Consider the following 144,179-nt stretch of genomic DNA (forward strand, 5'->3'; position numbering starts at 1 on the left):
TCCCTTCCCGTATCATGACTCTTTTTGGACGTCACCACATCAAAAAATCAACACAAGATGTCAAAACGGCCAAAACTGTCAGGTGCCCAGGGAAGAAAAAAGAGAAAAGAAGAGGAGGAGAAACGAGAAAAGACAGAGGTAGCAGGTAGGTAACGTTAGCCTACATGAAATTATTTGTCTGTTACAGAATGTGATAGTAACCTGGCTTTTTAGCATTAAGCTAATGTTACATGATTCGGCAATTGCTAATCAATAAATAGCTAGTTCTGTTTTAACGTCGGGTTAATATTGTGGAGGGGGCTAAATTGTTATGGAAAATAATAATGTAACGTTAGGTAATTACAGTACTCCCACCTTACATTCCTCAGGGACATTTGTATTAGATCTTTTAAGCAGGTGTTTTTTGTTTACATTGTTATTGCCTTCTGGTTAGCTAATGTTTGCCCTGCAGGTAATAGTCACTTTTCCACCCCTTTATATATTAGGTATAGTTGTAAGTAAAAAAAAAAGGTCAAAGACAAAGCTATTCGGTTTCTTGTGAGTATATACACTTCACTGCCGATGTGGGGGGGCGCCACCTAAAATCTTGCCTAGGGCGCCAGAGACACCTGAGACATCATAAATTAATCAAATCTTTATTAGACATGTAAACAATGTGATAAAGAACATTTTACATCAATCAAAGTAGGGATCTAGATATCTGGTCAGGACACTCCTCACTCTTTTGTCTTCACCTTCATTGTCCATTCGTTTTTGGTAACTTTATATACTCTGGACCTAGACGTTGAGTCCGTGACATACATGGCGGACAATAACTGATACAGTCCAAATGCATTCGATATTTCCGTAGTCTTCCCTCGACGGCCAGGTAATACAAAGCACACGCTACCTTTTTTATCACATCCACGGGAGCCCGCATTCTCGTTGTCTCTCCTTCGACAAATGGACAAAGTTTTCCGGTAAGTAGAATCACAGCTGACCTGGACATTGGAAAGTTCTCTTGCCGTCTGAGAAGTGTTGTATCCCAAATAGCTGCAATCGCTTTCTCTTAAGGTATTCATGTGTGATTTCCACAAGCCTCTGTACATGTAGAAGAAGGAGAAACACGGGCATGTCTGGATGACTCGCCTCCATATTTCCAGTGGTTAGCTCCGGTTATTATGAAGCTGGCTGTGGCGCATTCTTTCTGATGTCACTCCCTGTGTGTGGCGCGGTCTTTCTGGCGTCACTTCCTCTCTGAACTCAGTTTGTAAACGATCAATTAGTCCATACAAAGCTAAGAGCCGGAGATTCAAGAAATACACAGCACACTTACCCTTGTAAAAAATTATCCAAGGAGGGGAATCTTAAAGGCCTACTGAAACCCACTACTACCAACCACGCAGTCTGATAGTTTATATATCAAAGATTAAATCTTAACATTGCAACACAGCTTACTAAAGTGCGATTTTAAATTTCGCGCAAAATATCCTGCTGAAAACGTCTCGGTATGATGACGCCTGCGCGTGACGTCACGGATTGTAGAGGACATTTTGGGACAGCATGGTGGCCAGCTATTAAGTCGTCTGTTTTTATCGCAAAATTCCACAGTATTCTGGACATCTGTGTTGGTGAATCTTTTGCAATTTGATCAATGAACAATGGAGACAGCAAAGAACAAAGCTGTAGGTGGGAAGCGGTGTATGTGTTGTGCTGGACAACGCAACCCCGCCGTAGAATGCACCCCTTGACTGTTGTGCCGGATAACACAGCCGGTGTTTCATTGTTTACATTCCCGAAAGATGACAGTCAAGCTTTACCATTGGCCTGTGGAGAACTGGGACAACAGAGACTCTTACCAGGAGGACTTTGAGTTGGATGCGCAGACGCGGTACCGTGAGTACGCATGCAGCTGCGGCTTCCAAACATTTGATCGCTTGCCTGTACGTGCGTGCCGCTATGTGCATGTCACGTACGTAACTTTGGGCACTTTGGGGAAATATGTGCTGTATTAACTTTGGGGAGGTGAACTGTACTTTGGGCTGTGGGATTGAGTGTGTTGTGCAGGTGTTTGAGTTGTATTGGCGGGTTATATGTACGGGAGGGGGGAGGTGTTTGTTATGCGGGATTAATTTGTGGCATATTAAATATAAGCCTTGTTGTGTTGTGGCTAATAGAGTATATACAGGTAAAAGCCTGTAAATTAGAATATTTTGAAAATCTTGATTTATTTCAGTAATTGCATTCAAAAGGTGTAACTTGTACATTATATTTATTCATTGCACACAGACTGATGCATTCAAATGTTTATTTCATTTAATTTTGATGATTTGAAGTGGCAACAAATGAAAATCCAAAATTCCGTGTGTCACAAAATTAGAATATTACTTAAGGCTAATACAAAAAAGGGATTTTTAGAAATGTTGGCCAACTGAAAAGTATGAAAATGAAAAATATGAGCATGTACAATACTCAATACTTGGTTGGAGCTCCTTTTGCCTCAATTACTGCGTTAATGCGGCGTGGCATGGAGTCGATGAGTTTCTGGCACTGCTCAGGTGTTATGAGAGCCCAGGTTGCTCTGATAGTGGCCTTCAACTCTTCTGCGTTTTTGGGTCTGGCATTCTGCATCTTCCTTTTCACAATACCCCACAGATTTTCTATGGGGCTAAGGTCAGGGGAGTTGGCGGGCCAATTTAGAACAGAAATACCATGGTCCGTAAAGCAGGCACGGGTAGATTTTGCGCTGTGTGCAGGCGCCAAGTCCTGTTGGAACTTGAAATCTCCATCTCCATAGAGCAGGTCAGCAGCAGGAAGCATGAAGTGCTCTAAAACTTGCTGGTAGACGGCTGCGTTGACCCTGGATCTCAGGAAACAGAGTGGACCGACACCAGCAGATGACATGGCACCCCAAACCATCACTGATGGTGGAAACTTTACACTAGACTTCAGGCAACGTGGATCCTGTGCCTCTCCTGTCTTCCTCCAGACTCTGGGACCTCGATTTCCAAAGGAAATGCAAAATTTGCATGGTTGGGTGATGGTTTGGGGTTTACTGGCTTTTACCTGTATATGTCTTGTGTTTATTTACTGTTTTAGTCATTATAAGCTGAATATCAGGTCCCACCCGCCTCTCCCAGCATCTTCCCTATTTGAATCGCTCCCACTGCCCTCTAGTCCTTCACTCTCACTTTCCTCATCCACAAATCTTTCATCCTCGCTCAAATTAATGGGGAAATCGTCGCTTTCTCAGTCCGAATCGCTCTCGCTGCTGGTGGCCATGATTGTAAACAATGTGCAGATGTGAGGAGCTCCACAACATGTGACGTCACGCGCATATCGTCTGCTACTTCCGGTACAGGCAAGGCTTTTTTATCAGCGACCAAAAGTTGCGAACTTTATCGTCAATGTTCTCTACTAAATCCTTTCAGCAAAAATATGGCAATATCGCGAAATGATCAAGTATGACACATAGAATGGACCTGCTATCCCCGTTTGAATAAGAAAATCACATTTCAGTAGGCCTTTAAACGATGGCTTGGTGTGGCTGAAATGGGGCTTAGGCTAAATAGTTATTTGTTTAAGGGGTTATCCGGCTTACTGTAGACATGGCCTTAAAGTTGGTCTTGCCCACACCCTTTTCTCTCGCCAAAAAAACCCTGCCACCTCCCAGATTTTTATTGTCATTTTTTTTTTTTAAATATTGTGTCGCTCTAATATATAACAATTTATGTTGCATAAAAGCGCAGACTTCACTTATAAGCAAAAACATAATAATCCAGCCTTAAAACATGTGTTAACCTAGTTTTGCCCACCCTTGCAGCTGACCACAGCGCACACCACTACAACACCATGTGCAACAATACACACACACACACAGAACACACACACACACACCCAGCAACACACACACACACACCCAGCAAATTGCTTCTCTCATTCCCCACCACACCCTGCCTCTATTCTCAGCCACCTGCAAAACAAAACTGAGCTGGAAATTTCACTACAAATTACCCTGTGTCTGCCAAATCCCCCCCGGGAGGCGAGGAAATCAAAACCCTGGATCTCCCTGGTCCCAACCCCCCCTACCCACACACACACACACACCCCAGCACAGGACCTCTCACAGAAAATGTTTTCCAACATGAATACCTGCGTATCACACAACGTGGTCAGTTGATTCTTCAAACCGAACAAACAAAAAAATCCACATTACAACATATCCAATCCCAATTTGAATGCTGAAAACCAAGGGCAGTTTCATGAACACATGCATCTATGTCAGCGTGACTTTGTGAGAGCGAGCGTGCATTCCTGCAAAGAAAGCGAGAAAACTGAGACCTGTTGGGCTGCGGGGAGAGAATCAAAGACGAGCACATAGTTGAGCAGTGAATAATGAGCCAACCTGCTGCAGGCCCACCAGGCTCGAAGGGTCACAGTGCCTCCTGGTGATGGCGGTCCAAAACAGGCGCGGTGGGCGTCACAGTGAGAAAGAGAGGGAGAGAGAGAAGAGTGTTGAAAGCTCCTTGGAAAAAAGGATTAGTGGCATTTATGTTGGCCAAGTGGACCGCCGCCAGCTGCTCAATTGTGCAAATGTCTTCAAGCTGCACACAGTCCTCCACCAAGTCTGTATGGGAAAACCCCCTTCAGCCCACATTTACACACAAGATGTGCTTGAAGTACAGCTTATTTCTTTTAAGATGTGTAGCGAAGCCTTTTTCTTCTTCTTTTTTTTTTTAAACAAAGCTGCCTTTATTAAGTGACAGGCACACTATATTGCCAAACGTATTTGGCCACCTGCCTTGACTCACATATGAACTTGAAGTGCCATCCCATTCCTAACCCATAGGGTTTAAAGGCCTCCTGAAATGCGATTTTCTTATTTAAACGGGGATAGCAGGTCCATTCTATGTGTCATACTTGATCATTTTGCGATATTGCCATTTTTTTGCTGAAAGGATTTAGTAGAGAACATCGACAATAAAGTTTGCAACCTTTGGTCGCTGATAAAAAAAAGCCTTGCCTCTACCGGAAGTAGCAGACGAGTAGCGTGACGTCACAGGTTGTGGAGCTCCTCACATCTGCACATTGTTTACAATCATGGCCACCAGCAGCGAGAGCGATTTGGACCGAGAAAGCGACGATTTCCTCATTAATTTGAGCGAGGATGAAAGATTCGTGGATGAGGAAAGTGAGAGTGAAGGACTAGAGGGCAGTGGGAGCGATTCAGATAGGGAAGATGCTGTGAGAGGCGGGTGGGACCTGATATTCAGCTGGGAATGACTAAAACAGTAAATAAACACTAGACATATATATACTCTATTAGCCACAACACAACCAGGCTTATATTTAATATGCCACAAATTAATCCCGCATAACAAACACCTCCCCCCCCTCCCGTCCATATAACCCGCCAATACAACTCAAACACCTGCACAACACACTCAATCCCACAGCCCAAAGTACCGTTCACCTCCCCAAAGTTCATACAGCACATATATTTCCCCAAAGTCCCCAAAGTTACGTACGTGACATGCACATAGCGGCACGCACGTACGGGCAAGCGATCAAATGTTTGGAAGCCACAGCTGCATGTGTACTCACGGTACCGTGTCTGCGTATCCAACTCAAAGTCCTCCTGGTAAGAGTCTTTGTTGTCCCAGTTCTCCACAGGCCAATGGTAAAGCTTGACTGTCATCTTTCGGGAATGTAAACAATGAAACACCGGCTGTGTTTGTGTTGCTGAAGTCGCCCGCAATACACCGCTTCCCACCTACAGCTTTCTTCTTTGCTGTCTCCATTGTTCATTGAACAAATTGCAAAAGATTCACCAACACAGATGTCCGGAATACTGTGGAATTTTGCGACGAAAACAGACGACTTAATAGCTGGCCACCATGCTGTCCCAAAATGTCCGCTACAATGCGTGACGTCACGTGCTGACGCCATCATACCGAGACGTTTTTAGCAGGATATTTCGCACGAAATTTAAAATTGCACTTTAGTAAGCTAACCCGGCCGTATTGGCATGTGTTGCAATGTTAAGATTTCCTCATTGATATATAAACTATCAGACTGCGTGGTCGGTAGTAGTGGGTTTCAGTAGGCCTTTAATATGATGTCGGTCCCCCTTTTGCAGCTATTACAGCTTCAACTCTTCTGGAAAGGCTGTCCACAAGGTTGCGGAGTGTGTTTACAGAAATTTTCGACCATTCTTCCAAAAGCGCATTGGTGAGGTCACACACTGATGTTGGTCGAGAAGGCCTGGCTCTCAGTCTCCGTTCTAATTCATCCCAAAGGTGTTCTATCGGGTTCAGGTCAGGACTCTGTGCAGGCCAGTCAAGTTCATCTACACCAGACTCTGTCATCCATGTCTTTATTGACCTTGCTTTGTGCACTGGTGCACAGTATTGTTGGAAGAGGAAGGGGCCCGCTCCTGGAGTTGGGCTTGGCCCCTTAGTTCCAGTGAAAGGGACTTTAAATGCTCCAGGATACCAAAACATTTTGGACGATTCCATGCTCCCAACCTTGTGGGAACAGTTTGGGAGCGTGGAATATTTGTCAATTGAAGTTCCACTATACAGCATATTTATTTTAACATCTGTTGCGAATAGTGTTCTGAAAATGACTTTTAAAAAGTAATTAATTATAGTTACTTGTACTTTTACCAAAGAAGTAACTGAATTACCAACGTAATTACTCTTTAAAATGTAATCAATTACGAGGGAAAACAATTTGTTCGTTACTTAAAGAAAACCTTCTAGTATTAGTAGTAGTAGTACTAGTAGTAGTAAAGGCGGGGCCTGTTGCCTAGTGACATGTGACATCAGAGGGTTTGAACAGAGCTGTGTTTTTTAAGCTTTAGCAGTTAGCAGTGCACTTTGTCGGCTTTGACGCCAACTCTTTTGACTCTTTTCACCAGATTGTGTTTACCTCTTCTCAATAAAGAGATTGAATGTGCGTCGATGGCTAGCTTCTTGTCAACAAACGGGGTATTATTTGGATGGCAATTTTTTTTTTTTTCAATCATTGATTTGCTGTTCAATATTCCCATCGTGTGCGTATGTTGTTGTCTGCTGTGTCCCAGTGTGATGTTGCCTCTTCTTTTTTGATATCAAGTTCATTTCAGTGCGGTGCTGCTTGTTGCTTTCACTATTTATAAGATACTCATTGAACTTATTGCACTTATGACGATGTCTTGTTGTCGACAAAAAAACATATCAAAAGTCCCGTGCCACGTAACGGTGTTGTAACGGACCTAAAGGTAATTAATCAGATTATTTGTTACTAGTAAAAATAACAAGGTTTTTAAAAAGTGTTTTAATATATTTTACAATGCGGTCCACCGCCACGTAGTATTCTAAAAACAGCATAAAAAGTGGTGAAATTTGTGTTTGGTCGATTATTTCTTTGTAACAATACTTCTTGGCAATGACTCTCACAATATTGGAAAGACTGTTTTTATTTACTATTTAAATGGTGGCCCATTTGTAAGGATGAGCAGCAGACCTGAGGTTGTGGGTTGTGTCCCACGCCAATGTCCAACATCTTATATTGTGTTGCTGTTGACTCCTGTTGTGGTCTTCCGGTAGCCCCTCCACCTGTGACAGTAGGCCCGGCAACTGACCACAGTCGGGTTCTGCTTTAAAGGGGAACATTATGACCAGACCTATGTAAGCGTCAATATATACCTTGATGTTGCAGAAAAAAGACCATATATTTTTTTAACCGATTTCCGAACTCTAAATGGGTGAATTTTGGCGAATAAACGCCTTTCTAATATTCGCTCTCGGAGCGATGACGTCACAACGTGACGTCACATCGGGAAGCAATTCGCCATTTTCTCAAACACCGAGTCAAATCAGCTCTGTTATTTTCCGTTTTTTCGACTGTTTTCCGTACCTTGGAGACATCATGCCTCGTCGGTGTGTTGTCGGAGGGTGTAACAACACCAACAGGGACGGATTCAAGTGTCACCAGTGGCCCAAAGATGCGAAAGTGGCAAGAAATTGGACGTTTGTTCCGCACACTTTACCGACGAAAGCTATGCTACGACAGAGATGGCAAGAATGTGTGGATATCCTGCGACACTCAAAGCAGATGCATTTCCAAAGATAAAGTCAAAGAAATCTGCCGCCAGACCCCCATTGAATCTGCCGGAGTGTGTGAGCAATTTAGGGACAAAGGACCTCGGTAGCACGGCAAGCAATGGCGGCAGTTTGTTCCCGCAGACGAGCAAGCTAAACCCCCTGGATGTCTTGGCTCACACCGTCCCTTATGCCACCGAAGGTGATCAAGAGAAGAATATCGACCCTAGCTTCCCTGGCCTGCTGACATCAACTCCAAAACTGGACAGAACAGCTTTCAGGAAAAAAGCGCGGATGAGGGTATGTCTACAGAATATATTAATTGATGAAAATTGGGCTGTCTGCACTCTCAAAGTGCATGTTGTTGCCAAATGTATTTCATATGCTGTAAACCTAGTTCATAGTTGTTAGTTTCCTTTAATGCCAAACAAACACATACCAATCGTTGGTTAGAAGGCGATCGCCGAATTCGTCCTCGCTTTCTCCCGTGTCGCTGGCTGTCGTGTCGTTTTCGTCGGTTTCGCTTGCATACGGTTCAAACCGATATGGCTCAATAGCTTCAGTTTCTTCTTCAATTTCGTTTTCGCTACCTGCCTCCACACTACAACCATCCGTTTCAATACATGCGTAATCTGTTGAATCGCTTAAGCCGCTGAAATCCGAGTCTGAATCCGAGCTAATGTCGCTATAGCTTGCTATTCTTTCCGCCATGTTTGTTTGTGTTGGCTTCACTATGTGACGTCACAGGAAAATGGACGGGTGTTTATAACGATGGTTAAAATCAGGCACTTTGAAGCTTTTTTTAGGGATATTGCGTGATGGGTAAAATTTTGAAAAAAACTACGAAAAATATAATAAGCCACTGGGAACTGATTTTTAATGGTTTTAACCATTCTGAAATTGTGATAATGTTCCCCTTTAAGAACCTGCATGTCATGTTTGACTGATCTGCCACAGAACCCGTGCGACACGGCAACTTCAGGCTGGGGTTCCCTAAAACCAAATTGTGGCATTGTTTAGAGTGAGCCCTAGTACCATGTCCAAACTGAAGACCAAGTTCCACCTAACGGGGTAAGAAAGTGGGCATCCAAAGAAGATGACACCCCGTGAAGTCCGTTTCCTTACTCTGTCAGCACTTCGGTACCGTAGGATGTCTTCTACAGATTTGCAGGTTTGCAGGACGATATGTCTCATCGACAGTGTCCGGTCTCTTAGGGCTGCCTGGAGGCCTACTTTGACTGCCCTTCCCCGTCAGGTCTGTTTTAATCATCCAGTCCAGAAAACAACAGTCAATGGAAAGAAAAGCTGTTTGGCACTGGCAGAGAAGATTGGGCATATATTTCAAAGGCCCATCTCACACATACATGTTCCTAACATATGTGACACCATTTATAGGGTAAATAACCCGGTTTAGGGACACATAACACTGTTAGAACATCATTTTAAAGTTTTGCATAGGAGAGGGTCGTTAACTATGGCGGAAATGAAGGATGGAAGCAGCTACGGCTGGGTGATAAAATGATATCAATATATATCGCGATAGTCAAGTAATCGATATCAATAAAAATTGTGGTCGATAAAATGTTTGATGTATTTTTTTCTTTTTTGTCTGAAGGAATCGGAAGTAACGAAGCAAGGTTGGTTGCATGAACAAAGGCACTCGCTCTCTGGTAACCGAGCAAGACAGGAAGGGATCACTGATCAGTGGGAGTGACACGCTAACAGCCAATCGGGTAAGAGTATCAACTATCATGTTTGGTTGCGCCATCTTGTTGTCTCACGGTCGATTCTTTGCATGCAGTGAGAAGAGAAACTGAAAAAATTAGTGCTGCAGAGAGTAAAAAAAATTGTTGATAAAACAGGAATAGTCGAAGTTGAGATTTTTTTTTAAACGAACCGGAGTCAGACTAATGTGGTCTGTAAATTAGGGTGATACTACAGCACCGCGCTCACACTTTAAAGCACGACATGTTTTCTTTAGTTGGAAATTGAATTCCTGTAGGTTGAAATGTGAAAATTTCTACTGACCCAGATGACAGCACAGCATATAAATTTGAGTAAACATTGATCGTGCGACTGATCATCGCTCGCCGTTACAGTGTGGAGCCCACTGAGTGCGAGCATGTGACTGCCAGGCTCCGTTTGATTGGTGGAACGGTCATGTGACTGTGCCAAGCTGGAACGAGTCTCTCTAACGAGCCAAATTAGGCTTTGCAAACAGTAATTGATTGATAATAAATAAATATGATAATAAATAAATGTTGTGATCGGGTTGTAAAGTCAATGTAATGGAGTAAAAGTAGCGTTTCTTCTTAACAAAAATACCAAAGTGGGAAGTATGTTGCGTTAAACTACTCTGACAAGTACAATTGGTCAAAAAGTTACTGAAGTAAATGTTAGGGGTGCTCCAAAAAAATCGATTCACATCCAAATTGAGATTTTTATTTATTCCGATTTCAAATCGATTCATGATTTTTGAGAATGGATAAAAAAATATAAAATAAAATAAAGTAAAAAAAAAAAAAAAATGTATTCTTAATTGAATCGTCACCCCGAGAATTGGAATTAAATCGTGAAGTGCCCAAACATTCCCACCTCTAGTAAATATAGCGTGTAAGTACCCACCTGTGTTCACAACATTGAGGATTTTGCAAGATTAAAAAAAAAGAGGCATATTTTATACTCAATAATTTTGGTTGAAACCTCAATTGTTCAATCTTAAGGGCTTTTAAATTGAGATGTCATTTCTTCTGGACATGTCAAACACACATGAATGATATTTTATACACTTTGGAGTTCAGTCAAACGGTTAGCTTTGACGACAAGTGAGGCCATCCTATCCTGGGTCTACAGCTGTCAGGGTTGAAGGTAGAAGGGAGCTGGGGGGCGGGGGGGTCTCTGTATCAACACTGGGATGAGACCCAGACCCAAAGTTCTGGTAAGAGGCCAGAACTCTGCGGCCTGGAGTGAGATCAGAGCTCTGCTTTGAAATAGGGTGTCTCAAGTTTTAGGATAATAAAGTCCAGTAATGGAGCTTTTTGCCAAGCTTGATGGTGTTTATGTGCCCGCAGTAATTCCAGTTTTATCAGAATGTTCTGCCTTTGCAGACATTTGTTTGAAAAATGTATATATTTAGCTAAATATCTGATTTATTATCATCATCATTCCCTCCTTCCAAGAACTTTACAGTGACTGACAAATTCTGACTTCCACTTGCTTATGCTGCCATCTGCTGGTGAAAGTGGATGCTTGCAGTTGCAGGTCTTAAAAGTGTGAGGCCAGAGGTAGACTTGAATGAATCATGATTATCAAAGGTTATTTTTTGCTTGTATAGTTTAAAAAGACCCCACTATATTTACACCAATGCAGTTTTATTGTCAGAATCTCATACAGGATTAATTTTTTATATGAATACACGTCATTCATTTGCTCAAAACCTGTCAAAAGTTTTATCTAAAGTCCCGTCAAGAGTGTATATTGAAAGGAAATCTGACAGAATACACCAGTCAGATCCGGTTTCTGAACATGTAACATCTTTCAGGTAACCATCCAATAAGGGTGGACAATTGTTTTCTACCATGCAAGCATTTATTTCAAAAATATACATATTTTTAAAATAAAAATACATTTTTAAAAAGTCATTTTTAGGCAGTTTCCATGCAAACAGAATGGGCTTTTCCGACCTGTAACCTGTTTCGAAAAAGTTTCATTATAATTCTTACACCAAATTATACATTGCGGGTGTCGCTTGGAATCGAGAATTGTGTTGACTTTTTGACTGCCTTGTGTTGGACAAAAAACACCAGGTTTGTGTCAAAAGTGCTGAAATAAAAGTCCTGCAAAAGTATATATACCAAAAAATGAATATGCTTGCTCACACACAGCTGGTATACACAAAAAGTTAAGTCCCTGAAGTTTTCCACAATCATAAAAGGTGCACATATCAGCATATACAATTTAAGGCAAATTTTATGGCATAACACATCAGGTATTGATTGGCATTACAGGTGACATTGAAATAATTTGAATAACGCGCAAAGGTTCATTTATTCCAGCAATTAGATTTACAAGGTACACATTAAAATATGACATGCAACTCAAGATATTCTTTTGATATACTTTTTATGATTATGGCTTAAAACTTTGGGTTTTCAAAAACGGATCATTCTGATCATCAAAATGATCATAAATAAAGGCTTGACATATCTCACTTCGCATGTAATGAGTTTGTTTTACATATTGGTTTCACATTCAAAAGTTGAAATGCTGACATGAATGAACTTTTGCACAAGATTTCCAATATTTCACCTGTATGTTTCATAAATACCTTGTGGTTACACAATTATTATTATTATTGCACTGCATTACTATTGTAAACACCGCTCACACTCTTGGCACTGAATTCAGGGATGACAAAAATAAACTGAGAAAAATTTAAAAATAAACACTGAATAAACTTACGTTAAAATATATTACTGCAGAAAAAAAGGCAAGATTATTATTATTTTTTTTTACCATTTTAGAAATGTCTGATTAGCGAAAAAAACATTCCTGTGTCAAATGAGATTGAAGACATGCAAAAACTTACAAACTTAAAACCAAAAGCGCAAATGTTTCTGTCGCACTTGATGTTAAAGTGTCTATCCTGGTTCTTGGGAGTGGGGAGGTCCACTGGTACCAAAGGTGGTCCCTGAGCTGTTAGAAGACACAATAGACGACGCAATGCTGCCATCTGGTGGCGAGGTTGACCCACTGTGTTTCGTTTTGAAGTAAATGGCATAAAACAAGGGTAGGACGATGCCGATGAAGAGCATGGCAACCACGGCGTTCCACCACTGGATGCCCCAGTCCGCACCAAGACCCTTTAGCTTCGGTCCATTGATACCCAAACTTTTGGGTTTGTCATCCAATAAATCCTCGTCCTGATCGTCCGTCATCTGAATCAAGTTCTCCACATCGTCGTCCACCTCCACGAGAAAGTTTGTGACTTCGTGTCGATACGGCCCGGCTGGGTCCCACTCCTGAGGCGTACAAGTGGAACTCGGAGCTACTTCTTGAGAGTCGACGTACGTCTCTGTTAAAAAGCTGTGCTTGGGGACCGGGATTTTTATAGATTTCAGTGCAAATAAATCCTGCTCCTGGATGAGGTTGTTTACCCTCTTGATATCTGCCACCTTTTGAAAAAAAGTGCTCGCTAGTTAGGGTTGCAACTTTTTCTATAAAATTGGAAATATAAGAATTGTATCTATTAAGAGTATTGATAAGATCATCCCTACCTTGCAGCCATATTGCAATGCCAGCTTGTTGAGATTGTCATCGTCCGACACTTCCCGTTCCAACAAGTGGACGTTCCTCAGCCGGTCCTGTTCCGGTTCAAAGCACGCCCGGGGTCTCATCTCCATCTCCTCTTCGTCCGACGACGTAGCCGACTCGTTAGCTTTACTGTTGAACATGTAAACCTGACCATCCGCGCTGGCGTGGACGTCCACAGGGGCCTGGAACGCCTGCGGAGCATGCTCCCCTCGTCGCATATTTCAGCCTGGAGAAGAAAAAAAAAGTGCACAATTTTGACAAGAAGCAGGGAGCTCTAAAACCTGTGTGGTTCAGTCCCTGCTTTTTGTTCCGCCCGGGACTCGAACCTGGGTATCCGCATGAGAGACGAGCATGTTAGCTACTGGGCTGAAAGTCAGGGCTCTTAAGGGCACTGCTCTTAAGGTTCACCCACGTCCAGTGGCTGGCCTCCGTTAAAATCACAGGAAAGTTTGGCAATATAGTTTAACGTTAAGTGCAAACTTTTTGCAATAATAAACCTCAGCTTATTATATCTGCCATCCATGACATCACAGTTATGACTGCCCTCAAAGGGCTACTTGTAACAGTGAATTTATGAATATAAATATTAGGGGTGTGAACTTTTGGGCACCGAACGATTTGATTCAGAATTCATTCTCAATTCACAATTCTCACAATGTATTATTTGGTATAATAATTATAATTCAACTTTAACATAACTGATTCAGAATCAGAATAGTTTTTATTGCCATTGTTTGAGAACGGGTTCACAAACTAGGAATTTTTCTTAGTGCAATCGTGCAACATAAAACACATATAACACAGAATAGGTAATAAATTAAGCTGTAACTGAGTTATCAGATCTTGTTATTGTTCATGTGCCTGATGGCCGAGGGGGAAAAACTGTTCAGGTGGCGGGAGGTGTGGGTCTGGATGGATCGTAGTCTCCTGCCTGAGGGGCGTGGGGAGAATAGTTTGTGTCCAGGGTGAGAAGAGTCTGCTGTGATCCGACCCACACGCCTCCTGGTCCTGGAGGGATGGGAGCTTGCAGCCAATAACCTTCTCAGCAGCACGTACCATGCGTTGCAGTCGATGCTTGTCCCGGACTGTGGCGCCGGGGAACCACACGGTGATGGAGGAGGTGAGGATGGACTCGATGATGGCTGAGTAGAACTGTACCAGCATCTCGGTCGGCACCTTAAGTTTCCTCAGCTGCCGCAGGAAGTACATTCTCTGCTGGGCCTTCTTGATGAGGGAGCTGATGGTCGGCTCCCACTTGAGGTCCTGGGTGATGGTGGTGCCCAAGAAACGGAAGGAGTCCACAATGGAGACGGGAATGGGAGAGTCAATCAGGGTGAGGGGGGGTGGTGGGGCTGGGACTTTCCTGAAGTCCATGATCATCGCCACTGCTTTCTGGGCGTTCAGCTCCAGGTTGTTGAGGCTGCACCAGGACGCCAGCTGGTCCACCTCTCTCCTGTCGGTGGACTCGTCACCATCTGAGATGAGCCCGATGAGGGTAGTGTCGTCCGCAAACTTGAGCAGCTTTACGGACTGGTGACTGGAGGTGCAGCAGTTTGTATACGGGGAGAAGAGCCAGGGGGAAAGTACAAAGCCCTGAGGAGTACCAGTGTTCGTGGTTCGACTGTCCGAGACAATCTTCCCCAGCCGCACGTGCTGTCTTCGGTCCGTCAGGAAGTCATTGATCCAACTGCAGAGGGAGTAGGGCACGCTGAGCTGGTAGAGCTTGTCTCGTAGCAGTCCAGAAAGGATGGTGTTGAAGGCAGAGTTGAAGTCCACAAACAGGATCCTGGTGTAGGTTCCAGATGCTCCAAGATGAAGTGGAGGACAAGGTTCACTGCATCATCCACAGACCCCTCCTGGACCAACTGCAGTTTGCCTACAGAGCTTTAGGCGAACTGCAGTGGGTCCAGGAGGGGGGCGGTGATGTCCTCGAGGTGGGGCAGAATCAAGCGGTCAAAGGACTTCATGACCACAGACGTCAGCGCCACCGGCCTGTAGTCATTAAGTCCTGTGATCCGTGGTTTCTTGAGGACAGGGACGATAGTGGAGGTCTTGAAGCAGGACGGCACGCGGCATAGCTCCAGAGAGGTGTTAAAAATGTCAGTGAAGACAGGAGCCAGCTGATCCACGCAGTGTCTCAGGGTGGAGGGGGAAACACCATCCGGCCCAGGGGCCTTCTGCGTGTTCAGCTTCAAGAACTGCCGGCGTACATCCTCCTCTCAGATGGAGAGGGCCTTTGATGAAGTCCTGTGATGTTCTTGGAGATCTTTGATGCCCTTGGAGTCCTTTAATGAAGTGTTGGCTTTGGTGGGGAGGGTTATGTTGGGGGGAGCTGAGCTTTGATGAGCTGAAGGCCGTTCGTGACGACAGTAATGTGTGTTGAGGCCCTGAGCGAGAGTCCGGTCATTCAGGGCCTGGGGGGCTTTGGGCTTATAGTTCGTAAGGGCCCTTAGCCCTCTCAACACGGCTGCAGAGTCATTGGAGCTGAACTGTTCCTGTAGACGGTTAGAGTACACAGATTTAGCTTTCTCCACTACACTGTTGAGGTGGTACTTCACTTTTCTGTAGGTACTTCGGTCCCCGCTCCTCCATGCAGCCTCCTTATTCTTGTGCAGCTGTCGGAGCTTTGGTGTGAACCAGGGCTTGTCGTTGTTATAACAAGCCCTGGTGCCCGTTGGAATGACTCGCGCCTCATTGAACTGTATGTATGAGGTTGCAGTGTCCGTATTGCCTCCCAGTCTGTCGTCTCCAAACATGCCGCAGCTCCCCCACAGCCTCAGCGGTGTACTTCTTAATGGTCTTCATAACAGGTCTAGCCAGTTTCAGTCTCTGTCTATATGAAGGGATTAAGTGCATCATCACGTGATCTGATAGTCCGAGAGCAGCGTGCGGGACTGCATGGTATGCTCTGCTTATTGTAGTGTAACAGTGATCCAAAGTGTTCTCCCCTCTGGTCGGGCATTTAATAAACTGCCAATACTTGGGTAATTCCTGGCTCAAATTTCTCTAGTTAAAGTCACCAAGCACGATAACAAGAGAATCCGGAAAAGACTGTTCCACATGTAAGATCTGGTCTGCAAGCATGCGCTGAGCGTCATGCACGTCCGCACTGGGCGGTATGTAGGCATCCACCAGTATGAATTAAATGATCTCACGCGGTGAGTAAAAGGGCTTACAGTGAATGAAAATATATTCCAGAGCAGGAGAGCAGTGTTGGGTTATCACCGTCACGTCTGTACACCAGTTGCTGTTGATGAAGAAGCAGACTCCACCGCCCCTAGCTTTGCCGGAGAGCCCCGGGTGTCGGTCAGCACAAAGAAGATGAAAGCCCTCTAGTTGAACCGCGCTGTCCGGGACACTCGCGCTCAGCCACGTTTCCGTGAAGCACAAAACACAAGATGAGGAAAAGTCCTTGTTTTTTCTGATCAGCAACGCTAGCTCGTCCATCTTCTAGGGAAGTGAGCGGACGTTGGAGAGAAAGATGCCAGGTAAGGCCGTGCGCAATCCTTGACTGCGGAGACGGACGAGGGCTTCCGCTGTCTTTCCTCTTCGGTGCGGTTTCCCTCTTTTGATCAAAGAATGGACCAAATCCGTAGCTGACGCTAAAATGACCGGTAATACGTTCGTCGGGGTGATTGACCTGATGTTCAATAGCTCTTCGCGGGTGTAAGAGCACGCGGACACACAATTTGCGCACAAAAACAAACAAAACAGAGCACACGATAGCACCGAGGCAGCTGTGATCGGCGCCATGGCTGGTTACAACTTAAGTTAGAAAAGCTTCTTCTGGTTGCATGGAAATGGCATAAAATTTTATATTTTTTTTAAAGGTAATTCTTATCTTTAAAAATAAGTAATACCATTTTTTTTAAATACATTTTTGAAAATTATGAATCGATTTAGAATCACAATGAATAAGAATCGCGGTTAGGATGTAAATTTATATCTGGTGCACCTCTAATAAATGTATAAGAATTTGCCGCGTAATGATACACAACTGTCTATGCATTCTAATTATTATTTTTTTTTACGCACACTGACATTTTTTTAATAGATTTTTCAATTTAAAAATACTGGTAGTTTAGTCAGCAGAATTTTACTGTGGTGTTTACTGCGTGTTAATGTAAATAGAAAAATGGTACCAATATTTTTTCTATTTCTTTTGCCTTTCTTACAATTTGATGGATGACATGATTTGAAATTATTTGTCAAGCAGATATTCAAATATTCTTCTTTTCACAAAAAAGATGTTTGGAATGTATGATAATGTAATATTTGTTGCATTATAAAATAAAAGATATGCAACTACATTCAGTACAAGTATTTTTCTGTCACAATGGAGACAGAAGGATAAAGTACTGAAGTTTGACACATAGGATCGCTTTACTTCTTTTTACACAATTTCGAACGTTATAACTTACTGTATGTACCACATTGTGCTTTTAGCATTTTTTCCCCCACCTATTAATTTTAACAGTAGTCAAATGTGGTAGTTAAAATATTTACTGCATATAGTTAATAAAGGACGGTGACACTCGGACTATGGAACAGGTGATTTATTTGCTTAAAGAGGCAATATTATTTTTGTTTTTAGGATGACAAATTAATGACATGGATATGAATAGTAAAAAAAAAGTTTTAATTAGCACAAAACGTTTCGCCATGCGCCCCCTTGCCACTGCGCATACGTATAACGGGAACACGATGAACACGTCAACTAACTCTCAGTTCAGTTTATTTCAAACTTTAGCATTACTATGCAGAAAATGTTCTAACAGGAAATAATCGCTTGACTAAATAAGGCTGTATTAGTGTATTTTGACATTTTAATATAGTATGTACTACACACAGCCAATTAAACTAAGTCAAAGTTGTATTCATGAGTAAATGTCGAAAATCATCTAAAGCATATCTACTTAGACATTAGATAGCTGCAGAGCAAAGTAAAATACATACTAATAAAACATTTTAAACCGTTTTTTGCGTTATACGCATGCGCAGCAGTGAGGGGCCGCACATCCCATCCGAAGGCCAGCGTCAGCCACCATTGACATCTTATAAGTAGACGCAGCATCGAGCGCTACTGCCTACTGGCGCTGACGAGACGCGGGGCCGCCATCTTGGAGTGGTGATCCGCTCCACTCAGTGCAATTCATTTGGCAGGAGCAATGAACTGTCAGCGCATTTAATTCATCTTACCTCACTGAATACCACTTATTTTCACGCGTTTTTTTGTCATATGTGTAGCTATGATAAAGGACACATGTTTTGGCGTGTTTTATTATTCATAGTTTGCTTAACAGTAATAGAATATTCTTATATGCTATAAGTCAGTGTTTTTCAACCTTTTTTGAGCCAAGGCACATTTTTTTCCAGAGAAAAAATGCGGAGGCACACCACCAGCAGAAATCATTAAAAACTGAAACTCAGCGGCTGATATTGACAGTAAAAAGTCGTTGTCGCAATTGTTGGATATGACTTTAAAGCATAACCAAGCATGCATCACTATAGCTCTTGTCTCAAAGTAGGTGTACTGTCACCACCTGTCACATCACACCCTGACTTATTTGCTGTTTTCCTGTGTGTAGTGTTTTAGTTCTTGTCTTGCGCTCCTATTTTGGTGGCTTTTTCTCTTTTTTTGGTATTTTCCTGTAGCAGTTTCATGTCTTCCTTAACCGCTATTCCCCACACCTGCTTTGATTTAGTAATCAAGAATATTTCAGTTGTTTTTATCCTTCTATGTGTGGACATTGTTGATTGTCATGTCATGTTCGGATGTACTTTGTGGACGCCGTCTTTGCTCCACAGTAAGTATTTGCTGTCGTCCAGCATTCTGTTTTCGTTTACTTTGCAGCCAGTTCAGTTTTAGTTTCGTTCTGCATAGCCTTCCCTAAGCTTCAATGCCTTTTCTTAGGGACACTCACCTTTTGTTTATTTTTGGTTTAAGCATTAAACACCATTTTACCTGCACCCTGCCTCCCGCTGTTTCCGACATTTACGAAGCAATTAGCTACCTGCTGCCACCTACTGATATGGAAGAGTATTACACTGCTGAGCTCTAGACAGCACCGACACTCAACAACAACACATAATTACTGGTTTGCAAAAAATATTTTTAACCCAAATTGGTGAAATTAGATCATCTCCCACGGCACACCAGATTGTATCTCACGGCACACTAGTGTGCCGCGGCACAGTGGTTGAAAAACACTGCTATAAGTGACCAGACGTCCGAGATCAAAATTGGGAATATAATCCCAGAGAAGGGGGAAAAAAACGGTCAGCTATTTTTAAGTTCAAGAAACAATATGATTAGGTTATATATACACATGCGTATATCCTACATAAACAATGTATGAATACATTAGATATCTATATATCTTAGAGACTTATAGACTGTATCTCTGTTGCTGCAGCAGCAGAGAGTTTATTCTGTCTTGACACTTTGTATTGATATTTTGTATTACATTCTTCCCTTAAATTATAATGTTTACAGTGATTGTTTTATATGTTTGTTTTATGTATGTCGCTTTGGATAAACGCGTCTGCCAAATACTAAAACATAAACATATATAAACACCTGGAAGTCTTTATATCAGCTAAAACCACCAATCTGTTTCACTTGATTCAGAATAAAACCAAATACTGTCTTACCCAACTTGTATAATACTGTATAGCCACTGTCCATCTGATTGTCTAGTTAGCTGACATATATTACCCCCCACCCCCCTACACAATTTGGACTGTGGTCCTAACTTTTACCCCTGTTGGCTTTTACAATCTTTATCTTCATCATTTATTTCAACTTTGTGTTATTCAAGTATGACATTTTTAAATGTAATTAATTTCATTGACAAGTAATTCTGTTATGGTCATACTCTTGTTTGCTCGCGGCTACGATATCAGTACTATTGAAGATCTTTGCTCCTTCTCAACTCTGTGGTAATATTCTTTTCACAAAATACAACCAATAGTACGTTAATGTTAAATCTTACTTGTGAAAAGTAATCCCCCGATTTCAGAGGTGGGTAGTAACGCGCTACATTTACTCTGTTACATCTACTTGAGTAACTTTTGGGATAAATTGTACTTCTAAGAGTAGTTTTAATGCAACATACTTTTACTTGAGTATATTTAGAGAGAAGGAACGCTACTTTTACTCCGCTACTTTTACTCCGCTACTTTTATCTACATTCAGCTCGCTACTCGCTACTAATTTTTATCGATCTGTTAATGCACGCTTTGTTTGTTTTGGTCTGTCAGACAGACCTTCAAAGTGCCTGCCTTACTGGTGACGTTTCACTTCGTTCCACCAATCAGATGCAGTCACTGGTGACGTTGGACCAATCAAACAGAGCCAGGTGGTCACATGACCTGAAAAACTTATGGGGGTGTTACCATTTAGTGGTCAATTGTACGGAATGTGTACTGTACTGTGCAATCTAATAATAAAAGTTCCAATCAATGAATCAAAAGTGTGAAGGAAAAAAGATACCTTTTCATTCCAACCATACATCCCGTCAAAAGCCTAAAAACTGACCGCACATGAGGACGTTCCTGTCTTCACAATAAAAGTGCCGCTCCATCGCGCCTGCGCTTTCAAAATAAGAGTCTCCGAAAGCCAGCGCAAACAAGCTAGCAAGCTACGGAGTTTGACGCCAATATATTTCTTGTAAAGTGTATAAAACGAATATGGAAGCTGGACAACTAAGATGCCAAAAACTCACCACTTTCATGTGGTATTAGACAGAAAGGAGGAACTTTTCTTCTCCTCCATTTGAAAACGTGGACGTTATCATCACGACTGTCTGATTACAATCAACGCAAGTCATCAGAATCAGGTAATACACCAACTTATATTCTAGTCTTCATGAAAGAAAGGAATCTATATGTTAAACATGCATGTATATTCATTAAAACACCTTTAACATGTAAACAAAAACAGCAAAATAAATACATATGAATTATATACTGTATATATCAATGTATATGTATGTATATATCAATGTATATATATGTATGTATATATATATATATATATATATATATATATATATATATATATATATATATATATGATATGAGTGTGTATGTTACTCATCAGTTACTCAGTACTTGAGTAGTTTTTTCACAACATACTTTTTACTTTTACTCAAGTAAATATTTGGGTGACTACTCCTTACTTTTACTTGAGTAATAAATCTCTAAAGTAACAGTACTCTTACTTGAGTACAATTTCTGGCTACTCTACCCACCTCTGCCCGATTCCTATTTTCAACAGTCCGCTCATTTGAGCAGGAAAACGCTGAACACCATCTTTGTTTTCTACCCGTCAACTGTCAGTTTAGGCTGCTCGCCGGCTCCTCATCACCACTTCAAGATGGCGGCCGAATTTCTCACGCTACAGCAGCCAATGCTGCGTCTACTTATAAGATGTCTATGTCAGCCACTGCCTGTTAGCTTTAGCCTAGTTAGCATGCTAGCTGTAAGCTGCTAACATGTGTTCTCCAAGCACAGCCACGCCAGGGACATGTTTCACTTATGCTACGGGCGTCTCAAGAGCTCTTTACTCAGGTAAGCAAAGGTGCGACAAACACAACCACAACGCCGTCGTACTGTCAGGGTTCCAAAGTAGTTTACCTTCAGCGACTGAGGCCACCTCTTCTTTCTAAAATTGGCTACTTTGTAAGCTAACAAACTTACAAGTTGGTGTCAGTGACGGCAACAACAGGCTCGACTTCTTCTCTGTGGGCGGGCACAGGACGCGCGAGCTACTACTGCCATCTTGTGTTCATTCTTGGAACAACAACAACCCGTTTAGGTCGATTGAAAAAGCAGCAATAGTGCATCATTTACTGATAATTTTCGTTATATTTTGAAGAATATATAATTGCAATACTAACATTGATACAGACAATTCTATTATATCATGCACACCTGCCAAATGTATTAAGATCCAATACAAATAGTCTCAAACTGCACTTCTTTTATACTGAAAGTGTATACCCTCCTGAGACTCAGCAATGCATTGTTCTAGATATTTTGACAGCCTTATTTCGAATTAAAATCTCACTACAAGAATAACATATGCAGGACAGTGGAGAGAACATCCTGGGCTTTCCAGTGATATACAATCCCCCCCCAATAAAAAATAAAATAGAAAATATGATATTCTCAAAATGAATAGTTTGAGGTGGTTTTGGTAACCTCCAGTCATTTTTAACATACTGAAACCCCAATTATTTCTATGTCCTCTGTGGTTGACGTAAACCTTTAAAGGGGTCATATTGCGATTTTTTTCTACATATAAAACACTTCCTTGTGGTCAACATAACATGTAATGGTGGTTCTTTTGGCAAAATTTTGCATAGGTTGAGTTTTACAGAGCGTTTCCAAGCCGCTTTCTGACTGTCTCTCTAGGATGCGCCGTTTTGTGGGCCGTCTTATTTACGTGCCTCCACTTTGACAGCGTCTTCCACCCGCCATCTTTGTTGTAGTTTTTAGCAGAGGTGGGACCAAGTCATTGTTTTGCAAGTCGCAAGTAAGTCTCAAGTCTTTGCCCTCATGTCCCGAGTCAAGACAGGCAAGTCCCGAGTCAAGTCCAAAGTCAAGACTGGAAAGTCTCAAGTCCTGCATTTTGAGTTTCGAGTCCTTTCAAGTCCTTTTAACCACAGACTAATATATTTACACAGATTGTGTATGCTTTTAAAACGCTGTATTTATTAATTAAAACAAGTGCTTTTGAAATTGAAGGAAAAAAAATAGCGCTGACATTGCACTTCATAATAGCACTATTAATCAGTCATTTTAAACATTTAACTCATTCCTTTACAGAATAAACACATTTGAAAAAACAAGTACAACTGTACTTATTTGCACAAAAGTTGTATTGTATTTCCATGGCATATTGCATTGTAACTAGTTCCACAGCAGTTTCTATCCTGTTCTTACCTTATCTCATTGATCTCATCTCATACTGTATGTGTGTTTATGTGTGTGTACACATGAAAAACATAACAAATACATGAACATAACAATGAACAGAGTTGTACTTTTTAGATGTCAGGGCCCTATGCAATATGTACACATATTCTTAATATAGTATACATTTTAACTGACCTTTATTTGACTATGTTTGTCTTTTTGTAGGTGGCTAAAATACGCGGTGCTGCTGACCGCCATCTAATATTACGTTACTGTGTGTGATACATTCACTAACGTAACGTTATGTGTAGGTACCTCGTGCAACCCTGCTTAAAAAAATAACTTGACAATAAGTATGAATAAGGTAGCGAACTGCAGTGGACGCAACAGATTGCCGTGTTTGCAATGACGTTATAACCATAGACATCTTATAAGTAGACGCAGCATTGGCTGCTGTGACGCGAGCAATTTGGCCGCCATCTTGAAGTGGTGATGAGGAGCCGGCGAGCAGCCCAAACTGACAGTTGACAGGTAGAAAACAAAGATGCTAAACAGACAGTTGACAGGTAGAAAACAAAGATGCTAAACTGACAGTTGACAGGTAGAAAACAAAGATGCAGGGTTGGTGTTCAGCGTTTTCCTGCTCAAATGAGCGGACTGTTGAAAATAGGAATCGGGGGATTACTTTTCACAAGTAAGATTTAACATTAACGTACTATTGGTTGTATTTTGTGAAAATAATATTACCACAGAGTTGAGAAGGAGCAAAGATCTTTAATATTTGTATGTGAAAATCACAAAGAAATCTTCTGGGGGAGGATGACGCCCCTACAGGGGTTTGGTTTACAAACTTTCAGCCCCACCTAAAACAAAATTCACCAGTCGCCACTGATTATGATGCATTCTCATTTTAGGCAAAATATAAGACAATACTTTCTTAACAGTATAATTGTGACCAGGAATAAGTCTTCAAGTAACAATATTCAAATACTAACATTGTTGGATAAGACATAATTTGGTTTTATTTTGAATCCAGTGAAACAGATTGGTGGTTTTAGCTGATATAAAGACTTTCAGGTGTTTATATATGTTTATGTTTAAGTATTTGGCAGACGCTTTTATCCAAAGCGACATACATAAAAAATACATATATAACAATCACTGTAAACATTATCATTTAAGGGAAAAATGTAATACAAAATATCAATACAAAGTGTCAAGACAGAATAAACTCTCTGCTGCTGCAGCAACAGAGATACAGTCTATAAGATATATAGATATCTAATGTATTCATACATTGTTTATGTAGGATATACGCATGTATATATAACCTAATCATATTGTTTCTTGAACTTAAAAATAGCTGACCGTTTTTTTCCCACTTCTCTGGGATTATATTCCCAGTTTTGATCTCGGACGTCTGGTCACTTATAGAATATTCTATTACTGTTAAGCAAACTATGAATAATAAAACACGCCAAAACATCATTGCTACACGTATGACAAAAAAGGGGGTGAAAATCAGTGGTATTCAGTGAGGTAAGATGAATCAAAATGCGCTGACAGTTCATTGCTCCTGCCAAATGAATTGCCTGAGTGGAGCGGATCACCACTCCAAGATGGCGGCCCCGCGTCTCGTCAGCGCCAGTAGGCAGTAGCGCTCGATGCTGCGTACCCTTATAAGATGTCTGTGTTTATAACGTTAGCAGTGAGTTTACAGCCTCACTGATTTAACTACACAGCAAATAAAAGTCACGTTACTTCACCAATAAACGTTATCTTACATTCAAAACTTACCCTTCTTTGTGCATCTTCAAATGTCGAACGAAGTTGTCTCCGTCTGTTATATTCGAACTGCATGTTTTGCATACTGCAATTCGTTTTTTGTTGACCAAGTCGTAGTTTTTATACCCGAACGAAACCAACTTTGGCATAATTTTTTCTCACTGGCGCGTTGTCGTAGCTGAGATAGGCTCCAGCGCCCCCCGCGACCCCGAAGGGAATAAGCGGTAGAAAAAAAATGGCGCTTTGTTTGACAACTGTTCTTCGTTGGTTGTCCTGCAATTTGATTGGATGAATGCACACATGCTGACAGACACACACTTACAAAATGAAAGATATGGAGCGCTCTTGAATAACTTTTTAATCTTTGGGTTATGGGGAAAGTAGCAAGTCATGTCAAGTCAAAAGGATAAAGTCCAAGTGAAGTCACAAGTCATTGATGTTAAAGTCTAAGTCGAGTTGCAAGTCTCTTTACATTTTGTCAAGTCGAGTCTAAAGTCATCAAATTCATGACTCGAGTCTGACTGGAGTCCAAATCATGTGACTCGAGTCCACACCTCTGGTTTTTAGTGCTTCCAGATGGAGTCTACTGACATTTATAAGTTCAAACTATACACTACTCTGTATTAGAAATGGCAACAGCGGAGGATGCATGTGCATGTACGAGCCAGTCTGCCCCACAAGAAGATAGTGAAAAAAAGAAGGAACTACAATGGCAGACTCGCGCAAAGCACTTTGGGTACCATATAAGGATAATTCGCTGACCGATGGCAAAAAAAAACGTCACAAATGGGGCAACATTCCAAACGGCTTGTTTTCCGGAAGTGTGAGGGAAGACAATATTGTTTTATAAATATCTACCCATTGCCTCCACGGTTTGATTTCAAATTTGATTTCAAAATGTATTAAGCAGATTCGAAATACACAACAGCAGGTACCAATGGGTAGGAAGAGGTGGTTTTGCATAATAGGGCCTCTTGAATATAAATTGTTAAAGAAGGTATCAGTATCATTCACAATATGACTGAAGAAGTGTCGTGTCCATCCAACCATTTTCTACCGTTTGTCCCTTACGGGGTCACGAGGGGCGCTGGAGCCTATCTCAGCTGCGTGATTTACAAACCCCGTTTCCATATGAGTTGGGAAATTGTGTTAGATGTAAATATAAATGGAATACAATGATTTGCAAATCATTTTCAACCCATATTCAGTTGAATATGCTACAAAGACAACATATTTGATGTTCAAACAGATAAACATTTTTTTTTTTTTTGCAAATAATCATTAACTTTAGAATTTGATGCCAGCAACACGTGACAAAAAAGTTGGGAAAGGTGGCAATAAATACTGATAAAGTTGAGGAATGCTCATCAAACACTTATTTGGAACATCCCACAGGTGTGCAGGCTAATTGGGAACAGGTGGGTGCCATGATTGGGTATAAAAGTAGATTCCATGAAATGCTCAGTCATTCACAAACAAGGATGGGGCGAGGGTCACCACTTTGTCAACAAATGCGTTAGCAAATTGTTGAACAGTTTAAGAAAAACTTTTCTCAACCAGCTATTGCAAGGAATTTAGGGATTTCACCATCTACGGTCCGTAATATCATCAAAGGTTTTAGAGAATCTGGAGAAATCACTGCACGTAAGCAGCTAAGCCCGTGACCTTCGATCCCTCAGGCTGTACTGCATCAACAAGCGACATCAGTGTGTAAAGGATATCACCACATGGGCTCAGGAACACTTCAGAAACCCACTGTCAGTAACTACAGTTGGTCGCTACATCTGTAAGTGCAAGTTAAAACTCTTCTGTGCAAGGCGAAAACCGTTTATCAACAACATCCAGAAACGCCGTCGGCTTCGCTGGGCCTGAGCTCATCTAAGATGGACTGATACAAAGTGGAAAAGTGTTCTGTGGTCTGACGAGTCCACATTTCAAATTGTTTTTGGAAACTGTGGACGTCGTGTCCTCCGGACCAAAGAGGAAAAGAACCATCCGGATTGTTATAGGCGCAAAGTTGAAAAGCCAGCATCTGTGATGGTATGGGGGTGTATTAGTGCCCAAGACATGGGTAACTTACACATCTGTGAAGGCGCCATTAATGCTGAAAGGTACATACAGGTTTTGGAGCATCATATGCTGCCATCTAAGCGCCATCTTTTTCATGGACGCCCCTTGCTTCAGCAAGACAATGCCAAGCCACGTTTTACATCAACGTGGCTTCATAGTAAAAGAGTGTGGGTACTAGACTGGCCTGCCTGTCGTCCAGATCTGTGTCCCATTGAAAATGTGCGGTGCATTATGAAGCCTAAAATACCACAACGGAGACCCCGGACTGTTGAACAACTTAAGCTGTACATCAAGCAAGAATGGGAAAGAATTCCACCTGAGAAGCTTAAAAAATGTTTACTGAATGTCGTTAAAAGGAAAAGCCATGTAACACAGTGGTGAACATGCCCTTTCCCAACTACTTTGGCACGTGTTGCAGCCATGAAATTCTAAGTTAATTATTATTTGCAAAAAAAAAAAAAGTTTATGAGTTTGAACATCAAAAAACTTGTCTTTGTAGTGCATTCAACTGAATATGGGTTGAAAAGGATTTGCAAATCATTGTATTCCGTTTATATTTACATCTAACACAATTTCCCAACTCATATGGAAACGGGCTTTGTACAAAATGCCAAAACCAAAAAAACCCTCAACTTTCAAAACAATTTTCAATGATAAGCTCCTGGCCTTCACACTTCATGCGTTTGTTTGCAGGTTTCAGAGCATTTTTTTTTGTTTTTTTTTGCAATCAGAAATACTTTCATAGGCAATAGCGCCTCCCCTTGATGACTCTCATAGAATTATGCATGTCTTTACCCACACCTGCAGATTCCGACAACTGACGAGTTATCTGAAACATGAAAACGCACAGCTTCAGCATTTTAGATGAAAAGTATCCTACAGCTACCGTATGGTCTTCAGCTTCCACCATGTACCCTCTGCCAGCAACCTGCAGTTTTCCACCTTTGTTGGCAGCTGCAGTCCTGCTGCTGAAAGCCTGCATCAATAATTCACAGCTGCATGCACGAGAAGATTTTGGCAGGAGCCTGAGGTTTGGTTGGCAGGTGTTTGCTCGCTTGCAAGATCTACACGCAGAGGTGGAAACCGCAGAAGGTTTGGCCAGAGGCGCTGGGGCCACAGATGTCTGCGATAGCCCAGTGGTGATGGAGGCTGCAAGTGGTAGCTTTTGCTTGGAAGCAGACATTGAACATAGTGCGGTTCGTGGGGGGTCCAATTTTACCTAAAGACGTCAATAAATGACAGGGCGCTTTATATCAAATTTTACCACAAACTTTTGCATAGCCCCTTCCTGCTCGTTCACTGAAAGCAATGTAACAAGCCCAGGGGTCTGCAACCCACGGCTCTTTCATGCCTCCACCCTGGTTCCCTTTGGCTTTTAAAAAAAATTAAATTAATGACTATTTAATTCGATTTTTTAAAATTTAATTTAGTTTGTCTATTTTAATGTAACTGTTTTTATTTTAGAGAGTTTGTGATCTTGCAATATTTTGTCTATCGAAATGTACGTAACATCCCCTATGCGTCATCTTTTGCTGCCAAGCAATTGTATTGTTTTTAACGGCCAACCCCCGCCAAGCTAGCAATGGACAAATCAAAAAGAGAAACATTTCTGATGAAAATAGAACATTTAATGCTTCATGGACATATTCATTTGCGTTCACTGTTGACAAGGGTGGTTCACTTGTGTGCTTAATATGTGGGGAGAAAATTGAAATGTGGAAATACATTTCCAAGACAAACACACAGCATTTGCGGCGGCGTGGCGCAGTGGAAGAATGGCCGTGCGCGACCCGAGGGTCCCTGGTTCAATCCCCACCTAGTACCAACCTCGTCATGTCCGTTGTGTCCTGAGCAAGACACTTCACCCTTGCTCCTGATGGGTGCTGGTTAGCGCCTTGCATGGCAGCTCCCTCCATCAGTGTGTGAATGTGTGTGTGAATGGGTAAATGTGGAAGTAGTGTCAAAGCGCTTTGAGTACCTTGAAGGTAGAAAAGCGCTATACAAGTACAACCCATTTATCATTTATAATTTAACAATCCTACCGAGCTGGAGATGACTGAAAAACAGCAGTTTCGACACTGCTGCGGAAAGCTGATCAGAGCAAAAATACTGACTGAGTCGTATTCTATCTAGTGTTTGATTTCATAAATGCCATAGCTTAAATGTAATGAAACTAAAAGTAGTGTTATTGTCATTTTAGGGATCAAACAGAGTTTGCGTCTCTAGGTGAGTTTAATTTGGTGGGAAATGGGCTCAAATGGCTCTTTGTATTCTGAAGGTTGCCGACCCCTATATGAGCCCGATCCTTGTTAGGGTCCCCTTTTAGCCAGATTGAAAATCTCAGAATTGCTGTAACTTTTTGGAGTGTAACGATTCATCCACGACATTGATCTATCCATTTAAATTCCTAAGCTTTAACGACATCGATCTGTGCTTGGCAAGTTGGTCTTCCGGAATTAATATATATATATATATATATATATATATATATATATATATATACACGTATATATGTATGTATGTATGTATGTATGTATGTATGTATATATATATATATATATATATATATATATATATATATATATATATATATATATACGTATATATATATATATACGTATATATGTATGTATGTATGTATGTATGTATAAATATATATATATGTATGTATGTATAAATATATATATATATATATATATATATATATATATATATGTATGTATGTATGTATGTATGTATGTATGTATGTATGTATATATATATATATATATATATATATATATATATATATATATATATATGAAAAGGTGGCCCAAACATTGCCCACTCGAAACCATCCTGGACAGGCTACCGCACCTGTTGGGAATTCCACTCAGTGGTCGAAATAAAACAAAGAAAATAATCCCTCTAAAACTGGCATCATGGAACATAAGGACACTCCTGGACACTAGCATCACCACTGATAGACCCCAGTGCAGAACTGCACTCATTGTAGCGGAACCTAACCGCTACAATGTTGATATTGCTGCACTTATTGAAACCAGACTCCGGGATGAAGGATCCTTGAAGGAAGAAGGGCAAGGTTATACTTTCTTCTGGAAAGGATACCCTTCAGGAGGGGAGCATCAGCACGGTGTGGGACTTGCAATATAAAAACAGCCTCCTACCAAAACTCCCAGAAACACCGGTTGGCATAAGTGAAAGGCTCATGTCAATCAGGATCCCTCTGGCTAAGAAAAGATACGCCACCCTTCTTAGTGCCTATGCACCGACGCTACCATCAAAGGAAGATGTTAAGGGCCGCTTCTACCGGGCATTAGATGAGGCCCTCCGTCGCACACCTAAGGAGAACAAGATCTTCTTGTTAGGCGATTTCAATGCCAGAGTGGGGAAGGATAACAAGGTATGGAGTGGTGTTATTGGCAGGCATGGCATTGGACAAGCCAATGCTAATGGACTACGGCTGCTAAGCCTCTGTGCTGAGCATGACTTGACCATCACAAACACCATCTTCCAACAAAAAAATAAGCACAAAACATCCTGGATGCACCCACGCTCCAAACATTGGCACCTGATTGATTACGCCATTGTGAGACGCTCGGACATAAAAGACGTATCACTAACTCGTGCAATGAGAGGAGCTGAGTGTTGGACCAACCACCGGCTCATCATAACCAGGCTTCGGGTGCAAGTACACCCTGCTATCCGTCTTCCAAAGTCAGGGAAGAAGAGGCTTGACTGTACCCGGCTAGCAGAGCCTATGGCTCGGGACAATCTCCGTCTCTCTCTGGCCGAAAACCTTGAAGAAATCAAGCATATTCTGGAGACCGATGACTCCATTGATGACAAATGAACCTCTATCAGCTCCAGGCTCTATGAGGCAGCATCCCAATCCATTGGCTATAAGCGCAGAAAGCATCAGGACTGGTTTGATGACAACACAACCACAATAACCACCATGCTCAAACACATGCACACAGCACACAATGCTGTACTCAACAACCCCACTTCAGCTGTGCTCCGACAGCAATGGCAAACATCCAGAGGGGAGGTGCAGTCAAAATTACGTGCCCTGAAGAATGAGTGGTGGATATAAAAGGCAGCTGAAATACAATGTCATGCCAACAAAAATGATATGCACAACTTTTACGATGCAGTGAAAACCATCAACGGCCCGAGAAACTGCGCTGTCTCCCCGCTGAAGTCTAACGATGGTAAAACCCTCATAAAAGACCAGAAGCTCATCACCAAAAGATGGGCAGAACATTTTGAAACCCTGCTAAATCAGCCCGCCCCAACAGACCCCTCAGTTCTGGAGGAACTACTTGACTATCCGATCATCCATGACCTTGACATTCCACCAACCTTTGGAGAGGTGTAGAGTGCAATAAGGTCTCTGAAAAACAACAAGACCCCTGGTCCTGACAGCATCCCTGCAGAGATCTTCAAGCAAGAAGGCTACCTTTCCATCTGTGCACTTTTCCTTGTCATCAGCAACGTGTGGAAGCATGAAACTGTCCCTCAGCAGTGGAGAGATGCCAATATTATCACCATCTACAAAGGCAAGGGGGACAAGTCCCCCTGTGGCAACAGTCGTGGCATTTCACTTCTGACTGTTGCTGGTAAAGTCCTGGCTAAAGTCATGCTACACAGGCTGGTGAACAAAATCACGGAAGACCTGTTGCCGGAGTCACAATGTGGTTTTAGGAAGAACAGGAGCACTGTGCACATGGTGTTCACAACACGGCAGCTTCAGGAGAAGTGTAGAGAGCAGCACCAGGACCTCTTCGTTGCTTTCATTGATCTGTCGAAGGCTTTCGACACTGTCAACAGGGAGCTTCTCTGGAATATCCTCCTGAAGTTCGGCTGCCCACAGAAGTTTGTCAACATCCTAAGGCAATTCCATGAAGGGATAATGTCACGTGTGACTATTGGCGGCCAGGAATCAGAACCCTTCAAGGTGTGCACCGGGTACGCCAGGGATGCGTCCTTGCTCCAGTCTTGTTTAATATCTTCCTCCTGTGTGTGACACTGCTGCTCCATGAGAGGATCAAGAAGGGCAGTGGGGTTACCGTCGACTTCCGACTTGACGGGAACCTGTTTAACATACGGAGGCTTCAAGCAGTCACAAAAGTCACACCAGTGCAGGTCATCGAACTTCAATACGCGGATGACTGCGCAGTTGTGGCCCACACACCGAAAGCGCTGCAAGCTACCCTCTCAGCCGCTGCAAGCTACCCTCTCAGCCGCTGCAAGTGCCTATGGCAGACTGGGCCTCTCTGTCAACGTGGCAAAAACTGAGGTAATATGCCAGTGGGCATCCACTCCTCCACCTCATCCACCAACCTTCACCATCGACAATAAACCACTTGCAGTAGTGGACTCTTTCAAATACCGAGGCAGCTTTCTCTCTGACGATTGCAGTATCGACAGGGAGATTCAAAACAGGATCATGCAGGCGTCAGCATCTTTTGGCAGACACAGGGGAAGGATCTTCAAGAACAAAGACTTTAAGCTACGTACCAAGGTAGCGGTCTATTTAGCTGTGGTCATGACGACCCTCCTCTACAGCTGTGAAGCATGGACCCTGTACAGCCGCCACCTCAGGATGCTGGACGCCTTTCATATCAGGTGCTTACAATGCATCCTGGGGATATCCTGGAAGGACAGAGTCCCCCACACTGAAATACTCTGCAAGAGCAACTGCACCAGTGTGGAGGCTACAGTCACCCAGCACCAACTACGCTGGCTAGGCCACGTTATCAGGATGACAGAAGAATGCTTACCACACAAGGTGCTTTATGGTCAGCTTCATCTTGGTCACTGCTTGGCAGGTGGCTCAAAAAAGCGTCATAAAGATCAAATGAAGACTGTCATGAAGAAATGCGGCCTGAACCCGACCCAGCTGAAGGACACTGCAGCCCAATGCTCCACCTTGCGGCAGCTCCTCCAACAAGGAGTTCATAAGCTTGAGGAGGACCAAGGTGATCAACGAGCCAGGAAGCGTCAAAGAAGGCATGAAGCCATTACCACACCCTCACCCTAGTCAGTGCCTTCACCTGCTCTGTTTGCGGCAGATCATGTGGATCACGGATTGGACTGTTCAGCCACATGAAGACTCACAAAACATAGAGATGAATTGTCGTCATCGGATACATTATACATTTATGTACTGTATATATACATATATATTTATATATGTATATATATGTATGTATATATATATATATATATATATATATATATGTGTGTATGTTTATATACAGTATATTATGTATATATAGACATACATATATATATTATTTATATATACAGTATATATATACCCCGAAGGGAATAAGCGGTAAAAAATGGATGGATGTATGGATGTATATGTGTATGTATATGTGTATGTATGTATGTATGTGTGTATGTATATATATATATATATATATATATATATATATATATATATATATATATATATATATATATATATATACACCATGAATTGATTAACGTGGACTCCGACTTAAACAAGTTGAAAAACTTATTCGGGTGTTACCATTTAGTGGTCAATTGTACGTAATATGTACTGTACTGTGCAATCTACTAATAAAAGTTTCAATCATTCAATCAATCAATGTGATTGAGAGATCTCAAGCAGTTTCTCCATACAAAAGTTTGGTTGTTACAGCTTTATGCCACTTGAGGGTGCAGCAGGACAAAACATTTGATCAAGTATTTTGGGCTCCTTGATTTGGGAAAAAAAACAACACAGCTCACAATAACTGCATAATATCACAACCAGATGATCTTATTATGTAATTTAGTAGATTCCAGTGTTATTTTGTTGTCTGGTGTTATTCAGGTTTGACTATAATGTTTGCAATAGGTCGCCACTTTTGTGAACCTCAATGGTGAAGAAACCTCAATATTATTTGTAGCAATGTAACAATCATCATCATGATGGTATAATAAATTTATTTCCAACTAATTCTCAGTTTTTGCCTAAATAGGTGAAGAGGGTTTGCAGCGATGGAACAAACCCAGCAGAAAAAACTGAAGAGATCAGGTAAGAATTGTAATTATTTATCTAAAATAGTTATATGTACTGCAACCTTTCTCCCACATATGGTTCATATGCATATAATTGTGTTCGTTACTTATGTAATGGATATCCTTACAAATGAAAGTTGATGACCCTTTAAGGTTTATGCTAAACCCATTTTAACCTAATTTGTTTCATTAAAACAACTTTAATTGAACATAAACGCCATCTTAACAATTGTAGGATACCCTATGTGGTACATTGTAGTAGTCATCACTGTATATGTTCAGGTATTATTGTTTAATTAGAACAAACAAGCAAGTTCTAAACATATGATAATATTGTTACTAAAGCTGAGATTTAACAATCAATCAGTTAATTATTGGACACCAGACACGGGTTATTTTAGTTTAGTTTTTTAATTACATATTTTTATTATACTAATTTTTAAAACATTTTTATTTAGTACTGAGCTGGCAGTGTAAACCATAAAAATCCAGTGCATTATTACCTCCGCAAGGTGGTACTGTATATTGTATTGTTTGTCTGTTAGTTCATTAGCACAGTTATTTAGTTAATTTGTTAAAAACAATAATTGTTTGTATTTGTTACCCACTTTTTATATGAATACATCTTAAAGTGCTACAATAAGAAAACTAAGTTAGCCACAAAACGTTATGGGCAGATTTTAATGAAACTTTCAAATGTCCGAAACGGGATAAGGAACGAGTGATTACATTTTGGGGGTGATCTGGATAATTTCCACTACGTTACGAGGTTGAATTTATTTTGTGCGGTCCTGCCTCCACCCACAGAGACAAAGAGAGTGGATGACTGACTCAGGGTTCACTCAATTAAACTGTACAAATTTCTGTAAAAATATGCTTTAAAACTTCACGTCTTAATAATGCCAGATGTCAGCAAATCTCATGAGTAATCCAAAGAGGTTCATTTGGTCTTATAAAAAGTATGCAATTTGTTTTTCTTATAACCATACCTATGTGAGTACTAATGTACCTGACGGTTGCTTTCCTCAGAGGTTGTCACCTGTTGTAGCCGAAACCGTCAGGTAAGGAAGTAAACACACAGGTCTGGCTATAAGAATAACAAATTGCATAAATCTTATGAGACTCAGTGAGCATCGATTTTGCTTTTCCTTTGGATTTTTTTTATGATGTGATACCGCTATTGGAGGTTTGAATATTAGCCAATCTGATATTGATCCGATATGATATGATATACTGAACAAAAATATAAATGCAACACTTTCGTTTTTGCTACCATTTTTCATTAATTAAACTAAACAATCTAAAACTTTTTACTAAATACACAAAATATTTATACCTCTCAAATATAGTTCACAAATCTGTCAAAACTGTGTTAGTGAGCATTTCTTCTTTGCCAAAGTAATCCATCTCACCTCACAGGCGTGGCATATCAAGATGCTGATTAAACAGCACGATTATTGCAAAGGTGTGTCTTAGGCTGCCCACAATAAAAGGCCACTCTGAAATGTGCAGTTTTGTTTTATTGGGAGTCTGGGGGGTTCAGAAAAGCAGTCAGTATCTAGTGCGACCACCATTTGCCTCTTTGCATAGAGTTGATCAAGTTGTTGATTGTGGCCTGTGGAATGTTGGTCCACTCCTCTTCAATGGCTGTGTGAAGTTGCTGGATATTGACCGGAATACACCGATCCACAGCATCCCAAACATGCTCAATGGGTGAAATGTCCGGTGAGTATGCTAGCCATGCAAAAACTGGGATGTTTTCATCTTCCAAGAATTGTGTACAGATCTGTGCAACATTGGGCCGTGCATTGGCACACTGCTACATGAAGTGATGATCTCGGGTGAATGGCACATCAATGGGCCTCAGGATCAAAATGCCATCAATAAAATGCATTTGCGTTCGTTGTCCATAAAATACGCCTGCCCATATCATAACCCCCCCACCATGGGCCACTCGATTTACACCGTTGACATCAGCAAACCGCTCTCCCACATGATGCCACACACGCTGTCTGCCATGTGCCATGAACAGTGAAAACCGGGATTAATCCTTGAAGAGAACTCCAACGTGCCAGGCGCCATCCAATGTGAGCATTTGCCCACTCAAGTCGGTTACGACCACAAACTGGTCGAGACCCCAATGAGGACGACAGAGCATGCAGATGAGCTTCCCCGAGACGGTTTCTCACAGTTTGTATAGAAATTATTTGGCTATGCAAACCAATTGTTGCAGCAGCTGTTAGGGTGACTGGTTTCAGATGATCATGGAGGTGCACCTGCTGGATGTGGAGGTCCTAGGCTGGTGTGGTTACACGTAGTCTGCGGTTGTGAGGCCGGTTGGATGTACTGCCAAATTCTCTGAAACGCTTTTGGAGACGGCTTATGGTAAAGAAATGAACATTAAATTTACGGGCAACAGATTTGGTGGACATTCCTGCAGTCAGCATGCTAATTGCACACTCCCTCAAAACTTGCAAAGTCTGTGGCATTGTGCTGTGTGATAAAACTGGACATTTCAGAGTGGCCTCCTCTCTGAGCTGCCACCTTAACGTGGTAGAGGAGTTTGCGTGTCCCAATGATCCTAGGAGCTATGTTGTCCGGGGGCTTCTATGCCCCCTGGTAGGGTCTCCCAAGGCAAACTGGTCCTAGGTGAGGGATCAGACAAAGAGCAGCTCGAAGACCTCTATGAAGAACACGAACAAGGAACCCAGATTTCCCTCGCCCGGACGCGGGTCACCGGGGCCCTCCTCTGGAGCCAGGCCCGGAGGTGTGGCACGATGGCGAGCGCCTGGTGGCCGGGCCTGTCCCCATGGGGCCCGGCCGGGCACAGCCCGAAGAGGCAACGTGGGTCCCCCCTCCAATGGGCTCACCACCCATAGCAGGGGCCATAGAGGTCGGGTGCAATGTGAGCTGGGCCGCAGCCGAGGGCAGGGCACTTGGCGGTCCGATCCTCGGCTACAGAAGCTAGCTCTTGGGACGTGGAACGTCACCTCGCTGGGGGGGAAGGAGCCTGAGCTAGTGCGTGAGGTGGAGAAGTTCCGGCTAGATATAGTCGGACTCACTTCGACGCACAGCAAGGGCTCTGGAACCAGTTCTCTTGACAGGGGCTGGACTCTCTTCCACTCTGGCGTTGCCGGCAATGAGAGGCGACGGGCTGGGGTGGCAATTCTTGTTTCCCCTCGGCTCAAAGCCTGCACGTTGGAGTTCAACCCGGTGGACGAGAGGGTAGCCTCCCTCCGCCTTCGGGTGGGGGGACGGGTCCTGACTGTTGTTTGCGCTTACGCGCCCAACGGCAGTTCAGATTACCCACCCTTTTTGGATTCACTCGAGGGAGTACTGGAGAGTGCTCCCCCGGGTGATTCCCTCGTTCTACTGGGGGACTTCAACGCTCATGTTGGCAACGACAGTGAAACCTGGAGAGGCGTGATTGGGAAGAATGGCCGCCCGGATCTGAACCCGAGTGGTGTTTTGTTATTGGACTTTTGTGCTCGTCACGGATTGTCAATAACAAACACCATGTTCAAACATAAGGGTGTCCATATGTGCACTTGGCACCAGGACACCCTAGGCCGCAGTTCCATGATCGACTTTGTAGTTGTGTCATCGGATTTGCGGTCTCATGTTTTGGACACCCGGGTGAAGAGAGGGGCGGAGCTTTCTACCGATCACCACCTGGTGGTGAGTTGGCTGCGATGGTGGGGGAGGATGCCGGACAGACCTGGCAGGCCCAAACGCATTGTGAGGGTTTGCTGGGAACGCCTGGCAGAGTCTCCTGTCAGAGAGAGTTTCAATTCCCACCTCCGGAAGAACTTTGAACATGTCCCGAGGGAGGCGCTGGACATTGAGTCCGAGTGGACGATGTTCCGTACCTCTGTTGTCGAGGCGGCCGATTGGAGCTGTGGCCGCAAGGTAGTTGGTGCCTGTCGTGGCGGTAATCCTAGAACCCGTTGGTGGACACCGGCGGTGAGGGATGCCGTCAAGCTGAAGAAGGAGTCCTATCGGGTTCTTTTGGCTCATGGGACTCCTGACGCAGCAGACAGGTACCGACAGGCCAAGCGGTGTGCGGCTTCAGCGGTCGCGGAGGCAAAAACTCGGACATGGGAGGAGTTCGGTGAGGCCATGGAAAAAGACTTCCGGATGGCTTCGAAGCAATTCTGGACCACCATCCGCCGCCTCAGGAAGGGGAAGCAGTGCAGTGTCAACACCGTGTATGGTGGGGATGGTGCTCTGTTGACCTCGACTGCGGATGTTGTGGATCGGTGGAGAGAATACTTCGAAGACCTCCTCAATCCTACCAGCACGTCTTCCTATGAGGAAGCAGGGCCTGGGGAATCTGTGGTGGGCTCTCCTATTTCTGGGGCTGAGGTTGCCGAGATAGTTAAAAAGCTCCTCGGTGGCAAGGCCCCGGGGGTGGATGAGATCCGCCCGGAGTTCCTTAAGGCTCTGGATGTTGTGGGGCTGTCTTGGTTGACAAGACTCTGCAACATCGCGTGGACATCGGGGGCGGTACCTCTGGATTGGCAGACCGGGGTGGTGGTTCCTCTCTTTAAGAAGGGGAACCGGAGGGTGTGTTCCAACTATCGTGGGATCACACTCCTCAGCCTTCCCGGTAAGGTCTATTCAGGTGTACTGGAGAGGAGGCTACGCCGGATAGTCGAACCTCGGATTCAGGAGGAACAGTGTGGTTTTCGTCCTGGTCGTGGAACTGTGGACCAGCTCTATACTCTCGGCAGGGTCCTTGAGGGTGCATGGGAGTTTGCCCAACCAGTCTACATGTGCTTTGTGGACTTGGAGAAGGCATTCGACCGTGTACCCCGGGAAGTCCTGTGGGGAGTGCTCAGAGAGTATGGGGTAACGGACTGTCTTATTGCGGCGGTTCGCTCCCTGTATAATCGGTGTCAGAGCTTGGTCCGCATTGCCGGCAGTAAGTCGGACACGTTTCCAGTGAGGGTTGGACTCCGCCAGGGCTGCCCTTTGTCACCGATTCTGTTCATAACCTTTATGGACAGAATTGCTAGGCGCAGTCAGGGCGTTGAGGGTATCTGGTTTGGTGGCTGCAGGATTAGGTCTCTGCTTTTTGCAGATGATGTGGTCCTGATGGCTTCATCTGGCCAAGATCTTCAGCTCTCACTGGATCGGTTCACAGCCGAGTGTGAAGCGACTGGGATGGGAATCAGCACCTCCAAATCCGAGTCCATGGTTCTCGCCCGGAAAAGGGTGGAGTGCCATCTCCGGGTTGGGGAGAAGATCTTGCCCCAAGTGGAGAAGTTCAAGTACCTCGGAGTCTTGTTCACGAGTGAGGGAAGAGTGGATCGTGAGATCGACAGGCGGATCGGTGCGGCATCTTCAGTAATGCGGACGCTGTATCGATCCGTTGTGGTGAAGAAGGAGCTGAGCCAGAAGGCAAAGCTCTCGATTTACCGGTCGATCTACGTTCCCATCCTCACCTATGGTCATGAGCTTTGGGTCATGACCGAAAGGACAAGATCACGGGTACAAGCGGCCGAAATGAGTTTCCTCCGCCGGGTGGCGGGGCTCTCCCTTAGAGATAGGGTGAGAAGCTCTGTCATCCGGGGGGAGCTCAAAGTAAAGCCGCTGCTCCTCCATATCGAGAGGAGCCAGATGAGGTGGTTCGGGCATCTGGTCAGGATGCCACCCGAACGCCTCCCTCGGGAGGTGTTTCGGGCACGTCCGACCGGTAGGAGGCCATGGGGAAGACCCAGGACACGTTGGGAAGACTATGTCTCCCGGCTGGCCTGGGAACGCCTCGGGATCCCCCGGGAGGAGCTGGACGAAGTGGCTGGGGAGAGGAAAGTCTGGGCTTCCCTGCTTAGGCTGCTGCCCCCGCGACCCGACCTCGGATAAGCGGAAGAAGATGGATGGATGGATGGATGGATGGATGGATTTCAGAGTGGCCTTTTATCGTGGGAAGCCTAAGATACACCTGTGCAATAATCATGCTGTTTAATCAGCATGATTAACCCTTGTGTAATGTTCATATTGTTGTTACTCAGCCAGCGTTTGTGGGTCTGATGGACCCACAAATGCTGGCTGAGTAACAACAATATGAATGTTGCACGGAAAATTTCTCTGCCAGTTTCTGCATCCCACAGGGATTCTTCTTTTGTGTTTCTGCACCCGCGGTTCCCACACAAGGTTGCAACATTGTTTGTCAACACTGTCTGCTCTCATTTTCTCGCACATTTGACCCTCTGATGTTCTGTGTACCTACGCTCTGTCCTCCTCCTGTCTAGGCTTGCTGTGTGTGTGTGTGTGTGTGTGTGTGTGTGTGTGTGTGTGTGTGTGTGTGTGTGTGTGTGTGTGTGTGTGTGTGTGTGTGGTACACAGAACATCAATTTCCACACTTCTATTAGCCCAGTGGACCCGGGCATCTTATATGTAATAGAAATGTGTAGGGGGGATGTATGGTGTGTGGTCATTAAATATGTATTCTGATAGATGTTCTTCACCGAAAATGAGCCAAAGTCAGTGAGTCTCAGTTTGAAAAATGTATTAATTGTTTCATTTTTCTTTTAATAAAAAATGAAAACGGGTCCCACAGACCCGAACGCCACACAAGGGTTCACTCACACCTGTGAGTTGGGATAGATTATCTTGGGAAAGAAGAAATGCTTACTGACACAGTTTTAGACCGATTTGTGAACAATATTTGAGAGAAATAGTTATTTTGTGTGTATAGTAAAAGTTTTAGATCTTTGAGTTCTTATGAAAATTGGGAGCAAAACAAAAGTGTTGCGTTTATATTTTTGTTCAATGTATATACTTTTATCATTTTGTAGTGTGGAATGTTTTTTATAAAGTGAAATGTGTCAAACATAGAACACTGGTAGAAGTGAAAAACACTAACCAGTTATTATTAACAGTCTGGAATGGACTTATGCTGTCATCAAGTTAAAGTGCATTGGTAATTCAATGTTTTTGTTATTTTTGGCTACACCTAGTGCCCACAATAAATCGCTAAGATTAGCTCATGATGCAGTAAGTTGAATGATACGGACACGTTTGTTACTGGATATTTTCTAATACACCTTTGCCTTGTCCAAGTACCATGGAACTATGGTCATATGATACTTGTTTAAATTGACAAATGTTGTGTTTTAGACTACAACATTGTTTAATCAAGGACACTTTTACATATGTCTAGCTTGTGTGCTATTGTGTGCTTAGCTGTTGTTTATCAGCTAGCTTCTGGTTGCCTCCAGCTTACCAAGGTTCAAGGTTCAAGGGTTTTTATTCGTCACATGCAGAATACACCTCAGTGAAATGCTTTTTTTCCATGCTCTTCAGATATTGCGTACAGTGGGATCCAAACACTAGTTGCTGAATCTAATACAGTAAATACCAAAAATACAACAATTTGTATAGCTCTGATGTACATTAATTACAAGACAATAAGTTGCACAATAAGTCCCAGTAGTTATGGTGTTTACCTTTGTTTACCTTTTGTAAATAACTTGACAATATACAATAAAAGACCAACATTGTGTGCTTATTGGAGGTCATGTAATTAGATCGTAACTGGCTATCCAGCTTTGCACAAGTAAACGCGCTGCAGGATGGCTTGTATCAGAAATATCAGATGCAAGCAGATACAATCCGATTTTTTTTAGCTGATATCAGACTTATATCTGATATAAATATTGGATCAGGACACCTCCACACAGTGGACTACAAAACACGTACATACAGTTTCTAGATGCCACTGAGTGACTAGCACTTTGTTGAATTTTATGTCTGTCTGATGTACTTTATTAACATAAATAAATAACAGTTAAATATTTAAATTGTTACTTAAAATGTTGCCTGCATAGTAGATTCAGGTTTTATGACTAAAACAATTTTGATTCTAGTACAGATTTAATTCAATTTACGTTATTTACAAGTGGAAACATTGTTTAGAAATTAGAATAATTGGAAGTCAACCTGCATTATTACCCAAGGGATTGTGTTTGACTTGGGAGGTTCCACTGTATAAAACATACAGTATACTCAGGAACTGATGTGATATTAATACTCAACACGTATTATTTTTTTTATAAAGATAAAGTACAGGAGGTTCTTAATGTACAGACGAGATTCATTCCTTCATCAAGTTCTCGTGCAAGTCTGAACTTGCACTTAATTTATAGCTAAATTACGACCTATGCCAGTTGCATTGTACACAGAACACATGAATAACATATAAATACGGTCATAACAGAACACAGAACACATGAAGAACATATAAATATGGGCATAACATAGCACAGAACACATGAAGAACATATAAATATGGGCATAACAGAACACAGAACACATGAAGAACATATAAATATGGGCAAACAGAACACAGAACACATGAAGAACATATAAATATGGGCATAACATAGCACAGAACACATGAAGAACATATAAATATGGGCATAACAGAACACAGAACACATGAAGAACATATAAATATGGGCAAACAGAACACAGAACACATGAAGAACATATAAATATGGACATAACATAGCACAGAACACATGAAGAACATATAAATATGGGCATAACAGAACACAGAACACATGAAGAACATATAAATATGGGCATAACAGAACACAGAACACATGAAGAACATATAAATATGGGCAAACAGAACACAGAACACATGAAGAACATATAAATATGGGCATAACAGAACACAGAACACATGAAGAACATATAAATATGGGCATAACAGAACACAGAACACATGAAGAACATATAAATATGGGCATAACAGAACACAGAACACATGAAGAACATATAAATGTGGTCATAAGAAGATGAAATACAAAAATGTGATGAAAATGAGAACACAACTACTTTCCCCCCCACTGGAAGGAGCATTTCAAGGGAGGGACATTAGAGACAGGCTTTTTGGGTGGAGGTAGTCTCAATAATGAGACCACTCCACTGCTCAGTTATTGCTGTTCATTTCATATTTGCAGGTATTTTCTTATTATGACAGTGGAATGGATTGGACCAAGCATGTAGCATTTCTTATTTCATCCTTTCTCCACTCTCTGAATATTTTCTGATGTCTAATTTTGTATTATTTGACTCACTGCCACCAGAAGAGTCTGCCCTAAAGGGGCCCTATTATGAAAAAACATTTTTTCTTACTTATTGGTACCTGCTTTTGTGTATTTGAGATCTGCTAAGGTTCCGAAAATTTGAAATCAAACCAAATCAAAATAATACATGCATCCTCTGCTGTTGCAATTTCTAATACAAATTAGCGTATAGTTCTAACTTGTATCTCTCAGTAGACTCGCTATGGAAGCACTAAAAACTACAATATGGCTGATTCGAGAGAAGACGTTGTCGAAGTGAAGCCAGGTAAATAAGACCGCGCACAAAATGGCACATCCTGATAGTCTGTAAAACATAATCTATGCAACATTTTGACCAAAGAACCATCATTACATGTTATGTAAACCACAAGGAAGTGTATTAAATGTAGAAAAAAATCATCATACTCCATTTTAAAGGCACCCTAATATGCCTAATATTGAGGTGGGCTGAGTCGGTGGGCGGAGCTGGCGGTCGGGTTTAAGGGGAAGGAGTACATTTATAGCTAGAATTCACTGAAATTTAAGTATTTCTTATATATATATATATATATATAAAGAAATACTTATATATAAATAAAATAAATACTTGACTTTCAGTTAATTCTAGCTTTGTATATATATGTGTATTTTATTATATATATATATATATATATATATATATATATATATATATATATATATATATATATATATATATATATATATATATATATATAAATAAAATAAATACTTGAATTTCAGTGTTCATTTATTTACACATATACACACATATCACGCCTCTCTACTCATTGTTGTATTTAAAAGTGCAATGCTTTGCAGCCAGTAGCACAGCCTTTGAAGGAGCGTAGGTATGGACAGTGTAATATTTTAGGTTGGAGTCAATAACCAGGCGAGGTGACGAAGTTACGTCTCTTTACTTCATACTTCAAACCCGACTCCCACACTTGCCCATGACAAATTTGTGCTTTGTTTTAAAGATGTGATATTTGCATTTACACTATATGAAAAAAAAATTGAAAAGGAATTTTACCTTTGCAACCTCATTATACTATTGGCTAAGTTTTATATTCATAAATGTAAGTTTCTCAATACCCGACCTGTTTTTTGTACCTTTAAAAAAGATTTAGAACCCTACATTAAAACACTCTCTACCTCTAACAACCAAAAAGCTGTGAAAACGATGATGCTGTGCTCCAAATTTGGATTATTTACGGAACTTGTGTGAGCCTATGGCTTTACATTTTGTTACATACAGTATATATATATATTTTGCATTCTTCTTTAGTGGCTTTATTTAGTTTACAAACCCCCTGGCGCTGTTTTGTACTGTTGTTTTGATTATTATTATTTTTTTTATTGTATGTAAATGTTGAATGTTATAAATAAAGGTTTTGAAAAAAACAAAAACGTCTCCCACACTTGGCCTCAGGGTGCGCAATACAACGTAAACCGTTGGCCAACCAAAAAGTAACCATAGAACACTATACGGTATAGTGTTCTGTGGTTACTTTTTGGTTGGCCAAGCGGACGTGACGACAGGCTGTCCTCACTCAGGTCCGCACGGACCTGGAGGTGGCGTGCCTTAAGTTCGGCTGGATCACAGGAGGTGCATAGAGTCCCATCTGTCCAGCAAAAACTCACGGGAGGTGTGGCGGGGCATTCATGACATCACAAACTTCAGAGGCTGCAATATGACAACTGCGGATCAGAGTGCGACACTGGCAGAGGAGCTTAACTGTTTCTTTGCCCGTTTCGAAACCCCCCAGCGACACTCATCTGCTCCAGCCCTGCCCCCGCCCCCACCGGGCTCCGGCGCCACTCCACTCACTGTACAGGAGCACAGTGTCAGACGAGTGCTCCTGGCTGTGAACCCCAGGAAGGCTACCGGACCAGACGGAGTACCTGGAAAGGTGCTCAGGACGTGCGCCCACCAGCTCGCTCCCCCCCTCACCAGGATCTTCAACCTCTCCCTGGGTCAGGCAGTCATCCCATCCTGCCTGAAGTCATCTACAATAATCACGGTGCCGAAGAAGTCTCCCATCACCAGCCTGAATGATTACCGACCAGTGGCCCTCACTCCGGTAATCATGAAGTGCTTCGAGCGACTTGTTCTCCAGCACATCAAGGACCATATCCCTCCAGACTTCGACCCCCACCAGTTCGCATACCGGGCGAACAGGTCCACAGAGGACGCCATCGCTGTTGCTCTCCACTCTGCTCTGAACCACCTGGAGCATGGAGCAGCAGCAGAGCTACGTCCGGATGCTCTCTGTGGACTATAGCTCTGCCTTCAATACAATAATCCCGGACAGACTCTGCAATAAACTGGACACTCTTGGCCTCCCCCCTCTCACAAACGCCTGGATAAGGGACTTCCTAACGGACCGACCCCAGAATGTGAGACTTGGCCCGCACCTCTCATCCTCCCGCACGCTGAGCATCGGCTCCCCACAGGGCTGTGTGCTGAGCCCCCTCCTCTACTGCCTTTACACCCATGACTGCAGTCCGGCCCACAGTGACAACCTTACCGTCAAGTTTGCCGACGATACCACAGTGGTCGGGCTCATCTCCAGGGGTGACGAGGCTGCCTACAGAGAGGAGGTCCTGAAGCTGACGGCCTGGTCTTCGGAGAACAACCTCGCTCTCAACACCAGCAAGACCAGAGAGATCATCGTCGACTTCAGGAGGAGCAGCACCGACCCTGCCCCCCTCTACATCAACGGCGAGCGTGTAGAGAGGGTCCACACCTTCAGGTACCTTGGAGTCCACATCTCTAATGACTTCTCCTGGACAGTCAACACCACATCAATCATCAAGAAGGCTCAGCAGCGGCTACACTTCCTTAGAGTCCTCGGGAAGTACAACCTGAAGCCTGACCTGCTGCTGACCTTCTACCGCTCGTCCATCGAGAGCCTGCTGACCTACTGTATTACGGTATGGTACGGCAGCTGCACTGCAGCAGACAGGGAGAGGCTGCAAAGAGTGGTCAAGACGGCTCAGAAGATCATCGGCCGCCCTCTCCCCTCTCTGACGGACATCTACACCTCCCGCTGCCTCAACAGAGCCAGTGCCATCATCAAAGACAGCACCCACCCTGGCTCTGACCTGTTCCACCTGCTGCCCTCTGGGAAGCGCTACAGGTGCATTAAAACCAAAACAAACAGGCTAAAGAACAGCTTCTTCCCCAGGGCCATAACCATCCTGAACGGACTGCCCCATTGTCCCTCATAACTGCCTTCTCTTCGGTGCAATAACCCATTCCACCAACCACCCTGTTTTTGTTTTGTTTTTTCATGTATATATTCATTTCACACCATATTCATTGCACTTCTACATTTTTTTAATTTTTATATATTTGCACATTGTTTTTCTAGCATGCACACATCGCACTGTATGGAATGGCCTCAATCTCGTTACCTTGCGTAATGACAATAAAGCTGATTCTGATTCTGATTCTGATTCTGAAATCGTGAGAAATTCGGGAGAATGTTGTCCCGGGAGATTTTCGGGAGTGGCACTGAAATTCGAGAGTCTCCCGGAAAATTCGGGAGGGTTGGCAAGTATGGCCAGCACACCTGATTCTCATTAATTAGTTCTATTTAGTTCCACCTGGGTCCCTCCTTCAGCACTGGATCATTCTACTTGGTAGACTGTTGCTTAGTGTGCTGTTTTTGTTTGTTCTCTGCTTCTTGTGACTATTATATTAGTTTCCCTTGCATTCCGCCTGCTATCTCACCAAACCCTGACAACAGCGCTTTAAAGAGGTCGTCACGGAAGTAAACAAGATAGGAGTTGAATCTTCACATATTCAATTGTAATAGTTATTAATTATATATAATTTTTTTTATTATATGTGCACACACACACACACACACACACACACACACACACACACACACACACACACACACACACACACACACACACACACACACGTATATATGTGTATATATATGCATATATATGTGTATATATACGTGTGTGTGTATTTATGTATATATATATATATATAGATAGATATATGTATATATATATATCAATCAATCAATCAAAGTTTATTTATATAGCCCTAAATCACGAGTGTCTCAAAGGGCTGCACAAGCCACAACGACATCCTCGGCTCAGATCCCACATCAGGGCAAGAAAAACCTCAACCCAATGGGATTACAATGAGAAACCCTGGAGGGGACCCCCCTGGGCGACCGGTGCAATGAACGTCGAGTGGATCTAGCATAATAGCAATAATATACACACACACACACACACACACACACACACACACACACACACACACACACACATACATACATACATATATATATATAACCATCCATCCATTTTTTACCACGTGTCCCTTTTGATATATATATGTGTGTGTGTGTGTGTGTGCATATATATATATATATATACATATATATATATATACACACATACATATGTGTGTATATATTGCATATATGTGCAGCTGAGATAGGCTCCAGCACCCCCGCGACCCCAAAAGGGACACGCGGTAGAAAATGTATGTATATATATATATATATATATACATATGTGTGTATATATTGCATATATGTGCAGCTGAGATAGGCTCCAGCACCCCCCGCGACCCCGAAAGGGACACGCGGTAGAAAATGTATGTATGTATATATATATATATATATATATATATATATATATATATACATATATATATATTTATATTGTGTGTGTGTATGTGTGTGTGTGTGTGTGTGTGTATATATATATATATACATACATATATATATATATATATATATTTTTTTTTTTTTTTCGCATTTTAGTGTTAAACAAGCTATCCTTTTTTTTAAATTTAAAGGTACAGTATACTATGAAGCCTGTCCCATTTGACACAGAGCTAAGCTACAAGCGGTTGTGGCTAATAGCAGGCATACATATTCTAGTGTTCCTTTCCATATATGCATAGCCATTCAGCTGGAAGCCACCAATGACCCTCAGTTGACTCCACACTGCACAGTTGACTCCTGAGCTCACGTGATATTGTGTCAGTCTGTTAATGTACATAACCGTATGATATTTCTCTCCAGTCATTTTTGTCACCCCTTCTAAAATGTTATTTTTGCACTTTACTGAAATTTGTCTGCCACTTAACCAGCTCATTTAAAAAAAGGAAAAAGAATGAGCTCCAGTCTTGATGTCATCGTCTGGTGAAGTCAACCTTTGCACTGGCAAAGGCGTAACGATCGTAAAGTTAATGTAGCCTTAGAGGGTATCATCATATCATTTACATTGCATTCAGATTGAGGGTGTAACGTGAATGATGAGCAACAAAGCGGCATAATGCGCTATATTTCAGGGCCACTGAGCAGCTTGTCTAACTGACAGAGAGAGAGAGAGAGAGAGAGGGGGCTAGAGAGTGGGTGGCAGGGATGGGGGTGGGTGGCTTGCACATGTTGCCTGTCGAACAACAGAAAGGGCTTTTCTTTGAATGATTTAGAGCGAAGATGAAATATTGATGGAGGTGAAAGATTCATGTATGGCACATCTATGAACTCATTGCATGTGCGGTAGCAATGTATTGGCTCGCTTCCAGTGTCTGTCAGTCTTACAGTGTCAGTCAGTCTTCCAGCATCTTAAGTTGCTCTTTGAAGACTTTAAACTAACCTCATCGTTTGAAATTATGTCAAGCAGGGGTTCTTAACAATTTTGACCTCGGGGCCCGACTTTTCCACCAGACAGCATTCAAATATTAACACTGAATTAGTCATATTACTTCAACTTCAATAATTATATCTTACCTACCAGATTTTTTGGACCATAGGGCGCACCGGATTATAAGGCTCCCTGCCAATGAATGGGTCTATCCAGGTCTATTTTCATACTAAAGGCGCAGCGGATTATAAGGCGCATTAAAAGGGTCATATCGTTGTTATTTTTGGTAACACTTTAGTATGGGGAACATATTATATGTAACAAAGACTTAATTTAGAGTTATTTGGACACTAGGGGAACATATAAGGGTTAGGGTTAGGGTTACTAATAAGCAATAATTCTGAGGTTATTGAGGGAAAACTCTTAGTTAATGGCTTACTGGTTGTATAATAAGGCCATGCAGAATAAGGCATCAATAAGTACCTAATAATGACCAATTAAGAGCCAAAATGTTACTAATTTGCATGTTCATAAGCAACTAATTAATGGTGAATATGTTCCCCATACTAAAGTGTTACCTTATTTTTTTCTACATACAAAACACTTCCCTGTGGTCTATATAACATGTAATGGTTGTTCTTTGGTCAAAATGTTCCAGGGATTATTTTACAGACTGTCTTTAAGCCGCTTTCTGACCGTCTCTTTATGATGCACCGTTTTGTGGGAGGTCTTATTTACATGGCCATGCCAGCAACTTGAGGGTTCCAGGTTCGATCCCGCTTCCGCCATCCTAGTCACTGCTGTTGTCCTTGGGCAAGACACCTATCCACCTGCTTCCAGTGCCACCCACACTGGTTTAAATTTAGCTTAAAGGGGTGCTGCACTTTTTGGGGAATTTTGCCTATCGTTCACAATCATTACAAGAGACAAGAACACACATCTTTTTTTTTTTTTTTTTTAGTATTTTAAAGATGATAAATGCTTGAAAGTTGCGGCTAATTGGAGTCACTGTTATAGCCTTCAAAGCCCTCCAATGTTTTACAAACACACTGCAAACATATTTATATATACAGGTAAAAGCCAGTAAATTAGAATATTTTGAAAAACTTGATTTATTTCAGTAATTGCATTCAAAAGGTGTAACTTGTACATTATATTTATTCATTGCACACAGACTGATTCATTCAAATGTTTATTTCATTTAATTTTGATGATTTGAAGTGGCAACAAATGAAAATCCAAAATTCCGTGTGTCACAAAATTAGAATATTACTTAAGGCTAATACAAAAAAGGGATTTTTAGAAATGTTGGCCAACTGAAAAGTATGAAAATGAAAAATATGAGCATGTACAATACTCAATACTTGGTTGGAGCTCCTTTTGCCTCAATTACTGCGTTAATGCGGCGTGGCATGGAGTCGATGAGTTTCTGGCACTGCTCAGGTGTTATGAGAGCCCAGGTTGCTCTGATAGTGGCCTTCAACTCTTCTGCGTTTTTGGGTCTGGCATTCTGCATCTTCCTTTTCACAATACCCCACAGATTTTCTATGGGGCTAAGGTCAGGGGAGTTGGCGGGCCAATTTAGAGCAGAAATACCATGGTCCGTAAAGCAGGCATGGGTAGATTTTGCGCTGTGTGCAGGCGCCAAGTCCTGTTGGAACTTGAAATCTCCATCTCCATAGAGCAGGTCAGCAGCAGGAAGCATGAAGTGCTCTAAAACTTGCTGGTAGACGGCTGCGTTGACCCTGGATCTCAGGAAACAGAGTGGACCGACACCAGCAGATGACATGGCACCCCAAACCATCACTGATGGTGGAAACTTTACACTAGACTTCAGGCAACGTGGATCCTGTGCCTCTCCTGTCTTCCTCCAGACTCTGGGACCTCGATTTCCAAAGGAAATGCAAAATTTGCATGGTTCGGTGATGGTTTGGGGTGCCATGTCATCTGCTGGTGTCGGTCCACTCTGTTTCCTGAGATCCAGGGTCAACGCAGCCGTCTACCAGCAAGTTTTAGAGCACTTCATGCTTCCTGCTGCTGACCTGCTGCTGACCTGCTCTATGGAGATGGAGATTTCAAGTTCCAACAGGACTTGGCGCCTGCACACAGCGCAAAATCTACCCGTGCCTGCTTTACGGACCATGGTATTTCTGTTCTAAATTGGCCCGTATTTTAATCATTTCCGGGACTGATTTATTCCGCAGATTGATTTCTGTTTCCATAGCGGTGCACGACTGACTTCTGGCAACATATATATCAATTTCCTTTATTTAACCAGGTAAAGACTCATTGAGATTAAAATCTATTTTTCAAGAGCGACCTGACAAAGAGGGCGGAATGCACATACAAAGTTACAATAATAATTACAACAAGACAATACAAAAGAACAACAGCAGTCATACCACAACAGGTCAAAAATATTTAAAACGATAAACAATTCAATTTAAAAGCAAGTACATTACCCAAGAGAACTGGTTTCTCGATCTTTTAAAATGGACCTAAACTCCCCAAAAGTGATAAATTCTGGTAGCCTCATGTGTTCCTACTTCCGGATTTAAACACAAGTGTGTTTTTTAATCATGGCAGACTTGGTAATGGACAACGAAGGGGACTATTTTTAGACAATTGAGGATCTAAAATCCCTATACTTTTGAAGTGAAATATACTGCTGCTTATAGAAGCGAGCACGAACGAAGAGTGAGACGTTGGCGCAGACGGAAGCCGGGAGAGTGAGATGACAGCGATTTTGATACTATAAATATGGAACTTGGAGACAAGTTTTTTCGACATAAATAGATTGCTTCCCCAAATCCACAGGAAACGTCCCCAGCCAGATGGACCAGACACACTGTCCATCGAGTGAGTCACTTTAATATCGATCATGAACACGCAGCTCGCCATGCGTGTTATTACAACTACAGTACATACGCTGTCTGGCTAGCTCAGTTGTGTACAAACAAAACACGAAATGTGGGCTAATACTTTAGAGATACTGTAATATGATTGTTCATGTTTTCAGTCAGTACAGATTGGGGTTGTATCAAAGTGTTGTGCGTTACAAACTCAAACGTGTTTCATGTTGTTGTGGAAGCCAGCTTATCTCTTGGCATAGTTGGCTTTTACAGCTAAAATCGAAGCATGCCGATGTGGTAGTGCGATAGAAAAAACACTCTTACCATAAACATGTCGCTACAGTTTGGTTATTATACAGGTTACGGAATGTAAATGAAGTGTTGTTGACGGTTTTTGAATGCATTTTTAAAGTGATTTAGAGTTAGAATGGATTGCTTCCATTAGCTGCATTGCTAGCCACCTACAACGAGCCATTTTTTATGGTAGAAAGCGAAAAAACAACAAAAACAATTTGTCTTCTTGTCTTACGTAATGATTTTGAACGATTCCCAAAAAGTGCAGTTCCCCTTTAAAGGGGAACATTATCACAATTTCAGAAGGGTTAAAACCATTAAAAATCAGTTCCCAGTGGCTTATTTTATTTTACGAATTTTTTTTCAAAATTTTACCCATCACGCAATATCCCTAAAAAAAGCTTCAAAGTGCCTGATTTTAACCACCTGTCCATTTTCCTGTGACGTCACACAGTGATGCCAACACAAACAAACATGGCGCATAGAACAGCAAGCTATAGCGACATTAGCTCGGATTCAGACTCGGATTTCAGCGGCTTAAGCGATTCAACAGATTACGCATGTATTGAAACGGATGGTTGTAGTGTGGAGGCAGGTAGCGAAAATGAAATTGAAGAAGAAACTGAAGCTATTGAGCCATATCGGTTTGAACCGTATGCAAGCGAAACCGACGAAAACGACACGACAGCCAGCGACACGGGAGAAAGCGAGGACGAATTCGGCGATCGCCTTCTAACCAACGATTGGTATGTGTTTGTTTGGCATTAAAGGAAACTAACAACTATGAACTAGGTTTACAGCATATGAAATACATTTGGCAACAACATGCACTTTGAGAGTGCAGACAGCCCAATTTTCATCAATTAATATATTCTGTAGACATACCCTCATCCGCTCTCTTTTCCTGAAAGCTGATCTGTCCAGTTTTGGAGTTGATGTCAGCAGGCCAGGGAAGCTAGGGTCGATATTCTTCTCTTGATCATCTTCGGTGGCATAAGGGATAGTGTGAGCCAAGACATCCAGGGGGTTTAGCTCGCTCGTCTGCGGGAACAAACTGCCGCCATTGCTTGCCGTGCTACCGAGGTCCTTTGTCCCTGAATCGCTCACACACTCCTGCAGATTCAATGGGGGTCTGGCGGCAGATTTCTTTGACTTTATCGTTAGAAATGCATCTACTTTGAGTGTCGCAGGATATCCACACATTCTTGCCATCTCTGTCGTAGCATAGCTTTCGTCGGTAAAGTGTGCGGAACAAACGTCCAATTTCTTGCCACTTTCGCATCTTTGGGCCACTGGTGCAACTTGAATCCGTCCCTGTTCGTGTTGTTACACCCTCCGACAACACACCGACGAGGCATGATGTCTCCAAGGTACGGAAAACAGTCGAAAAAACGGAAAATAACAGAGCTGATTTGACTTGGTGTTTGTAATGTGTTTGAGAAAATGGCGGATTGCTTCCCGATGTGACGTCACGTTGTGACGTCATCGCTCCGAGAGCGAATAATAGAAAGGCGTTTAATTCGCCAAAATTCACCCATTTAGAGTTCGGAAATCGGTTAAAAAAATATATGGTCTTTTTTCTGCAACATCAAGGTATATATTGACGCTTACATAGGTCTGGTGATAATGTTCCCCTTTAAAGATGTAGATAATAGGTTTCAATATGTAAAGCGCTATATAACTATAATTCACTTCACTTCACATGGCTCCACTTCGACAGCGTCTCTACCCCCTCACCTTTGTTGTACCTATAGTTTCTTCTTAGTTGCTTTCATAGCGAGTCTACTGACAGATAAGTTAGAACATAAACTACTTTATATTAGAAATAGCAACAGAGGAGGATGAACGCCCCACAACAAGAGGATAGAGAAAAAAGAGCTTATTGACGCGCGCAAATTTTCACGACTTATGCAGATCCCAACTACACATCAACAGGTCACAATAGGTAGGAAAAGTTGTTTTTGCATAATATTGCGGAGCAACACATTTTGGGGTCCTTATACACACATGCCATAATAACACCCGTATGTTGAAGCACAGCACGTATGATTACTCTGGCCGTAATGCTTAGCGTTCCATCAAGTGGTGCGGTTCCGTTGCTTACCAAAGTCGTACTAAAATATTTTGACAATTTTTTTGAGCGCCTTGTGTAATGTTCTATTATCTCAAAGAAACATCAAAGTGTTAGGGTTGCTTGCTTACGGGTACTTGCTAGCCTCATTTATTGAACAGGCTCAGTCAACCTGCAGTCCACATGTATCTCCTATGTGTGACTACCATCTAATGGTCACACTTATCATTACACTATGTACTAAATAAATTTGCTTCACGGTAGGTTAGTACAACCAGAATTAATACGTACATTAGGCACACCGGGTTATAAGGCGCACTGTCGATTTTAGCGACAATGAAATACTTTTAGTGCTCGTTTTGCACTTAAAGGGGTACTTGCCTGTCGTTCACAATCATTACGAAAGACATGATGACGGATGGATTTAAAAAAGGCCTCCTAACTTGTAAATAAAACTCAGCGTACAGCAGAGCCAATGGCAGCTTCTCTATTTCGCCCAAAAAATCCAATAAATAAGCATTCAAAAAGCGCCAACAATACTCAATTTACATTTTGTGATTTGAATATAACCAAGTATTAGTGATATTGTTATAAGTCCTAACGCAGACAAACTATTTATAGCGGCGTCGTGATCACTACCGTGTGTCCCCATTTTTACATCATCGAGTGATCTGCTGCTTCCTTGCTCCCTGTAAGTTTATTCTAGATCATAAATCATGAATCTCACCTGGACATAAGACGTTTGAGTAGGTATTCCGAGAGGTTAGCACACTTTGACAACCATTTAGGACCTGAAACTGGCGAGGACGACACAGAAAGACGTTTGGTTGCTCCATGCCTCCCACCCCTTTTCTTCGCGAGGAATATAGGTCATTTTTCACCTAAATGGCAATATATGAACATCCGAGCAGTCGCCATCCTAATGACAGCAGACAGTGCACAGTAACTGATGTTTTATGTTTGTTGGCTCTCATAAAGTCTGCAGTGAGTAATCAGTGATGAAGAAAAAAAAGCAAATGTTGTGATGCGTTTTTGAAAATAATGATCAAAATACGTAAATATTAAATGTGCCAGTTACTTAATTACATATATACTTACATCATGTATATAAAACCTCAATGGAGGTGTTTGGATGTTTAAGGCTTTATAAGCGAAATTGCGCGGCTCCAATAGGCTCCATTGTAAGCTGACTTTTAATCACATTTATTTAATATTTAGAATGCAAAAATAAAAACCAACATGCATCGTCATGTCTCTCATAATGACTGTGAACAATAGGCAACATTCCAAAAGAAGTGCAGTTCCCTTTTTAAGAAACTTCTCTATGACTTTAGCTCCAGACTTCTTCTGTTTGTTTGAGATTGTCATTACTGCCACAAGTGGTAGAAAACTGTATTACGACTGAGTACCACTTCGGCCCATACAGACCACAGCTGAGAAACAGATTTTTTTTTTTCTCAGTAGCGCTCGCGATTAAGAAACACTATTTGTTGAGCACACTCAGGTCTTGGTACGGGCTTTCGAATAAACTTGCGTACTTCACTATGGAGAAAATGAATAATGTTTTATTTGGGTATTGTGCTTGTCAGAGTAGTTTTAATGCAACATACTCTTTACTTGAGTATTTTTGTGGAGAAGAAACGCTACTACTCTGTTACATTTCATTTAATTCCGATCGTTATATTTATTTATGTTAGGGCAGCACTGTGGAACAGGGATTAGTGCGTGTGCCTCACAATACGAAGGCTTTCTGTGTGGAGTTTGCATGTTCTCCTCGTGACTGCGTGGGTTCCCTCCGGGTACTCTGCCTTCCTCCCACCTCCAAAGACATGCACCTGGGGATAGGTTGATTGGCAACACTAAATTGGCCCTAGTGTGTGAATGTGAGTGTGACTGTTGTCTGTCTATTTGTGTTGGCCCTGCAGTTGTAGTCCAAGAGCCATTAAAGGCCTACTGAAATGCGATTTTCTTATTTAAACGGGGATAGCAGATCCATTCTATGTGTTATACTTGATCATTTTGCGATATTGCCATATTTTTGCTGAAAGGATTTAGTAGAGAACATCGACGATAAGGTTCGCAACTTTTGGTCGCTGATAAAAAAGCCTTGCCTTTACCGGAAGTAGCAGACGAGTAGCGTGACGTCACAGGTTGTGGAGCTCCTCACATCTGCACATTGTTTACAATCATGGCCACCAGCAGCGAGAGCGATTCGGACCGAGAAAGCGACAATTTCCCCATTAATTTGAGCGAGGATGAAAGATTCGTGGATGAGGAAAGTGAGAGTGAAGGACTAGAGGGCAGTGGGAGCGATTCAGATAGGGAAGATGCTGTGAGAGGCGGGTGGGACCTGATATTCAGCTGGGAATGACTAAAACAGTAAATAAACACAAGACATATATATACTCTATTAGCCACAACACAACCAGGCTTATATTTAATATGCCACAAATTAATCCCGCATAACAAACACCACCCCCTCCCGTCCATATAACCCGCCAATACAACTCAAACACCTGCACAACACACTCAATCCCACAGCCCAAAGTACCGTTCACCTCCCCAAAGTTCATACAGCACATATATTTCCCCAAGGTCCCCAAAGTTACGTACGTGACATGCACATAGCGGCACGCACGTACGGGCACGCGATCAAATGTTTGGAAGCCGCAGCTGCATGCAGACTCACGGTACCGCGTCTGCGTATCCAACTCAAAGTCCTCCTGGTAAGAGTCTCTGTTGTCCCAGTTCTCCACAGGCCAATGGTAAAGCTTGACTGTCATCTTTCGGGAATGTAAACAATGAAACACCGGCTGTGTTTGTCTTGCTGCAGCCGCCCGCAATACACCGCTTCCCACCTACAGCTTTCTTCTTTGCTGTCTCCGTTGTTCATTGAACAAATTGCAAAAGATTCACCAACACAGATGTCCAGAATACTGTGGAATTTTGCGATGAAAACAGACGACTTAATAGTTGGCCATCATGCTGTCCCAAAATGTCCTCTACAATCCGTGACGTCACGCGCAGACGTCATCATACCGAGACGTTTTCAGCAGGATATTTCACGCAAAATTTAAAATTGCACTTTAGTAAGTATTGGCATGTGTTGCAATGTTAAGATTTCATCATTGATGTATAAACTATCAGACTGCGTGGTCGGTAGTAGTGGGTTTCAGTAGGCCTTTAAAAAATAGCTACTAAATAAATCAGAAGTTATTCACAAGTTACTCAATACCTTAGTAGTTTTTAAAAAAAATATTAACTTAAGTTCCAAGTAATTATTTTGATGACTACTTTTTACTTTGACTCGATTCATATTATTCGAGAGCAGCGGTGTCAAACGTACGGCCCGCGAACAGGTTTTACCAGGTCCGCGAGGTGAGTTTGCTCAGTATAAATATGAACTTAAATGTTAGAATGAAAGAAGCTGCTGTTCTAAATGTGTCCATTGGATGTCACAATAGCAATTCTTTGTATCCCTTACCGCTGGAGCGCGCATGACTTCAGAGGGGGCGTAGCTATGTGCCGTGGTAAGATGGGAGAACAGAGGCAACACTCACGTGTTTGGACGCTACGTCCTTACGCTGCTTATTAGTGAAAGTAATTATATAAATGTGGATTTTTACGTTCATGCCTTGATTGTCAAATATTTAGTTCATAATGTAACCTGTGACACCAAAAAAAATAAAATGCTCTGTACATTTTGTGTTGTAGGACTGCATGGGGACACATTTTCTGGGCGCATATAAATATGCAAAAAATATTTGTATCCCCGTCTTACCTGTGTGATTAACGAAAAGAGTCCAAATTCACAAGTTTTGTTGTAGATGATGCTACATATGTTCAGAATAAACCACATGTTTGAACATCAGATGAGGAAAATTACTAAATTACATTATCATCCAGTAATGTGATTGTGATATTACTTATTTCATCTTCTGATAGATTAAAAATTACCACCAATGGGAGCTTTTTAAAACATGACACCCCTGTTCTAAAGTAACCATACTCTTACTTGAGTACATTTTTTGGGTACTCTACCCACCTCTGACTGTACTTAATACTGTAAGACTACAAAATTGGATATTTTACTATATATGTGCTAGTATAAACAAAGATTCATTTTAAAATGATTTACTTTAAGTATATAATATTATTATATTTTAATGTAAATTTTGACTTGGCTGTCTAAGACCCACTGGTGATAGATAATTAGTTTGAAGTTACCAGGATTGTTTTGAACGGTGCAAAATATTGCATTTTAATATAGTGTACTGTAATGTATATTAATGATTACCGTATTTTTCAGACTATAAGTAGCAGTTTTTTTCATAGTTTGGCCGGGGGTGCGACTTATACTCAGGAGCGACTTATGCGTGAAATTATTAACACATTTCCGTAATATATCAAATAATATTATTTAGCTCATTCACGTAAGAGACTAGACGTATAAGATTTCATGGGATTTAGCGATTAGGAGTGACAGATTGTTTGGTAAACGTATAGCATGTTCTATATGTTATAGTTATTTGAATGACTCTTACCATAATATGTTACGTTAACATACCAGGCACGTTCTCAGTTGGTTATTTATGCCTCATATAACGTACACTTATTCAGCCTGTTGTTCACTATTCTTTATTTATTTTAAATTGCCTTTCAAATGTCTATTCTTGGTGTTGGGTTTTATCAAATACATTTCCCCAAAAAATTCGACTTACACTCCAGTGCGACTTATATATGTTTTTTCCTTCTTTATTATGCATTTTCAGCCGGTGCGACTTATACTCCGGAGCGACTTTTACTCCAAAAAATACGGTAGTTTTTTTAGATATAATTTTTAACGGGAAAAAGAGACTACCTGTCAGAATGTTCTCAACTCCTGATGTCATTGTCGCGTTAAGCAAAATGATGCTGCCTGGAAGAGTTGCCTTAGCGAGGGTTTAAAGTAGCTCAAATTGCCACAGATGACAACATGATGTTCTTCATGTGACTGCTCCAACAGCGCCTCTGCTGGTTGCAGACTAGCAGTGCAATACATTCAGCCACATTTCTTCAGAACGTGATTAATCACCAATTCCTTCTCAATCAATGGAAGAATCATCTCTGCTCAACACTATTCAACTGTAGTTTTGATTCACAACTTGATTATTGTTTCGCCTTATCGTCATGCTCCGTCAGAGGCATTTGATTATTTGCTTTGCAAAAACTGGAGCATGAGATTTTTGTTGCGGTGCACATGTTGACATTAACAGCAGGTGATTGCAGCTTTGCCCTGGAAACCTGCGGGGTGGGGGGTCTGCCCAAGTCAGTATGTGGTGTGGGGGATGGGGTGGTGTGGCTTGACCCGAATGGAATTGTAACAGGTCAGGGTAACGGCAACAGTTCAGACGTTTATTGATTAAATGTCGACTTGCCAGGTGAATGTGATTTACAACTGAAGGCAGTGTGACGCAATAGTCCGTCATTAGTGAAAAAACAACACAACTAAACACCATCATGTTACTGCATTGCCACAGTTTAGTTTGGACTGATTCCTCTGGCTGAAAAAATGAAGTAACCGATTGAAACTTTCGAAGTAATTGGAACAAAATAAGTGATTACCGTATTTTCCGCACCATAAGGCGCCCTGGGTTAAAAGCCGCGCCTTCAATGAACGGCATATTTCAAAACTTTGTCCACCAATAAGCCGCCCCATGTTGTAAGCCGCATCTAACTGCGCTAAAGGAATGTCAAAAAAACAGTCAGATAGGTCAGTCAAACTTTAATAATATATTAAAAACCAGCGTTCTAACAACTCTGTTCACTCCCAACATGTACGCAAATGTGCAATCACAAACATACGTATATCAACATGGACAGAGCTGCGTGAAAAAAGCCACCCGGCCTCTTCGCGTAAACTTAAACTTACCTTAACCACTCGCTCATCTTTTCTTCATCCATCCCTTCGAGTTAGCTTTTATGATGACGCCGGCTGGAAAGGTCTCTTTTGGCAAGGTCTTCCTTTTGAATATCACCACGGGTGGAAGTTAGCATGGCAAGCTAGAACCACAGTGAAGGATGACTTCTCATTCCCTGTGGTGCGAATATTCACCGTACGTGCTCCCGTTCCACAGTGCGGTTCACAGGAATATCAGTTGCTGTGAAATACGGTAGTAATCCGTGTGCGGATGGAGAGATTGCGTCTTTTCATGAACCGGATCCTTGTCGCTTAGTAGGAGCCATTTTGTGGTCTTTACAGATGTAAACAGGAAATGAAACGTACGGTGATATCCGCGCGTTTTTTCTTCTTCTTCCGGGGGCGGGTGGTTGCTTACAGTAGAAGAAGAAGCGCTTCCTGTTCTATGGGGGCGGGTGCTTACCTTGGCGGTTGCTTGCGTAGAAGAAGAAGCGCTTCCTGTTCTACCGGGAAAAAAGATGGCGGCTGTTTACGTAAGTTGCGAGATCGAAACTTTATGAAAATGAATCTTAATATTTATCCATATATAAAGCGCACCGGGTTAAAAGCCGCACTGTCAGCTTTTGAGTAAATTTGTGGTTTTTAGGTGCGGCTAATGGTGCGGAAAATACGGTAAGTGATTATTACAACAAAGGTGTAGATTGAAAAGTAAGTAGATATTAACAGTAATGAACTAGTGGATTAATAATCCATCCATCTTCTACCGTTCGTCCCTCATACATTTTAGAATTGGAAAATGACACACAATGTTGCTGCATACATTAGAAGCCAAAATAGAAAACTTTGTAACCCGTTGGATCGGTTCGGACTGGGATGAGTCCATGGTTCTCGCCCGGAAAAGAGTGTAGTGCCATCTCTGGGTTAGGGAAGAGTTTGTGCCCCCAGTGGTGGGGTTCAAGTACCTTGTAGTCTTGTTCACGAGTGATGGAAGAGTGAATCGTGAGATAGACAGGCGGATCGGTACGGCGTCTACTGTGATGCGGACCATGTATCGATCCATTGTGATAAAGACAGAGCTGAGCCGGAAGGCAAAGCTCTCAATTTAGCGGTCGATCTACGTTCCTTAGATCAGTGTTTTTCAACCTTTTTTGAGCCAAGGCGCATTTTTTTCATTGAAAAAATGCGGAGGCACACCACCAGCAGAAATCATTAAAAAAACTAAACTAAGTTGGCAGTAAAAAATCGTTGTCGCAATTGTTGGATATGACTTTAAACCAGTGACGTGCAGTCACTAGAGGCAGGTGAGGCGGGGTCTCACCTGCCATCATGGAAAGAAAAAAAATGTAAAAAGAAAAAAAAAAATTTAATTGTTATATGTATCCAGTGATTATACTATAAAGTTTATTTCCATTTAACTTCACCAGTTTTAGATAATTTTTTATTCAAAATCGCTGAATTTTCACATTTGCCGTTCAAATACTGAGAAGAGACGGTGCGGTGAACAACAGCCAGTTGAGGCACGTCACTCAGTGCCGCAACATGGATTGCGCAATGACTCGGCTAACTGCTGGCCTGCTGTGCAGTGAGACTGTATTGCTATATTAACTATATTATACATTTCCATAGTTTAGTTAGCTGAGGTATATAATGTACAGTATATTTTGTCAACAACTGTATGTGTGTAAAGTATTTCTTGTGCTGAGCGATCATAAAACGGCTGCAAAAGACGCACTGTGTGAGGCTCGCCTCCTGCACCCCTGCCGTAGAATTGTTATATCAACTAAAGCCCACACTTAAACTTTCCACGTGCAAGATTGAATCTATTTTAAAAAATGATTTCATAAGAAGCCAAAAAGTGCAAAAACAATAATGTTGGTGTTGGAGGAGTTGTGACTGACTGCAGGGACACAACATTAGATACACCTGCAGACTGCAGGTGTACCTAATTCACAACTCCTCCAACACGAACATTATTGTTTTTGCACTTTTTGGCTTCTTATTAAATAACTTTTGTAACCTATTTTCATGGGCTTTCCTCTTTGTGATGTTAAGTTCCTGTTATGCGCTGTTATACAGTATATGCCTTGAGCTCTTATTTTGAAGGCGCTAAGAGAGGAAGTGATGTCACGTTGCGGAGGTTTTTGAAAGAAGGTAAATAAAGTGGTCCTCGTGTAAACTGGAGCCTCCGTGTTTGTTATTTTGTAGTTTCATACAGTATAGGCGACATTTATAAACCCTCGGTTACACTTTTTTAAATAGATTCAATCTTGCACGTGGAAAGTTTAAGTGAGGGCTTTAGTTGCGGCGCATGGACTTAATTTCTAAGTAAAGGTAAGACCATAATAACGTTTTTTTTATTAAATGTGCTTTTTTGTGTGCTACAGTTTGTATGTGTAAAGTTAAGTTAAAGTACCAATGATTGTCACACACACACTAGGTGTAATGAAAATTGTCCTCTGCATTTGACCCATCCCCTTGATCATCCCCTGGGAGGTGAGGGGAGTAGTGGGCAGCAGCGGCGCCGCGCCTGGGAATCATTTTTGGTGATTTAACCCCCAATTCCAACCCTCGATGCTGAGTGCCAAGCAGGGAAGAATGCTGGTATGAGCTTTTAAACATAAGCCGTTAACTGCTGCCAATCAAATGGTGAATAAGATACTCTTTAGGGTTCATATGTTTGTAAATCTGACTGTGATGAAGTCAGTGCCTCACCAGCCATCAACCTCACCACACGTCACTGATTTAAACCATAACCAACCATCCATCCATCCATGTAGCTCTTGTCTCAAACTAGGTGTACTGTCACCACCTGTCACATCACGCCCTGACTTATTTGGAGTTTTTTTGCTGTTTTCCCGTGTGTAGTGTCTTGCGCTCCTATTTTGGTGGCTTTTCCTGTTGCAGTTTCATATCTTCCTTTGAGCGCTATTCCCCGCACCTGCTTTGTTTTAGCAATCAAGAATATTTAAGTTGTTGCTATCTATTTTTGTGTGGGCATTGTTGTCATGTCATGTACGAATGTACTTTGTGGACGCCGTCTCTGCTCCACACGCTGTAAGTTTTTGCTGTCGTCCAGCATTCTGTTTTTGCTTACTTTGTAGCCAGTTTTAGTTTTGTTCTGCATAGCCTTCCCTAAGCTTTAATGCCTTTTCTTAGGGGCGCTCACCTTGTGTTTATTTTTGGTTTAAGCATTAGATACCTTTTTACCTGCACACTGCCTCCCGCTGTCGCCTGCATATTGTGATCACGACAAACCATTGTCGTTTCACACGACGTGTTCCCAACATCTACAAAGCAATTAGCTACCGACTTCCACCTACTGATATGGTATGGTATAACATGGTTACTCTGCCAAGCTCTAGACAGCACCGACACTCAACAATGGCACATTATTTGCAGATTATAATTACTGGTTTGCAAAAAATATTTTTAACCCAAATAGGTGAAACTGCATAATCTCCCACGGCACACTAGGCTGTATCTCACGGCACAGTGGTTGAAAAACACTGCCTTAGATCATGAGCGGCCGTAATGAGTTTCCTCAGTCGAGTGGCGGGGTTCTCCCTTAGAGATAGGGTGAGAAGTTCTGCCATCCGGGCGGAGCTCAAAGTAAAGCCACTGCTCCTCCACATGAGGTGGTTCGGGCATCTGGTCAGAATGCCCCCTGGACGCCTACCTGGGGAGGTGTTTAGGGCACGTTCGACCGGTAGGAGGCCACGGGGAAGACCCAGGACACGTTGGGGAGACTCTGTTTCTCGGCTGGCCTGGAAATGCCTCGGGACCCCCGGGAGGAGATTGACAAAGTGGCTGGGGAGAGGATAGTCTGGGCTTTTCTGCTTAGGCTGCTGCCCCCGCAACCTGATCTCGGACAAGCGGAAGAAGATGGATGGATGATGTTTGCTTACTTACTACTGAAAGACAAGTTGTCTCGTATGTTCATTGTTATTTAATGCCAACATTGTTATTTGATTGCAGTAAGAAACATATGTTTCTTAGGGGCGAACATAACAGAAGATCTATGCTGGGACATTAACACTGCTTCTACAGTCGGAAAGGCCCAACAACATCTCTTTTTTTTGAGGAAACTAAAATGCGCAAACATTCCGCAGAAATCAATGGTCAACTTTTACAACTGTGCCATCAGCAGTGTCCTCGCTTACGGATTTTTAGTGTGGTTTACTAGCTGCACTAAAGCGAACCAACAGTGAGTGGTTAAAGCGGCGGGGAAAATTACAAGGACGATACTCCCAGAGATGAGTGCCATGTACACAACTTGCTGCCTAAAGCGAGTACACAACATCCTGAAGGACAGATACCACCCAGCACATGGCCTCTTCAACCTGCTACCCTCTGGAAGGAGGTATAGATCGATTCGCGCCAGGACCACCAGAATGTCTCACAGTCTGTGTCCCCAGGCTGTGAGACCGCTAAATGTACAGCCTGCCCCTTTGCTGCCCCGGACCATCTTTTTACCTCACTCTTCACCACCTCAATAATTGTGCTCTGGACATTGCATTGCTGCAACATCAATGTAACACCCATCAGACATCTGACTGTTCCCACCCCCACGTCCCTCTTATCACGATCTTCCTGACAATGCTAAAATGCTAAAATGTAAACTATTGTCAACCTGCACATCAATGCAGTTTCTATGCCGCTGGACAAAGCTCGAACAAAAACTCATTGTTCATGTATGACTTAAGTGTTATTATGACAATGACCATACTTGCCAACCTTGAGACCTCCGATTTCGGGAGGTGGGGGGCGTGATCGGGGGTGGGGCGGGAGGCGTGGTTAGGGGCGTGGTTAAGAGGTGAGGAGTATATTTACAGCTAGAATTCACCAACTCAGTATTTCATATATATATATATATATATATATATATATATATATATATATATATATATATATATATATATATGTATATATATATATGTATGAAATACTTGACTTTCAGTGAATTCTAGCTATATATATATTTATTTATTTTATTATATATATAAATAGAAATACTTGAATTTCAGTGTTCATTTATTTACACATATACACACACATAACACTCATCTACTCATTGTTGTACTTGAAAGTACAATGCAATACAATTCCGGGGCAATGGCACCTATCAAATACACAGTAATGAAAACACAGTTGTTCTACTAACTGTACTGTGTGTTATGAGAGTAGAGTATGTGTGTGTGTGGCCCTTTAATAGGTGACAGCATGTGAGGTAAGTGAGGTCAGTGAGTGTGTGGGTGAGAGAAGAGAGGGAGCAGTAGCGTGAGTGCGGGGAGAGACTAGTTGGTTTTGTGTTGGATTGGCTGTGTGCAAGCAATCAATAAAGCAAGATTTGCAACTAATCGCTGGACTCATCATTCACCCTAAAGTCGTCCGCTGTGGAGACCCACTGCCGGGTAAGGTGAAGGGTGTTGCCCCGAACATACATCGGCCCTGGAGAAGTGTCTCCCCTGCGCTCTTCGACTATGGTCTCGGTCTTCTGCTTCGTCTCCTTGTGTGCGCACACTGGGCTCAGGTCCGCATGGAGCTGGAGGGGGCGTGGCCTCCAGCTCCGGCTGAATTCCGGGAGATTTTCGGGAGAACATTTCTTCCGGGAGGTTTTCGGGACAGGCGCTGAATTTCGGGAGTCTCCCGGAAAATCCGGGAGGGTTGGCAAGTATGACAATGACAATAAAGGAATTGATTGATTGATTGATTAATGTATCATAAGGTTTTCTGTTAAAATAAAGCCAATAATGACATTTTTCGTGGTTGCCTTTATTTTTAAAAAGTAGCAAAAATACATTTTGGTACTGGCACCAAACCCTAAGTACGACTAAACTTGGCATCTGTAAGGGCGACAAACAATGCCAGCTTGCTTATACAATATGATGGCGTGTCAACTATGGTGAATTTCAGCCAGCTGCAAGGCCTTCCACCAGAGGACTGTAGTGGGATGATTTGCTGATAGGTGCAACGCGACTGTAGCGGTGTAAATTAATTTGGATTCCAAAAGCCCAGGGGTGACCCCTCCGCCCTCCCTCACATGAGACAGAACTCTGGCAGTCGTGGTCTTCATGCAGGCCACGAGCATACAGTGACACATAACCTTGCCCTGTCACCACCCTCACCAGTGTGTCAGCTGACATTACCGTGATTGACGTTGAGCCAACGCTCCAGCCCTGTGAGATCCGAGGCTCTGTATAACCTCGCCCTAGCTGTACCGGGGCGAGGACATTTGGGGGCATGGTACTGGTGTTTTGTGGCCTATTCTGTGCCTCGCGTTTTTAAACATTGCACGCTAACTTGGAGGTTTTCACCCCATTCGAAGTATTTGGGTGTTCTAATATTTTCTGTAACAATAAATCATATTTAAACAGTGACTCTCTTGTTTAAATTACAACTTAAAAGCACAAACTGAATTGCTCAGACCTAAACAAAGCCGACCGACTTTTTGTTGATGCATTTTATCTTAGCCTGTGTGGCTGTGCAAGTGTGCCTTGGTAAACCTCTCGCCCTGATACCTTGATAGTTCACACTAGAAAATAGGGGTGTCAAAATATTTTTTAGTGAGGGCCATATCACAATTGTATCAGCGCTCAGAGGGCCACATGGAACAATGAATATACAAACCCCAAAACCAGTGAAGTTGGCACATTGTGTAAATTGTAAATAAAAACAGAATACAATGATTTGCAAATCCTTTTCAACTTATATTCAATTGAATAGACTGCAAAGACAAGATAATTAACATTCAAACTGGAAAACCTTGTTATTTTTTGCAAATATTAGCTCATTTGGAATTTGATGCCTGCAACGTGTGACAAAAAAGACTGAGAAAGTTGAGGAATGCTCATCAAACACTTATTTGGGACATCCCACAGGTGAACAGGCTAATTGGGAACAGGTGGGTGCCAAGATTGGGTATAAAAGCAGCTTTCACGAAATGCTCAGTCATTCACAAACAAGGATGGGGCGAGGGTCACCACTTTGTGAACAAATGCGTGAGCAAATTGTCGAACCGTTTAAGAACAACATTTCTCAACGAGCTATTGCAAGGGATTTAGGGATTTCACCATCTACGGTCTGTAATATCATCAAAAGGTTCAGAGAATCTGGAGAAATCACTGCACGTAACATTGAATGCCCGTGACCTTGGGTCCCTCAGGCGGTACTGCATCAAAAACTGACATCAGTGTATAAGGATATCAACACATGGGCTCGGGAACACTTCAGAAAACCACTGTCAGTAACTACAGTTTGGTCGCTACATCTGTAAGTGCAAGTTAAAACTTTCCTATGCAAGGCGAAAACCGTTTATCAACAACACCCAAAAACGCCGCCTGCTTCGCTGGGCTCGAGCTCATTTAAGATGGACTGATGCAAAGTGTAAAAGAGTTCTGTGGTGTGACGAGTCCACATTTCAAATTTGTTTTTGGAAACTGTGGACGTCGTATCGTCTGGAACAAAGACGAAAAGAACGATCCGGATTGTTATAGATGCAAAGTTGAAAAGCCAGCATCTGTGATGGTATGGGGGTGTATTAGTGCCCAAGGCATGGGTAACTTACATATCTGTGAAGGCACCATTAATGCTGAAAGGTACATACAGGTTTTGGAGCAACATATGTTGCCATCCAAGCAACGTTATCATGGACGCCCCTGCTTATTTCAGCAAGACAATGCCAAGCCACGTGTTACAACAGTGTGGCTTCATAGTAAAAGAGTGCGGGTACTAGACTGGCCTGCCTGTAGTCCAGACCTGTCTCCCATTGAAAATGTGTGGCACAATATGAAGCGTAAAATACGACAACAGAGACCCCTGGACTGTTGAACAACTTAAGCTGTACATCAAGCAAGAATGGGAAAGAATTCCACCAAAAATTGGTCTCCTCAGTTTCCAAACGGTAACTGAGTGTTGTTAAAAGGAAAGGCCATGTAACACAATGGTAAAAATGCCCCTGTGGCAACTTTTTTGCAATGTGTTGCTGCCATTAAATTCAAAGTTAATAATTATTTGCAAAAAAAAAAAAAAGTGTCTCAGTTCCAACATTAAATATCTTGTCTTTGCAGTCTATTCAATTGAATATAAGTTGAAAAAGATTTGCAAATCATTGTATTCTGTTTTTGTTAACAAATTACACAACGTGCCAACTTCACTGGTTTTAGGTTTTGTATATGACTCTAAACATATAATAGCATTGGTACACAATTTGCAAAGGCAACTGTTTTTGATTATTTTCTTTCTTACTGATTGATGGATATTTACTTACGGTACTTACTTTGAAACTGTAAGTCAAAATGCTAAGCACATATTTAAGTGTTTAGTTTTGATAGCAAAAAAAATGCTTGAAACATCAGATAATATCAAAGTGTAGAACATATGTAATTGCATATGCAAGATTTTTCTGTCAAAATTGAAAGAACAAATACATTTTCGCCAGAAAGTGCTTTTTTATTTCCAGCCTTTTGCAGGCCACATAATTGATGGGGTGAGCCACATTAAAAGGACATAACAATGACATTTCAGATCACAGAAAGCCTGTGGCAAACCAAATTAAAATGATGTGGCTACTTTAGAACTACGTAGCGTGCCACGTTAAAATTAGGGGACTGGCCACGATAAAATGACGTGGCGGACCAGACTTGGCCCCCGGGCTTTGAGTTTGACACCCCTGCGCTAGACGTTGAGTCTTTGACGTGACGATCAAGTTGACAAAACCTAGGCCCGCTTGTTTCAGCACATCAAAGCCCAGTTATATTGACATACTGAGCTGGGGAGCTTCTACACCCCCTCTGATCTGATAAAAGTTAATTCTAGATAATAAATCATGCCTCTCACCTGGATAGTAGAAGGTTGTGGACATAAACCGAGAATGGCAAGAGAGGCACACAAAGGCGCTTAATTGCTTCCACTTTATTAACCCTTCTCAAGGATAATGATTCATTCTTGATCTAAACGGAAAGATATGAACATCCCATCAGTTAAGGGTGGGCGGTATCTGGTTTTATTGTTACTACCGGTATATTTTTTAGACAATACCGCCATACCGGTATCTTTTAAAGCGCCTTTGTTACAGCTGTTAGCGGACGGTGCGGCATGGCCAGCAGTGTAGAAACAGGTCTACAAAATACATGAATATTACATGTTGTTGTGAATGTGCCTGTTACTACATTATATACTTACAGCATGTACATAAAATGTTGATTGAGGTGTTTTGATGTTTTTTATAGCACATTATAGGCAGAATAGAGCGGCTCCTATTGACTCTGTTAGCTGACTTTTGCCATCATTTATTTACGAGTCAGAATGCGTAAAAAAAACTCCATAAGTGTTCATGTCCGACATAAGCATTGTGAATGATAGGCAAAATTCCCAAAAAGTGCGGTTCCCCTTTATGGCAAGACTTGATTTAGGACAACATATGTAGAATATGCTTTTAAAAGAAAAAAAATCTATATTTGAAGAACAATGTAGCTAGGCAGACTGTATTTTTAACAGTCGTAAAAAATGTTTTAAATGCTCTAACTATGAAAATATACATTTTTATACAAACCCCGTTTCCATATCAGTTGGGAAATTGTGTTAGATGTAAATATAAACGGAATACAATGATTTGCAAATCATTTTCAACCCATATTCAATTGAATATGCTACACAGACAACATATTTGATGTTCAAACTGATAAACATTTTTTTTGTTGCAAATAATCATTAACTTTAGAATTTGATGCCATCAACACGTGACAAAGAAGTTGGGAAAGGTGGCAATAAATACTGATAAAGTTGAGGAATGCTCATCAAACACTTATTTGGAACATCCCACAGGTGAACAGGCAAATTGGGAACAGGTGGGTGCCATGATTGGGTATAAAAGTCGATTCCATGAAATGCTCAGTCATTCACAAACAAGGATGGGGCGAGGGTCACCACTTTGTCAACAAATGCATGAGCAAATTGTTGAACAGTTTAAGAAAAACCTTTCTCAACCAGCTATTGCAAGGAATTAAGGGATTTCACCATCTACGGTCCGTAATATCATCAAAGGGTTCAGAGAATCTGAAGAAATCACTGCACGTAAGCAGCTAAGCCCGTGACCTTCGATCCCTCAGGCTGTACTGTATCAACAAGCGACATCAGTGTGTAAAGGATATCACCACATGGGCTCAGGAACACTTCAGAAACCCACTGTCAGTAACTACAGTTGGTTGCTACATCTGTAAGTGCAAGTTAAAACTCTTCGATGCAAGGTGAAAACCGCTTATCAACAACACCCAGAAACGCCGTTGGCTTCGCTGGGCCTGAGCTCATCTAAGATGGACTGATACAAAGTGGAAAAGTGTTCTGTGGTCTGATGAGTCCACATTTCAAATTGCTTTTGGAAACTGTGGACGTGGTGTCCTCCGGACCAAAGAGGAAAAGAACCATCGGGATTGTTATAGGCGCAAAGTTGAAAAGCCAGTATCTGTGATGGTATGGGGGTGTATTAGTGCCCAAGACATGGGTAACTTCTGTGAAACGCCATTAATGCTGAAAGGTACATACAGGTTTTGGAGCAACATATGTTGCCATCCAAGCAACGTTACCATGGACGCCCCTGCTTCATCAACGTGGCTTCATAGTAAAAGAGTGCGGGTACGAGACTGGCCTGCCTGTAGTCCAGACCTGTCTCCCATTGAAAATGTGTGGTGCATTATGAAGCCTAAAATACCACAACGGAGACCCCCGGACTGTTGAACAACTTAAGCTGTACATCAAGCAAGAATGGGAAAGAATTCCACCTGAGAAGCTTACAAAATGTGTCTCCTCAGTTCTCAAACGTTTACTGAGTGTTGTTAAAAGGAAAGGCCATGTAACACAGTGGTGAACATGCTCTTTCCCAACTACTTTGTCACGTGTTGCAGCCATGAAATTCTAAGTTAATTATTATTTGCAAAAAAAAAAAAAAGTTTATGAGTTTGAACATCAAATATCTTGTCTTTGTAGTGCATTCAACTGAATATGGGTTGAAAAGGATTTGCAAATCATTGTATTCCGTTTATATTTACATCCAACAAAATTTCCCAACTCATATGGAAACGGGGTTTGTAACATAAATCCCACTTGTACTACATTCAGGCCCGGAACCAATAAGATGTGATAAAGGGGAGATTAAGGTACCCTGCTCCATTCTGGATCAAACAGACTTTAGGTTTGAATAACCCGGGAACGTCCAAGCATGCCCCTGATTGGCCGATGTGAGTACTGTATACCCTAAGTTTTACAATTGTGGGGCCTCCAAAGATGTCTTGTGGTTTGCAGTTTGTTGCGTTGACCAGCACTTTTCAAAGATGCTTAATATATTGCAATATGTTGAATTTGGAGGCACCATTCAATATTTCTTTGTACGCTTCTATTAACTGTGAACGTGTTATCAAGGCTACTGACATCTTATGTTGTTAGCAAGCGGGAATAATTTGCGGTGGTTTTTATGCGAGTGGTGCGTGTCAAAAAGTCAAATCTATTTGAATGCCAAGACCGCAACTCCAGGTTCCGTCTTCCTGCCCTCTGATCTGAAGCAACTCAGCCACATGCATAACAAGCTCTGATGTTGTGAAACCTTTTTGTTATCAAGCACCAGCGTTCCGCGGCTCGGATGAACCAAGCATCACTCTCCACATGCATCAAGCCCACATTCACTCTTTAGTTCCTGGACTTCCTTGATCATGTTTTTTCTTTGCTCTGAATACGTTTCTTTATGCTTACTTGCCACATGACACGACCAGCCCACGACCCTTTTTATGTAGTTTTGATCCCTTTTTTCTTGCTGTGTAGAAGTCATGCATCTCTAATGCGTGCACTTTCAGGAGGCGCGGCATCGACAGGCTTCGTGTTCTGTCATTCTGAGAGAAGCGGAGCTGGTAATGCACAGTGCAAGAAGTGTGTATTTAAAGTGCTGTCATGAGGTGGATCTCATTATGTGTTGTTGAAAAGCTGTGCTGCACTAGGTTGCTTGTGACCATGGGATTTGAATACTGTATGATAGTTTTGTTTAGACACCGCACTGCAATGTTAAGCCTGAACCATTGTGACCTCAACCAAATAGTGGCGAGGTGGGATTAACACATTCAAAATGTGCGTGCATCCATCCATGCATTTTCTACCGCTTGTCCCTTTCGGGGTCGCGGGGGGTGCTGGATTTAAGCTGCATTCGAGCGGTAGGCGGTGTACATCCTTGACAAGTCACCACCTCATCGCAGGGGCAAATGTGTGTGCATGTGATTTATTTTACCAATCCATCCATCCATCTTCTTCCGCTTATCCGAGGTCGGGTCGAGGGGGCAGCAGCCTAAGCAGGGAAGCCCAGACTTCCCTCTCCCCAGCCACTTCGTCCAGCCCCTTCCCGAGGGATCCCGAGGCGTTCCCAGGCCAGCCGGGAAAGACAGTCTTCCCAACGTGCCCTGGGTCTTCCCCGTGGACTCCTACCGGTCGGATGTGCTCGAAACACCTCCCTAGGGAGACGTTCAGGTGGCATCCTGATGCCCGAACCACCTCATCTGGCTCCTCTCGATGTGGAGGAGCAGCGGTTTTACTTTGAGTTCCTCCCGGATGACAGAGCTTCCCACCCTATCTCTAAGGGAGAGCCCCGCCACCCGGCGGAGGAAACTAATTTCGGCCGCTTGTACCCGTGATCTTGTCCTTTCGGTCATAACCCAAAGCTCATGACCATAGGTGAGGATGGGAACGTAGATCGACCAGTAAATTGAGAGCTTTGCCTTCCGGCTCAGCTCCTTCTTCACCACAACGGATCGATACGACGTCCGCATTACTGAAGACGCCGCACCGATCCGCCTGTCGATCTCACGATCCACTCTTCCCTCACTTGTGAACAAGACTCCGAGGTACTTGAACTCTTCCATTAACATTATTATTGTTATTTACTTTTTATTTCTAAACAATATTTTTTAATCAGAATCAGAAATACTTTTATAATACCCGAGGGGAAATTAATATTTTCAGCACAATCCCATTCAAGAGCAGACAAACATTGAACAGGATCGCTGAAGGGGCGGGCAACTTCCGGAAGCCCTTACAAAAAAGCTGGGGACGGCGTGGCGAAGTTGGTAGAGTGGCCGTGCCAGCAATCGGAGGGTTGTTGGTTACTGGGGTTCAATCCCCACCTTCTACCATCCTAGTCACGTCCGTTGTGTCCTTGGGCAAGACACTTCACCCTTGCTCCTGATGGCTGCTGGTTAGCGCCTTGCATGGCAGCTCCTGCCATCAGTGTGTGAATGTGTGTGTGAATGGGTGAATGTGGAAATACTGTCAAAGCACTTTGAGTACCTTGAAGGTAGAAAAGCACTATACAAGTATAACCCATTTACCATTTAAACAGGTAAACGCTGGGAGGGGATGAGAAAAAAAAATCAGTCTAAGCCAGGGGTAGGGAACCTACGGCTCGCGAGCCACATGTGGCTCTTTTGATGACTGCATCTGGTTCTCAGATAAATCTTAGCTGACATTGCTTAACACGATAAGTAATGAATAATTCTGCTCATAATCACAGTGTTAAAAATAACGTTCAAAATATAAAACATTCTTATGCATTTTAATCCATCCATCTGTTTTCTACCGCACCTGTTCAAGGTTGCGGGTGGCTCAGCCAATCCCAGCGGTCTTTCGGGGTACAGGAGGGTCGCATTAATGGTAAGAAGTATTTGATTTATTATTGGTTAGCTTCAGAATACCAATGTTATTAAAAAGAATAAGAGACTTATTATACTCTAAAAATGTTGGTCTTACTTAAAAATGCACGCATTTAGTTGTATTCAGTGTTAAAAAAATACATTTTACAATATTTGGCGTTCATGGCTCTCTCAGCCAAAAAGGTTCCCGACCCCTGGTCTAAGCTGAGGCCAAGGGAGAAAAAAACCTCATAGCCATAGCACACATAAACCTGTGTGTAAGAGGAAAACATCAAAGAACACAAAGGACATTAAAGACATTAAAAGAGCAGAGCTGATGCAACCAGCCACTTTTACACACAGCCACAAAAGTAAAACAACAACAAAAAACATACACTGTGGTGGCTTTTGCGGTGTTCCACGCCATCGTCTGCTGTGGCGGGGGGGGGCATGGCCAGAGACAGGAGCAGACCCAACAAAGCAACCAAGAAAGCCGACTCCGCCCTCGGCCGCCCACCAACTCTCGGCCAGTGTCCAGTCTGCATGGATGAGCGAGGATAGGTGTCCGATACCAGCTTATTCAGTCAAGACTCCGCAGCCCTGTCTCTTCATCCGCATCTCCTCCAGTCTCTCCAAACGGACTCTGGTGTGGCAGAGACCCAGCAGCTGGTCTCCATGGCCAAAAGGCTCCCGGGAGGCAGATCCAGAAGTTCACAAAAAAGCACCGCAGAAGTCACGAAAGTGCCACCCCTTGTCACACAGTCCCAAAGGGTCCCGAAAACCAAAAGGCAAAAAAAAAAACCCACATGAAAATAAAAGAGAAACATCAGGAACACAAAAGGATGACACAAGAACACAGAGCTCCTGCCAACAGCAGCCACTACAGAGGCGCCATCGTGGGAAAAAAAATAAAAAAATCCACTAAAATGGGCAAAATACATAGCTCTCATTGACTTTCTCATTGAGTTTCAACCATACATGCCGTGTTATTTAGATGTTTTATCAATGGTTTATGATCATTATTATTTATGCAATAAAAAGAATAGCTTACCTACTAGTAAAAGGGAACAAGGATATAAAAATGAACAAGGGGTGGATTTAAAAAATCAGGGATTATCGCCACAATTTCCACCACTTTCACTCTTCTCATTGCAATTAATAAGACACGGGGCGTCACTGACTCCCTTAGTGAAATTTATTTTTTGTTGATTTTTTTAACGGAGGCACTTAAATCTATATCTGCGGCATAGCAAAAAGTAGACTTTCAAATTGTTAGTATTGTGCATGCCTATATTATCGGCCAATAAATGCGTTAAAATGTAATATCGGAAATGATCGGTATCGTTTTTTTTATTATCAGTATCGGTTTTTGTATTTATTTTTTTATTTTTTTATTAAATCAACATAAAAAACACAAGATACACTTACAATTAGTGCACCAACCCAAAAAACCTTCCTCCCCCGTTCACACTCATTCACACAAAAGGGTTGTTTCTTTCTGTTATTAATATTCTGGTTCCTACATTATATATCAATATATATCAATACAGTCTGCAAGGGATACAGTCCGTAAGCACACATGATTGTTGGTCCACTAATAGTACTAACCTTTAACAGTTAATTTTACTAATTTTCATTAATTACTAGTTTCAATGTAACTGTTTTTATATTGTATTACTTTCTTTTTTATTCAAGAAAATCTTTTTAATTTATTTATCTTATTTTATTTTATTAATTTTTTTTTAAAAGTACCTTATCTTCACCATACGTGGTTGTCCAAATTAGGCATAATAATGTGTTAATTCCACGACTGTATATATCGGTTGATATCAGTATCGGTTGATATCGGTATCGGTAATTAAAGAGTTGGACAATATCGGAATATCGGATATCGGCAAAAAGCCATTATCGGACATCCCTAATTGTGAGTTTATGTAAATAAAGTAGTAGCTGCTCAGCACGTCGTTCAGGTTTCTGCATGGATCTGTACGGTATCAAAGTACTGCATTCTTAAATAATTTATTTTTAAATGATCTTGAAATAAGGATTACAAAAAAACAACAACCTGGTAACAGTAGCGGCATGCACGAACATACCTGTTTTAAAACAGGTTGACCGGAAGTGATGTGGTCTTCGCACTCGAGTGAACCTCTCAGGTCTCCCGTAGCTGGTCGGCTAGTGACAGCGCTCAAATTATACAGACACATGCTCGTCAGTCCCTCAAAGGTGTGTACCAAATTTGGTGGTGATTAGACTAAACACCCTAAAGTTACAGTGATTGTAGAGCTGTGTGAGAAATTTCAAGCCGATCCGATTTTTGGGTTCAGCTTTGGGGTTTAGTAATATCAGCGTAATTATGTGATGTATTTGTCAGAAAAATAACAGCACGACCAACACAGCAGGGGTGCATGCTTTGACAAATGTTCACTCTTTTGCGTGCTGCACTTCAAGAGTAAATAAGCTTACACAAACAAATATGTGGAACAACTGAGGACATTCTACAAACCCTGTTTCTATATGAGTTGGTAAATTGTGTTAGATGTAAATATAAACGGAATACAATGATTTGCAAATCCTTTTCAACCCATATTCAATTGAATGCACTACAAAAACAAGATATTTGATGTTCAAACTCATAAACTTTTTTTTTTTTTGCAAATAATAATTAACTTAGAATTTCATGGCTGCAACACGTGCCAAAGTTGTTGGGAAAGGGCATGTTCACCACTGTGTTACATGGCCTTTCCTTTTAACAACACTCAGTAAACGTTTGGGAACTGAGGAGACACATTTTTTAAGCTTCTCAGGTGGAATTCTTTCCCATTCTTGCTTGATGTACAGCTTAAGTTGTTCAACAGTCCGGGGTCTCCGTTGTGGTATTTTAGGCTTCATAATGCGCCACACATTTTCAATGGGAGACAGGTCTGGACTACAGGCAGGCCAGTCTAGTACCCGCACTCTTTTACTATGAAGCCACGTTGATGTAACACGTGGCTTGGCATTGTCTTGCTGAAATAAGCAGGGGCGTCCATGGTAACGTTGCTTGGACGGCAACATATGTTGCTCCAAAACCTGTATGTACCTTTCAGCATTAATGGCGCCTTCACAGATGTGTAAGTTACCCATGTCTTCGGCACTAATACACCCTAATACCATCACAGATGCTGGCTTTTCAACTTTGCGCCTATAACAATCCGAATGGTTCTTTTCCTCTTTGGTCCGGAGGACACGACGTCCAGTTTCCAAAAACAATTTGAAATGTGGACTCGTCAGACCACAGAACACTTTTCCACTTTGCATCAGTCCATCTTAGATGAGCTCAGGCCCAGCGTAGCCGACGGCGTTTCTGGGTGTTGTTGATAAACGGTTTTCGCCTTGCATAGGAGAGTTTTAACTTGCACTTACAGATGTAGCGACCAACTGTAGTTACTACAGTGGGTTTCTGAAGTGTTCCTGAGCCCATGTGGTGATATCCTTTACACACTGTTGTCGCTTGTTGATGCAGTACAGCCTGAGGGATCGAAGGTCACGGGCTTAGCTGCTTACGTGCAGTGATTTCTCCAGATTCTCTGAACCCTTTGATGATATTACGGACCGCAGATGGTGAAATCCCTAAATTCCTTGCAATAGCTGGTTGAGAAAGGTTTTTCTTAAACTGTTCAACAATTTGCTCAGGCCTTTGTTGACAAAGTGGTGACCCTCGCCCCATCCTTGTTTGTGAATGACTGAGCATTTCATGGAATCTACTTTTATACCCAATCATGGCACCCACCTGCTCCCAATTTGCCTGTTCACCTGTGGGATGTTCCAAATAAGTGTTTGATGAGCATTCCTCAACTTTATCAGTATTTATTGCCACCTTTCCCAACTTCTTTGTCACGTGTTGCTGGCATCAAATTCTAAAGTTAATGATTATTTGCAAAAAAAAAAAAGTTTATCAGTTTGAACATCAAATATGTTGTCTTTGTAGCATATTCAACTGAATATGGGATGAAATTGATTTGCAAATCATTGTATTCCATTTATATTTACATCTAACACAATTTCCCAACTCATATGTTGGGTTTTCTGACATTTCATGAAAGCCTATAATAGATAATAATGATACTATACTTAACTGTACTTTGTTTTGGGTGGGGTGATCTGACATTGAAACCGGATATTGGTACGAAGTCAGCAATTATATCAATTTGCATCTAAAATCTGATTTAAGCGCTTATAAATTTATGAATGACTGAATGAAATATATTTTTATAGCGCTTTTTAAAAATTCTCTCAAAGTGCTTTACAACCCATACGTTCAAGCTTGGTGGTGGTAAGCTACATTGACTGTATACCGGTATGGGTGAGTGTCTTGTCCAATGGCAGTGGCTAAGACGACTGAGGCTGGAATCCAACCAGGAACCCTCAAGTTTCTGGACGGCCGCTCCAAGCTCTGAGACACTTGGCCACGTAGTCATGCGTTAACATCTAAATGCCCTCCAAGAAGCACAAAAGTTTTTTTTTGTATTTTAGTGAAGTCATTTTACAAAAGGTAAACATGGAAGGGTGGTGCCAGTGGTTGTCAAACTTTATTCACCAAGTACCACCTCAGAAAACACTTGGCTCTCCAAGTACTTACCATAATGACCAACATGAAAATACAGTAGCATATAAGGTCTAAGTATTCATTAAATGAAGGTGGAAGTTATATTATATTAATTAAAGTATATGTAATATTTTTGCTACTGTAACATTATACACAGTTTGAACAATAACACTGTGTTTGAATATAGAAAAATAAAACACTTTTAATCAAGTGATTCTTTGGTGTGGAGCCGGCGTATTACTAGTGGTACACATACCAAAGTTTGAGAATCACTGCTATAGGCTGCTATGAGCTCGGCAGCTGCACACTAGCTAGACATATTACAAGACATACAAGTGTCCTTAATTGAAAAAACAAAATATTTGCAGTCTAAAACAGCACATTTGTCAATATAAACAAGTATCAAATAATTATAGTTACATATTACTTACAGATACAAAGTCTCCAAGGCAGACGCGCAGTAGAAAGTATCCAGGAACATACGTGTCCGCATTATTCAACTGACTGCGTCATTAGCTCGACTTACTGAAGTAATATGACCACAAGGTTTTGCCAATAAAAACAAATAATACAGCATAAGTAATTTCCAGATGGTTAATAATAAATAGGTTGATGTTTTTCATACCTGCAATTGTTCTCTGTTTGACTCATTCCATCTTAACATTGCAACACATGCCAATACGGCCGGGTTAGCTTACTAAAGTGCAATTTTAAATTTTGCGCCGAAATATCCTGCTGAAAACGTCTCGGTATGATGACGCCGGCACGTGACGTCACGGATTGTAGAGGACATTTTGGGACAGCATGGTGGCCAGCTGTTAAGTCGTCTGTTTTCATCGCAAAATTCCACAGTATTCTGGACATCTGTGTTGGTGAATCTTTTGCAATTTGGTCAATGAACAATGGAGACAGCAAAGAAGAAAGCTGTAGGTGGGAAGTGGTGTATTGCGGCCGACTGCAGCAACACAAACAAACACAGCCGGTGTTTCATTGTTTACATTCCCGGAAGATGACAGTCAAGCTTTACCTTTGGCCTGTGGAGAACTGGGACAACAGAGACTCTTACCAGGAGGACTTTGAGTTGGATGCGCAGACACGGTACCGTGAGTACGCATGCAGCTGCGGCTTCCAAACATTTGATCGCTTGCCCGTACGTGCGTGCCGCTATGTGCATGCCACGTACGTAACTTTGGGGACTTTGGGGAAATATATGTGCTGTATGAACTTTGGGGAGGTGAACAGTACTTTGGGCTGTGGGATTGAGTGTGTTGTGCAGGTGTTTGAGTTGTATTGGCGGGTTATATGGACGGGAGGGGGGAGGTGTTTGTTATGTGGGATTAATTTGTGGCATATTAAATATAAGCCTGGTTGTGTTGTGGCTAATAGAGTATATGTATGTTTTGTGTTTATTTACTGTTTTAGTCATTCCCAGCTGAATATCAGGTCCCATCCGCCACCTCTCACAGCATCTTCCCTATCTGAATGGCTCCCACTGCCCTCTAGTCCTTCACTCTCACTTTCCTCATCCACAAATCTTTCATCCTCGCTCAAATTAATGGGGAAATCGTCGCTTTCTCGGTCCGAATCGCTCTCGCTGCTGGTGGCCATGATTGTAAACAATGTGCAGATGTGAGGAGCTCCACAACCTGTGACGTCACGCGCATATCGTCTGCTACTTCCGGTACAGGCAAGGCTTTTTTTATCAGCGACCAAAAGTTGCGAACTTTATCGTCAATGTTCTCTACTAAATCCTTTCAGCAAAAATATGGCAATATCGCGAAATGATCAAGTATGACACATAGAATGGACCTGCTATCCCCGTTTAAATAAGAAAATCGCATTTCAGTAGGCCTTTAAAATCCTTTCATTTTCTAAAAAATCGTCAGTGCGCCTTATAACCCGGTGCGTCCAATTACGGCATAATTCTGGTTGTGCTTACTGACTTCGAAGCAATTTTATTTGGTACATGGTGTAATAATAGGTGTGACCAGTAGTTGGCAGTCATACATAAGAGATACGTGCAAACTGCGAGATTACGCCAGTAAACACCAAAACTTTAAATGTTCCACTGAGAATATAGAACATTACACACGGCGCTCAAAAATCTGTCAAAATGTTTTTAGTACGACTTCGGTGAGCAATGAAGCCGCACCGCTCGGTGGATTGTCGGCGCATTAAACATACGAGTATTATTATGGTGTGTGTATAAGGACCGCAAAATGGAACCTATTAGCAGACATATAATATCTGGTGTTTTGTTCCGCAATATTATGCAAAACCAACTTTTCTTACCGTCTGGTACTTGCTGATGTGTATTTGGGATCTGCATAAGTCCTATAAATGTGTGTGCGTCCGCCATTGCAGTAACTGACGAGACGGTAGTCATAAGCTTCTTCCTTTTTCTTTATCTTCTTGTTATGGAACATTCATCCTCCGCTGTTGCCATTTCTAATATAAAGTAGCGTAAAGTTCTTACTTATAGCTGTCAGTAGAATAGCTATCAATGCGCTAAAAACTGTAGTGGGTTTACATAATTCACCCACAGAACTTTAGTTATTAGAGAGTTCCAGTCAGACGGTTTATCACAGGACACATTTCCGGCGTTGTTGTTGCATTATTGAGCCACGATTGAGAAGATGCTGCTCCGTTATTGATTTAAGTAAAGTCTGAATGTCATTTAAACAGTTAGCTCCATCTTTTGACACTTCTTCCACTCCCGTCCTTGCACGCTACACCGCTACAACAAAGATGACATGGAGAAGAGGCTGCCGAAGGTGTGTCACGTAAATAAGTCCTGCCACAAAACGGCGCATCCTGAAGCGACTGTCAGAAAGCTACTTGAAGATGATCTGTAAAACATAATCTTTGCAACGTTTTGACCAAAGAACCACCATCACATGTTACGTAGACCACAAAATAGTGTTTTAAATTTAGAAAAAAATCATAATATAACCCCTTTAATGCACTTTATAATCCGGTGCGCCTTTTGTATGAACATAGACCTGAATAGACCCGCTCATTGGCAGTGCGCCTTTTAATCCGGTGCGTCCCATGGTCCGAAAAATACAGTATTACATTACTTATATTCTGGTGTTTTGGAAGGTGCTTCTAAATACAATTTACTGTAGTTTTTAATCAATATTATAGCCACAGTGAGTAAGGAAAATGATAAGACCCCTTAAGATGTTTCACTCTTTGTTTCATTGCAGCCATTTGCTAAAATCAAAAAAGTTCCTTTTATTTCTCATTAATGTACACTCAGCACCCCATATTGACGGATAAAAAACAGAAATGTTGACATTTTTGCAAATCGCATGTAATTAAGTATTCCGTCCCTTTGCTCGATACTTTGTTTATGCAACTTTAGGAGCAATTACAGCCTCAAGTATTTTTGAATACGCTTGACACACCTCTTTTCGGGCAGTTTTGGCCATTCCTCTTTGCAGCACCTCTCAATCTCCATCAGGTTGGATGGGATTTGTTGGTTTCATCCAGGATGTCTCTGTACATTGCTGCATTCATCTTGGTCTAGTCAGGGAGGTGACGAAGAACCTGATGGTCACTCTGTCAGAGCTACAGCATTCCTCTGTGGAGATAGAACCTTCCAGAAAGACAACCATCTGTGCAGCAATCCACCAATCAGCCCTGTATGGTTCGTTTCTTAGTAAAACATTTGCCAAAATCTACCTGAAATACTCTCAGACTTTTTATAAATGGTTGATTGATATAGGCCACATTTGTAGGCTAAATGAACCTCTTCAACATAATACTCTCAGACCATGAGAAACAGAACTGTCTGGTCTGATGAAACAAATATTGAAGTCTTTGGCGTAAATGCCAGGCGTGATGTTTGGAGGAAACCAGGCACTGCTCATCACCAGGCCAATACCATGGTGGTGGCAGCATCATGCTGTGGGGATGTTTTTCAGCGGCAGGAACTAGGTACGACAACTAAAATCATACAGTGTCGTTTTTCCGTACCTTTGTTGCTCTTGACTTGCAGAATTAACATCAACTCAAACACTTGGCAAGGAAACAAGCACTCAAGCAGCACTAATAGCGGACTCAGTCCAACTGCCTCTCGTTAATGTTGCAATTTTCAATGCCAAGAAAGCAAGTATGCTCGATGGAAGTTGCCCGAACGTAAAATGAGGCTCCACTTTTTCCAAAATGTGCTAGCTTGATGCTAATTTACATTGGCTTTGCCACATACATACTACTGATTAGTAGTATGTATGATTTGTCAGGGGTCAACGGTCGTGCTGTGGGAGCGCATTGTGTACACGTCCTGTTGGCCGTGGTTTGATGACCTCCTGGTGCAGATGGCTCCGGTGATAGTGTTTACTCACATATCCCTTCTGTACTCAGTCATGCATTCATTTGTTCGCGTGTGTGTGCATGATAATGGGGTATTGTCTTTAAGTCTGTAAAGCACTTTGCGTTGCATTTCTTTTATATATGAAAACCATTTTATAAATTGAGTTGATTAGCAATTTTACATGCCGATTAAACACCTCCAAATTTGGTAATGAAAACTACAACTAAGATGTACGTTGCAAATAAACGGCTGGTGTGTAAAAAAAATACAATACTTACAGTTTAAGGACTTTTTACAGCGCATCATAAGACTAGACTGGCTCCTGCAACTCAATGGCAAAGGCTACTTCCTAGCTAGGCAACACACGGATGATGTTCGAAACCGGTTCTCCCGGTTGTTCGATAAGAAAAGAACCGATTCCATGGACTCGAATCCCTTTTTGAGAACCAGTTCCTGTTATTGAGGCCACTATAGCAAAGAAAAAGAGTTGGTTCTTTATTCGAATCCCTGGGAACGAATCCCACACAGGAAATGACGTAGCTCAGTCATTAGGCGGCAGATACAGAAAGCAGCAAAAATAATGGACCGGAAAAAACGCCTCAAGGCATGGCTTCATTTTACAAAAAAATACGACGAGGAAACGGCAATATGCAATTATTGCCAGGCTTCGCTCTCATGTAAGGGGGGAAGTACAACAAGCATGTTGAAACATGTTCAGGCCGTACATAACCTGAACAATCGAGAACCGTGTCGTGTCTTCGACACGTGGAGAAGCAGCGACAGAGATGACGAAGCAAGCCCTCCAGTGATAGTGGCGGTGAGTAACTAACGTTAACTGTTGCCGGTTAATTTCCATATTTGCTCACTTGTAGCCTTTAGGCTAAAATAACGTTACCTCTTATGTCAACCAGGACTGCAGTAATGTTAGCTAGACTAACGTTACCTAAGCATAGTCAGTGGCGGTAACGTTAACGTTAGCCTTTTTGTATTTGTCTGATAACGTTAACGGTATCTTGTAGCCTACACCACTCCAGAGTTTGCAGGTCTGTCTAATACTCTAGTGCATTTTTTCTTTCTTTTGTTTATTTCGTACATGAACACACTTACAGTGTAACACATCGCAGTTTCATATCATTTCAATTTACATCATGTCCGAAAAGGAGTCGGAAGAAGCAAAGCTTATTTACTCCTACCCCTTTCCCACTTCAGAGCGTTTACAAATATATGCATCATTTACTGACCTTTTTATAATAAAATAACATCTGTGAATTAGTATATACAACAGTTTTGTAATATGTAATTAATTAATTCAGTCATTATTAATATACTGAGATGAAGAATATCTTATTTTCAATAAGGTTGAAGGTATTTCTCATAATTCTTCTTCTTTGTACAAAGTACAAGTACAACCCATTTGTACTTTGTAAGCACTATTCATTTGAATAACCTCTTAAAGTTTATCATATCAGTACAATGTTTAACTTCATTACTTAATCCATTCCATCATTTAATTCCACATACTAATGCTAAAGACTTAATAACAGACACCCTAGTCTTCACATTCAGCTAATTTCCCCCCTAATTCTATGCTGTGTCTGTCCCTCATTTTCCCTCCAGGACAAGGACGTGCAGTCATTCCTGGAGGAGGCCACACTAATGGACCCCAGAAGGTTTAGATACAGACTGGAAGGGGATGTCGTCAAACCTATCTGTGTGTCCAAGCTAGTTCCACGCCAAGTGAACGTGTTTTTTCTACCGTTGGCGACACGATTAGCGAAGAGCGGGTCAGACTTGATCCTGAAAAAGCAGACATGCTAATTTTTTGGAAGAAGAATTGTTGGTTGACGACTGTGGCGTTCTTAGTGTCATAGAGTGTGTAGTTAGTATGTTCCAATAGCAGCAGAAGTGCACTTTTTGGAGAGCTGTATTATTTTCAGTTTTGTGCCCAAGGGACTGATTTTATTTAACACTATATTATTATTTATACACCCATAGTGATCACAGGGACAGATTGTTTTTGTGTTACTGTATATATTTGTTTTTCTGAAAAATCCCACTTAATATACTTTGGGTAACAACAGTCAATATTTATTTTTTTTATTTTATTTTTTTAGGGAGGTAACAACAGTCAATATTTATTTATTTATATTTTTTTCTTATAAAATAAAAGTGAGCTTTTGTTAAACCAAATATTGTGTGTTTTTTTCCATATACAACAACCTATCTGGATTCGATAAGAGAATCGATAAGGAATCGGTTCGATAAGAGGATTCGATAATGGGCTCAAACTCGATAATTTCTTTTCAAACATCATCCCTACGGCGTAGCCCCCTATTCAATACTGCCGAGACTAGTCAGGATCGAGAGAACAATGAATGCAGCAATGAACAGAGACATCCTGGTTGAAAACCAACACTTCTCATTCAACCTGATGGAGCTCGAGAGGTGCTGCAAAGAGGAACGGGCCAAAATACTTGAGGCTGTAATTCCTCCCAAAGATGCATTACAAAGTATTGAGCAAAGTGTCTGAATACTTATGTACATGTTATTTTTTTTTGGTTTTTTTTAATAAATTCACAAAAAATTCTACATTTCTGTATTTTTCTGTCAAGGTAGGGTGTAAACTTTTTATTTTATTTTAGCAAAAGGCTGCACTGAGACAAAGAATTAACAATGCAAAGGGGTCTGAATACTTTCTGTACCCACTGTACTTGAAAGCAGAGTCTAGGACTAAGTTCTCTGCACAGACAAAACAAGTTTGTGGTTTTCAAACTCAATCAATGCACAAGTTTTCTACTGCATGTCTAGAGGGAAATCCCAGACAAAACCTAGTTATAACAGTCATTTTTCTTACAAATTAATTTCATGCGGCACAATGAAGAATACTACTGTATTAACCCACCGTGTAAAATGTCACGACCTACCTCCTCTGTCCGCATATATACGGCCATCCTCTGGGGGGAAAAAAAGCACAATTAGGCCCAAAAAACGGAAATGATCAACATGAGGAGACAATACCTCTGTTTCCTACTGTGCTCTCCCCTTTGCTACTTCGGAGAGGGAAATAAAAGAAGACAGGCAAAACTAAGAGTCAAATCAAAGGTTAATTGGAGCCAGGAAAATGTCAACCAATTTTACCCATCACCCATGAGGGAAAGTGCCCTTGGTGGAAAAAAAGATGGTGAAATATCCGCACTGTAAATTATGTTGCCATCCATAATGGCTTCATGAAGAGAGCGATGATGACATCTTTGTAGCATCCCCTCAAAGCCTTTAGGTGTGCACAAGGGTAGTGTGTGCGCGTTGGATACATTTCAATGTGAGTATTGTGGTAAAGATGCTTCGGGGAGCCGACAGGTGTTGGCACCAGTCTTTGACACCTCTCTGACTGTGTCTCCTAGGTCTACAATGTCATCCCAGGTGATCTCCGCAATGATTGGTCAAAAGGCACACACGTGACTTCAGAGCGCCATGATTGCTACCAACTTCGACGCTGGCTCTATGCTTTACTGCACTTCCTTACAAGACATGTCTTTTATTTGAAGAGTTTTTCGTCGCGTAAACGTGCTGTGTTGTGTGATGCTTAGGGGCTAACTAATTCGACGGACTAACAAAGGACTCATTTACCTTTGTCCTCTGAAGACCTATTTTGACGATTTGTAAAGACACGATTTCGGACGAATATTAGACCAGAAGCCGCACAAGGCTGCAGAATGGAGAACTGAACAGAGCTGACACAGTTCTCAGTACACGAGTGGCTCGCAAACACAGACGTTGACTTCAGTTCTGGATGGTCATCTAATCTTGCCAAGAAAAAATTGTAGCTGGCAGGAGCTTAAAAGCCGGCTCGTCTTGGGACTGGAAGTAAAAACTTCTTTGGAATCCCTTTTAAAATATTAGTTATACATTCATTTGTAAGTCTGCCAAATCTCTTTTAAATTGATTGATTCACACACCGATTTTTTTTTTAGACTGGCCGAGTGCCTATTCGTTTGTTTTGTGATTCATAAGTCGAGTTTTTGGCCCAAAGCTGATGAGGATTTCAGCAAAATGAGGATATTACGTTTATTTTTGGTCTTTTTGTATTGTTTTGACATGCACGTATTAGAGAGCCAGCTGGTAACTTAAAGGCCTACTGAAATGCGATTTTCTTATTTAAACGGGGATAGCAGGTCCATTCTATACTTGATCATTTCGTGATATTGCCATATGTTTGCTGAAAGGATTTAGTAGAGAACATCGACGATAAACTTCGTAACTTTTGGTCGCTGATAAAAAAGCCCTGCCTGTACCGGAAGTAGCAGACGAGTAGCGTGACGTCACAGGTTGTGGAGCTCCTCACATCTGCACATTGTTTACAATCATGGCCACCAGCTGCGAGAGCGATTCGGACCGAGAAAGCGACGATTTCCCCATTAATTTGAGCGAGGATGAAAGTTTCATGGATGAGGAAAGTGAGAGTGAAGGACTAGAGGGCAGTGGGAGCGATTCAGATAGGGAAGATGCTGTGAGAGGCGGGTGGGACCTGATATTCAGCTGGGAATGACTAAAACAGTAAATAAACACAAGACATATATATACTCTATTAGCCACAACACAACCAGGCTTATATTTAATATGCCACAAATTAATCCCGCATAACAAACACCTCCCCCCTCCCGTCCATATAACCCGCCAATACAACTCAAACACCTGCACAACACACTCAATCCCACAGCCCAAAGTACCGTTCACCTCCCCAAAGTTCACACAGCACATATATTTCCCCAAAGTCCCCAAAGTTACGTACGTGACATGCACATAGCGGCACGCACGAACGGGCAAGCGATCAAATGTTTGGAAGCCGCAGCTGCATGCGTACTCACAGAACCGTGTCTGCGTATCCAACTCAAAGTCCTCCTGGTAAGAGTCTCTGTTGTCCCAGTTCTCTACAGGCCAATGGTAAAGCTTGACTGTCATCTTCCGGGAATGTAAACAATGAAACACCGGCTGTGTTATCCGGCACAACAGTCAGGGAGTGCATTCTACGGCGGGGGTGCGTTATCCGGCACAACACCTGCCGCAATACACCGCTTCCCACCTACAGCTTTCTTCTTTGCTGTCTCCATTGTTCAATGAACACATTGCAAAAGATTCACCAACACAGATGTCCAGAATACTGTGGAATTTTGCGATGAAAACAGACGACTTAATAGCTGGCCACCATGCTGTCCCAAAATGTCCTCAACAATCCGTGACGTCACGCGCAGGCGTCATCATACCGGGACGTTTTCAGCAGGATATTTCGCGTGAAATTTAAAATTGCACTTTAGTAAGCTAACCCGGCCGTATTGGCATGTGTTGCAATGTTAAGATTTTATCATTGATGTATAAACTATCAGACTGCGTGGTCAGTAGTAGTGGGTTTCAGTCGGCCTTTAACACTGCATAAATGTGGCGGCAGAGTGCATCAAACCTGGCCACTAAATTGCCCCGAAATTATACTTTGACGCAATAAAATAATGTTTTATTGTAAGTTTGTGAGCTGGAGTTTGTTTCGAACTTATTTTGGTTGATTTAGTCAGGAAAACTAACGTCAGAACGACAGCCCAGCCGCACACGTCATTGGTAGCAAAGATGGCGCCTCTCGTTTAGTTGGCCACACTCTATACACGGCTCTGAACTGACTGATGCATAACTGCAACAAGTGGTGGAAAAGTGTATACTATGGAGTACTGCTGAGACACATATGCCTGAGAAACAGACATTTTTGACGGCCCTCGAGGGGGCTGCTCACAGTCCAACAAAATGGGCCTTGTGGTTAAGAAACACTGCTTTATATGACAGTAACAGTTCTTTTTGACAACCTGAATCAAAACAACAACTATGTAATTCATGGTAGTGCCTTGCTCGCCACTAAACCCACACTGCGAGGTAGCGTACATTTTGCGGCGCGGCGGTGAAAAAGTTATCATTAAGTTACATTTGGCCCAAAACATGACTTTAAAAAAATCAAATAAAATTACCGTACTTTTCGTACTATAAGTCGCAGTTTTTTTCATGGTTTGGCCGGGCTCCAGTGCGATTTATATATGTTTTTTTCCTTCTTTATTATGCATTTTCGGCAGGTGCGACTTATACTCCGAAAAATACAGTATTCGATATCAAGACATATTACATTTATATTATATCGTTACAAAAATCATTACGATATATTCGGGCGGCGTGGCTTGCTTTGTAGGGCGGCCGTGCCAGCAATATAAGGGTTCCAGGTTCGATCCCCGTTTCCTCCATATTAGTCACTGCCATTGTGTTCTTGGGCAAAGCAGCGAGCCATGTGTGTCGCAATGAAGCAGCATTGGGGTGAGTAGAAGAAGACTACTCATTCAACCCTGAAAACAATCAGAATAATTTGCAAAAATCGGACATTTAACAATGACTGGACAACAAAGTATGAACGTTCTGCCCCGAGCAAGTGGTCGAGTCATTGTTTCTTGTTGGACCTTTTAAGCGACGGACACAGTGTTCTCGACAAGCAGTGGTAAAAAATCCACGCCTGTAAGCTTCATCACGAAACTTTTGGTAAACTTTGTAAGTAGATATTGCGCACAAATATATTTAGTTTGTTTAGTATTGAAATTGCTGACTTTGTGATGTCTTTTGTATTTGTGGTCGTGTTGTTTTTTAGTCTGAGAGTTACTTTGTCGATCAAAGCTCGTTTAATTCATGTAGAGCTACATTTGACCAGCAGAGGGCAATAATGCTACACACTAGGTTTAATTGTGATGAGTCGCATACCCGGCTTTGAGTCTCTAGAGGAGGGCTCGGGATCTTTCTGTGTGGAGTTTGCATGTTCTCCCTGTGACTGCGTGGGTTTCCTCCTGGTACTCCGGCTTCCTCCCACCTCCAAAGACATGTACCTGGGGATAGGATGATTGGCAACTCTAAATTGGCCCTAGTGTGTGAATGTGAATGTGAATGTTGTCTGTCTATCTGTGTTGGCCCTGTGATGAGGTGGCGACTTGTCCAGGGTGTAGCCCGCCTTCCGCCCGAATGCAGCTGAGATTGGCTCCAGCACCCCCCGCAACCCCAAAAGGGACAAGCGGTAGAAAATGGATGGATGGATATTGCCGTATCAATATTTTTTTCCGCCCCGAGTTCTGAACTGTACAACTTTGGGAGGACATTCAAATCTGGAGGTTCCATTGTAATACTGTAATAATGCAATATTTGTAGAAGTCCATTTTTGGAATGCAATAGCTTGTTACTGAATCATTTCATTTTGCAAGGCTTTCAAATGTCTTGGGAGCTGAAATCACAGCTCGAGAAAATGGCCTGACCGTAATTTAAAATGTTTTTAATTGAGAGTGAGAGACATTTTGTCGTTTATCACTTGGATTACATTACTGTACGTTACAGAGAACTCTAGTTCTGCAGTCTTCTAAGACATGCTGAACTGCTGTGTTGTATGACAATGACATAAAATACCTACAATATTTTTCTGTTTAGCTGATAAAAGAATTTCATTGTTGAACTCAATAGATCTTTTTTGTGCCTTTGACAAAGGACAGTTCAATCTTGATCTCCCTGGTATAGGACTCATGTGACTAATGACAATAAAAAAGGATTAGGTCTTGGAATAAGAGTAGGTGCTGTAGTCCAGTCCTAATTGGAGAGTCGATCTAGTCTTGAGGCTGCCAGTTACTGAACTGGTCAATTAATCTTCTCTGCCTTAGTATAATGAGGAAGGGGATTTCCGATGCCTGGTCCTTCACACAAAGACAGACCATGTGCCCAAAGGATCTTCTGCCCCTGAACATAGTGACCTGACAATTAAAAAAATATCCCCTTTACCCCCTGCCTCGCCAGTTGGCAAATTACTCTGACCCAACCTCATATCAAAAGGACTAACAATGACTTCAAATCCATCACCATGGGCACAAAAAAGAGGGGAAAGTGCACAATCCTCCATGAAATAAGATTGTTGTAGTGAGACTTGTGTCGCCCCTCCTCCCATTACGCTGCCTTCCTTCCCTTTGAGGTTAATAAAAAGAGACTTGTTGGATCCTCCCTGCTGTGGAAAACAAATGCGCTGGGGGCTGATATTAATTTAAAGATAGATGACAGTGGAAAAGGCTAAATATGCAGGGTTAAACGTGTTTGACCTTGGAATTGTTGCCGGCATTACATCCGTTGTGTTGGAAGGAGGATAATGGAGGAGCCAGTCACAATCAAAGGCAGCACATACACCAGTGACTAAACAGCCATGATGTTTGACCCTGACACAGATTTGCTTCTTTAATATATGAACGGCGCATGTCTGTAAAATAAAACTTGTGTAACTGATTTTTAAGCAGCAGCAATCAGTTCATTCTGAATATTTCCCCTGTTCCAAACAACCCTATCCTAACCCCATTATCAGTAATTACACTATTGGCTGGTTTTCTAACTATCTGTCAGGTAAAACTTACTTGTATGGTATGTCCTTCTTTTTACCTTTATGTCACCGAAGGAATATCCCTGGGTTCTGTTCTGAGTCCGTTGCTGTTTTAGTCATTGTATTTTATCTTTATTTATGCGTCTGTAAATATTCTCAATTATCCAGATCTTAGGTCTTGTTCACACTGCAGGTCAACTCCGATTTTTTTGCCCACATGCGACCTGTGTCTTATTTTTTCATGTCCATCCATCCATCTTCCGCTTATCCGAGGTCGAGTAACGGTGGAAGCAGCCTAAGCACAGAAGCCCAGACTTCCCTCTGCCCAGCCACTTTGTTCAGTTCCTACCAGGGGATCCCGAGGCATTCTCAGGCGAGCCGGGAGTCATAGTCTCCCCAACGTGTTGTGGGTCTTCCCCGTGGCCTCCTACCGGTCGGACGTACCTGACCAGATGCCCAAACTACCACATCTGGCTTCTCTCAATATGGAGGAGCAGTGGCTTTACATGGGGCTTCTCCCGGATGACAGAGCTCCTTACCCAATCTCCAAGGGAGAGCCCTGCCACTCGACAGAGGAAACTCATTTTGGCCGCTTGTACAGTGATCTTTTCCTTTCAATCATAACCCAAAAGTGAGTATGAGAACGGAGATTGACCGGTAAATTGAGAGCTTTGCCTTCTGGCTCAGCTCCTTCTTCACCACAACGGATCGATACAGGGTCCGCATCACTGCAGACGCCGCACTGAACCGCCTGTCCATCTCACGATCCACTCTTCCCTCACTTGTGAAAAAGTCCCCGAGGTACTTGAACTCCTCCACTTGGGGCAGCATCTCCTCCCCAAACCGGCACTCCACCCTTTTTTGGGCGAAAACCATGTCCATGTGAACAGTGCAATTCCGAAATTGTTATATTTGACCCAGGCCTCTTTCGTATTTAGCTATAATTCGGATATATATCTGATGCATCCTCAATATGACTGCTCCCACGCTCAGGTCGCACTCATCTGACCAGAACATCACCAAAAAGCAATAAGCGTCATAATTATTTTGTAATCGTCTATTTTGGTAAATAATTGACAACGGAGCAGAAAACAGGTGAAAATGTTTAGGAACTCTTGTAAAAGTTCCACCACTCTTGTCTCTGACTTTTCGCCCACGGACACGCTCTTCAAACACACAAAAGCAAAATCTTCCGTAAAACTGCGAGAGCCCAAGTAATTGTCCTCTTCCTTGTTAATCTTCTACGTGCAATAATTCGGTTTAGAAAATGTTGACTATCATTGCAAAAAATCCTTGAATTTGCCACAAATGCGCCAATCGTAAAACCGACGAGAGCTTAAGCCATTTTAAGTTCATAAACATTGCACTGCGTGCGACGTCATGTCCGCATGCTGGTCAGATTGCATTCACATTAGAAATCTTTTTTTATTTTTTATTTTTTTAGTGAACAGCCACTAAAAGAATGTGACAAACAAATGTGAATTGGACATCCGACCCTGCAGTGTGATTGTAGCCTTTGTATTCTCGAGACATTGAATCGATCTCACCTTGACTCTTCAGATTATATTAGAAAACATTTTGCCTCTCAACCGAGCAGGCTTCATCAGCTAATACTCAGACTCAGGCTACTAAACATGGCTCCAATTCTAGGAAGTTTCAGTTGTGGCGCATTTGGGACAATTTCACGGATTTTGTGCAATCAAAATCAACATTTTCTGGACTGAAATATTGCATTTAAAAAATTAAGAAGGAAGACGGCAAACATTTTGGCTTGCAGTTTATGGGACATTTCGATATCTGCGCCGAAGAACGCGTGGGCGAGCAGTCGGAGAAGGGAGTAGTGGAACATTGACGCGAGTTCCTAAAACATTTTGTTTTTGCCCATTTTCTGCTCATTTGTCAATTATTTATTTTGTAACTGTCTATTTTGGCGAAGAATTATGACGCTAATCGCTTTTTGATGACGTATGGGTTGGATGAACACGACCGGAGGGTTCAGACTACAGTCGCATTCGATACATAACTATATTTTTATCCACATACAAGTGAGGCCTGGGTCGGATTTGAAAAATGTACGGTTCACATTGACATGAAAAACATCGTATTCAAGTAATGGAAAAAATACATTTCGAATTGACTCGCAGTGTGAACAAGGTCTTAGATAGGACAAAGCTAGTCTCAGCGTTTGGTGCTGGATCCAAAGTATTTGTCCTCAACAAGAGGAGATGTTCCCCGATAAGGCAAAGCTCTCACAGGTGGTCACACCAGCTTTTCGTAGCAACCCTAGCTATCGCGTGATCTGTTATAGCATGCTGCACATAAGGGCAAACAATTCGAATATAGTCGACCAGATACTGACCAAACCATTTGATGGTGTTCCCTTACGAGGAGATAGAGGGGACTTTGGTCTAGTCCCTGGAAAAGACGTTAAGGTCATGACATTTTCGGATCATTTTCTTGTAAAGGTGGCGACTTGCCCAGGGTGTACTCTGCCTTCCGTCAGAGTGCAGCTGGAATAGGCTCCAGCCCCCCACAACCCCGAGAGAGACAAGCGGTAGAACGTGGATGGAAGGAAAGGAAGGTGAAATTATAGGGCTTACGAAATTAACGAGTTAACTCATAGGATTAATTATAAAAGATTAGGACATTTATCATGTATACACTTAGATTAAAAATGCAATTTATTATTTTGACTTTACAAGCTCTTTTACCTTAACCACTGTATAATCTGTGATCAGATCAATACAGACGTTAATACAAAAATGAGTGAGGAGACTCCAACTTGAGTGCTCGCTGGAAAATGTCACTCTAAAATACAGCCTGGAAGAACCTTAGATGAAACTGTCAACGGGTTTTGTGCAAATAAATGACATGTATTCAAGTCAAATGTTTTAAAACTTTCAACAAATTATTTGACAGCACCAATGGACACATTTTATGATGCTTTCTATCCATGAAAGACCAGCAACCGCCACTGGTTTGCAGGTGGTCTCTTTGGTTGACTTTCATTTACAAATTATTATTCACACAAATTGTCTCCTCCCGTCTTACCTCTGCACATGCATGCATAAATACCAACAGTATGCTCTGCGTTCTCAGAAAAAAAAACATACCAATGGCGGTTCATAGTTGGGTTGGACAACATTCCAGTATGAAGCACCTTATGCATGCATGCAATTTATCTGAACTAGCTATATATTTTTTCAAAAAACATGTGAATCAATGAGCTTGCTAATGTTAACATTGTTCTAACTGTTTAAAACTCTGTGCTGAGAATGTCTTGTCAAGTTGTCGTGGCTTGAATGGGGTATCAGGCCTCTTTGCAGGCATCGATGATCTGGGCTCTCCAGTGTTCTCTGTTGTCTTCTCTATGTATGAACTCTATATTATTGATATTTCCGATAACATTTCTTATGCTGTTGATATACTATGTTGTTCGTTGTCGACCTGGAGCTTTCCTTCCTACTAGTTTTACTGTTACCATCAGTTTTTCTAAGCTGTCTTTTCTAATATGTCCGAGGAATTTCAGCTGGCTATTTCGAATCGTTGCAATTAGAGATCTTCCTGTTTTTGCGCTCACCAATACCTCTTCATTACTTTTCTTTTCAGTCCATGATATGCGGAGTATTTTTCTGAAGAACCACATTTCAATTGCCTCTAATTTTCTCAGTTGTTGATAGTTTATGGTCCAGCATTCACAGCCGTAAAGTAGGACAGACTATACATACGTTTTGAGGACTCTATGAGTTTGGTGTCAATTGAGATGTTTCCATCCTTCCATCCATTTTCTACCGCTTGTCCCTTTCGCATACTTGCCAACCTTGAGACCTCTAATTTCGGGAGGTGGGGGCTGGGGGGTGGGTGCGGGGGGCGTGGTTGGGGCAGGAGCGTGGTTGGGGGCGTGGTTAAGAGGGGAGGAGTATATTTACAGCTAGAATTCACCAAGTCAAGTATTTCATATATATATATATATATATATATATTTATATATATTCCTGCGACTTATATATATATAAGAAATAATTGACTTTCAGTGAATTCTAGCTATATATATATATATATATATATATATATATATATATATATATATATATATATATATATATATATATATATATGTATATATATATATATATATAAATAAAAGAAATACTTGAATTTCAGTGTTATGTGTGTATACACACACACATAACACTCATCTACTCATTGTTGAGTTAAGGGTTGAATTGTCCATCCTTGTTCTATTCTCTGTCACTATCTTTCTAACCATGCTGAACACCCTCTCTGATTATGCATTGCTGTGTGGCACGCACAAAAGTGCTTTCATCAAATGCACTAGATGGCAGTATTGTCCTGTTTAAGAGTGTCACAACATTGCTGTTTACGGCAGACGGACTGCTTTACTGTAGACGTTCTTTATATTGTGGGAAAGCGGACTCAGGTTCGCATGGAGCTGGAGGGGGTGTGGCCTCCAGCTCCGCCTGAATTTCGGGAGATTTTCGGGAGAAAATTTGTCCCGGGAGGTTTTCGGGAGAGGCGCTGAATTTCGGGAGTCTCCCGGAAAATCCGGGAGGGTTGGCAAGTATGCCCTTTCGGGGTCACCGGTTGTGCTGGAGCCTATCTCATCTGCATTCGGGCGGAAGGAATTGAGATGTTTCTAACTTTAAATATAAGACTCATTTTGTTGAAGCTGTCTTTTGACATGGCAATCCGTTTATCTCTTTTTCACACCTACCATCAGATGTTACTGTGACATTTGAATGGATCCACTTGTTTTATTTTCTTGTTGTTGCATGTGATGTTACATTCAGGTGGACGTGGCTCGAATAAGAGATGTTTTATTCACAACAAGGTTTAACTTGGTTAAATAAAGGGTATAATACAGTTTGACTATTCCATGATAATCATTTTTTCTCAGTTTTGCCTTGGTTACAGCTCAGTGGCTTACCATTCTGGTTACTGATGACATTGTTAAAGTTCACCTTTGTGACAATCCTCAGTGATCCATGTCTAAGGCAGGTGCTGCCATGCAGAACACTGAAACAAAGCTGCCTCACTGTGCTTTATTTTGACCGCTGACATTTTGACATTGCCTGCTAAAGTGCAAGTATACCACAGCAATTGGATTCAATTGTTCATTAGTTGTGTGTCCTCTAGAACTGACTGCTTATCATTCTGCTCGGTCTTAGCAGCACCTGAGATAAGAATAGTCCAGCAATATATTCTTATGTGTAAATGCAGACTTGCATAAACACAATAGTTCAACACTTACAGTTTGGTATTCTGGTACAAACCAAATTAACCTTTGCATTGGAATTGTTATCAAACCTAACCAACATAACAATTGGTTGGGTCTGTTTATTAGCTGTCAGCATCCAGCAGCTTTATCTATGCGCTTTAAAATATTGATAATAAATAAAAAAAATCAGTCAAATAAGTACAGGCAAACATTGTTATAAAGTCACAGACAACCGCACTTCCGAATGGACCCAACACAAAAGCAGACAAAAGGCTCATCAATCATCCACAATTCAACCATGTCAAACTGAAGATCAGTCTCCTTTACGTATTTCAAAGAAGCACCCCATACTTTTTGAAATTTTACAGAACAACCATTCAATGTCAGCCTATTTTTCTCCATTTATGGGAAATAAAGAATATCTCTGGTGTGGTACACATTTTTCCTTCTATTTTCTCATTCACTCCAAATGATAAATAAAGTCAAGTTATGTATAATGATTTTTCAAACTTCAGAAATAACAACGGGATGTTTACAGCTAACTCCCCATTGTCTAAAAGGGGACCTATTATGAAAAAACAACTTTTCTTACATATTGGTACCCGTTTTTGTGTATTTGGAATCAAAAAAACAATCTTGCTTCCTTCAAACTTCCTCCAAACGAGTGTGATGTCAGCGCATATCTCCATCTATAGTACAAATATACCCAAAAAACTTTGTGCGAATCTGCCATTGTAGTCCGACGCTGTAGTATAAAGTCCTTCTTTTTCCTCATTCCTCTTGTTGTGGGGCAGACTGGCTTGTACATGCACATGCATCTTCCTCTGTTTCCATTTCTAAAACAAAGTAGCGTATATTTCAAACTTAATCTGTCAGTAAACTCTAAAGCTACAAAATGGCTGACAGGTGGAAGATGCTGTCGAAGTGGAGGCACATAAATATGACCGCCCACAAAACGGCGCATCCTCAAGAGACTGTCAGAAAGCGGCTTAATATGGTCCGTAAAACATAATTTATGCAACATTTTGACCAAAGAACCACCTTTAAATGTTATGTATACCACATATTTACCATGGTGGTAAGCTACATTTGTAGACACAGATATGTTGCTGCCAGTTTGCGGCAACTTCCTCGCCCACCACCACCAAACATTCATTCACATTCATACACTAGTGTGGGTTAAGTGTCTTGCTCAAGGACACAACAGCAGTGACCAAGATGGCGGAAGCTGGATAAGTACCAGGAACCCTCAAGTTTCTCGACAACAGCTCTAACATATGATCCACCCCGCCTCTTATTTTCGGGAAATACATGTTATGGTTGTCATAAAAACGATTACAGCATTTGGGACAAGTTATGTCATGGAAACTTGAATATTTCAAGCAAAAACGCTGTGTGCTGGTTGAAATATATTTTTTAAGTTCTGTTTTTACAAACTAACAGTAGCTGCATTTTCATTACCACGAGAAATGCGCAAAACCCAATTATCGCAAGTAGAAAATGGTAATGGAATATTTCGAAAAAACTCTCAAATATCGCTAAAACATTTTTGCGCTCCCATGAGGTGGTTTTTGAGACGTTTCTGTCAGGCTTGTTACTGACAGTTTGGTTGTGTTTGGGTTTTCCTCTGTGTTTGTTTATTTCCTGTCATCGCTCTTATTTTGGTTCCATTTCCTGCATGTTTCCCTGGGCGCTCGTTTCCCTCACCTGTCCCTGATTGGCAGCCTGGCACACCTGGTTGCTGTTGCCAATGAGGCTACTATTTATGCCTGCCTCGCCTTCCAGTCAGGGCTCGATGATTGTTTCCTGTAACCTGTTATCCTGGTTCCTGTTGGCTGTTTCCTGTTTCCTGGTTCCTGTTTTCCCTGCATGTTCACTTACCAGTTGCACTATTTGTTTTTTGACATTAAAGTCAAGTTTTCCTGCGCTACGCCTGCCATCTCTGCATCTTGGGGTTCAAGACCGACAGCAGTCCCCTGACAGTTTTGCTATTGGAGTTTTTCACATTTAGAGGTCACTTAAACACAGAACCGGAGGGGCGCCCATGCAGGACAACTATAGGGAAGACAGGTCGTCTCGGTCTTGCTTCCGATCGGTCGAGACGGCACTGCCACACCGGGCCGTCTCGCGGTTCCTTTCCTCGCAATAGAGTCCGACCCGCTAACTGTGAGAGACCCACATACCCGGACAAGTGTCAAGGGGGCTGTAAGGACGTTGCCTTTTCGCAATCACCCACTGTCTTCGTCTTCTATTGACATCACGGCAACAGTGGTGGCTACGAAACCTTCCTCAAAATAGAGTCTCGCGGGATTGGATTTTCCAAGATTTACGGTTTATGATGCAAAACACCCTTTGATGGAAACACCTGCAAATGTATCGAAATTTTAGGCAAGGCAAGGCAACTTTATTTATATAGCACGTTTACAACAATTTTAAAATCCGACCAAAGTGCTTTACAGGTTAAAAGCATAGAGCGAAGAAATATCACATTTATTTTGCGAAAAACTGCAATGGAAACACACCTAGTAAAGCTGTCATTTATACAGTAGTACATTTCTTATGCTCGTGTAGCATACACGTGTGAGTGCAACGATTAGTTGACATTATCATTAAAAAAAAAAGGATCGATAACGATTTCTAACTGTTGACCAGTTGCTTAACAGTTTTAATTGATAGACCTAACTTGTATTCCTTTAGGTAAATAATTGCATGTACAAATGGTAAATAAAAACAGAATACATCCATCCATCCATTTTCTACAATGATTTGCAAATCATTTTCAACTTATATTCAATTGAATATACTGCAAAGACAAGATATTTAATGTTCGAACTGAGAATTTTTTATTTTTTTTGCAAATAATCCTTAACTTAGAATTTAATGGCAGCAACATTTTTTACCACTGTGTTACATGGCCTTTCCTTTTACTCAGTAACTGTTTGGGAACTGAGGAAACCAATTTTTGAAGCTTTTTGGTGCCTTCACAGATGTGTAAGTTACCCATGCCTTGGGCACTAATACACCCCCATACCATCACAGATGCTGGCTTTTCAACTTTGCGTCTTGAACAGTCCGGATGGTTATTTTCCTCTTTGGTCCGGAGGACACGACGTCCACAGTTCCCAAAAACAATTTGAAATGTGGACTCGTCAGACTACAGAACACTTTTCCACTTTGCATCAGTCCATCTTAGATGAGCTCGGGCCAAGCGAAGCTGGCGGCGTTTCTGGGTGTTGTTGATTAATGGCTTTCGCTTTGCATAGTAGAGTTTTAACTTGCACTTACAGATGTAGGGACCAACTGTAGTTACTAACAGTGTTTTTTCTGAAGTGTTCCTGAGCCCATGTGATGATATCCTTTACACACTGATGTCGGTTTTTGATCCAGTACCGCCTGAGGGATCGGAGGTTTGTAATATCATCGCTTACATGCAGTGATTTCTCCAGATTCTCTGAACCTTTTGATGATATTACGAACCGTAGATGGTGAAATCCCTAAATTCCTTGCAATAGCTCGTTGAGAAATGTTGTTCTTGAACTGTTCGACAATTTGCTCACGCATTTGTTCACAAAGTGGTGACCCTCGCCCCATCCTTGTTTGTGAATGACTGAGGATTAAATGGAAGCTACTTTTGTACCCAATCATGGCACCCACCTGTTCCCAATTAGCCTGTTCACCTGTGGGATGTTCCAAATAAGTGTTTGATGAGCATTCTTCAACTTCCTCAGTCTTTTTTGCCACTTGTGCCAGCTTTTTTTAAACATGTTGCTGGCTTCAAATTCCAAATGAGCTAATATTTGTAAAAAATAACAAAGTTTACAACTTCGAACGTTAAGTATCTTGTCTTTGCAGTCTATTCAATTGAATGTAGGTTGAAAGGGATTTGGATATCATTGTTTTCTGTTTTTATTTACCATTTACTTCACTGGTTTTGGGTTTTGTAAATAACAGTCCTGGCTAAAAGTAATGTTTTCACTGAATGTGATGTTTACAGGACTCTTGCACTGTCTGTTGATTTATATTTAACTGTGGTTACGTACTTTGCGTGATAAAGTAAAACCATTCGTTTTTCAATAATTTATGATTCTTGTGTTACAATCGAATTGACTATAACAGATTTAAAACTGAGTTAAAATCAAGTCGCAAACTCAACCTCAAACTCAAAACAGGGTTTGCCTGCATAGCAGTCACACTTGACACAGACAAGCAGTTGACGCTCACTAAAGCAAATGTGACAAAAGGTAACACAGACGTAAAAAAAGAGGAAAAAGTCTATAAATAAAGTCACATAAGGACTTTCTCTTTTTGTAATTTGTAACTTTTAGCAGACTATCTGGACTTGATTGTGTACCTAATCCTGTACGTTTCTGACATTTTTTACACACGAGCATCGATCTCAGCCTCCTTCGTTTAATGACGGGGATCCTTCAAGAGGTTTTCATAGCGCGAGCACCTTAAGTGTGGGTCAAAATCCGAGTCAAGTCTTTTTGGCTCTGCCTTGTGGAGCGCAGACTCCACCGAGAGTAATTATTTGTGGAGGGTTTAGTGCCCCGGAGGGGGTGACGGAGTGGGCGGGAGGGTGCAGAGGGTGCGCTGAAACGGAAAGCACGCCAGTCCCGCTCATGGTTGATGCTCAGTGAATCTGAAAGGTCATGTCATGTTTTCTGGCAATTGACTCGATTGGTTTGGATTCTGCAACATAAGGCCGGGACAGTAGTGTGTACGCGTCCTTATTTGTGTGTGTGTGTGTGTGTGTGTGTGTGTGTGTGTGTGTGTGTGTGTGTGTGTGTGTGTGTGTGTGTGTGTGTGTGTGTTTCTGCCTGTTTGCCGGGAAACGTGCCCCTGGGTTGATTTTTGCATTGACCTTATTACCCCGCACTGTGACGTACTTGCCACATCACTTGCACCCTCTGACTCTGTAACATGCAAACCAACACATCAAAAGTGACAAGGGTTAGCATCAACACACACACACACACTTGGAGCTTTGAATTAAAATTGGACTTGCATGTATGGAATGTAAAATCTTTTTATTGGCCATTTTAAATAAACGCACCGGCATAATTGCTCTGTAAATGAACTAAGGCGCAGCGTGTATTAATTACCTTTGATTGAGGCTGATTGCAGTCATCAAACATGGACAACCTACAACAGAGTGTGTTGCAGCCCTCTTTTTTTTTTTTTTAAAAAGATGTGTCCATTTGATATGGCGTCTGCCTCGCAGCCTTTCTGTGCAAGTAATTTAGCAGAACACTGTGATGGTAACCTCTCCCCTTTTACCATCAATTGGCTCATGTTCGCAGCTCTAATCATCCGTGTGTATGTTTTATAAATTGTTTATAACATATAGCATCAAAATTTTCCGGTAAATGCTCTTTATTTATAGAGCTTGTGTAATTATTTAAAATATACCTGGTAATTAAATAAAACATAGTTATTTCAAGAGCTTATTTAAATGTTTCAGTATTTACTGGTAAATAATAAATACAAACCCCGTTTCCATATGAGTTGGGAAATTGTGTTAGATGTAAATATAAACGGAATACAATGATTTGCAAATCATTTTCCACCCATATTCAGTTGAATATGCTACAAAGACAACATATTTGATGTTCAAACTGACTAACATTTTTTTTTTGCAAATAATCATTAACTTTAGAATTTGATGCCAGCAACACGTGACAAAGAAGTTAGGAAAGGTGGCAATAAATACTGATAAATTTGAGGAATGCTCATCAAACACTTATTTGGAACATCCCACAGGTGTGCAGGCTAATTGGGAACAGGTGGGTGCCATGATTGGGTATAAAAACAGTTTCCCAAAAAATGCACAGTCTTTCACAAGAAAAGATGGGGCGAGGTACACCCCTTTGTCCACAACTGCGTGAGCAAATAGTCAAACAGTTTAAGAACAACATTTCTCAAAGTGCAATTGCAAGAAATGTAGGGATTTCAACATCTACGGTCCATAATATCATCAAAAGGTTCAGAGAATCTGGTGAAATCACTCCACGTAAGCGGCATGGCCGGAAACCAACATTGAAAGACCGTGACCTTCAATATTAAAAACCGACATCAATCCCTAAAGGATATCACCACATGGGCTCAGGAACACTTCAGAAAATCACTGTCACTAAATACAGTTTGTCGCTACATCTGTAAGTGCAAGTTAAAGCTCTACTATGCAAAGCGAAAGCCATTTATCAACAACATCCAGAAACGCCGCCGGCTTCTCTAGGCCCGAGATCATCTAAGATGGACTCATGCAAAGTGGAAAAGGGTTCTGTGGTCTGACGAGTCCACATTTCAAATTGTTTTTGGAAATATTCGACATCGTGTCATCCGGACCAAAGGGGAAGCGAACCATCCAGACTGTTATCGACGCAAAGTTCAAAAGCCAGCATCTGTGATGGTATGGGGGTGCATTAGTGCCCAAGGCATGGGTAACTTACACATCTGTGAAGGCACCATTAATGCTGAAAGGTACATACAGGTTTTGGAACAACATATGCTGCCATCTAAGCGTCGTCTTTTTCATGGACGCCCCTGCTTATTTCAGCAAGACAATGCCAAGCCACATTCAGCACGTGTTACAACAGCGTGGCTTCGTAAAAATAGAGTGCGGGTACTTTCCTGCCCCGCCTGCAGTCCAGACCTGTCTCCCATCGAAAATGTGTGGCGCATTATGAAGCGTAAAATACGACAGCGGATACCCCGGACTGTTGAACGACTGAAGCTCTACATAAAACAAGAATGGGAAAGAATTCCACTTTCAAAGCTTCAACAATTAGTTTCCTCAGTTCCCAAGCGTTTATTGAGTGTTGTTAAAAGAAAAGGTGATGTAACACAGTGGTGAACATGCCCTTTCCCAACTACTTTGGCACGTGTTGCAGCCATGAAATTCTAAGTTAATTATTATTTGCAAAAAAAAAATAAAGTTTATGAGTTTGAACATCAAATATCTTGTCTTTGTAGTGCATTCAACTGAATATGGGTTGAAAAGGATTTGCAAATCATTGTATTCCGTTTATATTTACATCTAACACAATTTCCCAACTCATATGGAAACGGGGTTTGTACATGTAACACTTTTAATAGATTAAATATACATAATTATAATAAACATATTTATGCATACCAGTGTTTGATTTTTATTTTTAAAGACATTATTTTTGAAGTCATGTCTTATTTATGGAGTGATAAAAAAAGGAGCAAAAGGAAATGAGTGTATCCTCTTGGCGCTCGCTCGCTACATGTAGTTTTACCAGCACATCCTTAGCCCGGCCTCACTCTTCCATGCCTACGCGGTTGACTTCTGCACTCCAGCAGATCGGTGGCAGAGGTCCAGAATCACTTAGATCATTTTACCCGGGGCACAAAGGGGGCAGAGAGGAGCCACTGACCCTGTGCTCGTCAGGCAGGGCTTTACGCCTCGCTGGCTTCCCTGGTGTGACATTTCTCCTGTATTTGCCCCCGCCCACTGCTTCCCTGCATAGAACCACCAATGCAGCGCAGGAAAGAAATGGGGGGCGGGGGGGAAAAGATCATTGTCTGTCGTGATATCAATCAAATGCACAGCATCTGGGGTCACTCTGCTGTCAGAGCTCCTCTTTTACTCTCATGCAAAGTGACAATAATGACAGAATGTCATAAATGCGAGCCGGCGTGCAGCCCGTTAACACAATGCGATGTATTCCGGCGGAAAAAAGAGATATCATACCTGTCTTACTCCCATCATCTGTCACCTTCAGCGGCCGCCCCGCGCCCATAAAACAAACACCCCCGCCCCCCACCGAGGGTCACACAACAGTCATGACATTATTAAAGGATCAATTGTGCCTTAAAACATGGCCTTTCCTCCATGAGGATATGTTGTACAACAGATGGGGCTTACGCAGAGCGGCTTTGGCGTCTATTTAAAGTGCTTCCGAGACAATGATCTAATGAGACATTTACGTTTTGCTCAGAGGGCGGGGTTAAGAAAGCTCTGACCAATTGACCCTTGTGGTGCGTTCCATTGACCTCGGATGTTTGAATTCGGAGCTGGGAACGTCGTGTGTTCCAGGTACGAGGTCGGAAATCAAGATGGATTTTTGCGCGTGCCTTGTCAGAATACATACTTGCCAACCTTGAGACCTCCGATTTCGGGAGGTGGGGGCTGGGGGGCGTGGCTAAGAGGGGAGGAGTATATTTACAGCTAGAATTCACCAAGTCAAGTATTTCATGTATATATATATATATATACAGTGGGGCAAAAAAGTATTTAGTCAGCCACCGATTGTGCAAGTTCTCCCACTTAAAATGATGACAGAGGTCTGTAATTTTCATCATAGGTACACTTCAACTGTGAGAGACAGAATGTGAAAAAAAATCCAGGAATTCACATTGTAGGAATTTTAAATAATTTATTTGTAAATTATGGTGGAAAATAAGTATTTGGTCACTTCAAACAAGGAAGATCTCTGGCTCTCACACACCTGTAACTTCTTCATTAAGAAGCTCTTCTGTCCTCCACTCGTTACCTGTATTAATGGCACCTGTTTGAACTTGTTATCTGTATAAAAGACACCTGTCCACAGCCTCAAACAGTCAGACTCCAAACTCCACTATGGCCAAGACCAAAGAGCTGTCGAAGGACACCAGGAAAATAATTGTACACCTGCACCACACTGTGAAGAGTGAATCTACAATAGGCAAGCAGCTTGGTGTGAAAAAATCAACTGTGGGAGTAATTATCAGAAAATGGAAGACATACAAGACCACTGATAATCTCCCTTGATCTGGAGCTCCACGCAAGATCTCATCCCGTGGGGTCAAAATGATCATGAGAACGGTGAGCAAAAACCCCAGAACCACACGGGGGGACCTGGTGAATGACCTGCAGAGAGCTGGGACCAAAGTAACAAAGGTTACCATCAGTAACACACTACGCCGACAGGGAATCAAATCCTGCAGTGCCAGACGTGTCCCCCTGCTTAAGCCAGTGCATGTCCAGGCCCCTCTGAAGTTTGCCAGAGAGCACATGGATGATACAGCAGAGGATTGGGAGAATGTCATGTGGTCAGATGAAACCAAAATAGAACTTTTTGGTATAAACTCAATTCGTCGTGTTTGGAGGAAGACGAATACTGAGTTGCATCCCAAGAACACAATACCTACTGTGAAGCATGGGGGTGGAAACATCATGCTTTTGGGCTGTTTTTCTGCTAAGGGGACAGGCCGACTGATCCGTGTTAAGGAAAGAATGAATGGGGCCATGTATCGTGAGATTTTGAGCCAAAACCTCCTTCCATCAGTGAGAGCTTTGAAGATGAAACGTGGCTTGGTCTTCCAGCATGACAATGATCCCAAACACACCGCCCGGGCAACGAAGGAGTGGCTCCGTAAGAAGCATTTGAAAGTCCTGGAGTGGCCTAGCCAGTCTCCAGACCTCAACCCCATAGAAAATCTGTGGAGGGAGTTGAAAGTCCGTGTTGCTCGGCGACAGCCCCAAAACATCACTGCTCTCGAGAAGATCTGCATGGAGGAATGGGCCAAAATACCAGCTACTGTGTGTGCAAACCTGGTAAAGACCTATAGTAATTGTTTGACCTCTGTTATTGCCAACAAAGGTTATATTACAAAGTATTGAGTTGAATTTTTGTTACTGACCAAATACTTATTTTCCACCATAATTTACAAATAAATTCTTTAAAAATCCTACAATGTGAATTCCTGGATTTTTTTTTCACATTCTGTCTCTCACAATTGAAGTGTACCTATGATGAAAATTACAGACCTCTGTCATCATTTTAAGTGGGAGAACTTGCACAATTGGTGGCTGACTAAATACTTTTTTGCCCCACTGTATATATATAATATATATATATATATATATATATATATAAAGAAATACTTGACTTTCAGTGAATTCTAGCTATATATATATATATATATATATATATATATATATATATATATATATATATATATATATATATATGAATAAAATAAATACTTGAATTTCAGTGTTCATTTATTTACACATGTACACACACATAACACTCATCTACTCATTGTTGAGTTAAGGGTTGAATTGTCCATCCTTGTTAAATTCTCTGTCACTATTTTTCTAACCATGCTGAACACCCTCTCTGATGATGCATTGCTGTGTGGCACGCACAAAAGTGCTTTCATCAAATGCACTAGAGTCTGGAATCTTCCATCTGTCCCTAGCATGGCCCAAAACCGGTCAATATTTGCTTCCTGAGGAAGCTCTTCACTGCCAAGCACTTGGTAGTCCACTACTTCTTCCCGGAGGCTATCCAGGTCCAATCGCAGCTGCGGCTTGGAACTTACAAGCGTATTTCTTCATCTTACTCGTCGTCGTCGTCGTCTTTGTTGTGTGCGCAGTTGTGCACTGCACTCTCTAAAAGCCGTAGATGTTATTGTCACATATGCATGTACAGTAGATGGCAGTATTGTCCTGTTTAAGAGTGTCCCAACATTGCTGTTTACGGCAGACGAACTGCTTTACGGTAGACGAAAACGTGACTGCTGTTGTTGTGTGTTGTTACCGCGCTGGGAGGACGTTAATGAAACTGCCTAACAATAAACCCACATAAGAAACCAAGAACTCGCCCTCGATCATTCTACAGTTATAACGCGATTGGGCAGGCACACTGTTTATATTGTGGGAAAGCGGACGTGAAAACAGGCTGTCCTCAATCAGGTTCGCATGGAGCTGGTGGGGGCGTGGCCTCCAGCTCCGCCTGAATTTCGGGAGAAAATTTGTCCCGGGAGGTTTTCGGGAGAGGCGCTGAATTTCGGGAGTCTCCCGGAAAATCCGGGAGGGTTGGCAAGTATGAGAATATAAAGAGCTCATGGGAAAATATGCACTTTTTCCGCAACCTTTAAACATGGTGGATGAAGAAGAAACACAGACGTAGGGTTGTACGGTATACCGGTATTAGTATAGTACCGTGATACTAATGGATCATATTCGGTACTATACCGCCTCTGAAAAGTACCGGTCCGTCACCACCCCCGCGTCCTCGTCGCCGTCACGTCGTGTCATTGCTGGTTTACGAGCAGACGAGCATGTTCCGCAGTGCACACACACGGAGTACTTACAAACAGACACAGTGTGTAGACAGAAAAGGGAGAACAGACGCATTTTGGCTTAAAAGCTAATGATAAAGGGGAAGTTATAACACTGAAACGCCCTCATGAAGAGGTGTTTTAAGACATGGCTAGATAGCTAGCGGCTAACATCCATCCGCTAATCCTGGTCTCCATGGCGACAAATAAAGTATCATCACTGCAGGAGGAGGAATAGCTTCACTACACGGCGTGGCGCAGTGGAAGAATGGCCGTGCGCGACCCGAGGGTCCCTGGTTCAATACCCACCTAGTACCAACCTCGTAATGTCCGTTGTGTCCTGAGCAAGACACTTCACCCTTGCTCCTGATGGGTGCTGGTTAGCGCCTTGCATGGCAGCTCCCTCCATCAGTGTGTGAATGTGTGTGTGAATGGGTAAATGTGGAAGTAGTGTCAAAGCGCTTTGAGTACCTTGAAGGTAGAAAAGCGCTATACAAGTACAACCCATTTATCATTTATTTACACACCGTAGCTCACCGGCGCCAAAATGTAAACAAACGCCATTGGTGGATCTACACCTAACATCCACTGTAGTTATACCAAGTACAGTAGTGTATCTAGTCGATACTACTATGATTACGTCGATATTTTTTGGCATCACATTTAAAAAAATTTATATTATGTTTATCCATCCATCCATTTTCTACCGCTTATTCCCATTGGGGTCGCGGGGGGCGCTGGAGCCTATCTCAGCTACAATCGGGCGGAAGGCGGGGTACACCCTGGACTATAAACTCAGTAAATATGTCCCTGGACACATGAGGACTTTGAATATGACCAATGTATGATCCTGTAATGACTTGGTATTGGATTGATACCCAAATTTGTGTTATCATCCTAAAAGTAATGTGAAGTATCAAACAACAGAAGAATAAGTGATTATTACATTTTAACAGAAGTGTAGATAGAACATGTTAAAAGAGAAAGTAAGCAGATATTAACAGTTAATGAACAAGTAGATTACCACTTGTCCTTAATAATGTTGACAAAATAATAGAATGATAAATGACACAATATGTTACTGCGTATGTCAGCAGACTAATTAGGAGCCTTCATTTGTTTACTGACTAATAAAAGACAAGTTGTCTTTTATGTTCACTATTTTATTTAAGGACAAACTTGCAATAAAAAACGTATGTTTAATGTACTCTAATAAGATGTTTTGTTAAAATAAAGCCAATAATGCAATTTTTGTGTGGTCCCCTTTATTTAGAAAAGTACCGAAAAGAACCGTATAAACATCCAAATAATTTTTGTACCAGTACCAAAATATTGGTATCGAGGGCACATGAAAAACATGTCGTTTACAGTAACGTGACTACGGAAACCGGCGGTCGAGCCAGGAACCCTCAGGTTGCTGGCACGGCGGAGCCACGCATTCCCGCTGAAACAAGAACAAGTCAAATGCACCAATAGAATGAATTTAAGCGAAACGTTGGTTTCATTCTACAAACCCCGTTTCCATATGAGTTGGGAAATTGTGTTAGATGTAAATATAAACGGAATACAATGATTTGCAAATCCTTTTCAACCCATATTCAATTGAATGCACTACAAAGACAAGATATTTGATGTTCAAACTCATAAACTTTATTTTTTTTTTGCAAATAATAATTAACTTAGAATTTCATGGCTGCAACACGTGCCAAATTAGTTGGGAAAGGGCATGTTCACCACTGTGTTACATGGCCTTTCCTTTTAAAAACACTCAATAAACGTTTGGGAACTGAGGAGACACCTTTTTTAAGCTGCTCAGGTGGAATTATTTCCCATTCTTGCTTGATGTACAGCTTAAGTTGTTCAACAGTCCGGGGGTCTCCGTTGTGGTAATTTAGGCTTCATAATGCGCCACACATTTTCAATGGGAGACAGGTCTGGACTACAGGCAGGCCAGTCTAGTACCCGCACTCTTTTATTATGAAGCCACGTTGATGTAACACGTGGCTTGGCATTGTCTTGCTGAAATAAGCAGGGACGTCCATGGTAACGTTGCTTGGATGGCAACATATGTTGCTCCAAAACCTGTATGTACCTTTCAGCATTAATGGCGCCTTCACAGATGTGTAAGTTACCCATGTCTTGGGCACTAATACACCCCCATACATCACAGATGCTGGCTTTTCAACTTTGCGCCTATAACAATCCGGATGGTTCTTTTCCTCTTTGGTCCGGAGGACACGACGTCCACAGTTTCCAAAAACAATTTGAAATGTGGACTCGTCAGACCACAGAACACTTTTCCACTTTGTATCAGTCCATCTTAGATGAGCTCAGGCCCAGCGAAGCCGACGGCGTTTCTGGGTGTTGTTGATTAACGGTTTTCGCCTTGCATAGGAGAGTTTTAACTTGCACTTACAGATGTAGCGACCAACTATCAGTTTGAACTTCAAATATGTTGTCTTTGTAGCATATTCAACTGAATATGGGTTGAAAATGATTTGCAAATCATTGTATTCCGTTTATATTTACATCTAACACAATTTCCCAACTCATATGGAAACAGGGTTTGTACAATTTCTCCCCCTGATTGTCAAATGAGTCGGACATTGACGGGCTACGCAGTTCTCGTGCTGACTATCAGAGAGTGGAACGGTGTGCACGTCCTCCCGATCCATAAGCTGCTATTAAGGGACTCGTGAGGACAGGGTTGGGAAGGTAAAAGGACGGACGTGTGGCGCTGCGATCAACACGTGTCTGCGCAAGCCACAACAATCTGTTCCACTTGGTTCAACTCCAGTGTTGTGACCCCAATTTTGGACTGCTGTTGGAGCCTCAGCGCTCTCCTTCTTCTTGATACAAGTGGGCGGCTAACACTCACTCCTTCTGAGCAAACACAGCGGAGAAGCTGCTCAAATATCAAATAATGATGCGTCCCACATCTGCGGCGGCTCCATGTCCGACTTGGCAACCCTGTGAAATGACACTTTCAATTGGGGTCAATTGGACCCCTGCTTCTGGATTTCCGGCAGCTTCTCTGCCAAGGGGTAATCACTGGCCGCAGATATAATTAGAGTAACGGGCTTCCACACCGAATATTTGAGCAACACTAGGGGTCAGTGGCAGTCCTTCCTATCATCCGGTGACCATTCCCAGCATGGGCATCGTCATTTATCAGTTATGTTGTGGTATTACAATCATTCAACAAACCATGATACATCAAATAAAGGAAAACTGCACCTTTTTTGGAATTGTTACTAGAGATGTCCGATAATGGCTTTTTTGCCGATATCCGATATTCCGATATTGTCCAACTCTTAATTACCGATTCCGATATCAACCGATGTATACAGTCGTGGAATTAACACATTATTATGCCTAATTTTGTTGTGATGCCCCGCTGGATGCATTAAACAATGTAACAAGGTTTTCCAAAAATAAATCAACTCAAGTTATGGAAAAAAATGCCAACATGGCACTGCCATATTTATTATTGAAGTCACAAAGTGCATTATTTTTTTTAACATGCCTCAAAACAGCAGCTTGGAATTTGGGACATGCTCTCACTGAGAGAGCATGCGAAGGTTGAGGTGGGAGGTTAGGGGGGGTAGCGGGGGGTGTATATTGTAGCATCCCAGAAGAGTTAGTGCTGCAAGGGGTTTCGGGTATTTGTTCTGTTGTGTTTATGTTGTGTTACGGTGCGGATGTTCTCCCGAAATGTGTTTGTCATTTTTGTTTGGTGTGGGTTCACAGTGTGGCGCATATTTGTAACAGTTGTTTATACGGCCACCCTCAGTGTGACCTGTATGGCTGTTGACCAAGTATGCAGGCATTCACTTGTGTATGTGAAAAGCCGTATATGTTATGTGACTGGGCCGGGACTCAAAGACAGTGCCTTTAAGGCTTATTAGCGCTCTGTACTTCTCACTACGTCCGTGTTCACAGCGGCGTTTTAAAAAGTCATAAATTTTACTTTTTGAAACCGATACCGATGATTTTTAATTTCTGATATTACATTTTAGAGGATGTATCGCCCGATAATATCGGCAGTCCAATATTATCGGACATCCCTAATTGTTACCATCATCCACTATTTTTAAGTGCCTCAAAGGGCTTTACAGACCACAGTCGTATCCCTTGATCAGAACCTACATCCGGGCGAGGGAAAACTTCCATTTACCTCGGAAATTAGAAGTCTGAGCTGAGTTATGAGCGTTTCCCTTACGAGGTCGGAAATCAAGATGGCCACATCCACAAAAGCTATTTTTGCGCTTGCCTTGTCGTAATATGAGCAACTTATGGAAAAATATGCACTATTTCTGCAACCTTCAAACACGGTGGATGAAGAGGAAACACAGATGCTATTGTTAGCGATGTGAAAGGTATATAGCACATGAAATAAATGTAGTTCACTGTACAGTAACATTGCCATATATAAACGTCCAACAATACATCATATATAGCTGATTTAGTGCGACAAAAACTAATCACAAGTACTAATAGCAGATATTATATAAAGTTAAAGTTAAAGTTAAAGTACCAATGATTGTCACACACACACTAGGTGTGGCGAAATTATTCTCTGCATTTAACCCATCACCCTTGATCACCCCCTGGGAGGTGAGGGGAGCAGTGGGCAGCAGCGGTGGCCGCGCCCGGGAATCATTTTTGGTGATATATATAGTTTACATCCAGAGCAGCCATCTTTGAAGCCAACTTGGGGTTGGTGAGGATGCACAGTCTTTCCGAATCGATCAGTTGAACTTCTGACTAGGACCTCAGGAATTCCGATTTCCCAGCACCAATGGTACACACCATAAGAAACTTTGGGAAGGAACCCCAGATTTGGGGACCCACCTCCAAGGTGACCGGCTGCAATGGATGCCGAGTGCGTACAATTATTCCATAGTAATGGAGTATTTAGGCCTGGGTGAGGAATCAATTTTATCAATACATGAACATTTTTTGTTGCATTAAAGGGGAACGGCACTTTTTTGGGAAATTCGCCTATTGTTCACAATCATTATGAGAGACAAGAAGACAAAAGGCTTTTCATTTTTTTTGCATTCTCTCATGTAAAAACCATCTCGTTCTAGGCGGCTAGCAATGCAGCTAATGGAGGCAATCCATTCTACCTCTAAATCACTTTAAAAAGGCGTTTAAAAATCGCCAACAATATTTCATTTATGTTTCGTAACCTGTATGATATCCAAGGTGTAGCGACATTGTTATTGTAAGAGCAAACACTGGGGAAGTATTTTTCTAGCGTAGTAATAGATCGGTGTGCTACGGTATTAGCTGCAAAAGCTAGCTACGGCAAGAGATAAGCTAGCTTTTACATCAGCACAAAGCACGTTTGAGTTTGATGTACAACACAATGAATAGATAGGCGATAGGACACCAATCTGTACTGACTGAAAAGCATGAACAGTCATATTACAGTATCTGTAAAGTATTAGCCCACATTTCATGTTTTGTTTGTACACAGCTAGTCCTGATACACGCATGACGTGCTCCGTTTATCATGATCAATATAAAGCGTGACTCACTCGATGTCTCTTTGGTCCAGCTGGCCGGGGACATTTTTCTGATTTATTTGGGGTAAGCACGCCATTTATGTCGAAATAGCTTGTCTCCAAATTCCACATTTGCATCTTGGAGTCACTTTTACCTCACTCTTTCAGTTTCCGTCTGATCCAACGTTTCACCCCCTTCTTCGGGCGCGCTTCTCGAAGCAGTCTTTCATTTTGTGTTCATTCAGCTTCAAAAAGATAAGAGAGAGACTTTATAGACTTCTTTTTTATTGTCATTCAAATTTGAACTTTACAGCACAGATAAGAACGAAATTTCGTTACATAAGCTCATGGTAGTGCAGGATAAAAAAGGCAATAAGGTGCATATATAAATAAATAAATATATATAAATAATATATATATGAAATAAATAAATATATATAAATATATATAAATAAATATATACAGTAGATTACTGTACAGATAAATATATTGCACTTTTCCACATTCGTCCACGTTTATGGATGTATGTTATATTGTCTTTATATTTCAGCAAGTTAATCCGTTTTTGGGGGGAATTGAGGGGATAATTATGATGCGTTCAAGAGTCTTACGGCCTGAGGTAAGAAGCTGTTACAGAACCTGGAGGTTCTGCTTCGGAGGCTACGAAACCTCTTTCTAGAGTCCAGCAGTGAAAACAGTCCTTGGTGGGGGTGGGAGGAGTCTTTGCAGATTTTCTGAGCCCTGGTCAGGCAGCGGCCTTTTGCGATCTCCTGGATAGGAGGAAGAGGAGTCCTGATGATCTTTTCCGCCGTTCTCACCACTCTCTGGAGAGACTTCCAGTCTGAGGCATTGCAGGCTCCAGTCCAGACAGAGATGCTGTTGGTCAGCAGGCTCTCTATAGTACCTCTGTAGAATGTGCTGAGAATGGGGTGAGGGAGCTGTGCTCTTTTCATCCGACGCAAAAAGTGTATGCGCTGCTGAGCTCTTTTTACAAGAGCTCCGGTGTGTAGGGACCAGGTTATATTGTCAGTTATCTGCACCCCCAGGAACTTGGTGCTGCTTACTATCTCCACCGCTGTGCCGTTGATATAGAGTGGAGCGTGGCTGGACTGGTGCTTCCTGAAGTCAACAATGATCTCCTTGATCTTGTTGACATTCAGGACCAGGTTGTTGGTTCTGCACCTGTCAACCAGATGTTTCACCTCCTCCCTGTAGTCCATGTCGTTGTTGTCACGGATGAGGCCTACTACTGTCGTGTCATCTGCATACTTCACAATGTGGTTAGTAGTGGACCTTGCGCAGCAGTCATGGGTCATCAACGTGAACAGCAGCGGACTCAGGACGCAGCCCTGGGGGGAGCCGGTGCTGAGGGAGATGGCACTGGAGGTGTTGTTGCCCACTCTCACAGACTGGGGTCTGTCTGTGAGGAAGTCAAGCAGCCAGTTGCAAAGGGGGGTACTGAATTCAAGGGGGGCCAGTTGGCTTACCAAGTGCTGTGGGATGATGGTGTTGAATGCTGAGCTGAAGTCCAGGAACAACATCCGCACATGTGTGTCCTTTCCTTCCAGATGTTCTAAGCTTAGGTGGAGTGCAGAGGAGATGGCGTCCTCTGTGGAGCGGTTAGGGCAATAAGCAAACTGGTATGGGTCGAATGTGGGGTTAAGTCTGGAGACAATATATTCCTTTACCAGCCTCTGGAAGCACTTCATTATGATGGGGGTGAGTGCAACGGGGCGGTAATCATTGAGGGAGGAGATTGTGGTTTTTTTTGGCACTGGAATGATTTTGGCCGTCTTAAAACATGATGGTACCACAGCCTGGGTCAGCGAGATGTTGAAGATGTCTGTGAGAACCCCAGCCAGCTGGTCTGCACATCCCTTAAGCACCTTGCCCGGAATGTCATCAGGTCCCGGTGCTTTCCGGGGGTTCACTCTCCTCAGGGTTTTCCGGACATCCGCTATATCCAGGTTAAGCGGCTGCTCATCAGGGCGAGGGATGGATTTTCTCGCCGGAGTGGTGTTAAGTGCCTCAAACCTTGCAAAGTAGTTGTTAAGGTCATTTAGGAAGCTGATACTGTTGCCACAGGGACAGAGGGCAGCTTTATAGTCCGTGATGACCTGTATGCCCTGCCACATTCGTCTAGTGTTTGTAGGGTTCTCGAAGAAGTCCTGCACTTTCTGACTGTAAGCACGCTTTGCAACCTTAATGGCACAGTTCAGGTTAGCTCTGGCTGATTTTAATGCCACCATGTCGCCAGACTTGAAAGCCTTGTTCCGAGCCTTCCTTGCACGAACCTTACTGTTCATCCAGGGTTTCTCGTTGGCCCGTGTGGGAATGTTCTTGATCACACTGACATCCTCCATGCACTTCTGAATGTATGCGGACACAGACTCTGCATACTCCTCCACACGTGTGGTGATTTTCAGTGGCGGCTGCTTTGAACATGTCCCAGTCTGTGGTTTTGAAGCAGTCTTGTAATGCTGACATTGCTCCCTCTGGCCAGGTCCCCACCTGCTTCACTGTTGCTTGCTTCCTGATCAGCAGGGGCTTGTATGCAGGAATTAGCATCACAGATAGATGGTCTGAGGAGCCGAGATGGGGGCGTGGTGCAGCTTTATACGCCTGTTTAATATTACTATAAACCAAGTCCAGCTTGCTTCCACCCCTGGTTGCAAAACCTCAAAAATAGTTGTCTTCGTTGTCTGTTACCAAGTCTGCCAACACACACAAGCGTTTTCGGAGGTAAGAACACACAGTAGATGCAAGAAGTTGGAAGTGCGTTGCTATGGAAACATAAATCAATGCGTGCAAGAAGTCAGGCATTGATTAAAATGATAAAAATACAGTAAATATTGTACATATTACATATTGTTATGAAGGTGTCTGTTACTACATTGAATATATACTTGCAGTATATATATTGTACATATTACATATTGCTATGAAGGTGTCTGTTACTACATTATATATATATATATATACTTGCAGTGTGTATATTGTACACATTACATATTGTTATGAAGGTGTCTGTTACTACATTATATATATATACATATATATATATATATATATATATATATATATATATATATATATATATATATATATATATATATATATATATATATAATCTCCTGACGATTGAGGGTACCCCCCCTCATGAAACAGGCCTGTAGAGATGAAATAGTCTTGTGATTGTTTTCCCACACATACATATATATATATATATATATATATATATATATATATATATATATATATATATATATATATATATATATATATATATATATATAATGTCTGTTACTATATTACATATATATATACTTGCAGTGTGTATATTGTACATATTACATATTGTTATGAAGGTGTCTGTTACTACATTATATATATATATATATTATATATATATAATATATATATATATATATAGATATCTGTTACTACATTATATATATTATATATACATAATATATATATATATATATATATATATATATATATAATGTAGTAACAGACACCTTCATAACAATATGTAATATGTACAATATACACACTGCAAGTATATATATGTAATATAGTAACAGACACCTTCATAACAATAATTAATATTGAAGAAGACAAGAAACGCAATGTAATTTACGAAATCTCGTGTAAATCATGCAAAAAAGAACATCAGAAAGAATGCGAAAAAGAGACAACTGGAAGGTTTACAAGAAGCCTAAAACAAAAATCTGAATAGGAAATCTTAAAATCAGCCATATCAGATCATTGCAAAATAAATAATCACATAGACCGGGACAACGGCAAAATCATCGGGACAGAGAGTAACAAATTCAAACGATGGATTAAGGAGGCGATCAAATTATGTAAAATATGTAAAATTGTATAATATACACACTGCAAGTATATATATAATGTAGTAACAGAAACCTTCATAATAATATGTAATATGTACAATATACACACTGCAAGTATATATATATATATGTATATATATATATATATATATATATATATATATACATATATATATATGTATATTTATATATATATATATATGTATATATATATATATATACATATATATATATATATATATATATATATAAATATATATATATATATATATATATAAAACATACTACATAATGTTATGAAGGTGTCTGTTTGTACTTTATATATATACTTGCAGTGTCTATAAAAAAAGTTGATGGAGGTGACTCCCATTAGCCGCATCTTCCACGCGTTTTTTATCATCTTAAAAAATAAATAAAAAGACACGTCTTCTTGTCTCTTATGATTGTGAACGATGGATAAAATTCCCCCCCAAAATTCAGTTCCCATTTAAAAAATAAATAAAATAAATAAAAATACAAATCTTTCCTCTTCTTGATCCGGCATATTTTTTTCCCAGAGGAGCTACCGTAGCTTCCACCCTCGTTCTTATTTTCTTAGGGAGATTCACTCACACATAGCACAACAAGGCTACTGCTAACACATATGAGAGTGAGACGTTTATTCCAAAGAAAAGAAAAGTGGCATCAGTGGTTTGGTTTTGCGGCAACAGGCGTGGAATAAAATATTGCATGCTGCAAAGTTTGTTCAAAAAAGACCAGCACAACAAACTTCTAAACGTTAAACTCTATCTAAAACTGAAGCATCCATCTAAGTGGGGGAAATGCAACTATTTACAAGCCGAACAAGACCATAACAATAATCTCCCGCTAAAAAAGAAGCTTACTGTAGTGGAATCATTTACACAAGGTACCATGTAAGATAAAAAAAGGAGCACAGTGGAAATCGGTCACTAAAGCCGGGTGGGGTGGTGGCCCTTCAGGAATCTAGTAATAATGGTATTAATACCAAATAATTTATTTTAAATGGGGCCACAAAAACAATCTTGTTTCGGGCCATACAAAGTCAATCCTGCATAAACGGAACCCTCCTTGTTTAAAAAAAGAAACACGCGCCAACGTGGCAATTTATAGATGATAGAAAGTTATGGAGTTCATTTTCATTTATTGTCCAGTTAATTGATTTATTGATGGCCCTGGCCTATCTTCACTTTCAACTGATAGCCAAAGTTGTTGCCGACTTCTTTAGGCAACAAAAGCATCTCTGGTAATTATCTAATTGTTCGGGCCGTGTCTCTTTCTTATGATTTATGGTCTTGTATCAGTGGCTGACCTGATTTATAATGAGACCCCCCTGCTCCCACCATACCCCACTCTACACACACACACACACACTCTCACACACACACGAACACACGAGTGAAAACACGGTCCTGAATTATGTGGCACCGGTCCAATTATTTCTTTGTTGGGGCCGACACTCCTCATGACATTGACAGCGCGCATCAACAAACATCTGCCATGGAAGCTTTCACCTAATAACAATAATATGATCCATCTTTTTAGATTGGCCCCATCGCACCTCCCATCATCTTTGACTATCCACAGCCACCCTTTCACTTCACATTATAGGGCTGCACCATTATGGCCAAAATAATAATCACAATTATTTCTATCAATATCGAAATCACGATTGTTACCCACAATTATTTACTATGTTATGTAAAACAAGTTTTTATTGCCCTTTTTATTTTAAACAAACAGAACGTGAACAGGGCTTTCATTTCGAAATGAAACTTAAAACAATTGATCAGTTATAAATTAAAAAAAGCAAAAGACAAAGGGTGACCTAAAGATAAATATGCCACTGCAGACTGCGATCATAAAGTGGAAACATTAGTGAAAAATTAAAATTATGCACAAAAGGCAGATACCACAATGCAGTGCTCACTGTATATAGAGGACGTACAGTACAGGCCAAAAGTTTGGACACACCTTCTCATTCAATGTGTTTTCTTTATTTTCATGACTATTTACATTGTAGATTGTCACTGAAGGCATCAAAACTATGAATGAACACACGTGGAGTTATGTACTTAACAAAAAAAGGTGAAATAACTGAAAACACGTTTTATATTCTAGTTTCTTCAAAATAGCCACCCTTTGCCCTGATTACTGCTTTGCACACCCTTGGCATTCTCTCAATGAGCTTGAAGAGATAGTCACCTGAAATTGTTTTCACTTCACAGGTGTCATAGTTTTGATGCCTTCAGTGACAATCTACAAACCCGGTTTTCATATGAGTTGGGAAATTGTGTTAGATGTAAATATAAATGGAATAAATTGATTTGCAAATCATTTTCAACCCATATTCAATTGAATGCACTACAAAGACAAGATATTTGATGTTCAAACTCATAAAATTTATTTATTTTTTGCAAATAATAATTAACTTAGAATTTCATGGCTGCAACACGTGCCAAAGTAGTTGGGAAAGGGCATGTTCACCACTGTGTTACATGGCCTTTCCTTTTAACAACACTCAGTAAACGTTTGGGAACTGAGAAGACACATTTTTTAAGCTTCTCAGGTGGAATTCTTTCCCATTCTTGCTTGATGTACAGCTTAAGTTGTTCAACAGTCCGGGGGTGTCCGTTGTGGTATTTTAGGCTTCATAATGCGCCACACATTTTCAATGGGAGACAGGTCTGGACTACAGGCAGGCCAGTCTAGTACCCGCACTCTTTTACTATGAAGCCACGTTGATGTAACACGTGGCTTGGCATTGTCTTGCTGAAATAAGCAGGGGCGTCCATGGTAGCGTTGCTTGGACGGCAACATATGTTGCTCCAAAACCTGTATGTACCTTTCAGCATTAATGGCGCCTTCACAGATGTGTAAGTTACCCATGTCTTGGGCACTAATACACCCTCATACCATCACAGATGCTGGCTTTTCAACTTTGCGCCTATAACAATCCGGATGGTTCTTTTCCTCTTTGGTCCGGAGGACACGACGTCCACAGTTTCCAAAAACAATTTGAACTGTGGACTCGTCAGACCACAGAACACTTTTCCACTTTGTATCAGTCCATCTTAGATGAGCTCAGGCCCAGCGAAGCCGACTGCGTTTCTGGGTGTTGTTGATAAACGGTTTTCGCCTTGCATAGGAGAGTTTTAACTTGCAGTTACAGATGTAGCGACCAACTGTAGTTACTGACAGTGGGTTTCTGAAGTGTTCCTGAGCCCATGTGGTGATATCCTTTACACACTGATGTCGCTTGTTGATGTAGTACAGCTCGAGGGATCGAAGGTCACGGGCTTAGCTGCTTACGTGCAGTGATTTCTCCAGATTCTCTGAACCCTTTGATGATATTACGGACCGTAGATGGTGAAATCCCTAAATTCCTTGCAATAGCTGGTTGAGAAAGGTTTTTCTTAAACTGTTCAACAATTTGCTCATGCATTTATTGACAAAGTGGTGACCCTCGCCCCATCCTTGTTTGTGAATGACTGAGCATTTCATGGAATCGACTTTTATACCCAATCATGGCACCCACCTGTTCCCAATTTGCCTGTTCACCTGTGGGATGTTCCAAATAAGTGTTTGATGAGCATTCCTCAACTTTATCAGTATTTATTGCCACATTTCCCAACTTCTTTGTCACGTGTTGCTGGCATCAAATTCTAAAGTTAATGATTATTTGCAAAAAAAAAATGTTTATCAGTTTGAACATCAAATGTGTTGTCTTTGTAGCATATTCAACTGAATATGGGTTGAAAAGGATTTGCAAATCATTGTATTCCGTTTATATTTACATCTAACACAATTCCCCAACTCATATGGAAACGGGGTTTGTACAATGTAAATAGTCATGAAAATAAAGAAAACACATTGAAATGAGAAAGTGGTCTGTACTGTATGTCTTTGCCAATTAAAACACTTTTACATCCATTACTTGTGCGAGTCTTTGAGAGGTGGATACATATGGGGTCCCTCGATGCACGGTTGATGTTGCGGTAGTCTGCACTTTGGGCACCCTCGCTTTTGTAGCTGTTCGTTGGGGCTCTTGGCCTGCTCTGCGAGCAAGCATAACTCCATTTGGATTATTAGCTTCACTTTTTCAAATGTTCTTGCAATCAGACCATATTTTCGGTATATTAGATGGAGTTTTTACCTGACATGTTTGGACTGTCATCTGCAGTCTTCTTCAGAAGGGTCACCTGACCACTGTGACGTGTTGCTTATCAGCTGTTCTTATAGGCGTGGCCAACCAGGAAGACCTGTCAATTCTATCTGGTTGGCTCCCCCCCACGCCGCTTGACGGTTAATGGAGGAGGGAGTACCAGGTATGCTCCCTCATCCCGATTGATGGTTTCTTTGGGCCGTTTCCTTAATTTGATCGCCTCCTTAATCCATCGTTTGAATTTGTTACTCTCTGTCCCGATGATTTTGCCGTTGTCCCGGTCTATGTGATTATTTATTTTGCAATGATCTGATATGGCTGATTTTAAGATTTCCTATTCAGATTTTTGTTTTAGGCTTCTTGTAAACCTTCCAGTTGTCTCTTTTTCGCATTCTTTCTGATGTTCTTTTTTGCATGATTTACACAGGATTTCTGAAATTACATTGCATTTCTTGTCTTCTTCTATTTTGTCTTTTGGATGTACAAGTAACTGTCTTGTTTTTGTGTGAGGTTTAACTGTTTTGTATAACTATTTTGTGTTCTATCATGACCAGCTGTATTGACTTGACAGGTCTGCCTGGTTAGCCAAGCCTATAAGAACAGCTGATAGGCAACACGTCACAGTGGTCATAATAATAATAGTCATAAAGAACCTTTATTAGCTCCACGTCGTGGGCAAACGATGGCGGTTGAGGAAAGAAGGAAAGTGTTTACCGCAACTCAATAATTTGTTTGAAAGTGCACACCAATGTAGCTTTGCCGTGCAGTTTGTTGACTTTCCAGGTTTGCGGGAACGAGCGGGAGGAAGCCTGGAGAACGGTTAGGTGTGCGGGCGTTTTACGGGGTTAAAATGCGGGTCACCCTAAGGGAGAGAAAGGCAACGATGTAATAATGTAACCAAATGTGCCGACGCTTCGAGGTGTGTGTCGAGTAATTGAGCGTGCGTTTCGCGAAGTGCGTATCGAGGCTTGCTTCATTTAGGGGAGGAGCCGGATATGATAACGTATAAAGCCTCGCTGCACGCTTGTACCACGTGACTGTTTTGGGATGCGTTTCAGATTTGCCGGGAGATTCGACAACCCATAAACCGCCCAAGCTCCATTGAACATGTGAGCTTTTGAGACTTGTGGTCAGTTCGGAACATGGATAGAGAATACAAATAGTTTTTTTTAAATGCTACTAGAATCAAAGGACGACAAACTTGATATCCATTTAATAACCATTAAACTACCACCTTGTATCGATGACGTAATCAGAACTATGGTAGCACAGTGGTTCGCTCGTTCGCCAGGCGTGGGTTCGATTCTTGGCAACGTCAGATCTCAAACGTCTTTATGCCTGTAAACATTACATTTATTAAAGTAAAGCATTCTGTATTTATTCTTTTCAACCAGCTAGCAGAAATTAATACCTGGATAATGGAGAGGTTTTGTTGTCATGTAGTGTTGACCCAATACCGATATTTCGGTACCGGTACCAAAATCATTTCGATACTTTTCGGTACTTTTCTAAATAAAGGGGACCACAAAAAATTGCATTATTGGCTCTATTTTAACAAAAAAATCTTAGGGTACATTAAACATATGTTTTTGTTGTAATTTTGTTCTTAAATAAAATAGTGAACATACAAGACAACTTGTCTTTTATTAGTAAGTAAACAAACAAAGGCTCCTAATTTAGTCTGCTGACATATGCAGTAACATATTGTGTCATTTCTAGTCTATTATTTTGTTAAAATTATTAAGTACAAGTGGTAGAAAATTCATTATTAATCTACTTGTTCATTTACTGTTAATATCTGCCTATTTTCTTTTTTAACATGTTCTATCTACACTTCTGTTAACATGTAATAATCACTTATTCTTCTGTTTGGATGCTTTACATTAGTTTTGGATGATACCACAAATTTGGGTATCAATCCGATACCAAGTAGTTACAGTATACAATACAGAGTGGACCGACACCAGCAGATGACATGGCACCCCAAACCATCACTGATGGTGGAAACTTTACACTAGACTTCAGGCAACGTGGATCCTGTGCCTCTCCTGTCTTCCTCCAGACTCTGGGACCTCGATTTCCAAAGGAAATGCAAAATTTGCATGGTTGGGTGATGGTTTGGGGTGCCATGTCATCTGCTGGTGTCGGTCCACTCTGTTTCCTGAGATCCAGGGTCAACGCAGCCGTCTACCAGCAAGTTTTAGAGCACTTCATGCTTCCTGCTGCTGACCTGCTCTATGGAGATGGAGATTTCAAGTTCCAACAGGACTTGGCGCCTGCACACAGGGCAAAAGCTACCCGTGCCTGGTTTACGGACCATGGTATTTCTGTTCTAAATTGGCCCGCCAAGTCCCCTGACCTTAGCCCCATAGAAAATCTGTGGGGTATTGTGAAAAGGAAGATGCAGAATGCCAGACCCAAAAACGCAGAAGAGTTGAAGGCCACTATCAGAGCAACCTGGGCTCTCATAACACCTGAGCAGTGCCAGAAACTCATCGACTCCATGCCACGCCGCATTAACGCAGTAATTGAGGCAAAAGGAGCTCCAACCAAGTATTGAGTATTGTACATGCTCATATTTTTCATTTTCATACTTTTCAGTTGGCCAACATTTCTAAAAATCCCTTTTTTGTATTAGCCTTACACAATATTCAAATTTTGTGACACACGGAATTTTGGATTTTCATTTGTTGCCACTTCAAATCATCAAAATTAAATGAAATAAACATTTGAATGCATCAGTCTGTGTGCAATGAATAAATATAATGTACAAGTTACACCTTTTGAATGCAATTACTGAAATAAATCAAGTTTTTCAAAATATTCTAATTTACTGGCTTTTACCTGTATATATATATATATATATATATATATATATATGTGTATATATATATATATATATATATATATATGTATATATATATATATATATATATATATATATATATATATATATATATATATATATATATATATATATATATATGGTATAGCAGTTGTGCATTGCACTCTCTAAAAGCCCTAGATGTTATTGTCACATATGCATGTACAGTAGATGGCAGTATTGTCCTGTTTAAGAGTGTCACAACATTGCTGTTTACGGCAGACAAACGGCTTTACGGTAGACGAAAACGTGACTGCTGTTGTTGTGTGTTGTTACCGCGGAGGACATTAATGAAACTGCCTAACAATAAACCCACATAAGAAACCAAGAACTCGCCCTTTATCATTCTACAGTTATAACGTGATTGGGCAGGCACGCTATTTATATTGTGGGAAAGCGGACGTGAGAACAGGCTGGCCGCTGTCGACACGTCACTCAGGTCCGCATGGAGCTGGAGGGGGCGTGGCCTCCAGCTCCGCCTGAATTTCGGGAGATTTTCGGGAGAAAATTTGTCCCGGGAGGTTTTCGGGAGAGGCGCTGAATTTCGGGAGTCTCCCGGAAAATCCGGGAGGGTTGGCAAGTATGCACATGAGTCCACTGTCTTTCGGTCGCCCCCTGGTGGTGAAAGTGCTTGAATAGATATGCATTTTAATTGTTAATATACGATTAAAATGTGATTAATTGTGCAGCCCTACTTTACATTGTTCTTTCGGAGAATATCGTTAATTCTTCCATAAATCTATATCGCATATATTGGGGCGCAAAGTCAACAAAGGGAGCCCCGATGTGGAGCAGGTTGTGCGGCGCAAGGGCAGAGTTGACAGGAAACATAGAGCGTCCCTCTCACACTGTGCGGACAGCAGGAGGCTGTGAAGAATAGACTCCGCCACAAGCACATCCACTATACAAATTAGCGGCGAGCATGGCGAGCGGTGCAGGCGTGTCTGATGAAAAGATGCACGGCTGCCACTATTTGTGCCGCCGAGGCATTCATCAAATTAATTACCGGCGTATCCCAGCACCTCTCTGATACTTCTTTATTTTGAGTCCGGTAAATGGGGGCTCAGACTGGAGCTGACAAGGGAGGCCTAATACACCCACAGTGTTTCCCTGCACATAATTAATCGAAATCTTTGCCAGCTTGACAAATTGGAATGATGAATCTATCTTCTATGAATAGCTTAAGAGAAAATGCATAATCAGTCAAAGCTATACAGTTTGAAGCAACATCTCACTCGTTCTCACTTTGGCTCGCCGCAGTGGAGTATGATCTATGAGGCCCGGCACACATGCCTTTTGAAAAAGACTTCCCTGCTCTCAGCACCTCGATGGATAACTTTGGCTTCTCGCTGTAATGGAGCGGTCAAGGTGGAGAGTTCTTTTCGTATAGTTCAATACAAGTGGAAAAGATATAAATCACGCGCAGGTGTTCTTTTCCTCCGCCAACACATACACTATGTTTTAGTCATCTACAAAGATCAAAAAAATGTTAAGGTACTCTTGCAGGAATGGGGTTTGCATTTTTTCAATAGAGAGTGCCACACTCCGAAGCCCGTCAAAAAAATTGGAATTAAAAAAACAAAAAAAACAAATTAGGTGGGAAATATGGCCGAAGAAATGTCACGATTAATTCTTTCATATCATCTGATCAAGATTAAAGAGGCTGTTTTTGCAACTCACAGTGACTACGGTTACACTGCAGGCCAAAGTGGACCAAATCTGACTTTTCAGATTTTTTTCAGCTGACTGTTTACACTGCAAGTAAAATGTGATCTTTATCAGACTCCTGTGTAAACACGCACAGGCCCCAATGTGGCCCCAATGTGGCCCCAATGTGGCCTCGACGTCACTTGCATGCACAGTTCCATAAAGTGGAAACAAGGGAAGTTGACCGGATCCCGTAAATGAACAAGGAAGTCGCTACTACTATTATTAGTACTTTGCAAAATAAAAGTCGCCACACCTTAGAAATAAGTTTTGTTTTTTTTACTTGAAAAAAAATAATGTAAAGTGTGAATGGATAAATAATGTAATAGATTTGGGAGGATATATGTAAGTGTGTATGTGCGTTTGTATATATGTATGTATATGTGTATATGTATGTACGTATATGTATATGTATGTGTATATGTATAAGTATGTGTTTATGTTTACGTATGTATATATGTATGTATATATACACCTATATACATATATATGTATATATGTGTGTATATATATATATATATATATATATATATATGTGTATGTGTATACATGTATATGTGTGTGTATATATGTATATATATATGTATGTGTATATATAAATGTGTGTGTATATATGTGTATATATGTATATATGTATATATGTGTAAATGTATGTGTATATATGTGTATATGTGTGTATGTGTATATCAGTGACGTGCGGTGAGGTTCATGGCTGGTGAGGCACTGACTTCATCACAGTCAGATTTACAAACATATGAACCCTAAAGAGTATCTTATTCCCCATTTGATTGGCAGCAGTTAACAGGTTATGTTTAAAAGCTCATACCAGCATTCTTTACACATACAAACTGTAGCACACAAAAAAGCACATTTAATAAAACAAAACATTATTATGGTCTTACCTTTCTTGCTGGACATCCACACAGCCAGCCTTTGCGTGTGAACCACGCCGTTTGAAAAGAACGGGTCTTCTGTCCCGAAGACTGAAGCAAACCTTTTAGCTCCGGCGTTGGTCTACCTTTGATTATTACCTCCTGCTTCGATTTAAAGTCCAGTTTAGAAAACTGTTTTATTTTACATATGTAATCCTCCATGTTTTTAATAAAAGTTCAGGCGAGAGGAAATAATAAATGACCGCTGCACTTGACTTGCTAACTGTTGCTTGTTCTCACTTCTTCTGCGGCCGAGGAATGATCTCTGTGATCACTACCGCCCTCTACCACCAGGAGGCCGGATTACTGCGAGCCTCAGCCAGTACATCTTTTGCAGCCGTTTTATGAATGCTCAGCACAAAAAATACGTTACACACATACAGTTGTTGACAAAATACACTGTACATTATATACCTCAGCTAACTAAACTATGCCATAGTTTAGTTAGTTGATATAATTCATATAGCAATATGGTCTCACTGCACAGCAGGCCAGCAGTTAGCCGAGTCATTGCGCAATCCATGTTGCGGCACTGAGTGACGTGCCTCGACTGGCTGCTGTTCACCGCACCGTCTCTTCTCAGTATTTGAACGGCAAATGTGAAAATTCAGCGATTTTGAATAAAAATAATCTAAAACTGGTGAAGTTAAATGGAAAATAACTTTAGTATAATCACTGGATACATATAACAATTTAATTTTTTTTTTTTTCTTTTTACATTTTTTTTTCTTTCGGCCTCACCTGCCTCTAGTGACTGCACGTCACTGGTGTATATGTATGTATGTGTATATGTATATATATGTGTGTATATGTATGTATATATATATATATATATATATGTGTGTATATCTGTGTGTATATATATATATATATGTGTGTATATTTTATATATATATATATATATATGTGTGTATCTTATATATATATATATATATAAATAATATATATATAAACTATATATATATATTATATATATACACACACACACACACACACACACACACACATATATATATATATATATATATATATATATATATATATATATATATAAATAACAGTCACTCAGCCCGTCTCGTCAACACGTACGCGCAGGGAGTGTATGCACACATACAAACGTAGTTCAAGAGAAGCAACGAACAATTTGCAGTCATGTTGTTGTTATATTAATTCAATGATTGCTAACGCTAGCTATCCGAGTCGCTATCAGTAGCTACCAACACCCAAAGCTAATGCGTATGCATGTGTTGCATACGTACGTAGTTATGTTATTACGTTCGAGTTTAATATCATTATTTTTTTCTATTTTTTTTTTAAGCTGCCAGTTTTAAAGCAGTCTTGTCATTCTGTTTACATCTGCAGTACCTTTCAACCAAAAGTTTTTTTAATTTTCCTGAGGGAACTCTCCTGAAGGAATCAATAAAGTACTATCTATCCATCTAAAATGTCAACTCTTATTAGCTGTTGTCACGGACATTTAGTCCAGTTAATGAATGCTCACAGATCATCACCGTGAACCATCTGAAACTAATCATAATCATCGATCACAATCAAATAATTGACTCAGTCTCACCGGGATTTTGTAGGCTTTTTTTTGGTGATTGTTGCAGACTCAAATCTCTTAATTTGTGGCAGCCTTTTTAAATACCGTATTTTCCGCACTATAAGGCGCACCTAAAAACCACAAATTTTCTCAAAAGCTGACAGTGCGCCTTATAACCCTGTGCGCTTTATATATGGATAAATATTAAGATTCATTTTCATAAAGTTTCGGTCTCGCAACTACGGTAAACAGCCGCCATCTTTTTTCCCCGTAGAAGAAGCGCGCGGTGCATGCTGGGATATGTGACGTTTCATTTCCATTTGTGTGTTTATGTAAAGACCCCAAAATGGCTCCTATTAAGTGTGTTGTCTGTCTAATTATAAATAATGCAGACGAGGCGTGTTAACTGAGTTCTCAACGTTTACTCACAGCGTGCTAACTGCCAGCATACAACGCTTCTCAGGGCTACCGCGCATGCTCGTAACTATCGTTGCATGCTGGGTAGTGTAGTTGTTATATTTGCTAGCTCATAACAGCACATTGAGAGACACGCTTACGCGCTTAATTCAATACTCGCCGTCATTCCGGGTGGATTGACAAAAGACCTCCAGCCGCTAGATATTGGTGTCAACAGGGCATTCGAAGCTAGACTGCTAACTGCGTGGGAACAATGGATGACAGAAGGCGAACACACCTTCACTAAGACGAGGAGGCAGCGCCAGACGACGCCAACATCTGCCAGTGGATCGTAAATTTGCCCAACTTTTCACTTCGGACACCGAAGACGAAGGATTTACGAATGAAGAATAACTTCAGAAAGTGAGCGCTATGTTTATTTTGTGTGTTGTGACATTAACGTTCGAGCAACATTATGTTTCTATTGCTCTGCACTATTTTGAATTTTACTATGTTTGTGATTGCACATTTGCGTACATTTTGGGAGTGAACAGAGTTGTTAGAACGCTGGTTTTTAATATATTATTAAAGTTTGACTGACCTATCTGACTGTTTTTTTGACATTCCCTTTAGCGCAGCGTAGGCGCGGCTTATAGTCCGGGGCGGCTTATTGGTGGACAAAGTTATGAAATATGCCATTCATTGAAGGTGCGGCTAATAATCCGGTGCGCCTTATAGTGCGGAAAATACGGTAGTTGCCACAACATTTTTGACATTTCAGGCTTCTTCGTCTTACCGGTAATGCAGTTAAAATTGTTAAGCAGAATAGAAAACCTTCGGATTCACAGCTCAGGCCTTTGTTCTAAATCAATGGTTCTCAACCTGGGTTCGATCGAACCCTAGGGGTTCTGTGAGTTGGGTTTAGGGGTTCGGCGGAGGCCAAGACACACCCGACTCATCGTGTAAATAAAAACTTCTCCCTATCGGCGTATTAAGGATACGGCAACAGCAGAAGTCAGACTGATTTGCAGGTGTGTAATTTGTTGTGAGTTTATGCACTGTGTTGGTTTTGTTCTTTGAACAAGGTGATGTTCATGCACGGTTCATTTTGTGCACCAGTAATAAAACATGGTAACTCTTTAGTATGGGGAACATATTCACCATTAATTAGTTGCTTATTAACATGCAAATTAGTAACATATTGGCTCTTAACTAGTCATTATTAAGTACTTATTAATGCCTTACTCGGCATGGCCTTATTATAACCCTAACCCTCTAACGCTGGCCCTAACCCTCTAACCCTAACCCTAACCAAGTAACTAAATTACGTCTTTATGTTACTGAGAATATGTTCCCTTATACTAAAGTGTTACCAAAAACATATAACTTTGTCTTGAATTTGAAAAAAATAAACATTTTAATTTTCACGAAAGAAGGGTTCGGTGAATGCGCATATGAAACTGGTGGGGTTCGGTACCTCCAACAAGGTTCACAATGACTCAAACAACAAATGTACTTGTGTGAATAGGGGCAGATGTAAAGTTTACACTTCTTCCTGCTCCTTTTCATTCATTATTTATTTTAATTAAATTGTTGCTTGTTTTTTTTATTTTTTTGGTTTGACCTTGAATGATTGAAATAAAAACAAAAAAACTGAAAAAACATTCACTCTCAGCATACCTGTATCGCAAAAGTGAGTACACCCCTCGCCCTATCAGAAACCACTTTAAAGGCCTACTGAAATGCGATTTTCTTATTTAAACGGGGATAGCAGGTCCATTCTATGTGTCATACTTGATCATTTCGCGATATTGCCATATTTTTGCTGAAAGGATTTAGTAGAGAACATCGACGATAAAGTTCGCAACTTTTGGTTGCTGATAAAAAACCCTTGCCTGTACCGGAAGTAGCAGACGAGTAGCGTGACGTCACAGGTTGTGGAGCTCCTCACATACGCACATTGTTTACAATCATGGCCACCAGCAGCGAGAGCGATTCGGACCGAGAAAGCGACGATTTCCCCATTAATTTGAGCGAGGATGAAAGATTCGTGGATGAGGAAAGTGAGAGTGAAGGACTAGAGGGCAGTGGGAGCCATTCAGCTAGGGAAGATGCTGTGAGAGGCGGGTGGGACCTGATATTCAGCTGGGAATGACTAAAACAGTAAATAAACACAAGACATATATATACTCTATTAGCCACAACACAACCAGGCTTATATTTAATATGCCACAAATTAATCCCGCATAACAAACACCTCCCCCCTCCCGTCCATATAACCCGCCAATACAACTCAAACACCTGCACAACACACTCAATCCCACAGCCCAAAGTACCGTTCACCTCCCCAAAGTTCATACAGCACATATATTTCCCCAAAGTCCCCAAAGTTACGTACGTGACATGCACATAGCGGCACGCACGTACGGGCAGCGATCAAATGTTTGGAAGCCGCAGCTGCATGCATACTCACGGTACCGCGTCTGCATATCCAACTCAAAGTCCTCCTGGTAAGAGTCTCTGTTGTCCCAGTTCTCCACAGGCCAATGGTAAAGCTTGACTGTCATCTTCCGGGAATGTAAACAATGAAACACGGCTGTGTTATCCGGCACAACAGTCAGGGGGGGCATTCTACGGCGGGGGTGCGTTATCCGGCACAACACCTGCCGCAATACACCGCTTCCCACCTACAGCTTTCTTCTTTGCTGTCTCCATTGTTCATTGAACAAATTGCAAAAGATTCACCAACACAGATGTCCAGAATACTGTGGAATTTTGCGATGAAAACAGACGACTTAATAGCTGGCCACCATGCTGTCCCAAAATGTCCTCTACAATCCGTGACGTCACGCGCAGACGTCATCATACCGAGACGTTTTCAGCAGGATATTTCACGCGGAATTTAAAATTGCACTTTAGTAAACTAACCCGGCCGTATTGGCATGTGTTGCAATGTTAAGATTTCATCATTGATATATAAACTATCAGACTGCGTGGTCGGTAGTAGTGGGTTTCAGTAGGCCTTTAAAGCACTTATTTACTTGTATTACATTAATAAATATGAGGATTTTTGTATTTTATTGAATTGTATATATGACACAAAGTACACACTCTATGGTGGTTAAATAATTAAATAAATAAAAAAATATAACAGAAAAACTACATTTTATTGTTTTGTTATATTGCTATTATTTTAATTTTTTGACTCTTATCATTACATCACTTGTTATTTATTTGTTACTAGTTTCTGTCCGTTGTTCATTTAGATAAAATTTAACGCTGAGTTTTGGTGAATACTGTGTTCAAATTAATTCATAATCTTGGTATTAACCGTGATTTCAATATCAATCAAAAATAATCGTGATTATCATTTTTGTCAAAATCGTCCAGTTCTAATAGATAGTCTTGGCTAATATATTTCCTGCACACAAATAGTATTGCTCTCTCTACACACTTGCATTTAAAAAAAAAAGAAAATAGGACATCACCATCACATGCACCCACAAGAGGATGAAAAATCACACGCGCACACACACACACGCACAGTGTGTGTGTGCGTGCGCACGTGTCTGAATGTGAAGGTTGTTGCTTTGAAGGACATATCTTGTCTATGGTAAGTAGTCATCCCTTAATAGGTTTTGGTTTGGATGTGAAATATTGGTGTGCCAAGTCTGTATGTGACATTATTGTGTTCTCTGGGGAAAAGTGCAGACTGAAGAAGCACAACAAGAAAGGGGGCTAAATAAAGGCTCAGCTCCTTGAAACAGTGCATAAATCTTTATACGCCCCAAACCCATGATTTTCCTTCTGTATACTTTATACAGCGAATATACCACAGTAGGGAATACATATCATACACGTCAGGAATTTCTCAGCCTAATTTAACATGGTAAACACAGTAAGTGAACAAGCTATCAGTGACATTGAAAATGATTTGTAAAAGTTCTGCTTCCTCCATCTCCTTTTTGATCATGTTGAATTGTGCAAGCGTAAATATGTTTCTTATAATGTTACTTGTTTAAAGAGGAAACAGGCTTTTTTTTGGTATTTTGCCCATCATTCACAATCATTATGAGAGACCAGAACACATGTTTTTCTTTTTTATGCATTAAATAAACACGAGCAAAAGTCAGCTAGCAATGGAGCCAATAGGCGTCGCTCTATTCTGCCTACAAAGGGCTTTAAAAACTTCCAAACATTTCATCAACGTTTTTATACATGCTGCAAGTACGTATGTAATGTAGTAACAGGCACATTTATAATAACATGTAATATTTACGTATTTTGATCATTTTAAGCACACGGCGGTGTATTAATTTCACACAGACGTATCACAACGTTCGCTTTTGTGTATGGATATATGTATATATGTATATGTACGTTAGGTCAGGAAAAAACACAGAGGCTATTTCATCCCTACAAGCCTGTTTCACAGGTGTCTCTGCTCTTCAAGGGATTTTAATCCCCGGAAACAGGCTTGTAGGGATGAAATAGCCGATGTGGTTTTTCCTGACATAACGTATATTCCGCTCTACCCCGGTATTAAGCACTGTATAAACATAAACTTTGACTATATATATATATATATATATATATATATATATATATATATATATATATATATATATATATATATATATATATATATATATACATATATATATATATATATATATATATATATATATATATATATATATATATATATATATATACATAAACATATATATATATATATATATATATATATATATATATATATATATACATATATATATATATATATATATATATATATATATATATATATATATATATACATATACATATATATATATATATATATATATATATATATATATATATATATATATATATATATATATAAAGATAGATATATATATGTATATATATAGATGTCTATAAAAGGACCAAACTCGGTAACCATCCTTATCCTTATGGAACCCAGCTTTAAGACCGAACCCTAGTTTACAGACTCTGATCAATGCTGTACTTGTGTCAAAAACTACTTGTGGAATATGACGACCATTTGTCAAAAAGAGCCCACCAAATGTATTCAACACACACTTTTTCCTAAGTCTTTCCAGAGTTTCTGCTCCTTGAGTGATGTGGCTCTTTGATTGAAATCCTGGCTTTGGAGCGCGACGTTAGCGTTTCCTTCCCTTTCCTCCTTTTATCAGCTGAGCCTGCGGTGCACAACCTAATCCCTCTTCATCAAAGCGGCGTGGACAGCAGTCGGCGAGATGTGACCGTCAATTAATCACCCTCTACCCGAGCTGACCACGCCGGGTCCCGGCAACGCACGCGAGACCTCGGTGGTTTCAAGCCGTCTCCCGGACGCAAAGTGGCTATCATGGGTCGGAGTGGACAGTGAATGACTGTCAGACTACTTGAGGCCAAGTCAATCGTAGACGCCATCGTCTGATTAACCTTCAAGTTGATTTCCTGTTTTCAGTGCCTTGGATTAATTCCTAATTGAAAGGAATGTCGCATTTCCCTGCGTTCTATTGTCAGAGTGGCCTCTTAGTGAGTGAGGACCGGCCAGTGAGCTCATTTACTCAGTTTCACTCTCTGGGCTGTGGCGCTAAGCTGCTTCCTGAGAAGTCCATTGTCTTATTGCAAAGCTCGTGAATATTGGATAAACCAATTCCCCCAAAGCCCTTATCTGAAAGCCACCCTCCCTTGCTCCAGCTCCCCAATTCCCAACATGCACCGAGCTGATAAAAAAAAAAAAACCTTACTCTTCATTTAAAGTCAGGTAAATGTCATTTCAAAGTGCATTTCCGTTCATCGTCGTATACTTCAAACACCGCTTTTTTTTTTTAGTTGCCACATATAACCATACTTTATTCCTTTAAGCATCTCAGGACCAGTATAGCTCAGAGCGCCGCAGAACAGAGAGGTTGCAAAGTTCATAAATGAGTAAGACTCTCCAAATGAGTTTGGTGACCTCTTAAACTCCATGAAATTAATATAAGCAGACATCCTTCTCGCTGCAGGCTACTGGAGAGCAGGAGAAGATCACTTAAGCTCTCCGAATTTCATCAAACTTTTATAGGCCGACTTTCAAGACACATTGTTGTTGCTGTCGGTGGCGACCGTGGGGGCATTATGTGAGCAAACAAACCTGTGCTACCCCCACTTAACCCTTAATCAGGAACATACCGGGGTAATGTGACATCACCCTTGGGCCTTTGCTCCTTTCAAAGGGCAATTTTGGATTTATTTGGACAAGCTGGCCACACCTAATAGCTCTTTTTTTTTTTTTTGGGCAGTCTAAACATCTCCCTTATTATTGTATGGAAATGTGATGGACCCGAGTGGTTGGATATTAAAATCTAATACAATTTTGTTAAAAACCAATATACATATTAAGAACCCAATGCAGTGAGAGCAACCGTCCCAAAATAAGGAAAGATAATGATGCTGATTTACAATTTATTACAATATAGATTAAAACCGTCCAGTTGTCAATACTAAGAATACCAATTGGTAACCAATATTATGGTGAGGGTACAGCCGCGACAAGCGTAGTGGGTCAGCGTCCTGGCTCCACCCACTTCCACGGCGTCCTCCTGCACACAGAATTAAAACGGAGGCAGGCCACGGGGATAAAATCTTCTAAAACTACGGAGACGCTCTCTGGGCTGACGCCACACTTACACGCAAGGCAGGGTTTCCCCTGCCCCTGCTGTAGTTCCGCGTCAAAGTATTGGGTACGCCCACTCTCCTCGCCAGTCGCCGGTCACTCGCGGGACCTACGTGGCCGTACCCGTCCCGTTTTGCTCCGCCTCTTGGTCGCTCCCGGGGGTCACCGCAGGTCTCTGGGTCCCAATCGCCCCCTGTCCACAGAACCACACAGCCAGCGTACAACGCACGAGCCCGCAAGCCCACAGCCAAAGGCAGTTTGATCACCCCCACATATCCACAATCCACAACACTTATTTCGGAGGCAGTTTCCTCTGCCCCTGCGTGTTGTTGTTCTAACTTCAGGTGTCGTTTGATTGGGCACTTCGGTTGTTAAGGGCAACAAGCTAAAAAGGGGCAACGTATTAAAATACCAGCAAAGTCCACAAGAAGTAAAAACATGCAATTAAAAATACAATCAAAGTCCACAAAGTGTAAAAACATGCAACTGAAATTACAATCAAATTCCACAGCAATAAAAACATGCAACTAAATTCCACAACAATAAAAACACTCTAAAACATGCATGGCAATGAAACATAAAGAATAAAATCCCCTACTTGTGTCCCATCACATAACCGTATTGAACACATTACCTTGCAAATAGGGAGACTATACCGTATTTCCCGTTATATGAAGTACATAAACCGCACAAAAATATGTTCGTATATTAGCTGCGCCAAACAATAAGCCGCAGATATGTACGCTGTAAAATGAGTTATTTATACAGAAAGATTTTCTAAATGTTTTACATACCTTCATTGTTTCCAAATGGTGGCCTGTCACAGGGCAGTAAAACGGCCCATCAAACAAAACAGACGTTATCGTCATGGACCCACTGGCTGCGGAAGCTAGCTCTCCAATCAGCTAGACAGACTCAATAACTCCTCGGGGTTGTTTTGGTGAGTTTTCTGAGGAATTTGTGAAACTGAAACAATACAAAAAGAATGCCATCGTAAGTTAATAACATTAACACAGACACGATAGTACGTGTGCCTCACAATACGACGAGGTCCTGGGTTCGATCCTGGGCTTGGGATCTTTCTGTGTGGAGTTTGCATGTTCTCCCTCCGGGTTCTTCGGCTTCCTCCCTCCTCCAAAAACATACACCTGGGGATAGGTTGATTGGCAACAATAAATTGGCCCTAGTGTGTGAATGTGAGTGTGAATGTTGTCTGTCTATCTGTGTTGGCCCTGCGAGGAGGTGGCGACTTGTCCAGGGTGTACACCGCCTTCCGCCCGTGTGCAGCTGAGATAGGCTCCAGCAGCTCCCCGCGACCCCGTAAGAGACAAGCGGTAGCAAATGCATGGATGGACTCGTAATCGTGTTAGCATATTAGCTAATGCGAACAATGCTAGCGTCATTACATGATGATAGCGAGTACAAATATGCCTGAAAAACAGTCCTACAGACATCACACAGGGAAGGTTTGGTAAGTAAGAATTGTTTGTTGAATTGTAAAACCTTGCTTGAATTGATAAATGAAGAATCCATACAAGTAGGCACGCTATGGACGGCTCGAAGTTTAAAGCACATAATGGAAGGACACTGCAGCACCTGCAGTGAGTGAACTCGTCTATAACTTTTCAGTGTTTTCTTCTTCTTTTTTTTTAAACTTTTTATTTTGGCTATCGGCGAAGAAAAATCCATAAATTAGCTGCACTGTTTTATAAGTCGCAGGGTTCAAAGTGTAGGAAAAAAGGCTTATCGTCCAGCATTTACGGTAAATACTTTACTGTCATGATCGCTCATGACAGGTTAGATTTATATTAAATGTTCCTGTGTTTTTGGTTTTATTGCCTGTCCAACGCTCTTATTTTTCATTCCACTTGCCTGTCTCAGCCACTTTGCCTCTGGATTGAACGCTGATTCTTCACACCTACTCTTGATTAGTGACGAGGTGGCAAGACGGTTTATCTACCAGTATATGTTCATGGTGCCCTTTTTGGGTTTTGCCTCGTCGTGTGTTTGCTCGCCTGAAAGCTACTACCGTAGCCACGCTAGTGCGCTGCCATTTGTTATCCCTAATAAAAGGACCTTTTACTTGCACATCGCCTGCCCTCTGCATCTTGGAGTCATGCCGTAACATTTCCTTTAATCAATCAATATCTAGATGCTTTATTTAACCATATAAAAGGCATTGAGATTAAAATCTCTTTTCTAAGAGTGACCTGCCTAAGAGGACAGCAAAACAAAGTTACATAAATACATATAACAACAACAAAACCAGAAGAAGTCACACTTGTAAAAAAATACAATTACTTACAAAATTTGGGGTACTGATTCGATTCAGAATCGATTCCCGATTCAAAATAAATACTTTTTAATAACATTGGGTGCCAGTTCTATGATTAACTACATTCCTCCTTAAAATAAAGAGCCCTAATAAAATTCTACATTACTTAAAAGAAAACTGGTTTTGTTTAATACAATTCTACCCAAACATGTAATGAAGTCTGTGGGGGGGCGTGGCCTGCGGACCTGCAAAGCAAATCTTTACAGCAGTTATGAACGACTACATCAAAACTATAATTTGCCTGAGTGGCTGGACAGGACAGAAAAAACATGTTTCTTATTTAAATTGATTTTTGATTGTAATGAACTGATTAAGAAAAGTTACAAATAGGAATCGCGCTTAATTACAAAATACATTTTTTGGACACCGATACAGAACAATGTGTTTCTTCTGCCAAGGAAGTATATTGTGTGTGTATATATATATATATATATATATATATATATATATATATATATATATATATATAAATATATATATATATATATATATGTAATAAATATGTAAAAAAAAAATATATATATATATATATATATATATATATATATATATATATATATAAATATATTTTTTTTTACTTAACTTGGTAAAAATATTTCAGTTTGTAAAAGTGCTTTTTGAGCACTTTCAACAGTATCCCAATAATAATAACCGTGATAATTTTGATCACAATAACTGTGATATTACTTTTTTATCGTTACATCTTTATTTCGAACTTTGTAACATTTGCAGATGGATCTCCTAACGTCTGGTGGAAAACATAACGTGATTTGTTTTATTATCCTCCAATACCTCCAAATTACACCGGAAAGGGATTCATATGGCCCCATTCATTGCGGTTTACCTGACACATGAAAGGTGACGAATTGAGGGGGGGTAGTGCACTATCCACTTTAGCCGCCAGATGGCATTGGCATGTTGACTATCTTAAATGTGTTTTGTGGCAATTCTAACGTTGACCACGGTATCAGTTGCTACATAGAGTGGCGCTTTCCGTCATTTTCAGCAGACTGCATTGCAAAATGGTTTACACACGAGATCCACCCATGATTGGGTTTTAATCATATTTATGAATCCCCTCCCTCCTGTATAGCGGCGTTACCATCATTCAGGTCTGTTTGTCACAGTTGGAATACAACACTTTATTTGCATCCGTGTAGAGAAGTCCTCTAATTACTCCCCCAGGAATAGAGGGAATATGTTAACCACTTATAAAGCACTACAGCCTCCTCCAACCTCATGAATCTTAATGTCGAGTTTATAAAATGAGCTGCTTTAAATCTCTCGTGTCAAAGAGAGTAACTCCCCAAGCAGTCGTCTAAACGTGCCCCTGGAAATTAGGAGAATGGCTGCTTAGATATGATCAAGATGAGAAAATACTCTTTTCCACTCTTCAGGTTAAGCAGTGTGTGTTTGAGCAAAATTTGGCCAGCAAGATAAATTGGGACACCAAAATGTATTTAATGACTTCATCAGTATGAGATAGAACCTGTGCTTGTGGAGTTTTAGACTCTTTAAAAAAAAAAAAAACATTATTACATTTATAGATAAAATAGAGTATGTCGCCTACAGTCTAGCAATACAGAAAAAAGATGGCATAGCGAGCTAAATCCCTCGATTTCGGCAATTTCTAGAAATTAATGAACATGAGATAATCCCATTCCTTGTTGCGGCCTAATTAACCTGTTAATCCTGTGATAGTAGATTATAAAAAACATATGTGTAGTTCATGGACATTGAGTTAATATGGCCGATTACTTCATTTGTAAGACAGCAGCTTGAAGGTTGCACTTCACGTTTTCTACACCAAAGCAGTTCAGTTCAGTTTCAGTTTATTTGGAACAAGCATACGATACAATGTAATGCATCTAACATTTCCAGTTGTTTCATTACAGCACGTCCAAAAAGGAGTAGGAAGAAGCTGATCTTATTTAATCCTACCCCTTTTCATACCATAGCAATGTTATCCCCGTTCCTTGTGCTCTGTAACAAAACAGTGAACAAATAAATAATAAACAAATAATATACCATAGTAAGTAGACAATTCAGTCGAAGCCTGGGCCCCTGGAGAGGGGGTCAAAACTGAGACCAAGGGGGAAAAAACCTCATAGCCATAGCACACATAAGCATGTGTGTAAGAGGGAAACATCAAAGAACACAAAGGACATTAAAGGGGAACATTATCACAATTTCAGAATGGTTAAAATCATTAAAAATCAGTTCCCAGTGGTTTATTATATTTTTCGAAGTTTTTTTCAAAATTTTACCCATCACGCAATATTCCTAAAAAAAGCTTCAAAGTGCCTGATTTTAACCATCGTTATAAACACCCGTCCATTTTCCTGTGACGTCACATAGTGAAGCCAACACAAACAAACATGGCGGAAAGAACAGCAAGCTATAGCGACATTAGCTCGGATTCAGACTCGGATTTCAGCGGCTTAAGCGATTCAACAGATTACGCATGTATTGAAACGGATGGTTGTAGTGTGGAGGCAGGTAGCGAAAACGAAATTGAGGAAGAAACTGAAGCTATTGAGCCATATCGGTTTGAACCGTATGCAAGCGAAACCGACGAAAACGACACGACAGCCAGCGACACGGGAGAAAGCGAGGACGAATTCGGCGATCGCCTTCTAACCAACGATTGGTATGTGTTTGTTTGGCATTAAAGGAAACTAACAACTATGAACTAGTTTTACAGCATATGAAATACATTTGGCAACAACATGCACTTTGAGAGTGCAGACAGCCCAATTTTCATCAATTAATATATTCTGTAGACATACCCTCATCCGCGCTCTTTTCCTGAAAGCTGATCTGTCCAGTTTTGGAGTTGATGTCAGCAGGCCAGGGAAGCTAGGGTCGATAGGGGGTTTAGCTCGCTCGTCTGCGGGAACAAACTGCCGCCATTGCTTGCCGTGCTACCGAGGTCCTTTGTCCCTGAATTGCTCACACACTCCGGCAGATTCAATGGGGGTCTGGCGGCAGATTTATTTGACTTTATCGTTGGAAATGCATCTGCTTTGAGTGTCGCAGGATATCCACACATTCTTGCCATCTCTGTCGTAGCATAGCTTTCGTCGGTAAAGTGTGCGGAACAAACGTCCAATTTCTTGCCACTTTCGCATCTTTGGGCCACTGGTGCAACTTGAATCTGTCCCTGTTCGTGTTGTTACACCCTCCGACAACACACCGACGAGGCATGATGTCTCCAAGGTACGGAAAACAGTCGAAAAAACGGAAAATAACAGAGCTGATTTGACTCGGTGTTTGAGAAAATGGCGGATTGCTTCCCGATGTGACGTCACGTTGTGACGTCATCGCTCCGAGAGCGAATATTAGAAAGGCGTTAAATTCGCCAAAATTCACCCATTTAGAGTTCGGAAATCGGTTAAAAAATATATGGTCTTTTTTCTGCAACATCAAGGTATATATTGACGCTTACATAGGTCTGGTGATAATGTTCCCCTTTAAAGACATTAAAAGAGCAGAGCTGATGAAACCAGCAATTCCTCCATACAGCTACAAAAGTAAAAAAAAACATATACACTGTGGTGGCCTCTACGGTGTTCCACGCCATCGTCTGCTGGGGCGGGGTGAGCATGGCCAGAGACAGGAGCAGACCCAACAAAGCAACCAAGAGAGTCGACTCCACCCTCGGTTGCCCACCAACTCTCTGAGCGAGATTGTGTCCGATAGTCATAATTGTTGCACGTAAGAAACGTCTCACTGACCTTTGTTCCAGATTTCTTCTTTGTTTGATGTTGTCATTACCGCCACAAGTGGTGGAAGAGTGTATTACAACTGAGTACTGCTGCGATCCAAGCGGACCACAGCTGACAAACATATATCTTTAGCGGCCCAACAGTAAGAAACACTGGCCTAAGACGACCCTTTTCTTTTGCTGTTTTTTAAAAAAAATTTTATCCAGGCCAATACTGTACTTATTTGACTTGTCTACCATCATATGGTGTTTCCTTTGCCTCACCATCGCGCCCCCCCCAAGGGATAAACCGGCATCATTTCATCGACCCCTTCCGTTTTATCTTATGAGCTCGCGACGGTCTCGTGACGGTCCACATGGAAGAAGGGAGCATTAGGCAAATAAATAATTCCAGACATAACCGTAACTGCCCGTCTCTCTCAGCAGGGCTGTGAGGTGCGGTGATGTAGCAGTGCGTGGTGTGATGACATCATTAGGCATGAGTGAAAAAGGCAGGGTCAGCACCAGGGCATTGTATGTAATCATCTCACTTACATGCACCATCAGTATTGGAAATGTGCGGGCTTAGAAAGCTTACCTAGTCCGTGTGTGTGTGTGTGTGTGTGTGTGTGTGTGTGTGTGTGTGTGTGTGTGTGTGTGTGTGTGGGTGTGTGGGTGTGTGTGTGTGTGAGAGCAACACGGGCTGTGCGCTGCAGCCTCCCCTGTGGGCAAATAGATGCGAGATGACATGCTCTCTGCTTCTGTGCTGAATGTTCACTGAACTTTCTGGCAAAAGAGGTTGCCGCTAAAGAGGGTTCAAGCACAGGTTAATATACACAAACAGCTGAAAATGCAGAGCTGTATTATGACATACTGGCATGACTAACAACAATCCCTCGCCGCTACTAGCCCCTTTGGCCTCCACCTTCCCCCCCCCCATCGGGGTCTTAATGAACTACCCTTGTTCTTGATTGTTTCTGACTGAAATGGTGACTTGCATCAGCTCCTAATGACATCATTGTGTTTGCAGGAATATTATTAACACCAAGTATTACCACATTATACAGGAATGTGTCCAAAATACTGCCCTCTAGTGGTCAATTCTATACATTACACCTGATACCCACATAGGACCAATGGGTGCAGAATGTGCTCTTGGTGCATAATGAATTACTAATAAGGTTAATATTTTAAGTAAGTTGAAAATATGCGTGGGTTTATTACTGTCTTTATGGATTATAATTATGATTATCAATCAATCAATCAATCAAAGTTTATTTATATAGCCCTTAATCACAAGTGTCTCAAAGGGCTGCACAAGCCACAACGACATTATATGTATCCTGTAATTCAATGACAAATTGTTACGCATAATAAGCTTTTGAAGTGAAGTGAATTATATTTATATAGTGGTTTTCTCTAGTGACTCAAAGCGCTTTACATAGTGAAACCCAATATCTAAGTTACATTTAAACCAGTGTGGGTGGCACTGGGAGCAGGTGGGTAAAGTGTCTTGCCCAAGGACACAACAGCAGTGACTAGGATGGCGGAAGCGGGGATCGAACCTGCAACCCTCAAGTTGCTGGCACGGCCGCTCTACCAACCGAGCTATCCCGCCCCTATTATTTGCTTCCTCCTGTTCGTTTACGGACACATAATGTTTATTTATTTTTTATTTTTTATATATTACTATCGTGTTTTCAGATGAAAATATTGTATTAGAAATGATATGTTTATTTATATTTCCCATGACGTAAGTAATAGTTGTTGGTTCTTACAAAGTCTGCTTGATGGGTATTGTTGTTGATGTGGAAGGGCTCTGTCATTCCTGCCTCTGCGTCACTCGCGTGACTGTCTTCCTCATTACCTCATTATTTCTCTGTGAGATTGATACTATTTTAATCATATTTATGCATTCGCAAACTTTGGAAGTCTTGTGGCGTCATAAATCAGATCTGTATGTTAATAGCTTCAACATAGAGGCAACTTGTTTTTTCACTCTACTGGTACTTAAATGTGTATTACCATCAAAATACATTTCATTCACATTTATAATTATTTTTACATTTTTGTATTTTTGTCTCCAAAGACATGCACCTGGGGATAAGTTGATTGGCAACACTAGATTGGCCCTAGTGTGTGGATGTGAGTGTGAATGTTGTCTGTCTATCTGTGTTGGCCCTGCGATGAGGTGGCGACTTGTCCAGGGTGTACCCCGCCTTCCGCCCGATTGTAGCTGAGTTAGGCTCCAGCGCCCCCCGCAACCCCAAAGGGAATAAGCGGTAGAAAATGGATGGATGGATGGATGTATTATTTTATTTATTTTAAGATTGGCAGAAGTTGTTTTATTTTTTTGGGGGGTCAGGATTTCCATCAGAAGACCTGTGGAAACATAGCAAAAAGAACAGACAACAAATACAATCTTAAAATGCCTACTTTTATCATTTTTTTCTTTCATAATCCAACAATGCAAATTTTGTTTACGCAATATTAATTTACAAATAATAATAAACTACACTCAAAACTGACACACTGTCAGAAATATAGACCTTTTCATGTATTGGTGTATGAATTACTACTAATATGGTCCAAATCCATCTTTCAACAAAAAGTATCAACAAATGGTTAACATTAAAGGCCTACTGAAATGCGATTTTCTTATTTAAACGGGGATAGCAGGTCCATTCTTTGTGTCACACTTGATTATTTCGCGATATTGCCATATTTTTGCTGAAAAGATTTAGTAGAGAACATCGACGATAAAGTTCGCAACTTTTGGTCGCTGATAAAAAAGCCTTGCCTGTAACGGAAGTAGCAGATGATATGCGCGTGACGTCACAGGTTGTGGAGCTCCTCACATCCGCACATTGTTTACAATCATGGCCACCAGCAGCGAGAGCGATTTGGACCGAGAAAGCGACGATTTCCCCATTAATTTGAACGAGGATGAAAGATTTGTGGATGAGGAAAGTGAGAGTGAAGGAATAGAGGGCAGTGAGAGCGATTCAGATAGGGAAGATGCTGTGAGAGGCGGGTGGGACCTGATATTCAGCTGGGAATGTCTAAAACAGTAATAAACACAACACATATATATACTCTATTAGCCACAAC

At 41.4% G+C, this 144,179-nt stretch overlaps 1 protein-coding gene across 4 annotated transcripts; it reads right to left on the reverse strand.

Annotated features, from left to right (window-relative positions):
- Positions 1 to 11,463: 11,463 nt before the first annotated feature.
- Positions 11,464 to 85,562, reverse strand: lysmd4 (LysM, putative peptidoglycan-binding, domain containing 4). 4 transcript variants are annotated; one of them, XM_061924384.2, is made up of 3 exons: positions 85,530 to 85,562; positions 13,343 to 13,605; positions 11,464 to 13,240 (listed from the first exon to the last, which is right to left on the reverse strand). In XM_061924384.2, exons 2-3 carry the CDS (start codon positions 13,595 to 13,597, stop codon positions 12,707 to 12,709), a joined length of 789 nt encoding a protein of 262 aa, XP_061780368.2. In that variant the 5' UTR covers positions 13,598 to 13,605; positions 85,530 to 85,562; the 3' UTR covers positions 11,464 to 12,706. The 4 variants fall into 4 exon arrangements, with proteins under 4 accessions (XP_061780368.2, XP_061780370.2, XP_061780369.2 ...); XM_061924386.2 differs by lacking the exon at positions 85,530 to 85,562 and adding an exon at positions 22,083 to 22,158; XM_061924385.2 differs by lacking the exon at positions 85,530 to 85,562 and adding an exon at positions 22,020 to 22,117.
- Positions 85,563 to 144,179: the final 58,617 nt, after the last annotated feature.

Source organism: Nerophis lumbriciformis, linkage group LG29, assembly GCF_033978685.3.
Source record: "Nerophis lumbriciformis linkage group LG29, RoL_Nlum_v2.1, whole genome shotgun sequence".
In the NCBI taxonomy this organism is placed as follows: Eukaryota; Metazoa; Chordata; class Actinopteri; order Syngnathiformes; family Syngnathidae; genus Nerophis; species Nerophis lumbriciformis.

Coding starts and splice junctions, on each gene's coding strand:
- lysmd4 (XM_061924384.2), bottom strand. CDS start 13,597: ATGCGACGAGGGGAGCATGCTCCGCAGGCGTTCCAGGCCCCTGTGGAC. Junction 13,241..13,342: donor CATTGCAATATGGCTGCAAG/GTAGGGATGATC, acceptor TTTTTTCAAAAG/GTGGCAGATATCAAGAGGGT.